A 144,179-nucleotide genomic window follows, 5' to 3' on the forward strand; every position below is an offset into this window, starting at 1 on the left:
CACAGAGTCGCAGGGCAAAGAGCATACGCAGAAATGAAAGGTATAGATCCGGTTAAAAAAAAAGGCTAAATAAACTGAGACCGAAATAAGCAGAGAGAAAATAACAGTAAACTGCAAAAAAAACACTGTATACCTCCCGATCTGAAAAATGACGCAGCTAGGGCTACCGGAAACCTTTTCGCGTGAAACGAAAGGGGTTCCTCACTGGAACAGATGCTCCGAACGCAACAGAGTAGTCCTCTCGGCCCGAAAGCAGTCAGAAATAGCAGATCTAGGAAACGATAGCCGCATGCAGTTCTACCGGCTTCAGATTTGGATCACCAACGGACGCGGCCCTCAAATAGCTCCGATACCATGTAGGAATTTACAGGGTAAGTTCCTCAGAAAGAATACCAAAAGGACACCGCTCACAACCAGATCTCAAATCAATACACCAGTATTTTTGACGTGGTTAAAACCCTCAAAGTGCAAGGAGGGAAACAGTCCACAGCCTGTCCCAACGTGGGTACTACAGGCAATTTATTAATCAAAGAATGAAAATTTACATAAGCTTCTCTCATGCACGGATTACCCGAACAATGACCCTCCATGCGCTTTAAATAGAACTCATGGACCAATCGGGTGTCAAGCCACGGATCAAGTGTCGGTAATACCGAGGTGAGAGTGAACCGTCGGATCACTACATATCGTGACCGTCGGATTGTAAGTTACAAAATGTACAACGGTAAAGAAACACACTTTACCTAACTCTAACCTAACTCTATACTAGACCAAGTTGAACTTAACTATATCCTATGTGTCGGAATATCCTAACACTATTTGTCTTCATGCTAGCTACCTTACTTGACTTGGTCTTCAATCTGATACTCTTTAACCCTGATACACTTTGACTATTATTTACAATGTCTTGTTACCTTCACTGTATATTTTAGGTTTTTACTGTCTATTTCAACAGTAAATCATTTAATTTCATGTTTCTTCTACTTGTCTTTTAACTGTATGTTTTATTTTTCATCTTTGTTTGAATAGATTTGATCAAAATCTTGGAGTAAACAGGTCTTATGACTAGTATTAAGACTGTTTATCCAAGGCTGCAGTCTTTTGATCGTCTGTAAAACAAAACAAACTGTTAGGAAAATGTTGGGTTGACAGGGAGGGTCATTAATGGATTTATTGAGCTTTATAGGTCTATGGAGTGAGTCAAAAGTGATTTTGGGAGGTAAACCATGCTTGAATTGGTTAGCAAAGGCTTCAGGTGGAGCAGAAGGGTTTCATAAGTTTACACAGTAGAATGGGCGAAGGGCGAGAAAACCTGGGTTCTTGGGGTTTGAACTTTAACGGGCAAACTTTTAAAATATGGTGCAAACTGAACAATAGACGGTTTGTCATGTAGCAGGCGGGTGGTAAGCGGTTTGTTTCGCACAGTTTTTGGGTGCTTGGTGGTATTGGGGGGAGGTCGCCTGATGCCATTCATTGGGCACCACGTAGCATTGGGGCCCAACAGGAAACCACCCATATTGGGCGGGTAAAGGTTGGTCTTCGGAGGCCTTGCAAAATCAACGAGGATCGTTAGATTTGATGGGGGAAGATCGGGCGGTGGTCGGTTCATGAAGATGCACGAATGGTAGTGGGGGGCTCGGCGAGGGTTTAAAAGCGATGGGTTTTAATTAATCACAAATTATGGTGGATTAAGCGCATCAGGGGTGATTTCATTGGCGGATGGTTTGACTTGTAATTAACCACGGATTGATTAATTATGTCGGGTTTTATTCATAAAGTTTATATTTCAAACTTTCGGGGCGGGGTATTAAACGCATTGTAACTTAGGCTAAAAAGGTAATTTTCGAGGTTTTTAAGGGAAAAAGGGTTTACATGGGAGTAATTGCTTTCCCTTAGGAAAATAGAGTTTAAACCTTAAGAAAAGGGGTTTTATGAGGGGAATGAAGGGGAGTGAAGAGGGGTAAATGTTTATGAGGGGATTTTTTGTACTTAAGGTCTATAAGTCATTAGGCTGAGGGTCTGGTCCCTCTAGAAGTTAGAGAAATGCTCTGAGCCCCTTTGACTTAAGATTTTAGGTACTTAAGACTTTTCTTGGAAATTAGTTAAGTGAAAAGTGTAATGAGTGAGGGAGGTTAATCAATTTGACTTTGTGGATTTGATACATGCCCAATTATTATCCATACTTGGAACTTTGATGATGAAGGTGATCAACATGCTTTTATCTAACAATCATCACAATTCTGCAACCATTCTTCTACTTACCCACCTACTCATCCTACCATTTTTACTTCTCTTTATTAGGGTGCACTTAAGCTGGAAAACCCTTTATCAAAACTTTTCTTTTCTTTTACAATAGAAATCTATCTAAATCTAACCTTATTACATCCAAGGGCTCAGATTAAATAGTTGAGCTCCTTTTATTTACTCTACCTATCTACTTATCTGCCAAGATTAAACAGTTTGGTCAGATTTTATTCTCTATTTATAAGCATAAAATTGAAAATATGAAATAGCCAAGTTTAAACATTTTGACTATCCATGGATTGTGGCAAAGGTAACAAGTTGCACACAATGTTTTATTCTGCATCAAAAGTAAATAATAGTGGCATTTTTACTTGCACACTTTCATGGTCTTTTTCTTTCTTGGGGTTCATTTTTTCATCTTTTTTTACCTTTTTATTCTTTTTGTCCTTTGATTTTTCTTTTAGGACATACCCTCTTTACATTTTTTAATTTTTTTGAGTTTTTGAATATGGAAAACATTTTCAGAAAGCAAAGGTATGTACATATTACAGTTTTAATCTCAGTCATTCAAAAATTATGACTCCTATTGGTATAGGAACCTAACAGTGGCTCCACTTGGGGATGGCATTTCCTTGTGAAATGTCAAGAACACCGTCGACTAGTAGCCTGATCCATTGGGCCAATCCCACACATGTGTATGCTCTATTGTATAATCTTTGTGACTGAAAATCTTGAACTGAAATTGTAGCCTTTTCTGCAAACTGAAATCTGATCTAACATAAAGTTGCTGCTGAAAACTGAATTTATTCAAACTGAAATCCTACCTACTTACTCTAATCAGCTATCCAACTACTGGTTAGGTAAAATGAAATAGCCAATGCAACCACTCAAGCATTATATACATTGATGGATTTTGCTTCTTGGGCTTGTATGTGATTAAAGCTGAGGTTCTAAAGCCAAATATAACCTTTTTAACCAATGAGAAGATAAGGAAATACTTTCTTTCCTTTGTAGGCTCTAAAAATTGTACAAAAGGATCTTCCAAAATATACACACTATTGTTCAACTGATTTAAGCAATTGCACACTTGTTCTGGATGGCTTCCATGCCATGAAACTGAAATATCACTTTTATCTTTAACACCCTACAGACTTTCAGATGAGCTTTGTGATGATACTTCTACTAATTGTAATGTCTGTCTGGTGAAACCTTTATCATCTTGATTTTGACTCTCATAGTATGTTAATGGAGAAATTTTTTTATTGCATTCACTATCCAACACATTAGTTATGGGATCATGAAAAACTTGGAAGGATTGTTGCAAATTATTACTCATAGGTTTGAATGGAACTTCATAGATTTCTACAAGCTGCTCATCCTTTTCTTTAGAGATGTTATACCACATTTCCTTTAAAAACTGAAATGATTCAAAACATAAAGGCAAAGAAGCTTCACTTATTTCCAAATTTTCTGCACTTTCTTCTTCACTTTCATAGCTGATATGGATAAAATGATCATTGTTTTCAAGCTACTGAAACTAAATTTCCTTATTCCCCAAACTAGCTTCTGATTGCTCTTGATCTTCATCAACCATATCATATACAACAGGGAAGTCCTTATCATTATCTTTGTCATGTAGAAGCTTTTAAGGGAGTTGCAAACTCTCATTAATTTTAGATGAAAGATCATGATCTATTAAAGTATGTTGCCTTATTTTATTTATATCCAAGGAGAGAAAATTTGAGAGATGGTTTTCATCAAATAAATTTGACTGGTCTTTAATTTCTAAAGAAACCACTACTTGTTGAAGATGCTCTTGTGGATCAATACTTTTAAGCTCAACCACCTCTATCTCCAGATCATCGGTTTGTTGTTGATTTTCACTGTTGTCTTCTACTTGAGCCAGTTCAGGGAGCTGAATTTCTTCTTTACACTGATCAGTTTGTTGTGCTGCAAGAATTGTTTCCTATGGGGAAACTTCATGGACCTCTAAACAACATACATCATCTTTTTCTTCCTGAGGAGAAGATAATTCAAGCAAGGCTTCTACTTTTTGAAAAGGCTTTTCTTCTAAAGCCTCTAATATTTCATAATCCATGAACTGATCATCATCATAGTAATCTTCCAGATATTGAATAAAACTTTCAAAATTGTCACAACAGTCTTGAATTAGCAACAGAGATGAATAACTTTCCTTGTATTTGTCATGAAATACAGTATGAAAATGCTTTAAAGAACATATGCTAGAGGCTAGTAAATTTTCATACCAAGATCTAGCCTTTTCCTCTAAAGTTGCCATAAATATTTTCATAAGACAATCTTCATGGAATTTAACTTTAAACTTTCGGATGTGCATATGAAACCTTAATAAATGTAAAGCAACATCATCTCCTATTTCATATTTAAACAATTGAAGATTCTTTGACCAATCAACGTTGGGCATAGGATTTGGAAAACCTGGAACCTTTGACCTGTCCAAAGGAGCATACCTGCGTTGTATTCCCGAATACATCTTGAAAACACTTCAATGCTAGAATGGAGTCACCATAGGTTCTCAACAACTTTGGATTCTTTTACCAGTGGAGTCTTGATTATTTGAGGCTTCTTGATTGGAAAATGATTATCATAAGAGTCAAAAGATTGATGCTCAAATGTGTAAGGAGATTTTATATTTACAATTTCCAAAGGAAAATAATTAAAAACTAATCTAAGATCTTCTCTAAAATACTATATACATTGAAAAACTTTCTTGATGAGAAAGAACATAATGTCTTGGATAACAATCCAAGTTAAAGGCCTCATCTTTTCACATAGTTATTTCAGGTTCATTTCTCCAATGGAGTCTTCATTGTAGAATTGATTTTGGAGTCGCCAGGTGGATGATTTTAACCTTTGTGTGTCTGATCACTGTCCACCATCATAGATTAGATCTGACCCTGTAAAATATTTCTAGAGAAAATGTTAGTCATCCCTAGTATGGTCGCGAGTATGTTATCACTCAGAATTTTCTCAAGGTTAAAGAAAGAAATTTCCAAGGTAACCACAAACCAATCTTTTAGGCTTAGGCTCTAGCCAACCTAAGTCCAGAGAGGGCTCTCTCTTTATAATTTAACTTTGTTTTGGTGGGATTTTAGGCTAGTTCTTAGTGCTCATAAGGTTTTGATTTTGGTTGGGTGGTGGAATTCTAGGAACAGATGGATAGAGCAAGGCTTTCAAGCCATTGGGCTATGGAGTCAATCAAAGGATGGATTAATTGGATCAAATCAATCACTAAAGGAAGAGTTCACAGGGCAAGCTAGCAAAGCAAAAGGCAAATCTTTAGGTTCCAATGGATGAGGTAGTCCTAACCAAGGTGAAAGGGAAATGAAGAATCCTTAGACCGGGATCAAGATGAAGAGTAGAAGGAGATCAGTAGCAAAGGGAAACTAAGAATCCTTTACTATGGACCTAGGGGGGGAACTACAGAAGTAAGGGAGAAATTAAGAATTCCCAGACCAAGATAGTTTAGCAGAAAACATAGAGAAAGTAAACAATCAAGACAGAGAGCATTAAAGCTAATTCTGAAATATCATTCCTTGTTTACCATTCAAATTTCATAGAGACATATGTGAATATTTATAAACATGAAGAGAAAACAATAATAAACATGAGAGATAATACTTATTTGATTTCCGTTGTGCACAAGAATCCTGTGAAATGTCTTTAACTTTATTCCATGATCCAGCAAGCCAATCCAATATTGATTACAATAGCTCCTTAACTTGATAAGAAATGTCTACAAAAATGTCTTTGAATCCACCCAAAATACTTCAAATGAAGAAGTATTTATACAAATTCTAAACTGAAATATCTTGAAAAAATATCAAGATTGGTTTTACAAATATCTCAAATTGTTTTACACTAATAGAACTTAAATAAAGGACATTCAAAACTAATGAATCTATTTGGCACTAATTTTATGGATTTATGGTGAAAAATAAGAGAAAGTCGAATTTGATAGCAACTCTTAATTGATGATGAGGCATCCCAGTCACTAACTGCATCCTTTCTTTGTGCATTCTGCTCTAGCAATTCTGCAAGATTAGGGTCCATTGATACCTTTTTATATCTCAATCCGTGATAGATATGTAAAAAGTGAAAGAGGTTATTGTATATAAGTATGTTTTTGAGATAAACCTCTCTTTGTTTATAAAATTTCAGCGCAATCTGTTCACAATATTCTCTGCAAAAAGATGTCAAAAACAGGACTTTACACAGTCCGAAAAATAGGCTGTGAAGACATGCACTTATCTCACTTTTGGTAATACCTGTTTAAAAAGTGAGATAGGTTTTTGTATATTGGCCTGTTAGGAACACAAACCTCCTTCAGTTTCTCCAAATGCATCTTTATTGGCCACAATCGGTTCTGCAAAACTATGACTTAAATAGGAAATTTCTGAAGAATGTACCATTTCAGCTTTGATTTCATCTTTTAACCTTAAATTTATTTTAACTGTTTTTCACTTTTACTTTGGATAAAATTCATTGTTGCTGTTGAAAGTGTTTTTCTCTCTGTTTAACCCTTACTGCCTCCGTGTTTTCTTTTACTGTTTACTTTTACCGCTCTGTTTTTCATCTATCTTCACTTTGACATGAATTTGTATGCTTTGTAACTGTCTTCCCTGCTATTTGTCTTCATGCTAGATGCCTTACTTGACTTGGTCTTCAATCTGATACTCTTTAACCCTAATACACTTTGACTATTCTTTACTGTGTCCTGTTACCTTCACTATATATTTTAGGTTTTTACTGTCTATTTCAACAGTAAATCATTTAATTTCATGTTTCCTCTACTTGTCTTTTAACTGTATGTTTTATTTTGCATCTTTGTTTGAATAGATTTGATAACAATCTTGGAGTAAACAGGTCTTATGACTAGTATTAAGACTATTTATCCAAGGTTGTGATCTTTTGATCACCTGTAAAACAAAACAAACTGTTAGGAAAACATTGAGTTGACAGGGAGGGTCATTAATGGATTTATCGAGCTTTATAGGTCTATGGAGTGAGTCCAAAGTGATTTTGGGAGGTAAACCATGCTTGAATTGGTTAGCAAAGGCTTCAGGTGGAGCAGAAGGGTTTCATAAGTTTACACAGTAGAATGGGCGAAGGGCGAGAAAACCTGGGTTCTTGGGGTTTGAACTTTAATGGGCAAACTTTTAAAATATGGCACGAACTGAACAGTAGACGGTTTGTCGCATAGCAAGTGGGCGGTAAGCAGTTTGTTTTGCACAGTTTTTGGGCTCTTGGCGGTATTGGGGGGAGGTCGCCCGATGCCATTCATCGGGTGCCACGTAGCATTGGGGCCCAACAGGAAACCACCCATATCAGGCGGGTAAAGGTTGGTCTTCGGAGGCCTTGCGAAATCACACGAACGGTAGTGGGGGCGCCCGGCGAGGGTTTAAAAGTGGTGGATTTTAATTAATCACATATTATGGTGAATTAAGGGCATCGAGGGTGATTTCATTGGCAGATGGTTTGACTTGTAATTAACCGCGGGTTGATTAATTATATCGGGTTTTATTCATAAATTTTATATTTCAAACTTTCGAGGTAGGGTATTAATATAAGGGTTTTATTTATATATGTACGGGAAGTGTTTATATTTATTTTTGGGATTTAATACATATATAAGTGTTAGAAATTAATATAAAGATGGCGGAGAATGGGTTTTTAGAGCTAATTTGTAATGTATTTAATTCATTTGCTTTTCATAAACACATTGTAACTTACGCTAAAAAGGTAATTTTCGAGGGTTTTTTAGGAAAAAGGGTTTACATGGGAGTAATTTCTTTCCCTTAGGAAAATAGAGTTTAAACCTTAGGAAAAGGGGTTTTATGAGGGGAATGAGGGGGAGTGAAGAGGGGTAAATGATTATGAGGGGATTTTTTGTACTTAAGGTCTATAAGTCATTAGGTCGAGGGTTCGGTCCCTCCAGAAGTCAAAGAAATGCTCTAAGCCCCTTTGACTTAAGATTTTAGGTATTTAAGACTTTTCTTGGAATCTAGTTAAGTGAAAAGTGTAATGAGTGAGGGAGGTTAATTAATTTGACTTTGTGGATTTGATACATGCCCATTTATTATCCATACTCGGAACTTTGATGATGAAGGTGATCAACATGCTTTTATCTAACAATCATCACAATTCTGCAACCATTCTTCTACTTACCCACCTACTCATCCTACCATTTTTACTCCTCTTTATTAGGGTGCACTTAAGCTGGCAAACCCTTTATCAAAACTTTTCTTTTCTTTTACAATAGAAATCTATCTAAATCTAACCTTATTACATCCAAGGGCTCAGATTAAATAGTTGAGCTCCTTTTATTTACTCTACCTATCTACTTAACTGCCAAGATTAAACAGTCTGGTCATATTTTATTCTCTATCTCTAAGCATAAAATTGAAAATATGAAATAGCTAAGTTTAAACATTTTGACTATCCATGGATTGTGGCAAAGGTAACAAGCTGCACACAATCTTTTATTCTGCATCAAAAATAAATAGTAGTGCCGTTTTGACTTGCACACTTTCACAGTCTTTTTCTTTCTTGGGTTCATTTTTCATCTTTTTTGACCTTTTTATTATTTTTGTCCTTTAATTTTTCTTTTAGGACATACCCTCTTTACATTTTTTAATTTTTTTTGAGTTTTTGAATATGGAAAACATTTGCAAAAAATAAAGGTATGTACATATTACAGTTTTAATCTCAGTCATTCAAAAATTATGACTCCTATTGGTATAGAAACCTAACAGAAGCTATATTATATTGTTATTATATGTAGATGACATGCTTGTTGCAGGTTCTAACATGCAAGAAATAAATGTGCTCAAAAGAAAATTGGCAAACTCATTTGCAATGAAGGATTTGGGTAATGCAAAACAAATCCTTGGTATGAGAATAACTAGAGATAGGAAGAATCACAAATTAACATTGTCTCAAAGTGAGTACATACAAAAGGTGTTGAAAAGGTTTAATTTGCAGAATGCAAAACCAGTTAGTATACCTTTGGCTAGCCATTTCAAACTAAGAAAATGTGTCCCAAGACTCGGGAAGAAATGGTTGATATGTCTAAAGTTCCATATGCATCAGTAGTTGGAAGCTTAATGTATGCAATGGTCTGCACACGGCCTGATATCGCACATGCAGTGGGAGTTGTAAGCAAGTACATGAATAATCCAAGGAAAGAACATTGGATGGCGGTGAAGTGGATTCTCAAGTATTTGAGAGGTACCACAAATCAAGCATTATGCTTTGGTGGTTCAAACATTGCTCTACAGGGATATGTTGATGCAGATATGGTGGGTGATATAGATAACAGGAGGAGCACAACAGGGAATGTGTTTACTGTAGGTGGAACAGCTGTCAGTTGGGTCTCAAAACTGCAAAATGTTGTTGCACTCTCAACAACAGAAGTAGAGTATGTTGCTACTACAGAGGCTAGTAAAGAAATGATTTGGTTACAAAGGTTTCTAGATGAATTGGGTAGGAAGCAGGAGCTGGGTAGGTTATACAATGACAACCATAGTGCCATACGTCTTGCAAAGAACTCTGCATTTCATTCCAAGGCTAAACATATATAGCTCAAGTATTATTTCATACGGTCGGCATTGGAAGATGGACAGTTGAAGTTGGAAAAGATACACACTAGCCAGAATCCTGCAGATATGTGAACAAAAGTTGAAACCAGGGAGAAACTTAGAGTCTGCTCAGTTTCAATTGGTCTTCAAGTATGATGAAGAATATGAGAAACAGCCAGGTCCAAAGTGGAGTCATTATCTAGCAAATGAAGCAGCGGTGGAGTTGCTATAATCAGTATCCAAGTGGGATATTGTTGGGTGTGGAGCCTGATTATCTTCTGTATTCAAAGGTATCGCCACATTGAACCCCAGTTCGTAATGGGGCGGCAAAGCTTCCCATAAAATATACACTGCAAGGGGGGTCCAGGGGGGGCGGCTGCCTTGTAAAATGTTTTAATTTTGTAGTCAATCTAATTCGTTCATTAGGCGGAGATCTGACGATAGAATTTATGTTTACTTTAGGGTTTTTTGCCCTAGAAGGCAACCCCTCACTATATATGAGGGAATTGTATTGCGTCTATGTAGATCTGCATTCTGAGTGAGAAAGAGAGAGAAGATTGTGAGAGAGTGAAGAGTGAATTACAACGGATCTATTGTAGGTTGTATCTCTTCAGTTTGCTGGATAATATAAAAGGAAGGACTAGCTATTTCTCCATGGATGTAGCCCAAATTGGGTGAACCACATATATCTATGTCTCTCTTGTTTTATGTGTTTTCTGTGTTTGTATTTCTGCAATATATTTTATATGTTTCGTTGGTCTGTAATATATAATTTACTAACATAAACAACCATTCCAAAAGGCCTTCCTTGGATTTGAATGTGGTCTTCTATACATATTTGGGTTCTATTGGAACCTGGTGATAGCTAGACTTCAGGTCGATCTTGTTGAAATACTTTGCCCCCTTGATTTGGTCCAGAAGGTCATCAATCTGTAGGATTGGATACCTGTTCTTAACAGTAATTTTGTTTACTTTCTGATAATCAATGCAGAGCCTCTAGGTCCCATCCTTCTTCTCTACAAGTACAATTGGGCTCCCACAAGGCGAGGAACTTGGCAGAATGTGCCTTTTTTCTAGCAACTCTTGGATTTTCCACTTGATCTCTTCATTTTCCAAAATGGAGCGGTGATATATCGGCCCATTAGGTAGAGGTGCTCAACGAGTTAGATCGATTGAATTCTTGACCTAATAGTGCAAGGTAACCCCTGTGGGTGAGGAGACGATGTCCTTGTATTCCTCCACGAACTTATCCACCTACTTATGTAGTGTGGAGGGACCCTTCCCGGGGGCCATGGATGTGGCCACGATCTTCCCCTTACTTTGAGAGCAAATCAGAAAGAAAAAAAAAATCTCAGTCTAGGATATTATCTTACTGCATGGCTTAGTAGAGATCAAAGAGATGGCAGTAGGCGGGGCTACCTTCGATATCCTATATAAATTATTGCCCAAAGAAATAATAACAGTGCTAAGCCTTGACTCATACACAACATGATGCTTCCAAAAGTATGGTTTTCATAATAATACATCACAAACTTCAAGACGAGCAACATCACATAATACCTCATCTGTGAAGGGCTTGATGTTGTAGGGAAGGTGGCACTTCTAACTGACACAGAGATCTCATCCTTGGTGAAGCCACCCGATGGTGTATGGTTGTGGGTGTGGTATGGTTGGTAGGCCTGACTGCTTCATGACTTCTGCTGAAATTAGGGTTCTTTTTGCTCCCGTTGTCGACAAAGAATTGTAGCGATGAACCCTTCACCCACATATGTGAGTGGAAGAGACGCTCCCCCTCTTATGGATCTTCGGGCTCAATCTTCTGGATATTAGTGGTGGAAACAGTGGCACTGGGCTCCACATCAATAATATTCTTCCCTTTTTCATTCCCCTTGCTGGGGTTTGACACGTAGTCGGAAGATGCATCTGACTCTGAAGCTTTCACTCGACCACCAGTGACTGATTGGATCGACACTCACTTGTGTTGTGAGTGGGGCTCTTATGGAATTCACACCACTTTCTTGTGTCCTTCCTTGTCTTCGTGGTGTTGTTCTTTTCTTGTGACTTCAATGGGTTTTCCTAGGTCACCCCGCCTTGGATTTTTCCTTTGTTATGTGGTTTTGGGGTGCCTTTCCCTTGCTTCAGATTCACAGATCCAAAATCTCTCTTCTTCTGTTTAAACTTATGCTCGATATTGGTAGTGTATCAGTAGGCAATGCCAGTGGGGAGATTTCAAGGAACTCTATCTCGTCGTAGATTTATTTGTGAAAACAACCATAGTACTTGAATACCACATATTGCTCAGAATCCTTGATCCCCAAATTCGTATGAAACTTGTTAAAAATATTTGTGAGCTCTAGCACGTCTTGATCCCTTCCCTACCCAAGTGCAGTTCACTTTATGTACTTATCTTCATAGCTCCAAATAGGGGAATACTGCTCCTTGATGGTGTCTCAGAAAGAGTTCCAAGTGGGTGCGATTAAAAATAGTGAGGGTTCCCTCTCATACTTCTGCTCACAGTGGGTTTCCCACTAGTCCTTGATGTGGGGGCGGATTTAAGGAGTTCAAAATTAATCTTTTCCGTTTTGGAAAAATCGTGAACCAAAAAATACCCTACAACATATTTAACCACCTATCTATGGTGTTTGCATCTATCTGGCCTTCAAATATGGGAATGTCAAAGTTGACTTGTACCTTGAAGGGAGTGCTTCCTCCAGAGTGGCTATTGAATGAAGATGCTTCGCTTGTGGGCATCCGCCAAAGGATCTGGTCAAATTTTTCCATCATTGCATTCCTCTATTGCTTGAGGGCTTCTTCAAGCAATATTTTAAATGGATCTCCTTCTCCCTCGTCTTTATTTTCTTCCGCCATGGGAGGACAACGAGGTTTCTGAGGCTGGTCTTGCAATGGTTCAACCAGTTCAAGCCCTACTCCTTATACACTGACCTCGTTGGGGGCATGCAAAGAAATATAGAGAAAGAGAAGATTGCTCTGATACCACTGATCCATTGACGTAGGGTTACCCCTACACATACCCACAATATGCATAAAAATGCATAAACACAACTTTCCCAGGCAATTTACTCTCAAAGGAGTCAATCTTCAACCTCAAATGGTTAAGGCTACTTTTACAGTTCCTTTGTATCGGAACTCAATCACCACGCCATTACCTCCTATCGGGAGTTTCTTCCTCTTCACAACCTTTGTTTAAACCTTCGCTAAGCCACCCACTAATACTCACTTATCGAGACTTTTTAAAGCCCTTATAACCTTCATACAATCCATATATATAGCCTTCTCCCTTAAAACAATGGTTACGTATGGTTTTATCACTTAAACCTTCTATCGGCACATATTCCCGTTATAAGGCTTTTACAAAGGAAAATAGCCACAAACCATACTTTTATGCCTTGCGTACAGCCTTGTCACATTTCCCGAGGTTTAACCTCATCACAATCACAATCAGGTTATTCTTGGGTCATATATTCATATGCGCCTCACCACCTCCCGATATGCGATTTCCCTTTGTTATCAGGCCACATCACTTTAACGTAGATATAATGGAATAACGGGAAAACCCGCTCCAAACACATCTATCGGACCTCAAATCTTATATATTCATTGTTATAAGTCTATCGGGTCCGCATACTATTCCTCCGATCTCTGCTTCCTCGACTACCGACACCTCCGATCACCGATTATCGCATATCGGCAATATTGCCAAATCCCTTGACAGCTCCGATAATGCGATTAGCGATTAGATCTAGGTTGTCGATCTAGACTTTCAATCCAACGGCCTAGGATCTATCGTGATATCGCAATCACTCTCCTCTAATTCAACCCTTTCCACTCTGATATGTCTATCCGACCAATCGCCCGGACCCGATAAGGGTATAAACCAACCTTTATAAAGTTTCAAGTCCGGTTTCCAATCCCGACTCCGTTTTAAATCGTGACCATTGATCGGTTAGATCGAACGGTTGTTGTGCGTCTCCTTTTCACTTCTCAACTGCTCTGTATACTTAGTTTTTACACTAATACTTCAATTTTTTCTCTGTGGCTGGGGTTTTCCAAAGGTTTTGGTCTTCTACTCATTCATTGCGCACTCTTTCTCCTGGGCTTAACTCCTCATGCTCCCTTGATTGTTATCACTTCAAAGCAACTCTTGATCCTTCAAGTGGATTCAATGATCCACTACGATTCCACCGAATCGTTCTTCTCCTCTGCGTATTCCTCTGAACTCTACCTGCAATCACTGTTATAGAACCTACGAGTTCATGCATAATCCAACACTCGAAACACGCATTCCACTCAGAATTGAGATGAATATATTAATAATATAAACAATTGATTACATAACCGAGCCTCTATGTCTCGCACAGGCCTGATTTTCTACTATCAGTGGCCTCTGTTTACATTCTTCCCGTAGGCTCAAAAACCACGCTCTACTATCTATCTAGCCTCTCTTAAATATCTAACCCCTGTCTCTGCCTTTTAGGCTTACATTTATACCCAAGGATTCTAAAACCAATTCTGGTTTAGATCCATGAATTTCTTAACAAAATTCCTAAATCTCTTCCTCATTCCTAAAACTCCTCTCTAGTCCCTAAATTCATGAACTGACTCCTAATCTAAGATTTACAATCAATTCTTAAATCCCTCAATCTCTCAACTATCCTAAATCTCTCATGTTCTCCTATATTCGAGAACATTTACAAATATGCCTCACAAGATTTAATTAATTCCCTATTCTATCTTCTCTCATTAAAATCACTCAAAACATTAATAATTACATTTAATTCACTCTTAGGAACCCAACTTCCTTGAAAACACAATACCCCTATGTCTACTAGAATACAATGAGTTTTCTTGGGCTGGATGCTCCTGCATCAGACTCCCAAAGTAGAAAATTTCCATGATCTCCTGATCATGTTCTTCATATGTTGATATAAACCCTCCAGGGTCCCAAACTTTAGTTTGTAGCTGCCCAAACGCTTTGCTCCTTTGTTGTTGTTGTATGTCTGCTGTTTTCTGCTCTATCTTCCTCTCCTTGTCAATCAGGTTCATACTCTGATTGATCATCCTTCCTGCTACTATCATTTTCCTCCCTATGGCCTGTTTCATCATTAGCTACCACATTTCTTCAATTTCTATGTCCAGCACATCCTTGGACTGGTTCATACTTTGCCACTTACTGCTATTTGTTTCCTTCTGCTTCAAGTTGTTGTTGTCCACCAATTCTTCAAACTGCTATTGGTTACTTCCACCGTGTAGTTGTTGGTTCCTTACTACCACCCTTACATCCTTACCCTCTTTCATGATCATCTCTTTCTGCATTGAATCATGATTGTCCAGCAATTGAACACCTCTATTCCATGGATTGAATTCTTCCATAGAGTCTTCTTCTTCCATTTTTATTTGGTTGTCCATCTGTACCAAAATTCCTCCAGCATCTGCAACTAAACCTGCATTCATAAAACACTTGTTAAAATAAAAATCATAAGGTTTCTGTGCCTTATCTCCCTTTGGCAACAATTCAGTTTGCTGCTCTGTTTTCTCCTCCTCTATCAGCACATCAGTATGCTGATTTGAATTCTCAGCAGAATTCATGAGACTATCAACTAGTCTCTCCTCCACACCATCTGCTCTAATGATGTCTTTATGTCCCTATCCACTGTAGTGAACTCTTTCATTCTTGTTCAATTCTGACTTTACAACCTGAACACTTACCTTTTGGTCTTCTAGCCTTTTCTCCAAAAGACTTAACTCCTGCCACAAATTTTCCATCTCACTTGGAATTTCTCCCACAAGTTCTGTACAATCCTCACTATCTTCTCCTTTGTCACAAGCATAACTTATTGACATTAATTCTTCATTCTCGTTTAGAATAAAATTCTGATTCTCCATCTCTTTGACAGTTTTAGATGTCTGTTCATCACTCTCCCTTTGATCATTTAATAAAATCAATCCCTTGTTATTTTCTTCAATAGCAAATTTCTTATCATAAGACACAACTATCTCATTCCTATTGAAGATATTTCCTCCACTAAGCATGGAATTTATGAACTCCTTTTGCTGTAATAACTCAACTTGATCTTCATTTGAAAGATAGTCATCATCATACTTTACCTGGAAATTTTCAGCTTCATTCAAGTCATTTCCATAAAATGGTTTATCTTCTGCAATACCTACATTCATACACAACCTGTCAGTTGTAGAACCACAAGACATCATGACCTCATTTGATGATTCAATCACCAATTTCTCTTGCTGTTCCAAGCCCTTTATATGACTTAGAAATATTTTGATGGTCCTCTCCTTAATCTCATCAAGTCCTTTACTTGATTGCTTGATATCCTTCTCGACTTCCTCTTTTAAAACAAAATTTAGATTCTGCCTGTCTTCTTCCCCTTTTATGAAAATATCAGCAAATTGTCCTTATTTACATGTTTCACCTATAAACACACACAAATTATCAGATTTAAAATCTTCAAACGTTTTGCCTTCACTTGAAGTTTCAGTCTTCAAGTCTTCATCTTCACCCAGAACTTCGCCCTGCTCTAGTTCACAAATGGATACTACCATTTCCACTTCAACTTCTTTGAGTTCTTCAGACCTCAATTGACCACCCAGTACCTGTTCAAGCTTCATCAGCTCTTCTGTTAATTGCATATTCACCTGATGACTTCTCTTCTTTTGTAGTCTTCTTTGTAATTTATGCCACCTCACTGGATTTTTCCTCAAGACCCAACCTTGTCGTTGGTTTTCCTCAAGTATCCTTATCAATACATTGAGTTGTTCTTTCACTTCTGCAATCTCTTTTTCAAGCTCCTCTTGATGTATCCTATTCCATTTGCCTTGGCATCCTCTTCCTTCACCTCCATTCTACTGTGGTCTTCCTCAGAACCTCTACTATGACTATCAGTAGCCATCTTCCTCTTTCTATGAGTTCCTCACTCATTCACTATGTGTTGCACTAAAGCCTCTGCAACAACAAGTCCTCCTTGTTGCAACTTACCTCACCAAGCTCTCCTCACTCAGTCTTTTGGCAAGCAATTGGTTCTCTATCTCTGGAACCTCCTTTGAGCACTCTTCTCTGCTCCTTTAGGCTTCAACTCACCTGCACCTCCTCAAGAACACAACTGTCCTCTTGTATTTCAATCACTATGAAATACTTGGTTCTGACCACTTCTTCTTTCAATTAGAAATTCTTACCAACTTCCTTCATTGCCTTGGAAATTCTACCCACATCCTTTGTGGAATTACCTTTGTGATCTGCAACAATATCTCTGCAGTAACAAGTCTCCTCCTTGCTACATATGCTTCACTAAGCTTCTCTCCTCTAAGCTTAGTCTTTTAGCATCTCTCTGGTTCTTTCCTCTGGAACTATTTGAGCACTCCTTGCTCTTAGGCTATTGCTGCAATCTTCTCACCTCCTTATGCTGTTACCTGTGCATCAATATAAACCACAACTCTTCCATCTTCAAATCAAATCAAACAAAACATGTCATCTCACCTCCAAGATCTCTGCATGATCTTGTTCCACCATTTACCTATACTTTGAGTGGATTGTCCTCCGTTTCTTGCATCTGCAAGTTCTGTTGTACTTTATCTCTATGTGTCTACCTTCTGTCAGATTAGAATCTGATCCTCCTTTCTTGCCTGCATATACATCTTAAAACACAACTCTGTTTTAAGTCCTTTTTCTCCAAAATTCCCTTATTCTGTTATGCTATCAATTGTTCGAATAAAAACTATGCTCTGATACCAAAATGACGCAGGGTTACCCCTACACATACCCACAGTATGCATAAAAATGCATAAACACAACTTTCCCAGGTAATTGACTCTCAAAGGAGTCAATCTTCAACATCAAATGGTTAAGGCCCCTTTTACAGTTCCTTTGTATCGGAACTCAGTCACCCCACCATTACCTTCTATCAAGAGTTTCTTCCTCGTCACAACCTTTGTTTAAACCTTTGATAAGCCACCCACTAATACTCACATATCAGGACTTTTTAAAGCCCTTATAACCTTCATACAATCCATATATATAGCCTTCTCTCTTAAAACATTGGTTACGTATGGTTTATCACTTAAACCTTCTATCGGCACATATTCCCGTTATAAAGCTTTTACAAAGGAAAATAGCCACAAAATATACCTTTCCGCCTTCCGTACAGCCTTGTCATGTTTCCCGAGGTTTAACCTCATCACAATTGCAATCGGGTTCTTCTTGGGTCATATATGCATATGCGCCTCACCACCTCCCGATATGTGATTTCCCTTTGTTATCGGGCCGCATCACTTTAACGTAGATATAATGGAATAATGGGAAAACCCACTCCAAACACATCTATCGGACCTCAAATCTTATACATTCGCCGCTATAAGTCTGTCGGGTCCGCATACTATTCCTCTGATCTCCACTTCCCCGACTATCGACACCTCCGATCGCCGATTATCACATATCAACGATATTGCCAAATCCCTTGACAGCTCTGATAATGTGATTAGTGATTAGATCTGGGCCGTCGATCTAGACTTTTGATCCGACGGTCCAAGATCTATCGCGATATCACAATCACTCTCCTCTAAGTCGACCCTTTCCACTCCGATATGCCGATCTGACCAATCGCCCGGACCCGATAAGGGTATAAACCAACCTTTATAAAGTTTCAAGTCCAGTTTCCAATCCTGACTCCATTTTAAATCGTGACCGTTGATCGGTTAGATCGAATGGTTGTTGTGCGTCTCCTTTTCACTTCTCCGCTACTCTATATACTTAGTTTTTACACTAATACTTCAACGTTTTCTTTGTGGCCAGGGTTTTCCAAAGATTCTGGTCTTCTGCTCTTTCACTGTGCACTCTTTCTCCTGGGCTTAACTCCTCATGCTCCCTTGATTGCTATCACTTCAAAGAAACTCTTGATCCTTCAAGTGGATTCAATGATCCACTACGATTCCACCGAACCGTTCTTCTCCTCTGCGTATTACTCTAAATTCTACTTGCAATCATTGTTTAAGAACCTACGAGTTCATGCATAATCCAACACTCGGAACATGCATTCCACTCAGAAGTGGCCTCTATTTACATTCTGCCCGTAGGCTCAAAACTATGCTCTAATATCTATCTAGCCTCTCTTAAATCTCTAACCCATGTATCTGCCTTTTAGGCTTACATTTATACCCAAGGATTCTAAAACCAATTTTGGTGTAGATCCATGAATTTCTTAACAACATTCCTAAATCTCTTCCCCATTCCTAAAACTCCTCTCTAGTCCCTAAATTCATGAACTGACTCCTAATCTAAGATTTACAATCAATTCTTAAATCCCTCAATCTCTCAACTATCCTAAATCTCTCATGTTCTCCTATATTCGAGAACATTTACAAATATGCCTCACAATATTTAATTAATTCCCTATTCTAGCTTCTCTCATTAAAATCACTCAAAACATTAATAATTACATTTAATTCACTCTTAGGAACCCAACTTCCTTGAAAACACAATACCCCTATGTCTACTAGAATACAATGAGTTTTCTTGGGCTGGATGCTCCTGCATCATCCATACTTGCGCAAGAACACAACAGAATACAGATATAAACATAAACACAGAGATGTAACAGAAATAGAACTTCATTTCATTAATATCAAAGAACTTAAATATGCTTACATACGGAATGGAAATAGACTAGCTTGGGTGATAGTAACTTATCTTTGAGAAGAGATATGGCTCCAGCGCCTCAAAATGGCTCTGAAAGTTCAAGACTTGAAAAAAGTTCCAAAAATAATAAATTATGCTATAATTACGAAAACTGAAAGAAATAATGGTACAATGGTGGGGGTCCAAATGGAATAGGAAGGTGGCCACCAATATCAACCTGGATCAATTTTTAAAGGTAAATTATTAATTATAGTTTTATATTTTGATGATTTAGTTCTAACTTGTAACAAGAAGATGATCATTTCTTGTAAAGAGGATCTTGTAAGAGAATTCTAGATGGAGGACATGGGGCTCATGCATTCTTTCCTCGGTTTGGAAGTATGGAAAGGAGATAAGGAATTCTTTGTATCTTAGGAAAGTATTCCAACAAGATATTGAAAAAGTTCCACATGGAGAAGATCGAGCCCATGGAAACTCCTCTAGCAAGGAATTGGAGGAAGGAAGTTGCCACTTCAGGTGAAGTAGTAGAGGCAACCATTTATAGGTATCTTGTGGGTTCACTTATGTATTTGGTGAACACACGATCGGACATGTGTTATGTAGTTAACTAGCTTAATCAAGCAATGGTTAAGCCAACCAAATTGTATTGGAAGGAAGAAAAGCATGTGTTGAGATACCTCAGAGACAACACTTAGTTTGGTCTATGGTACAAACAGACAAAGGGAGTGAAGCTACAAGACTTCACAGATGCAGATCGGGCAGGGAGCCCATCAGAGAGGAAGAGCACATTAGGAGGAATTCTCAGTGTTGGGTCAACATCAATTTCTTCATACAATAGGAAGTACAGATCTGTTACACTCAGCTCAACAGAAACAGAGTACATGGTTGCAAGTCAAGCAGCATGTGAGGCTATTTGGATGAGGAAAATTCTTGTTGGGTTGTTTTTTCAGAAGATGGGTCCTACAATGATTTATTGTGACAATCAGAGTTGTATCAAACTCTCTGAGAACCCATTTTTTCATGATCGATCCAAGCATATTGACATACGGTATCACCATCTACGATATTGTGTGCAGAGGTAGATCACGTTGCTGGAATACATTCCTACAGAGGAACAAGATGCATACATTTTGACAAAGGCATTGTGAAGAGGAAAATTTGAGTTTCATAGAGGCAGGATTGGGGTATCAGATAATCCCTTTCTTGCTAAGAGGGAGTGTTGAAAATGTAGCAAGAAATTCCTAATTTAATTTTTCCCAAATTAATTAGGAGAAATTCGAATTTAAATTTCATAAAAATACTTGGAGGTAGTTAACTGAGGCAACATGGTCTTGTCACTCAGTTAACTCATTTAATTCAAGTTGGAGACACTTGAGTTATGTTTAGTTTTGATTTATTGTTAATTTATAGCAATCAGGTTCAGTTAATTTGAGTTATTATGAGTTTAACTAATTCTAACTGATTAAGAACTAGTGGAGGGTCCAGTAGTGGGGTGTAACTTCAGTTTATATTTTAGTTAACTCATCAATCAATCCAGAATAATTGATCCATGCATATAACGTGAGTTACGTAGTTGATATTGGAGTTCAAGGGTAGTGTACTATCAATTTTATAATTTTCCAAGTTGTATAGATGGTGCATGCAGTTAGAGAAAGGACTAAAGGAATTGTGCAATTCGCAATGAGCATTTTCCCTAATTAATAGGGGGTAATTCCTTATTGAATAGCACAATGAAATAGGAGCTTGGGCTGGCTGAAATTTGGCTAATTATTGGCCAAGGCCAGTCTATGAAGCAATGAGATAGATTATACTAGTGCAGAGGTTGCTCAGGCTTGAGCAAGCATTGTATTTATTCGCTATTTTATGATTAATGCAATACATATGGGAAGGGGTTTTGAGCAGTTTCTTTCCCCTAGATAAAATTCTGAGTACATGTGTTGAATATGGTCTCATGTTTATGTTGTGATTTCGCCATCGATTAATTGCTTTCCGATGATGAGAAGAGTATATTCAAGTCTCTTTCTTTAGAAAATTACATAAACAGTTTTAATCTACAAGGAATTTCTACACACAACACCATGGCTATCTAGGAAATGGAAAGGCAAGGCTAAAACCATTGTCAATCTAGGAAATCCTCCATGCCAATGACATCACATAACCAAATAATCACTTGCATACACCATGCATCCATAAATCGGCAAGGAAAATAGACATGTAACCTATTACCTGTAAATAAATCTAGTTATAGCAGTTGATCCAACTATTCCCTTGCACTTTCCTGCTTTCCTTCACCTTCTTTCTCCAAATACAAGTGAATACTAGAGTGCTCCAAGAATTCTCTAATTGTGCAACAATATGAGAGAGTGAGAGAATAGAAGATAGCTCCAAGCTAAAACTAAAAAAAGGTTGTGAATTGATCCTTAGAAGCCTTTTTATCATTGAGGCCTCTATTTTCTTCATTTTCCTTCATTTTTCCTCACATGCAAATTTCTGGCCCTTCATCTCTATTTTCTCATATTTTCCTCTATTTCATAAATAAAATGTCAAGTAATGCCACTTTGCATTTTCCAATGCCTTTGTCAATTTCCATAGCCATTAATTAATCACTAGTGATACCCATCACTATGTTTTTGCCCAACATTCAACTTGGAATATGTGTCCCATGACCTTGGTCTTATTTTTATTTATTTACATAGGAAAACAACAAGGGGTTATTACATCGATAACACCATACAAGGGTAAATTAGAAAAAAAAAATGTTGGTCATAAAATTCATTTTCACCATTTTGGTGTTATACTCTCACGAAGCACCGGTCCAATAATTGTTTACGAAAGCCCCAGTGTGTAAAAAACATAGTGCACCGTGGTAGGATTTTTAATTTTAAAAATGTCGGTGCACTTCTTAGATAATATGCATTGGTGTTGTTAATAGAATTGTACAACCTAGTGCTTAATATGCAATTGTGCACCATGGAAGGGTTAATTTTTGTAAAAATAAAAAAACAATAGCGCTCTGAGAATAACAGGTGCACCGGTGCGTACACTACTCAATAGCACCAAACAAGGGTTGAATTTTAAAAAAATGTCGATCGTAAAATTCGTTTTCATTTCAGTGTTATATTGTCATGAAGCACTGATGTTATCCCTATTTACGAAAGCCTCAGTGTGTGAAGAACATTATGCATGTGGAATAACTTTTAATTTACAAATGATGGTGTGCTTCATATAAAATAAGCATTGGTGCAGTTAATAGAATTGTATGCCCAATGCTTAACCGTGGCAGGGTTATTTTTTATAACAATAAAAACAATGGTGCGCTGAGTAAGTGGGGCGAACCGATACATATATTAATTGATAGCATTGGAAAATGGTTAAATTCACAAAAAAAGCGCTACTAGAAATTAGCCCCAAAATTCTATGGCCTTATCAAGTAATTTAGCATATCAATGCAATAGCTTACAAACTAGCACTATCGACCACTTCAAAAATCCACCCAGTGTTCCATGTATCTTTCATCAAGAAATTTGTGGGGAACAATTATAGAGTTCATACAATTCTGCTAGAATTAGACGACGAAGGTTCACTTTGGCTCAGACCCAAACAGGTCCTTGATACTCGAGAAAGACATCTATATGGTTGCACGATCAAGGAAGTCCTCATCAAGTGGAAATACACCTCTCCAGAAGATGCAACATGGGAACCAACCACTATTCTTCAGCAGTTTCTACAGCTTCAGCCTTGAGGATAAGGTTGCTTTTGATGGGGGAGGGCATGTTAGGGTCCAACCCTAACCCCTTTATTTATGTAATAACCCCAAGGAGCTTCGTCAGTGTCATAATTAGTTATTTGAGTCAATAAATCCCATAAGCAGTGGTCCACATTAATAATGACTATAAGTGGTTGACTTGCATTATGGAAAAGGGACCACAATAAGTTATAAATGGGCCATAGTTAATAAATAAGGTGTGTTACGCAGTAATTTGTCACTGTCTCCCTGTCAGCCTCCCTACTGTGTCATGAAATCAAATTAACCATGCTCATGCTCTCTAAACTGGCCAAATGACCCACTTTGCCAAAGTTTTTGCTATCAGCGCGACTTTTGGCAAAATAACCGCGCTGATGGGCGCTCCATAATAGACCAAATGCACTGTCAGCGCGGAAGAACACGGGTTTTCCGCGCTGGTCGAATTTCATGAGCCAGCGCGTTTGTTATTCATATCTGATCGCGCTAACATGACCTTCTTTGTTATTCAGTTGCGATGTCAGCGCTCCAGTGCAGTTATGGACCCGCGTTGATCCAGTTTGGGCGAGTTTGTTCTAATAGCCAGCCTTCCAGATGACTCCAGACTTGGTTTTTGGCCTTGTGGGTATCGCCCTCCCTTCTATGGCATGTTTGTTCGTCATTTGAGCCACCTTCCTTGGAGATAAGCTCATCCTCCCACCATTCATGGAGACTCCTTCTCCTATTTAAGCCTCTACCATTCACATGAGCAGCTAGTTTTTGGATAGTTTTTGGATAGTGTGGAATTCATAGTGCTTAGAGTGCTGCTGCTAGTAGGTAGTTGGTGTGACAAGTGTGGATTTGCTAGAGAGCTTAAGGAAGGTTGTGAGTATTGCTTGTGTGAGAGAGAGTTTTGTCTTGGGAGAATCTACCTCCAAGGGTGAATGCTTAAGAGACTTGCTGGCTGGACCCTCTAGAGAAGGACTCAGCGTCAGAACTTTGGTTGTACCTTTCTCTGTTATTGATTAATAATAGATGACTACTATTATGGTTCCATTCTCATTTGTCTTTGCAATGGTTAATGTGAATTACATCCTTTCTGACTGATGTATGATTGCATTTATTAGATTTCACGCTTGTGTTTGTGTTTCTCTTTGTGTGTGCAGGTATCTATCTACGGGGATCGTGGGAGATTGTGACCAGCCAAAGCGAAGGAGCGAGAACAACACCTCTTCATCAAACAACAGCGTTGGAATCCAAGTAGGTGTTCATTTCCTATCTTTTATTTGCAATTAGGAACTTGCATAGTAGCATTGATTGATTGTTGGTAGACCCATTATGGGCTAGTAGGGATCGCCTCTATCCGTAGAGGGGATTTACCTCTCCAACAAGGTGGTTAACCCGTATTATTCAAGGGACCACGAATAGTTAGGGTTTTGGATGTCATTAAGCTATATATAGTCTTAGATAGCAAGGGAAGTCTGGTCAAGTTTTATTGTAATTGAACTCTTCTCTATTGGAGGTTCCCCCCTCGAAAGGCAAGTGAACATCACATTTTTCTTCTTAATAATATAATATCTTTGTAGGTTGTCTCAATTCATGTGTTATTTATGTGTTTCTAGCAATATTTTTCTTGTATTTCTAGCATTTTGATATTCTTCACAGGTTAAGTGCATAACATCTACAAGGAACAATGACTAATAGATGGAAAAGAGATATAGGGTTTAAAATTTTATGTTTAAAGAGAAAATGTCACAACATTACCTAGAAGAATAGTATGTTGGTTAATTAAAGAGATCAAGAAAAAAAATCTACAGCCCTAGTGTTTTCCTCAACAAAAACATACTTTGAAAAGGGAAAGCTTGTAAACAAGTTTCCAAACCTGTGTGGATTAGAAACCCAACCAACATCCCCTTGTTCCCGCCAACATCCCTAAACCTTTAACCCCACCAACAACCCCTTAACCGCCAACAGCCCCAAAGTGATAAACCCCGACAAAATTAAACAAATATTCCAGACCAGAAAAAAGGTTCCAGACCAGAAAATGGTTCCAGACCAGACAATAACCTCCAACCTTTATCTTTCTATAAGATGATGGATTCAGCACATCCAACTCTTACTCAAATATTTTCCTTCGACATCCTACGGACATTAAAATTTGATCTCCTGACTCTAACACTCCCTGAACAAGCCTTCCATCCTTGGCTTATATATTTTAGACTTCAACACAGCACATTCCTACTTAAAGCGGGAAAGCCCTCCTCTATACCAAATGACGAGTCTACACCACTTACTTTGAATGTACGCTCGCCCTCATTTGGACTACTGGCGGGACCTTCTTATCCCTTGTCCTGGGTGCCAAGGTAGATAGGGAATCGCACAACCCAGGCCATTCGAAATCCCTTCATTAGAGAAATCTTTCATATCCCTACCGCAATAGAGACAGAGGTCTAAGGGGAAAGACCCTGAGCCCTGAGACATTTCGGGGGATTCCACCTATGCACTCGACCGACTAAGCAAAAGCATTCACCTTAAGGCTACTAGAGTCACAAGCAGAGAAATTATTTGGTCTTGCAACCATAAATCATTGGTAAACATTTTTATGACCAATGGCCAATTACTCTGAAGAAAACCCTTTCTAGGAGAACGTTGTAACATTGCAATAAGCCATATAAAAGAAATAAGACATAGTAAAATTAACTCATAAGTATCATTAAAATCGTAGCAGTTTTGTCAAAGAATAGTTTGATTATGAAGAGAATCCATATAATTGTAATATAGTTACTTTTGGGGAAATTAAAGCTTTGAAAGCAACAATTAAGTAACTGTTCATGGATTTAATGACAATATGGATGGCGTAAACATACCTCAAATGATACCATAGCAGAGAGTTTATATAATAACGAAATTTACAGAGTAAAAAATTACTTAGTGTCGCAAGAGAATAGAATGAACTGATAGAGTTGTCGGGATAGTCGTCGTTTCACAAATAAAATACGATCATATGACAACTTATAATCTGGTAGATCGAAAGGAACTTCGTGGAGGATCCAAAATCCAACATGTGTAGACATATAAGGCTCTAGAGAATGTTAAATGTAGTGCATTATATATTATAATTAATTTGATGCTAGGAGATAAGGTTTGTTATACCACATTTAAACAACAGATGTAAAAAGGAATGCAATAGTATAGATCTATGCAATGTATTATATAATGAAAAAATGGCACACGTATATGATATATATTAAATCCTCTTGTTAGGTCAAGACATTCACATTCTAATATAGAGTTAAAAGAAATGTCGAGGATTATATGTTTATAACCCTATTATACATAAACATGTATAAATCAACTACAATGGTGAATAAAAAATAATATTTTCGGACAATAAGTCCAACCATTATACATCATCAAGGTTTAAAATTCAAATGTTATATGAGTTTAAAAGCAGTAGATTAAACTTAGAGTAATATGCTAAGATATATATAATAAAATAAAATAAAATAAATCTTGATAAAAGATATTAAAATTTCCTTTTAGATGGAAATTCTTATCGAAGAAGAGAGTATTGGGTGTGGAGCCTTATGGAGCCTGGTTATCTTCTTTATTCAACGATATCACTGTGTTGGACCCTAGTTCCTAACGAGCGTGACGTCGCCTGTTTAATTGCCGCACTAGGGGAATTTTGAGATCTAAAATGGGCCTCTTAAGAAAAATATACAACCAAAATAAATTTTATAAGAACCAATAGGGTTCAAGATGATGATGTCAACCATGGGGGGATTCACCATTTTTGGAGTAAAAAAGTAAAAATAATAAAACTACTTTTTCAACTTATATTTTCAACTTATCTCCCTAAGGTTTTACTCAAATTTTGAGTGGGAGTACTTGTTGGATGTAAAATTTAATTCCTCATCCAAGAAGTACCCATGTTGCATACTTTTGATGGACCCTGTTATACGAAAAATGAGAAATACATGAAAAAACGTGATTGCAATCACATTTTTCATGTATTTCTAATTTTTCGTGTATTAAGGTCCATTGAAAGTATGCAACATGGGTACTCCTTGGATGAGGAATCAAATTTTGCATCCAACGAGTGTTTCCACTCGAAATTTAAGTAAACCCATGGGAAGATAAGTTGAAAATACGAGTTGAAAAATAGTTTTTTTCTTTTTTTCCCTCTAAAATTTGATGATGTAATCTAATCTTATTTCACTGTTATTTTATAATTTCCTTAGGAAGCCCATTTTAGACCTCAAAATTCCCCTAATGAGTTAGGGGGTCATGTAAAATTTCCTTGTAAATTATTGTAATTTCGTAGTCAATCTGGGTTGTTCATTAGGCAGATGATCTAACGGTAGAAGTTATGTTTAATTTAGTTGTTTTTTCCTAGAAGGAAACCACTCTATTTATATGAGGGAATTGTATTGCAACTGTGGATATGTGTATTCTAAGCGAGAAAGAGAGAGGAGATTGTATCAAAGCGAAGATGAAATTATAGCAGATATGTTGTACGTTGTATCTATTCATTTTGCTCGATAATATAAAGGAAAGGATTTTTTTTTTCTCCATGTACATAGCCCAAAATGGGTGAACCACATATATCTATGTCTCTCTTGTTTTATGCGTTTTCTATGTTTGTGTTTCTACAATATTTTATGTGTTCCATTGCTCTATAATATATAATTTTCTAACAACTGGTATCAGAGCCGAAGGTATATTTGGCTAATAAACTCGCAGGAGAGAAGATTTCTTAGTTCATGTTGGCTTAGTGGGGCCTGACCCAAGTTCAGAGGTGATTTAGCCAAGCAAATCCCAGTACTACTGGCCCTTTCGGCAACAGTCCGCAGAGCGTGGACTGAGGTCTCACCCGAAGTAGTATGGGAGGGTGCTAGAACTAGGTTTCCGCACCCTTGGGATGTCTGATATGTTGGGATTGGTACGCAATCCAACCTTCGTGCTCAATGCACTATGCGCACTAGTGGGCACCTCGCAGCCTACGATGCGATCTTCGCGGAGTCCTATTCGCAGTGCGATCCTTATTATTTACCCAGGTCTTTCCTACTTATGCACTGTTAACTGATTACTTAAATTATTTTCATATATAAGTAGTCTGAACCATACAAGCATTTACATCAACTGCGTGCAGTAAATAAACAGAGAACAAGTATTTCATAACAATAAAATATCGATTCAAAACTAGATGCACAGAATTAGGATAAACTTATCTTTATTAGCTTTCTATCCTGATTACAGACTTGACTCGGCCCTGCGCACTCAACTACAAGGGTTAGCGAACTCAGCTGCGAACTCTTCTAAGCCTTTGCGCACTCAGCTGCAGAGCCTCTTCCTACTACTACAACCCACGATACTTAGAATTATCTTCTAGGCTTGAATCATTCCTTCGCTACCCATTCTATTATCTACTCTCTTTACAACTTTAGAGCCTTGCTCTATTTATACAATCCCATGGTCCACGGACCATGGGTAGGCCGACATGACTTTACATTACATTACATTACTTTAGGGCGGACAACCCTATGACTCAACCTCTCCTTCACGCTCCGCGCCCACAATTCACGGAGTCTTACAAAACTTTTGACCCCAAAAACCCGTTGTGGGGAGATTTCATGCCTAATAGGCTCCCAACACAATCATTGTGACTTGTCCTGAGTCACTCTGCTGATGTGGCGATCTTGGCACGGAGCCCTTCCAACCAATCCTGTGCTGCGGAGAGGTCCGCAGTGCACTATTATGCAATCTACTAGATCTGCTTCACTCTTTCGGCCAAAGTGTCGTTGTCAGGGGCACATCCCTTTCTTAAGGCATGCATCGCCTTCATCTATGTGAGCTTTCCTTTGATGTCTGTAGTGATGAGGAATTCCTCATCAATCCAAGGCTGGAAGCGCGCTTTAAGGACTGCCTTTTTTTACCATGCGGCATCCACCTGTTCCTTCAACGCCTTTGCCTGATGTAGCTTCGCAAGCCATTGGGTCAGGAAAATTGTCTGCGTCATTCCGCGCACACTGTCATACTGCACTTGAAGCTCCTGCGCCTCTGTTTCCAGGTGTTGTATGTTGGGGTCCTCTTGTAATGAAGTGTGGACCATGAAGGATTCTTTCAACATAGCGGTGCAATTCTGTACTACCTGGCTTATTTCCTCCAGCCCTTTTTTAATAGCACCAACACGTTGTTCCCTAACTACCAGGGGCGTAGAGGACTGCGCCTTTAATCGCAGCTCGGCAATCTGAAGGTTGAGGTCCAACTGTGCCCTCATTGCTTCCTCCTTTGCCTCACGGAATCCATTGGATAACTTGTGGATTTGTACTCCAACTGGTAGGTCTGTCACGATTTCTATCTCTAGAATGCGGTGACATGCTTCCTCTACCATTTAATCCATCTGTTGATTCTGCACAAGCAATTCATCGCGCTGTAGACTAAGCTGCTCAATGTTGATTTTCTTTTAGCTTAGCATCTGTACTGTGCATCCTTCCCTAGCACGGACTTCTGCTATCGCTCCGTCCTGCAGTTGATATAATGTATCCCATAGAATGCAGCCAAGTTTAGGCCAAGTCCCTTGATCTTGCTCATTGTGGCTCTGTCCACCTCACTTTCCGCTATGAGCGCTCTGTTTGGCAGCACTACGGTGTTGGCCATTTTTGCGCGCAACAGCTGCTCCGTTCCTGATGTACCTGTGGCTCCGTAGGTGGCTACTGCTCCTCCCTATGAGGGCCACACCTAAAGTTCTTGCATCTATGCCCTTAGGGCCCCCAACACACTCTATTACTTCATCATCGCTTCTTGGAGCACTTCCCGGGTGACCTCGGGAAGTGTGTAGCCAATGTCATAGAGGTCACCCTCTATCAATGTAATTGGCTCGATGTCCATTTTGGAAGCCTTGACCTCCTTTCGTGGACCTGACCACTTCGCAATGTGTGGTCGTTTAAGTTGCGTGGATGTCATGCTCGGGTTGCGCCTTTTGTTGTATCCGGTCACTATCCTGTAGACATGTTCTGGACCCCTTCCTCTTGTGTCGCAGTGGCCCCTGTTGCTTGTGCTGCTACTGCTCTTTCAGCGGCCTTTCCCTGTGCTACGGCTGCCTTTGCTGCTTTGCGGGCAGTCCTTAACTCTGTGGCTGCTTGTTCATTGCACCTCTGCTGGTCCAACTTCATGACACGCAACTTGGTTGCATCCTTCTGCTTCTGTGCTGCTGATCTGTCCCTTTCTTCCAGATCCAGGGCACGCCACTCGGGAGGCCATGATTCGAGCATGGAGAAGGTTGTGTCACCAATTGCGATGAAAGGAAGCTTGGTCCAGTTCTACATTAGATCCTTACGTGACTTGATATACACATTGTGCATATCCCCCTTGAAGTCTGGAAAGCTCTGTAGACTGTTGTACACTGTGGGGGATAGGCGCGACCTCCTGTTAATCCACATCCGGATGCTCGCCTCCATGAGCACCCAGAAGATTTTAGTCTCACAGATCCACGTGGCATCCTTTGTAGCCCAGAGCGACGCATATTTTGCTGCCTCTGGCAAGTCATGTTCAAGGTGAGGGCACTGACAGTCCTCAGGCAGTTCCCCTGTCACCAATAAAATGGACAAGAGCCACCACGCATAGTGGAAGGTCTTGCCCTGCTCTTGAGCTTCCTTGCCGTTGGTGAGGAATTCTTCACAAAGGAATTCAGACCAGTTGAATTGGACCCCCTCCACGCATTGTTCTGTCAATGCAACGACCGTCACTGGTACCTCATCACCTTGACATTTTCTCATCACCTTCTCGACCAGTAGTTGGGTGGCGATGTGCATCCCTTTGTCTTTAATGCTACTGATTGCATAACCTCTCTTCTTTTTTTCCAACTTATACTTCTTCTTCATGGCCTCTGCGAGTGCCAAATCTCTGCTTTTGCCAGCTATCTTCGCAGGGTCCTGTCCCTTACAGTGAAGCCGGGAAATCCTATGGATAAGCTCCGCCGTGATGGGAATAGGCTCCTCCATCCATAAGTACCCATCGTGCACTAGGCAAAGCAGCTGCCTGATGACAAAGATCATGATCAGTGTGCGGTGAAAGTGTGAAATCCATAGTAGGTGGATGATCCAAATGGAAAATGGCATCAACCCATGGTACTCATCCACCCATATTATTCATTGACCCATGGAATTTACCCATGGTATTGTAAATGGCATCTACCCATGGTATTGTAAAATCCACCCATGGTATTCATTCACCCATGGAATTTACCCTTGGTATTTGTCACACGGAATCTGTCAGGGGTGCGGACACGACTGACCTTCCTAGAAGTCTAAGACATTCTAATGACAAACAAGACAAAATGGAGTGATCTTTCTCTAAATACACCTTTTACAACATGAAAACTACAAGTGTTTAGGCTTACCTTATTCCAAAACGCTGTTGTTGAAGTCCGTTCTTGACGATCCGGATGAGCTCCTCCTTCAAGTCAATTCCTGCAACCACAAACAATCAAACAATTACCAAGCACTTGCATTTCATATAATAAAACATATATTCAACATGCAGACCAAGGAACACATGAAATAACTCATTAACACAAGCTATTGAGAAAAATAAACCAGTTTGTATTAATAACGAAACAAAGAAACTCTTACAACCTGGCCTTGGTGTTGTGCAAGTTCCTCCCAGGGTCCATCAAGGGTTTTCCTCTACTTTGACAAAGCTCACCCTCTCCCAAGTAGAATCAAGTGAAGACAATCTCTCCTCACAAAGGCTCTAATGGAAGACCTAAATCCTGCAGCATTTACCCAAAGAAAATGTATAGCTCCAACCTCCCCTCCTTCTGGCTCAATGCCTTTATTTATAGTGCTGTAAAGAGGTTATTCAGGTCCACTATCAATGGGATCATCCCCCTCTATGGGTGGGATAGCTCCCTTATTGATGGGATAAGTTCCCCCTTAATAGAGATACATGAACCAACTGGAGGCGCATCCATTTCATCAAACCGACCTCTAGAATGTTCTAGAAGTAACCACAAGTAACTTTTTCAAGATAAAACTCGCGCATTTTGCCTTTTACAGAGGGACGCACCTGTCCCTTAACATACAGAGCGTCCATGGACGCAGATTTTGTGAACATGGTCAGCGTCCCCGCAGGTAAGGCTAGAGAGAACCTGCGACCCCAGAGATAAACATAGTTTTTACAAGACTTTCTCTCTTCTTTGAGTTTGAGATGGATAACAGAGGCATGAGACTTGCCTAAGAGGGTAGCATGACTGTTGATTTGAGCCATACTAACTGTAAGTAGTCAAGGTGACATTTTTTAGTGTAACAGATTGCCCCCTAAAGTGCGAAGCCTGGAATAGAATAGGGTTTTGTAATTCTAGGAAGGGTGAAGCGCTTTATCATTTCAAGGATTGCCTTGTGGATGGCCTGGTTGGAACCTGCAATTTTCAACACAAAATACATGGATAAGATTATATCATCACTGAGGTAGGCATTCCCATACTCAGATTCAAAACTTTAACTAATGGACTAACTATTCTGATACAGGAATGATCTTGCAGTACATCATTTTTATAGACTTTTGTAGACACAGTATGGACGCAGCCATCTGTTTATGATTAGTCTACATAGACAATGAATACAAAACTCCTCGCAGCCTGGATGGTAGAAACTAGATCCAGGGTCTTCACTTCTACTTCCCGAATTGGTACGATTCTAGCCATGTGATTAAATGATTCGATGTCGAACATGGTAGAAACCACTTGATTACCAGTCAATGATGTAAACTGTTAACAAGCGTGAGAGAAACCACCAGTAATGTCAATGGTTCTCAAAGTACCAAGCACAACCCGTGAAATGTGAATAGATGTTTTGATGTCGAACACTTCACGGAATCCTTTGATCGAAAGTCAATGATGTAAACTGACGTCAAAGGCGAGAAACCTGCCATTGATGCATGCAGACTTCAAGGTACTGTCGATTCCTAAGTCATCTTTCTAGATAATGTGTCGATGTCGATAGAAAGCGACCCGTTGCAGGCAAGCCCGCAACACGAAATCATTGTTCAAGTTGAAGAAATGTTGCTGTAAGGACTGACTCAGGGATGGTCAAATGGATGACAAGTATTTTGCAGATGAAAGTTTTGCTTGCAGACCTCTTGAACACATAACGACACAACAGATGGTTTGGTGACGAATAACTCAAAGTTGATCCCTGAACCCGGTTAAAGATTTTCAAAGTGATTTGGTCAACTGTGAGGTAAAAGATTTCCCAACCCAGGTGAATGAAAAGTGTCGTGTTCAAGAGTGGTAATAAAGTTTCTTCTGAGACAAAAGGTGACAAATAGGTTCATTCTTCTCTTTTTTCCCCCACCATTTCTGGCAAGTACCTCTTTATTTTTAACAAGCTTGAGGAGGATAACATATGCTTGATTATAAGCTCATCCTTCGGACGAGTCCAACCTAGTTTAAATTCGAACCCTAGGAAGGAGTGGTTCGTTCCTGTTTGTAATTGAACAGGTCCTTTACTGTAAAAGTTTAACGAGCCCAGTATAGGAGAAACTCGGCGTTTTTCATTTTTAGAGAGTCTGAAAAACTTAAGGAAACTCCACGTTGAACTTTTTCGTATATTTGTGTCCCTCAAGCCCGAAAAAGTATAAAATAATACCTGGGGGAACCGCTTGATCTTGCGACCAAGGAGTACTTTCATAATAGTGTCGTTGACCTGAAAAGTAAAAAGCGATCAAAGACACGTCGTTTTATTTCCTTATCGAGTTTGAAACGACAAAAACCCGGCAATCTTTTCCTGATTTTGCGGTCAGAAAAGAGCTAAAAGGGGACCGTCTTTTAATTCCGTTTTAACGAGTGAAAAAGAAACACTCGGCGATCTTTTCATGTTTTAGGAGTCAGAAAAGGGCTTAAAAGATGACTCTGAAATTTTGTTTGTGAAAAATTACAATTTCCCTCGAAATCCCTTGTCCTGCACAAAAGCGACACATTACTCATACCTGTTTAAAATAGGCAAAAATACATTTGAAAACATCTTTTCATGGTAAAAAATGAACTAATTCATCCAAAAAACCTATAAAAAGACCTTTTACCATGTCATTTTTACCGTTTCACTGTTGAGGTTGAAAAAGGAGCTTTTGACAAGAAACTTCCCGTGGTTGCTGCGGAAAATCTGACCGTCGGAATCGAACGCCGCTTCACCGAGGTATTTTACACATCCCACTCTTCATTTTTATCCGTTTAGTTTTTTGTTTTTGGTCTCTGTTTCATTTTTTGGGGGGGTTTTGGGTTCAAAATGCGCCCCTCGGCGGACGCAGGTGCCCTTCGGGTGACCTGCGTCCCCCGACTTTTTCTCACACGGGAAAAAGGTCGGGGGACGCAGTCCGCCTTCAGGCGAGCTGCGTCCGGACGCCCTGTGCTACAAAGCCGGGGTGCGTCTTCCGCAAAGGGCGCATTTCAAAACCCTAACTCTCTCAAAAAACCACCAAATTTGCTCAAATTAATTTCTAATTGACTCTTTTGATGTGCAGGACCTAAAACATGTTAGACTGGAGAGAGAGAGAGCACGTAGAGGACGATGAAGCTGCGATTAACCACCAACCCTCTCTGGATGCCTTAAGAACATGTGGATTGTACAAATATTGGACCATACCGGGCATGAGGGGCCAGGTAAGATTTTTGGAATGGCTGGTTGAGCGATGGAACGTTCAAGATCAATGTTTTTACATTGGAGGGCACCAGCTCGAGATAGAGCCCTCGGATGTATACTTTCTCACTGGCTTGCCAAACAGAGGTGAGCAACTCAACCTTGCGGGGACCAGGCCGGGTGGCCAATCCCTTGATGATCTCCGCGAGGAGTGGTGCAGACCAGGGACTCGCCATAAAAAAGGCGTGGAGATAAAGCACATCGCTCTGGCGGAACTTAGAGTTATTGCATTTACGGTCACCAGGATTTGTGGCGCGGCCGCCTTGCACATTGCCTCCGGATCCCAAATGCGGATGGCAGTTGACTGTTACCAAGGCACCATCTTCAACTGGTGCGAAGCTGTGTCGGCTCATATGAAGAGCCAACTGACCAAGGCAAAGAACGGACGACTAAAGACTTTTGGATATGGGCCTCTAGTCGTGAGCTTTGCCTTGGAGAGAGTTCCTATGCTGATCCCTCAGCAACTCACTGTTGATGACTTGGGTCCTCGGGAGCCAAAGCTTGTTCGATGGGTTGCGGTGATGGCCCGGCATCCTGACGAGGGTGCTGCAGTGGTTCGATTCTCAGACAGTTACTTCGACTGGCTAGAGGGCCAGCTTTTTGTGATACAAGACTTTCCATATGCCGGAATGGATTTCAGAGGTGATCCGGACATGGTTCTTCCACAGGGAGAACAATGGGATGACAGAGGTACTTTCATTTTCACAAGTTTTCTAATTATGTATTTTTTTATTTTTCATATATATCGTCTCAAAGTAACAGTAAAATTTTAAAAATGCAGATGTTGGACCACAGCGTCCAGCCAATCTCCGGCCTTACGACAGACGACATCCAGCTGCACCGGCACCGGCCCTACAGGATGCGACAGCAGAAGTACTAGCTGATTTGGAGCATGATCTAGAGCGTCTCACGGCAGATATACCTGAGACTACTATGGACGATATTCCTATGAGGCTTCAGCGCTTCGTAGTCGCGGTCCCTGGACCGTTTAGGAGATTTTTGCGTAAGGTAGCCCGCGCAGTGGTGTCGTACAGAGAGCACCACCAGTGATTGACTAGTCACTTTTGTAGTCACATGTGACATTTTTGACTTTTTGTACTATCATTTTGCCGATCATAAGGTGTGTTAAACCTATGATCGAAGACGATGTATATATTTTTGGACACACTTCTATCTATATCTATATATCACTATTACCGGCTTATCTTGTTTAACATGTATGATGAAATGTCTTTTAAATTTACTTGCATGATTATTATAAATGTCTGTCCAACACTCGAGAAGCAATTGCATCTGCTAATGTATTCAAAGACCTTGGAATATGTTGATATTCAATGTAATCAAATTCACGTTCCAAGAGACGCACTCTCAAAAACAACCTTAATAACACAGGATTTCTAATGGCATAAACTCTATTAAGCTGTAATACAACAAGTTCAGAATCTAACCTCACTATCAAACGTCGAATTCCAAATGAAATAGATTCGGATAATAATTCAACCACTGCACTGTATTCTGCAATGTTATTCGTTGTTTGACCGAGGCTTACCCCATGCATAGAAACTAACTCGTCAGAGGGCGAATAGATAACCCAAGCTGCGGAAGAGATATTCCGTGTACTACGACAAGCACCATCAGCAAATCCAATGTATGTTTGGAGAGGCGTCGACATCTACAATATCAAGAGTAAAACCAAGATGAGCCAAAATAATGACGAAAAACCACACTCGCTAAACTAAGCATACTGACTAAACTAACACACTTGCTAGCTAGAAAGGAAATCTAACCTATCTAAAAATTTCTCCATCCATCATTTTAAGCATAATACCTCTTTAGGTAAAGTCCATTTCTGGGTTTGCCCAAAGAGTCCCCATCAAAATCAACTAACTCATAAGCCCCTTTTGCTAGCTTTCGCTTTACAATGTAGGGCCCATGCCACATGGGAACGAATTTTCCAGCACCTAGCTTATCGTTAGCTTGATCATATAATAGTACTAGGTCTCCTTCCGAAAAACTTCGAGGGGTTACATTTTTATCGTACTGAGCTTTCATTCGTTTCGCGTGAGTCTCGATAGCTAAAGTAGCGTCACGTCGAGTCTCATCTAATTTAGCCAAGTATAACAACCGTTTCTCCTCTTCGGAAGTAGCTGGAAGTAATTCGACAGCCATTTGAAGTGATGGGATTTCGCACTCAATAGGTAACACAGCTTCTAAGCCATAAACTAGCTGAAAAGGGGTGAAACCTGTTGAATTTTTCACTGAAGTTCGATATGCCCATAGCGCCGAAAATAACATGTTATGCCAATTCGTTCGATGGATACCAATGATCCGTCGAATCATGACGACTAGAACTTTGTTGATTGACTCAACCAAACCGTTGGCTTGCGGATAATAAGGTGTAGAGCTATCGTGGCGCAAACCAAGCTGGCTTGTAAGCTCAGTCATCATGACATTTCGAAAATGGCTTCCATGGTCCGTAATGATTGCTTGTGGGACACCAAACCTAGTTATGATATGATTGAATACGAAAAGTGCAGCTGTCTTGCCGCTTGCGTCGAATGTAGGCATCGCCTCGGCCCACTTAGTAAAATAATCAACCGCAAGGATGATATACGCATGCCCCCCGGCCGAGTGAGGGTTACAAGTAATAAAGTCAATGCCCCATTTGGCGAATGGACCAGCGGCAATTATAGGGTGGAGAGGAGCAGGTGGAGCGCGCATCTTGCGATCAAACACTTGACAGTTGTGGCATTTTCTGACGGCAAGGATACAATCTTTAAACATAGACGGCCAGAAATAGCCAGCGCGCAACACCTTCTGAGCTGTGGCATACCCAGACATATGACCGCCACATGCTCCAGAGTGACAATCATTCAAAACTCTCTCAGCCTCATCGTGAGTTAAACAACGTCGAAAAACTAAGTCTGCCCCCAGGCGATAAAGTGTATCTCCAATAATTCTGTATTGCTGGGATTGAAACCGAATTTTTCGACGGTTTTCCTTGGAAGCTTCAGGCCGAAAGGTTTGGGTTTGGAGATAGATGATTATATCCCCATACCACGGATCTACAGTGCTAATAAGAAACAAAGATTCGTCCGCAATGGACTCCTCTGCCACAGTCTCTGTGTCAGCACTCGGGAAATCACACATCAATTCCGCGAAGACTAAAGATTTCTTAGACTTGGACTTCTCAAACTCCAAGTCGAACTCTTGCAGGATGACGATCCATTTAGAGTACTTGCCCCCTAGCAGTTGTTTTGTCAAAATATAAATCATAGGGTTGCAATCCGAAATAACAGTAGTTTTGCGGAGAAGAATGTAGTGACGAAAACGCTGGACAGCTTGAACGGCTGCCAGGGCCAATTTCTCCACATGTGAATATTTTAACTCAGTTGGATTTAAGGTTCTGCTAAGGTAATATATCACATGCTCTGCTTGAATTCATCTTCTTGAACTAACACCATTCCAATGGTGGAATGCGAAGCTGCGAGGTATAAGAAGTAGTCCTGGTTGTAGTTGGGAGGATGCAATAACGGTGCATGGGTCAACGCGTGTTTTAATGCATCAAAAGATTGTTGAGCAATCTCGTCCCAAAAGAATTGTACGTTCTGTTTCAACAACCGTGTAAAACCTTTAGTGACCTCGGCGTAGTTAGCACAAACTCGAAGGAGGAGGCAATTGGATGATAGCCTCGACTTTCGAGGGATCGACGCGAATGCCGGTTTTGGAAACAACAAATCCCAGCAATCGACCTGTTTCTATACAGAAAACACACTTGTGTGGATTCAACCGAATTCGATAATGCCTACACCTCATAAAGATTGCTCGTAGGTGGACAAGGTGATCAGCTCGGTGTAAAGAATGAGCAGGCAAATCATCGAGATAGGGTTGCACAATGTGCTTGATGTCATGAAATGCATAAGACATGGCCCGTTGAAAAGTAGCACCGGCATTCTTAAGGCCAAAAGGTAATTTGCAATAAGCAAATGTCCCCCATGGACAAATGAATGCCGTTTTTGGTTGATCGGCAGGTAGAATATTGATTTGATTATAACCTGAGAAACCATCCATGAAGGAAAACATCTCACTTCCGGCACAATCATCAATAATTTGATCGATATAAGGCGTAGGATAGTTGTCTTTTGGACAAGCTCGATTGATATCCCTATAATCGATACAGATTCTTATTGTTCCTTGTTTTTTATTGACGGGAACAATATTCGATACCCAATCCGTTAACGGGATCGGATAAATGAAACCTGCTTTCAACAGCTTTTCGACTTCGGCTTTGATTGCAGCTGCTTTTCGAGGGTGAATCTGACGCAACCGTTGCCGAATGGGTTTAGCATCCGGGTAGGTTTTGATTTCATGAACAACAATGGCAGGATCGATTCCTGGCATTTCTTCGTAGGACCAGGCAAACACGTCGCGGAATTCTTGGAATAGGGCCTTGTAAGTTTGGATTTCTTCTTCAGTACATGCGGCACCTATATGAATGTTCTCCTCGATTCCGGGCTTCACTGAAATATCAATGGGAATAGTACGAGAAATATTCCCTAAATTCAGCTCTGAATCAGAATGTTTCGTTGGATCCTGAGCGTCTTTGACATATTCAGCGGTAAAGATAGATGAAAAATCATTTTCAAATGCATCATCCTTAGGTAAAAACGAAGATCTGTGATGGAGATCTTCCCATGGTAGATCATCTACACTTAGGATTTCGCGAAGTTGTTCGTCAGATGACACTTCTTCGGGAAACGTTATCCGTTCTAAGGGTGAGGTGAAAAGTGACTCTTCACTGACCACATTCATTTGGTCGGTTGAATGAAAGTCGGTAAAAGACATAAGAGCTTCATAAGCAATCTCATACGGACTCAACGGCATAACATCACCGAGTGAGTCTAGCTCAGAGTCAGAGGGAACATACCAAGGATCATCATAAATAATGTTTTCTGACGTGATCATATGAATTGTTGCGAACGAAGGGTCTGCATTGAGTGGAGGGAGAGGAAAAGTTCCCAGTAAACCGGAATCCTTAACTAAACCTACACCAATGTCCCTATAAGGGATTGTCGTTTTACCAACATGCTGGATAGTTTCTAAAGAGGTTGGGTCGGATGAAAAGTATGTCAGCTGATCAATAGTCACGATCTTACCGTTATGTGGAAACTTAATGACTCTGAAGACCGATGAAACGACCGCTGTCATAGCATATGACCAACTTCGACCCAAAAGAAGGTTGTAGTCTAGAGGGGCATCAACCACTTCCACATCCAGACTAACGGTTTTACCTTCGACCCCTATAGGCAATTCTTGTAGAATACCAAACGGACGGAACCCACGGCCATCAAAGGCCTTAAGGATGGTGGGGGATTGGTTCAACGAAGGAGAACCAAGCGATCTCCAACATTGAATCGACATAATACACGTAGAAGCTCCCTCATCAATCACAGTCCGATGAATAGGCCTGTTTTTGACTATCACTGGAATTTGGAAAGCCATTTGATGGGGGAGACGCGGTGTACTACTTTCTAGATCAAAGATCATTAGGTTCGGGTCCTGAACATCGACAGCTCCAATAGCCGACAAAAGCAATTTTCGTTGCGCTGGACATGATTGCAGCACTTCGAGTGCCGACATTGCTGAAGGTGAAACAGCTAAGTCTTCAACAATGTTGTAATTCTGGGCTGCTCTCGCATGTGGATTGAAAGCAGACCTTCGAAGTACACCCTTGGCGGGCGGCTTAATCACTAAGTCTGGGTTAGGTTTTTCGATCTGTAGTGGATCGGAACCAGGAGCTGAGGTTGATGGGTTAGAGTGAGAAGATTCTGCTTCTTTACCATCAACAGGAGCCTTACTACCATAATCTTGCGATCGAGTCGCAATCCTGACATGAGACATCATCAAAATGGGTTCTTCACTGGCATTCGAAGAAGAACCTATCATCTTATTTTCCTGCTCGGGAAATGGATTCTTTAACACAGCAGGAGTCGGAGAACCTTTAACTATTTTCACTACCTCGGCCCGATGAGGGCAGTCTCTCGTAAAATGATCTTCTTCACAAATGAGACAAGGATAACGAGGTTTGCGCTTTTCGTCATTGGTTTCCGACTTTTCCGTTTTCTCCTTTGGAGCCTTGTCTGCTTTAGCCTTCTTCTTTCCTTTCTTCTTTCCACCGTTTTTGGATTTGGCCGTAGATGACTCTACAGCGTGAATGTCGGCGGTAAGTTCAGGAGGAGAAGACTCTCCTGTCGGAGAATCAGGCAAAGTGATAATTGGAGTATTGGAGGTCTTGGAAGACTTCTTCTTACTCTTCGTAGTCACGATACCGATCATACCATCAGCGGCATGAGATCCCGAAGGAGCAGCAGCGATTTGGTTTGACTTTGGAAGATCCGGAATTTTCTCGTGTAACGTACCCGACTGAGTGTAAACTAAGTCAAGGTATTGTGCCTGAGCAATGACTTGCTCCTCAGTAACTACGCCGGCCTTAGCTACATCTTCAGTAATTCTTGGTAATAATGATTTTACAAACCATTCAGCTAAAATTTGGTCCGGGATAAAAACTTTCACTAATCTTCTTCGACGTCTCCACTCATGGATGTGATCAGAAATGTACGTGGATGTCGATTGTTTTAGCGAAGTTAATAATTCTGTACCATTATCGTATCTGACTGGTAACTGAAAATGAGTTAAGAATGAAGTAGCTAACTGGCTAAAGTTGTAAAAAGAAGCCCGTGGTAACTCAATGTACCACTTGGCTGCGAGACCAATGAGTGTACGCTGGAAAAGACGTAAGCGGATAGAATCATCTGAGATGGAATTTGATGCACACCAGAGGTGGTAAGTCATCACGTGATTAGACGGATCCTCTCCAGACTTACCTTCGAACTTGGGTATATCGCTGGGCAACTTATTTGGCATTGGCGGCCAGAACGGAAGATATTGAATTGGATCGTTCGTTAGGCGCGTCAAGTCGGGTAAATCTAAAGTCGCAATAAACGGTAACTGCCGGTTAGGATCTCTAAAACTCTGAGTCACAATACCAGCCCCAGGAGGAGGATATCCAGGATAACTAGGAACAGGAGTCGCATTTGGGATATTATATCCTCCTGGAAAACCAGGATTAACCGGACCGTACTGGGGTTGCTGAGGTGGTTGATAATTGTACCCAGGATACGGTTGATACTGGTAAACCGGTTGTTGGGCAGCTTGCCCAGGTTGATACTGTCCCTGGTACGGAGGTTGAACAAATTGAGGTTGAGTAGTAACAACCGTACTTGTACCAGGTTGGCCTGCAGGCATCTGGACTGTGGTTTGAACCGTGGGTCCAGACAACGGTACAGATGTCTGAGGAGCGGTTACAGGGACAGTAGAAACCGGAGCTGCCGATACTCCAGAAGTAAGCATGGTAGATGAAGCGGTAGTTGCTGCAGCCGTGTGAGGTGGAGTACTAGGTGCAATTGGCGGCTGAGTAACTACAGAAGTTACAGGGGTCTGAACACTTGACTGGACAGGTTGCGGTTGCTGGGGTGGACCAGGAACTGCAGGTTGTCCTGCTTGAGGTACCGACTGTATACTTGGTTGCGACATCTGTTGACCCTGTGACGGATCCCATGTTAACATTCCAGGGTATTGACTCGTAACAGGTTGAGGATACTGAGATCCATAGCCGTATTGAGGATAGGGTTGATAACTGTAAGGTGTAGTCCCATATGATTGCCCTTGAGGTGGTTGATAACCTTGACCAGGGTATTGACCCGTAGGTTGATAACCTTGAGGTAAATACGAATACTGGGGTTGACCTTGACCTTGAGGTTGGTATCCTTGAGGTTGATACCCTTGGGGTTGATACCCTTGGGGTTGCCATCCTTGAGGTTGCCATCCTTGAGGTTGATATTGATACTGAGGTTGACTTTGGGGTACATATTGAGGCTGGGGTTGATACCCTTGGGGTTGATACCCTTGAGGTTGCCCCCCAGTCACAAATGAAGTACCTTGAGGTTGCCCCCCAGGCATTAACGAAGGTTGCCCCCCAGGCGGTAATTGGCCACCTTGAGGTTGGTTAATGGGAGTTGAACCTGACATCATATAAACTTCACCTATACTCAATGGTACATTACCACTGTTTCCAACTAATAACCCATGATCAACAGGTTGAGGAGATGCTCCCGCAAAGGTACCAGAAAGTGATTGATACCCAGTAGGAACAGAAGGACCGCCATGTAAAAATGATTCAGGACTTTGTGAAAACACAGATGACTGACCAGACATATTTACAGGAGAATGAATTCCTCTAGGTGGAACCGGAGTACGAGGTGTAGAAAAACCTACTGAGTTGTCTAAAAAATTGGTTAATGCAAGGTACCAAGATTCACTTCTAGGAGGACTGTAAAAGATGGATTCACGCTCCCTTAGATCAAGGGTAATTAGATCTTCAGAATCAGAAACGCCTATTTCTTCCTCTGGAACAAGTTCTTCTATAGCAATTAATCCAACAGGAAGATTTTCGGTGATAATTCTTTCTATTCTTGGTGAATCAGGAACACTAGGAGTTGGAGTAACAGGTTCTGAAATTTCAGGTTCTTCGCCTGTTTCACTGGCAGATGAAAAACTACCAGCAAGCTCGGAAACTGTAACAGCTTCGGGATTGTAACCTGTTTCTAATCTTTGGTAATCTGGATGGACTACCAAAGAAGATTCTCCTTCTTCAGGTGAACCTACTCTACTGCCACTAGGAGGAGTTACAAGGACCTTTAAACCCTCTAAATAACTGGGGTCGTCTCGAGGAGGTGAACCCCTAAGTTCACGGGATCTTCTCAACAATTCGGCCACAGATACAACTTCAGGAGACTGGCCCGCAATGCGACGGGACCTTCTCGGTAATTCCGCCACAATTAAAGATTTTAACTACAACACACGAAATCAAAGTAAAAAATTTCAAATCAAATCACCTAAAGTCTTCTAAAGAACCAATCAAATTTGAAGCACACGCCTAAATAATCTAGAGCGTCAAACCACACACAAACAGTAGTCTTCCGGACCAAAAGCGCTAGTTGGTGATTAGGCCCAACCTCGCAGGATTCAGTACAGAAATAGTGGGTGGAACAGTTACCCCGGCAACCTGCTTAATGAATAGACTGGACCAAGTTCCTCCACTTTAACCGTCTCGAAGTGAAGCGAACCCCCCAGAAAATCCAAGTGAGTATAACCGACGTCTGCTCCAGGTACAGTGGGACCTTCCCTCCACCGTCACCTTGGGTAGAATCCTAGATATTATGGCCACTAAGGTTACCAATCACAACAATTACACCTGGGGGAACAGTCTAAACTCCGACAGCACGCAAGGGCAGAGTAGCAAGCTCCAATCCCCTTACCGGCTCCTTGACAACAATCCAAGGTTTACCGATAAGTGACCCCTGGCTCCTCGACAATGGTTAATCCGAGGTTTACCGTTTGTAATACGTACTGCCTGGCGTCGTTCCCAACGAGGGAGGAATGATCCCCTCACTGGTTCGGACACGAGCTCGTGTTTCTCCTTTAAGAGGAGCTTTCCCAGAATGTAACTGAAACAATTGGATTTGTTCTACTCAAGATAGACTATCTGTTTGGTTTTGTAGTCTTGGAGAGTTAAGTACTCACCTACTCCAAGACCCTAGCCTAAGCTATGTTGGTGCTTCAGAGCCCTAGAAAAATAAAGATTACTAGATTGATTTTAATTTAAGCGTTACTTTTAAGGTTGTTTCTTAAGTCAAAAGGTGATGGAAGTGAAACTAGTGGTGTGTTGACTCGACTCGAAACCACTACAAAATGCACCTAAAATGATTTATCCACTACTTTACTTTTTCGATGAATTGCTTAACTAAAAAGTTGAGAGAATGCAATCTTTATAAAAGCAACTTCTTAATTGAAGACAATCAAAGAAACAATTCGTTTTTCTTTTCCAAGCATAAAAACATAACTTCTCTTTACATGCACGAAAAAACTCTTTTCTTCTTTTGAAAACAAAAAGCTACTTGAAACAAGACTTTTTAAGAAGATGTTTTTGTATTTTTCTTTTAATAAAGCAAATAAATCTAATATAACCAAAAAATCAATCTTAACAACTCTTAAAATCTATGAAAATGCACTCATAAGCAAACTAAAAGCAAATTTACTCTAAGCAATCTTAACGAGGCCAAAACTAACAATGATTATTTCTAAGGTGTTTTACTTGATCACAATCAAATCAAGGACTAGCTTATTGCAGAACCAAAAACTAGTCAAAACAAAATTCTAATCTTTTTGTCCTTTTTGAAAATGGAAATCAATACTTTAAAAACAAGCAATTCGAAATTTGACCCAAAACAACTCAAATGACAAGTTGCTCACACAAGGAGACTTTACGACAGGCTCAACTTCTAAGAAGGTTGACTAACCAGAGATATCTAAGGCTGGACAACTTTCTAAGCTCAAAGTCACTACAAAGCCTTTCAAAAAATCAAACCCTAGGTCTAAACTTCGTTGAAAACCACTAAAACACTCAAAGCTCACAAAACTAGTTCAGGTGAGAATTCTTGACAGGGTACTAAAGGATCTGGGCAGAAAACACTAAGGAAAAACAAAATCTAAAAGTAATTTAAAGCAAAAATGGAATTTTCTTAACTTTTACAGGAAGACGCAGGCCACCCGTTGTCACAGGTGCGGCCCCGCACTGTGCAGTCGACAACAGCGCGTCCAAGGACGCACTGTGCAGCACACAGAGACTGCGTCCTTCTGGAAAAAGGAAGAAAAACTAAAGCCAACTAAATCTACAACTAAGCCACCCAAATACTAATTCTCACAGTCAAAAACCAGAAAATAAAAATGATTTTCTCAAAGCAAAGTTCATATAAAGGAAAAGACTCTCTCATTAATGGATTCCCCAGCGGAGTCGCCAATTTGTCACACGGAATCTGTCAAGGGTGCGGACACGACTGACCTTCCTAGAAGTCTAAGACATTCTAATGACAAACAAGACAAAATGGAGTGATCTTTCTCTAAATACACCTTTTACAACATGAAAACTACAAGTGTTTAGGCTTACCTTATTCCAAAACGCTGTTGTTGAAGTCCGTTCTTGACGATCCGGATGAGCTCCTCCTTCAAGTCAATTCCTGCAACCACAAACAATCAAACAATTACCAAGCACTTGCATTTCATATAATAAAACATATATTCAACATGCAGACCAAGGAACACATGAAATAACTCATTAACACAAGCTATTGAGAAAAATAAACCAGTTTGTATTAATAACGAAACAAAGAAACTCTTACAACCTGGCCTTGGTGTTGTGCAAGTTCCTCCCAGGGTCCATCAAGGGTTTTCCTCTACTTTGACAAAGCTCACCCTCTCCCAAGTAGAATCAAGTGAAGACAATCTCTCCTCACAAAGGCTCTAATGGAAGACCTAAATCCTGCAGCATTTACCCAAAGAAAATGTATAGCTCCAACCTCCCCTCCTTCTGGCTCAATGCCTTTATTTATAGTGCTGTAAAGAGGTTATTCAGGTCCACTATCAATGGGATCATCCCCCTCTATGGGTGGGATAGCTCCCTTATTGATGGGATAAGTTCCCCCTTAATAGAGATACATGAACCAACTGGAGGCGCATCCATTTCATCAAACCGACCTCTAGAATGTTCTAGAAGTAACCACAAGTAACTTTTTCAAGATAAAACTCGCGCATTTTGCCTTTTACAGAGGGACGCACCTGTCCCTTAACATACAGAGCGTCCATGGACGCAGATTTTGTGAACATGGTCAGCGTCCCCGCAGGTAAGGCTAGAGAGAACCTGCGACCCCAGAGATAAACATAGTTTTTACAAGACTTTCTCTCTTCTTTGAGTTTGAGATGGATAACAGAGGCATGAGACTTGCCTAAGAGGGTAGCATGACTGTTGATTTGAGCCATACTAACTGTAAGTAGTCAAGGTGACATTTTTTAGTGTAACAGTATTGTAAATGGCATCTGCCCATGGTATTGTAAAATCCACCCATGGTATTCATTCACCCATGGAATTGACCCGTGGTATTGTAACTGAAAAAAACTATAAGTAACAAGTCACATTTTGTAAAAGGACAGATTGTCCGCCACAATGTAGCCTTTACAGTTCAGAGGCATGTAGCGACCACATCTCTTCTCAGAGATAAGCTACCATCGCCCTAGCTGGTTTATTTTCATTACTATTTTAAATAAAAATTTCTTTGTGGTTTTGTTTATTGAGCATTCTCCTATTTTTCTTCTGGCAATGCAAGTTTTCAGATCTTGGGGGTCTCTCCTCCCTAGATCCATTTCAATCTTTTAGATCTTGGGGGCCTCCCCACAAGATCCAGATCAGTGATAGCAAAGCAGGTTATGATTCCATGGGAATGAGGGTTTGATGCATATTTCAGTTTCAAATTTTGCAGTAATATTCAACAAACTTCAGGCATGTGCTACAACCTCCACAGACCACTTTCTTGGGTCAAGCAGGAAGAATTTTTCTTTTCTCATTTTTTTGGGCGGTGAATTTTCAGATCAGATCTGAAACATTTGGTATAAAATTTACAAAAAAAAATACCATATCTGGATTCCTCTCGAAAAATCACCCAATTTCAAAAAAAAATTGGGTCGAATCGGAGTTCGGATGTGGGAGATATCGCTAATTTAAAATCAACTATTTTATCAGAATTTTTGTGACGGCGGAACTGTTGCAACACGAATCTGAGATCTCGGAGTGTCCAGATAAGGATTTCCAACTCATGGAAAGATGCAAAATGATCCTTCTGCTTATAAAAACAGGTTATAATAAATATTCTGAGTTATATTGGTTGAGTTATGTCCATTTTAATTATGGAGCAGCATTCAGAGTGGGTTTCCATTGGAGACGTGCCCTCCCACCCCACTTTAGTAGGCACCTGCTTCACATTCATCAGTTTCAACATAGCAGCATTCGGCTTGGGTTATTTGGAGACGTGCCCTCCCACCCCAAGCTATGTAGACACTTGCTACTTCATCAGCAACCAACATCATGGTTATGGGTCAACTGCATAAAATCCTTGTCAGCGAAGTCCATTTGCTATGCCACACACTGTCAAAATCACAGTTGGTCACAAGAATTACAGGGTATCTCTATCCTCGGATCTTCGTTTATCAGGGTTTTGGGTTAACCACATCAAACCCTTATCTTCAGTGGCTCTTCATATTCAACAAAGGCTTCGCAAGAGGGAACTTTACGCAATGGGGACCATTGCTTCTTAAGGAGGGAGGAATGATCCAAATGGAAAATGGCATCAACCCATGGTACTCATCCACCCATATTATTCATTAACCCATGGAATTTACCCATGGTATTGTAAATGGCATCTGCCCATGGCATTGTAAAATCCACCCATGGTATTTATTCACCCATGGTATTGTAAATGGCATCTGCCCGTGGTATTGTAAAATCCACCCTTGGTATTCATTCACCCATGGAATTGACCCGTGGTATTGTAACTGAAAAAAACTATAAGTAAAAAGTCACATTTTGTAAAAGGACAGATTGTCTGCCACAATGTAGCCTTTACAGTTCAGAGGCATGTAGCGACCACATCTCTTCTCAGAGATAAGCTACCATTGCCCTAGCTGGTTTATTTTCATTACTATTTTAAATAAAAGTTTCTTTGTGGTTTTGTTTATTGGGCATTCTCCTATTTTTCTTCTAGCAATGCAAGTTTTCAGATCTTGGGGGTCTCTCCTCCCAAGATCCATTTCAATCTTTTAGATCTTGGGGGCCTCCCCCCAAGATCTGGATCAGTGGAGTAGCCCGGCCTTCTCCACACTGCGCATCCATTTCTGCGGCTCTAGCACTATAACCGACCCCTCCTTTCTCTGTTTCATGAGGTTCTTAGTCTCCAAATGTGGGAAATTTTCACTGTCTGCGAGGTCCTAGTCTTCAAATTTCATCGTGGGCATGCGACCCAAGATCGAGCCTTCAAACAGGATTCCATCTGGGAGGAGTGGGGTTTAGAGTGCACTCTTAGCGGCATCCAAATCCTTGGGTAATTTAGCTTTCCCTTTCTGTGGAGGAACATACTCGGGAAGTTTTGTTGCAGCGCGCACCAGCTGGATGTCTTCTTCCATTTCTTCATCCGCCTCTATCTCATCTACAAGAGTTTGGAGGTCCTCCTCCTCATCATCTGTCTCAAGGTTGACATCCTTGCCCTTTTCTTCCATGGAAAGTTTACCAAACCGCGGATTTCGCGGGGACATGCGGACTGGTCCCGCTGCCTGTTTATTCTTCTTGGGCCTCAACGTCCGAGGTGATTTTGGAATTTTCGGCGCATCCCCCACCTACACCATAGGGTTATGCGCGGCTTCCTCGGCGGTACTCTCTACAAAACCGACACCTCTCCTAGTAGTTGTCATTTCATTTGAATTGTCTGTGGTAGTTCGCTAACTTGGGGGCTCAAATACCGCTTTGCGCTCAACACTCTGTGCTCTTCGTAATAACTCAAATATCAAACGAACAAGTGTTGTCTCGTGGCTAGCCTTGGGAGTTTTATGGCATCTTTTGAATTTGAATTTGACCATTCCCCCCATTTCTGAGTCTATTATCACCTGGATTGAACCTCAGGCTGGTAGCTAGTCGTACTAGGCCGGGAGAGGGCTCTCTCCATAAGGATCTCAGTCAAGATGACTGGATCAGGTTAAGGACATTAGGCTAGGTATAGTAGCACAAAAGTTTTGATTGGATTTTGAAGGGGTTTTGCTGGATCAAGAGGAGCTGGGCAATAAAGGTTTGGGAAATTAGGTCAAAAATGCAGGGTGTTCTATGGGGTAAGGTAGGCATAGGCTTTATCACTTTTAGGCTTTATGGGGTGAGATGTTTTAGACTAGTGAGAAGCTAAGAAGGGCATGTGACAATAATGGGTCCTTCCTGGACTGCAAAAAACATGAAATGTTGAATGATTTCCCAAGGCAAAGCACTGATACAATGGATTCTACCTATCAAACTTGAAAACATTCAACTAGAAGCAATGAAATGATTGGTGACATATATAAAACATATAAACATATATCACAGAAGAAGAAACTGTACTAAAACTCCATACCATAGAGATCCCATAAAAATAGCTACAATTCTTATTAATCTCCTTACCTAACTGCTTAGAATGATGTACAATCAAGCTTTGAGCATCCAACTGAGTCCAACCCTTTACAATGAGAAAGAAGAAGAAGATATAGACATGATTTCAACCTCCTCCCATCCTTAGGGGTTGAATCCCTAAGATGAGGAGCTAATCTAACTAATACTGAACAAGAAACAGGAATATAGGCATCATCAACAACTTGCCTCTAAAAGTGAAAAACTGATTCATTTGAGCTCAAAATAACTTCTAAAGCAATGAATATACCCTCTATCACTATTTATCTATCATAATTACATGCCAAGTCATCATTTACAATGGTAAATCATCCACCATGAGAGAGAATCCATGATTACAAGTCAAAAAACTGGAAAAATAGCAACCCTGAGCAAAACTGCCAAAAGCGCAGCACCACTTTCAGGTCCCTTTTGGAGGCCTTCCTGACATCCAAATTGAGCCCATGATATCTCATTGGAAATCTCTTTGTGTCTAGTGATCATTTGACTCATCAAGCAAGTAACTTTGTCACTCTAGCTAGGAGAAATCTTGATTTTCCCAAAGTCACTCCAAAAGTGCAGCAACTCTCCTGAGGCAAATGATGTTTTGGGCATTTTTCCCAAACGATGAGACCTGTGTAAAAATATAAGGCAGTTTTTCTTCTTGAGTCTATTATGGAAAAAAACCTTTCTCACTTTTGTCAAACTCATCTTTCCTTGCTCCGAAACATCATTCGAATAAAACCTATCCCGATGTGTGGAACAGGGGATTTGTAGAAATGAAGAGAAATGAAGGGGATGAGGGGCTTATAATTTCTTGAGAAAAGTTTGGGAAGTAGGGAGAGATGTTAGGAAGTAGGGGAAAGTAGAATTTCAAGGATTGAGTGAGTGGAAGGGGTCCAAAAGGGCAAAACACAGGCCTGACCTAGAAAAGTGTCAAATTGTAGCAAAAGGCTAGGGTTTGTGGGAAAATGATGAATTTGAGGGATATCAGTGATGGGAAGTGTTTAAGAAGGTACTTTAAGGGTAGGGGAAGGTGTATGAGCATCAGGATACAAGTTTTGTTGATGATTTGACCATCCAAGGAAAATTACCTTCAAAACCCTAGGAGAGGGAAATGAGCCTTACCTAAGTACAACTAAAGCACGAACAAGGTGTAAAATGACCCATTGGAACCTGAAATGATGATGAAAACTCTTTGAATGATGGTACACTCAGCCGAATGGTGATGTGGACCAATACTTGGAAAATTTAGGAAGGAGAGAAAACAATCCTAGACCTAATACCTAGTGACCAAATTTTACTTGAAGACTCACTGAAATGACAAAAATTTGACTTTGACACCCCAAGACCACTTTGTAAGAGCATGTTTGATCATTGGTGGAAGGCTGCAAAGAATGACACTAACAGAGTCATTAATGCGTTCTTGGCGGTAGATCGTCCCAAATCTAGCTCTTAATTCATGCCTTAATTGCCCGCCGCCCGCTCCTTTTTGCCTTAAATTGGACATCTTGTCATGAACAGTGACGCCAATTGTTTCTTTCCAGTTTACCTACGTGGCAGCGCAACTCCCCATGCGCGAGCACGAGCCTTGTGCCATGCTGATTTTGCATGCACCTCCTTCACCGCGCAGTTCCCAAATAGACTCTTTTAGAGTCCCGCACTCTCTTTCAACTGTCTAGAGCACTGAGACTGTGCTCCCTACGACTAGTCAGGTGGTCGCACCATCTGTGAGAGACTTCAATTCACCTTCTAGTCTAGTCCGTTGGCACTCCTCAATTACCCTTGCGACAGTCAGCGCTGCGCATTCTACCTTATGTGGTGCGCTACCCTGGTTACTACAGTTGGTAAGGTGCGGTCGCAGCCATGGTAGTAGAGTCATAAATTCTCAGCGACAATGTTCTAATGCAGTGGTATGGATGTCTGTTTCTTGCCTTGTCATCCTTGGTTTATCAATGAGACATTCTTGCACAATCTCGTTTTCTAGTTTTTTAATCTCATTGTCCATCAACATGCTTTTCTTCCTCAATCGTACCCGACCTTATTCGAGTTCACGAAGTTTAAGGTGCCCTTGTTGAATGGATTCCTGAATCCTTATATGTTCATCCTCACGTAGCCGTGTGATTCCTTCATCCTGGTCTTCGCGCATTGTCCCAACTGTGGGAGCTATTACGTGTAGATTCCTTTCTTCCGAACTTATGGTTGCGACTCGGTTCCACATCTTTGGAATCATCTCCGTGCTCAGGTTTTTGCACATGGTCCTATAGGCCCATCGAACCACTAGCATGCGCAGGTCCCAATCAGTTCGTCTCACCTGGTGAACCTTGTTCAGGACTCCGCACACCCTATTGAATGCTTCCATGTGGAAAATTTGTAGTGCGCGTCGCCTTTCCTGCTACTGTGATTTGCTCCAACTTTCTATTCTGGGGTTGGTGTGCGCTTGTGTGGGTTGTACAGCATATGTTTGTACCCATCAGGAAAGGTGGGCACGCAAGTTGTTCCGCCCCAGCGAATTAGCTTTCGTTCAAAGCTGGGGTTTTCCAAAACATAGGCGCATCATCCTTCTGCATCCGCACCAGTCTTCAAAAGTTCCTTGATGCGTACCCCACCATCATGCGGGTGTTGCGCGCAGTGCCCACTTCAGCGCATCGAACTGCTGCTATTCTGGTACTGTACTTTCGAATTTGCTTAGAAATTCATCCACCACTGAAAATCCATCATATGTCGGCAGCTCCCTTGCCTCTGTTGTCACGCAACGCAATGACCTGATCATCATGTTACAGTTCAATGTTGTTACTTCGTGCAGCCGATTCTGCCATCGCTCTATCTCTTCGTCTAAATTGAAAGTGTAGGAGCTTTCGTGCTCCCATGAAATCCTTCCATCTGCAGTTGGATTCACCCAATCCTCTCCTTGCACAGTTATCTTGTAAATACAATCAAGATCATCATCACTATCATCGTCGTGCACCGGTTCAGTGTATCGTGCTCCTTCGGCTGTGTTACACAGTAATTTGTCACTGTCTTCAACCCAGTCTTCCTACTGTGTCATGAGTCCAAAATTATTCATGCTTGTGACCTCTAATGTTGCCAAATGACCCACTTTTCCAAAGGTTTCTGCCTCATCGCGTCTGTTGGCCAAATAAACGCGCTGAAGGGCGCTCCAAAACAGTCCAGAAGCGCTACCATCACAGAAGTACACGTGATTCCCGCGATGGTCAAATTTCATGTGCCAGCGCTACTGTCGCTTGTAATATTCCGCGATGACCTGACTAGCTCCATTATGTAATAGCGATGTCAGCGTGGCAGACTAGTTATGTGCCCGCGATGATCAAGTTTGGGCAAATTTTTTCCAACAGTCGGCCTTCCATATGACTCCAGACCTGGTTGTTGGCCTAGTTTATATCGCCCTCCTTTCTCTGGCATGGTTGTTCCATCATTTATGCTACCTTCCTTGGAGATAAGCTCATCCTCCCACCATTCATGGAGACTCCTTCTCCTATTTAAACTCTCACCATTGCTATGTGCTGCTAGTCTGGAGTTCTTAGTTTTTGGGAATGGTTGCTGATAGTGTTGTTAGAGTTTGTGAGTTTGCTAGATAGCTGGTGTGAGTATGAAAAGTGTGGGATTGTTGATAGCTTGAGGAAGGTTGTGAAGTGCCTTTGATTTTGTGTAAAACTTGCTAGTGAGAGAGACTTGTGTATTGGGAGATCCATCTTCAAGGGTGAATGCTTGAGGAACATGCTGGCTGGATCCTTCTGAGAAGGCTTGTGACGTCAAGACTTTGGTTGTAAGCTTACTCTATTTCATAATTAATGCAATCAATGATGTTTTCCTATGTCTTGTATGTAATGTACTAGATAGCTCATGACTTCTTGACTTTATGAGTAAATAGATCATTGTTGTTCTGGTTACGTGCTTTGTTGTATTTCCTTTGCATTGTTTCAGGTTGATTACTCATTAGAAGAAGGAAGCGGAAGCTGGAGCAGCGCAATGGAACTCCATCGACCACCGGTTGAGGTAGGCCTCCAACTTGAACTATTTAAGGAAAGCTATTGTTGATTTGTCCTTGTTTGTGACTAGACCCACTCTAGGGCTAGAGGGGTTGCCTCTGTCCATAGAGGGAACACTTTCCTGCATCACAAATTGGCGACTCCACTGGGGAGTTGGCCTTTGTTCTTTTCTTGTTTACTCTTGTCTTGGTTTTTATTTTGCTCTCTTTTGAAGTTTGGGAACTAGTTATCTATCTTCTGAGTTTCCTGGCCTGATCTGGGAAATGCCCTTATTTGATTAAAGATTGATTGTCTTTGATTTGGGAGTTTTTGGTTTGCCTGTTACTGTTTTGAGCATCATTGCGGTTTTTAAGTTAACAGTCGTGCTGTCATCACGTCACTCTTTTTGTAATATCCTGTTCATCGCATAGTTACGCTTAATAGTCGTGATGGTTCTGTAAATCGGACCATCGTGGAAAAGGCGTGTACTTCCACGCTGACATCGCTTTGTTGTTGCGTATTGTTCTTTATCAGTGCTTTATTGCTAGTGTATTGCCCACGCTGATCGTTGTAGAATTGAATTTTTCAATTCTGCCTCCTAAATTCATCAGTCTTGCTAGTCCCTTGCTATTCTCACTTGGTTGATGACTTGTTTTTCACTGTTTAGAGGTTGAGGCACTCTCTTGTGAGCTTTGTTAAATGAATCTTGTTTTTCTTGCTTTGTGACCTAGTTTCATTGTTTCAAGTCTTTTGGATCAATTTCGCTTGGTTGCCTGTTTGCAAAGATTCGTTTGCTGCTTGTTGTTGGTTTGATTGAGCCTTCCCCTTTGCTTACTTTTGGTTGATTGTTTAGTGATTGTTATTGGACCAATCTTGGCATTGATTCAATTTCTCTTCACTACCCGGACATAGATTACAATTGTTTGGATCAATCATTTTTCCACATTTGTTTGTTGCTTATTGGTTTCTTTTAAATTAAAGGCATCAAAATCAAAAAGATTGCATTTCATTTAGCATGCGAAAGTGAAAGTGAATTTGCATTTCAAGTTGCATATTGAAAAGAGAATGATTAAATCTCTCATTAGTAGTATCCATGCACTTTAGCGTTTGATGTTTGCTTGCATTGAGTGACTGTTTTGTTGCCTTGGTTTTCTTGGTTTGGGAATGATCTCTCTACCCTCCCATAGGTAGGTGTTCATCAAAGAAAAAGGATATTTCATTCATTTTAGCTGCATCCTAGGTTCTGTTATATACATACGGTAAGGCTTGAAAACTGAAACGTAATCCAAGATCAACTTTAAAATGAACTAAATAAATCTAACAACATATTTAGAGGTCTAGGCTAGAGACATGCTCCGGCATCATTAAACCTAGTCACTTTTGTTTCCACTCAAGGTTGAGTGATTCCTCCTTCTATGACTCAATAGTGGTCTAGTACAGAATTGTGATCCCACGTACTGTTGAGTATATGGGGAGACCCCACTAGGTTATCATCCTTTATCCATAGGAAGCCGTGTCTGCCGCCTTACAAGTCGTAACACACCAAACACAGCATTCAGGAAGATTGACTGCCGTACGGAAAGTCCTTGGTTTTCATATGACTGCCAAGGTGTATATGCAGTTTTACAGATTTGTCTGGTAAACCTTTTTGCCTAGTTCTCCAGAGTAGTCACTTTCGTTCCTTTTCGGACTCCCTAAAAGAAAAGGTCCATCTAAGCACTTGTCACTTCAGGCTCATTAAATATTCAAAGGCGACTAGAGTCATCTTTTTTCCTTTTCTTGACTCTTTAAAAATGAAAAGGTCAAGTTTGTTCCTATGTCTTAAAATTTATTTGGCCATGATTCACATTTACCCGGTTAGATCTTGTTTGCATTAGCTTGAGTAGGGTCCTTTCTCGTTAGTTTGCCTAGGATCTTTTGAATTCATCATCCTGGTGGAATCACCGATCCCGTCTCCCGTTCTGAGTGACCAAGGGTCTCCTTCTTCTGTTGCCCCTGAGGTACCGGTTGTGAGTGATACTCTCCCTGTTATTCCGAGTATCCAACCGATTAACTCTCGCGCTCCAGAGGACGAGACTTACGAGATTCACTGGAACCCAGTTTGGGAGCCTTTCGAAGAAGATATTCCCGGTACTCCTCCTAGTGTTTCAGTCCCAATGTCTTCTTCTAATATGGAGGACACATCCCCCATCACAAGTGAAGAGTTTGTTGCGACAAGCAGTGAAATTCCCACCTCAATGAAAAATCCACCTTTTCGTATCACCCCTCTTGGTGTTATGTTGCCTTTATGCTATAAGGCGTTGAGGGATGTTATGTCTTCTAGGACACCCCCTACGAGTTCTATGTGGTCACACACCATCACTCCGACCTCGGAGTCCTTCATTCCTCAAATTCACAATATGCCTGTCACTTCCGTCCCGACTATTCCAACTGTCTGTGTGGCTTCTTCAACCCCCGTTGTCGGTGCCGTTACTGCATCCTCAGTTGTGACCACTACTACTGGACCTTCTTCAGGGTCAGCTTATAGTGGCCCATCAGCATCTGTACCTGGAGTTGTTGACCCTACACTAGGTGCCCCACCTTCTTCTGGTTCTATCCCAGCAGGGGGGGCATACGATCAATATTTACATGCTCTTCAGAATGCGGATCCTCAAAATCCTTTTCATTATTATGATTCTAGAGGAGCTCATATCTATTACCGCGGACCTCTGCCACCTCAACCTACGGTTGAGGTCACAGTCCCATTATCCATTGCTTGGACCCCCACTGGTTACGGCGGTGGCCAAGTATCGCCTGCACATCTTCAAGGACCACCTCATCAAGGCCAACCGTCTTACATGCAAACCTCTCATGGGCAGCAGTATTACGGGCAGTCTTATCCAGGGCAACCTGGAGGCCCACAAGGACAACCCTTTCAGGGACAACCTTCGGCCTCTGGTGGTCCGTCTTTTACCTATTTTGCGCAACCTTCTGGTAATCCGGGACAACCTTACATGCAACAAGGTCAACCTGGTGTCCAGCAAGGTTATCCTTCTAGGCAAGTCGGTCAACCTTACGTTCAGCAAGGCCAACCCACTATCTAGTCCGCTCAGCCATCCGGTCTATTAGGACAACCCTCAGTTGTGCAAGGATAGCCCAACACCCAGCAAGCACAACCTTCTGGGCAGATGGGTCAATCTCAATTTCAACTGGGTCAACCTTCTGGCCAGATGGCTCAGCCTCAGTTCTCTCAAGGACTTCCTTCTGGGCCTGCTCAATCGGGCACTCAAATGATTGTTGCTTCTCAAGCTCAACTTGGTTTTCAGCCCCAGGCTGGGCCCTAGACCCAATCCAGTTTTCAAATGCAAGTTGAACCTCAATCCCAATCGACTTATCAAACGCAACCTACCTCTTAGGCTCAGTTTGGAGCCCATCTGCCTTATGGTTTCCAGCAATCCCAAGGGCAAACTCAATTTGCCCCGTATCAAAATTATCAACAACTGCAGGTGAGTCCTTATCAGAATTACCATAAACCTTATGTTGCTCCTGCAGGCCAAGTTGGAAATTATTGGAATGTTGGGGGGCAAATCCAGGGTCAACCATCCTTTAACCCCTATGGAAAAAATCCCTACGTACAAAACCCTCCTGGGCCAAATCCGTTTGGACAAAATCAATGGGGCCAACCGCCAGCTGGCTGGAACTCTGGTACTCCTTCCTACCCGCAGCCTCAGATGTCCTTTAACCCTCAATTACCCTTTTTAGCAATGTTGGAATTACCGGATGTGTCCAAACTGACCAATGATCCTATTCTTCATAATCCATATTGGCCCCCGGTTCCAACTAAGATTCCCGGTGATTGTCCCAAATTCAATGGTAAAGCTGGAGAAGGTCCCCAACCTCACGTCATGACTTATAATTTATGGTGTTCATCGAATTCGTGGCTTGATGATTCAATCCAGCTCTGCCTTTTTCAAAGGACTCTCACTGGCTCTTCTGCTAAATGGTACATTGAGTTATCTCGTGGATCTTTTCAGGATTTTAACTCGTTGGCTATGGCGTTTTTAACTCATTTTCAGTTTCCCATTCGATATGAAATGGGCACACACCTCCTGACATCCTTAAAACAAACAACGGCTACGCACATCTCTGATCATATCCATGAATGGAGATGGCATCGTCGCTTGATTAAGTTTTGGATTCCCGATCAGCTTCTTATCGACTGGTTTACGACCTCATTCGTCGGTCCGATAGCACGGGACATTGCTATGGGGGCATGTGTAACTAAAGAGCAAGCTATTGCGTGCGCTCAGTACCTTGACTTGGTTTACTCCCAGTCCGTTACGTTATATGATTATTTGCCTAATGCCCCGAGACCAGGAACTTCCAAAACCCCGCCAACACCATCAATTGACGGTATCATCGGTTCCGTTAATCCGCCCTCAAAGAAGACTTCTGCGAACCCTGGGAAGCAAAAGTCGAATGTTCTGAATGAAAATACTTCTCAGGATGTATCTAATTCTGGTAGTACTTCCGAGGTTAACGCCGTCCAGTCCACCACGGCGGACAAAGCCTCAAAAGGAAAGAAGAAGGGAAAAGGAAAGAATAAAGCGGATCAACCTAAGCAAGATTCCCCTAAACCTCCACCCGAGGAAGGCGCCAAACGCAAGCCCAAGTACCCTTGTCTTATCTGTGACAAGGATCACTATACCAAAGACTGCCCAAGGTGGTCTGAAGTTAGTCGTTTGTTGAAAGGCGCTCCCGAGACTCCTGCTGAGCTTAAAGAACAATTTCCCTCGCAGCAAACACAAATGGTGGTTGATCCATCTCAATCCTCTTCTCACTTTGGTTCTCAAGTATTTATGGCTGGGACAATTCTCGTCCATATCAATACTTGAGAAAAAGAGTATCTTTCACCTATCGGGAAAGAGCCTGAGGTCCCCTCTAGCGCTCCTCCGTCTAGTTCTAGTCCACTCCATATCAAGAGACCTAGCACTGAGACGCTCGTCCGACCCCCTCTGAAAGGTGTACTCCGGAAATATTCTTACAACCCTAATGCTCGTGCTACCCAGCACTATAGCATCATTGAGGACTTATCCCAGGCTCCATCAGCTATGTCTGCCTTAGAAGTACTCCAGAGCTACCCCTCTCAGAGGAAGTCCTTACTATCGACCATCGATGGCATAGACCCAGTTGACTCAGATCTGATTACTTTTGACCTGGAAAGCCATATACCAAGACTGCCTCACCAAATTGCCTTCCTCATACAAGTCATTATTAATTCCAAAACGATTCATCGTACAGTCATTGATGAAGGCGCTTCAACTTGCATCATGTTTGTTGCTTGTTGGAAGGCTATTGGTTCTCTGACTCTGAGCCAGTCTCCTATGACCTTGGAAGCATTTGATGGGAGAGAGTCTCGCCCTTATGGTATACTCCAATGTTTGCCCATTTCTTTGGAAGGGAAGACGGTCGAAGTGGAAGTTGAAGTTGTTGATGCTAATCTTACCTACAACCTCCTCGGACGTAGCTGGACATACGCCATGCGAGCTGTGGCTTCATCTCTATTCCGTGTCATTCGTTTCCCTCATCAGGGGAAGATCATCACCGTAGACCAGCTATCCTTCTTTGTTTCCTCTTCCAAAGGCGACGTGCCCTTTGTGGAGCATACCTCCATCCCATATGAGAATGTGGGAGCCAGACATTTTAAGGATCCTGCCCTGATGGGTGTTTTTTCACTCCCACCTCCTAACGTTGCTCCTATCAATATGATTTCCATTCGCTCTGATCCGTGGGTTCTCCCTGTTATCACTCAGGTTGTCCCTTTTGGCTCCTAAAGGGATACGGCCGAGGTAACCACAAACCAACTTTGGACTACAGGCCCTAGCCTACCTGCAGTCAGAGAGGGCTCTCTCTTTATGATTTAGCTTTGTTGAAAGGGATGATTTTAGGCTAGATATGATGCACAGGGGTTTTGATTGAGTTTTGGTGGGAAAACTGACACTTTCAGGTAGAGAGGCAGAGTATAGTCTGAATTTTTCAAGCCATTGGGCGTGGAGTCGAGGAGGGGAACTATTGGTGCGTTTTCTTAATAACAGTGAGGGAACATGGAGCAAGATAACTGAGGTTTGAAGCAATCTTCGGATTTAAGGGATGAACTGAATGCTAAAGAAAGAGAGGCAGTTAAGAATCTCTCCAACAGATTAGCAGAGAAAATAACAGGGCGCTACCTAGGGGCAGTTAAGAATCCCTAGATAATTGGCCAACACAGGTGAATTGGGGTAAACATGAGCCGGGAGGAATTCAATGTTCATAACCAATTCTTTTAGAGGAAAACATCAAGAAACAGTAGAAATTGAGCATAGAGAGTATTTAAACTAATTCTAGGCTATTCCTTTTTTCTACTATTTAGATAATGGCAAACACATAAACAGAGATAAGAGGCACTTATTGCTTCAGGCCGCAGCGCAGGAATTCCATCTTCAACTCTTCAAAACGTTCATCAACAACAGACAGTTCGCTCTCCAAGCCTTAAGCAATCTTTGATTACAGAAAAATTCAGGTATACACAGGAGTCTCTAGTGAAAATCTCAATTGACCAACCCTTAAAACTATACAGAGGGTGGTATATATAGGGAAAAAACTCTCTACAGAGTTCCTTTATTACATCTTGACCTAATTAGGTCATAAAAAATGACTACTTGACCTAATCCTATCCTGAAATAAATACAAAAATATCTCGGGCCGTGCTCAGGGCCGATGTGTCAAAACTGAATAAATGATGATGTTCTTGGTGGCTTGCTGCAGTGCTTTCTTCAATAAATGAGTATGGGTTTCTGCTTCCTTGTTGTCCTGGTGATTTGAATGCCTTAATGGTGATTTGAAGGCAAGGATGGGCTAATGCTTATTGATTTGACTTTCTGGGGGCTTCATCAATGTTCAGGTGCCTCGAGCCCCTAAAAAATCTTGACTGATACTCTCTAACAAAATCTGGACTACTGATCTGATGTGCTGCGGGTCTAATCACTAGTAAATGGTCGTTGTTCGGCCTCTGTATCATCTGGAATTGTCTTTTGATCCTTTTCGTATGCTCCGTGAAGAAAATGGATCATTTTTGTGCCTTTTCGGGCTTCTTGGGGCCGCATGGTGAGAAGGTTCCTTAAAGATTCCCTGAAGATTCTCCATTTCGGCCTAAAAAATCCTGCGATGAGCGAGCAAATCAATCATCAAAAACTGCCACAGAATTGGATTCCGGGGCTCCGAAGTGCGAATTTTGCGCCTCTGCGTCCAAAAAGAGCTGATGACGTCAGCATTGTACGGCGGGTGACGTCAGCAGGGCGACGTGGCAGGATGACGTCAGCATGATGTCATCACGTAGGGATGATGACGTGGCAGGTATGGTGGTGGGGACACGTGGCAGTGATGTGGCAGGAGGCCACGCAGGCAGGTGACTCATCGGGTGACTGGACAGGGGAGTGACGTGGGCATGACTGTGCAGAGGGTGACGTAGGTGGTGACGTCACCTGGCAGGAGGCGGTAAGCGGTATGTGGCGCACCGCTTTTCGGGGATGGCGGTTCCGGAGGGAGGGGCTCCGCCACAGCCCAGCACCTGACGCGTGGCAGGAGTACGGCGGAAAAACCGCCAAACTCCTGGACGTTAAAGGCCGGGCGGTTCGGGGATGGGGCAGCCCGCCCACCGTCGATCTGCGGGGCTGTGGATCGGACGGCTGGTGGCGGACGCGAAGGGACGGCGGGTTAAGTGGGGGGTATATGCATTTTTTAATTTTTGCGCGGGTGGGTTAAAAAACTTAGGAAAACGGGTTTATGTGGGTTTTACAGGGGCGGGCTTAATACTTATGCACAGAAACTTTGGGTTAGGGGCGGAATATGGGTTTTTAGGGGTTTTTAGGGTTAGGGGAGAGGTTACTAGCTGACCAGATGTCAAACTAGTTCCTTAATGACTCGGATGGGCTAAAAACAGCCCCAGATGGACTGTGATTTCTCGGACTTATAGAGAATATGGCCATATTGCCAGGGAGGGGTATTTACATAGGGGAGTTTATATACATGATTAAAATAGGGGAAGAGGGAAAATTGTTAGGGAGTTATATAATAAGGGTGATGAGAAGAAGGGAGAGGTTAGTGAACTCCAGCCTGAGTACCTCCAACTGAAAAACTGCCTCGAACCAAAAAATGGATTGCTTATCAAAATTGGAACACAGCAGTGGCCCTTAGACTAGCACACTCTTATGGACACTTCTTTGGCCATCTGTAGCAAATATGGAGCATTACAGCATGGATAGTATGACATATTTGGCATGTAAAACTGTCAATCATGAAAGATGATTAACCTGCTGCAGCAGGAGGCTAACAGTGGCTCCACTTGGGGATGGCTTTTCCTTGTGAAAAGTCAAGAACAGCAGGTCAGACTGCCTTGTATTCAATTGTTGCTGTGTTCTGTAAATTTCCCTTGGTTGGCTGCCTTATTGATCCTACCTACCTACCTACCCTAACCAGTACTTACTTTGCTGCTAGGTGAAGTGAAATAGCCAATGCAGCCACTTAAGCAATAATAACATGAGTGGGCTTTGCTGCTTGTGCTTGCTAGTGAGACCACCTGAGATTTTGCAATTTGTTATGGCTTTGTCAATCTTTGAGAAGATCAGGAAGCTACTGACCTCCTTTGCGGTGTTTAAATACTGTACAAAACTGTCCTGCAACATATATATACAATTTCTAGGCTAAATTAAAGAACTGTACAAAGGTTGAGGATCGCTACCATGCCTTGGAGTCAGGAGATCATCGATAAATCGATACTGAGCCTTGAAACCTGTTAATGGAGAAGAGCACTGATCTATTTCATCATTCTGCCTGCCAGCGAATAGGTCATTTAAAACTTACAGAGGTGCTTGTAATTTGTTACAATCTGGCTTGAATAGGACTTGACTGATCTGTGCAGACTGTTGGTCTTCTTCTTCTTTGAACAACTCAGATGGCTGAAAACAAAGAGGCAGGGGATCCACTTGGATTATTTGGTCGTATACTGCTGCTTCTGGATCCACCTCAATCTGATATTCAATGGCTCTTTGGGGCTGCAAAATTAGAGGCAATACCTTTGGAACAATATCTTGATTAACCTCCAGACGGTCAATAGCAACACGCGGTGACACTTGATCATATATAGCATGATAGTTATCCTTGATAAATTGAAAAGATTCAAAACAAAAGGGTAAAGTTCCTTCACTGAAATCAACACACTCTGTGTTTTCTTCCTTTTCTTCATAGCTGAGATGGGCATGCTGATCATTTGGTTCAGGTTGCTGAACCTAAACACTGCTTCCTGCCAAAATAGGATCTGATTCCTCTGCAAGGCTGATTTGGTCATTAGGCTCATAATCATCATCATATAGATCATATTTGGGCAGACAGTTGAAAGAATAGAAGCTATTATATTCACACAGTATATCAGGAGACTACTCCATCATGTATGACTAGATGAATATGTCATCTGTTTTGTGGCAGGTTTGTTCGTGAATGTCACTACTTTCCTGTTGTGAAACAGATCTGTTCTGGTGCTCTGAACATTCCACTTTCATTGTGATCAGCTGCATCATTTCCTCTATCCTTTGTAACACACTATGAAATCTTTCTTCTTGCTCTGCTTTGCGCTGTTCTTCCCTCCTTAGATTTGCCTCCACGTCCACAGCTATGTCCTGCATCTGTTTCAAAGTGGACGAGCATCTCTCTCTTAAACAGAATTACATCTCTGTGTCAAATGCTCTAGGATATTTCAATAGAGCTAAATCAAGGGGAGGTCTTATATTTAAAGGCATGGACTAATAAACTTGATTGAATCTGTCTGAAAACTGCTGAACAGATTCATATGGATGCCTTTCTAAATGATTGTATTCTTCAATGAGCACGAAGAGATTACCTCTGATCATCCATTTATCAAGGAAAATCTTGGCACACTGCTGAAACTTAGAGATGCTCGCCTGAGGCAACGCTTTAAACCAAGTCCTAGCTTCACTTTGCAAAGAAAGGGCAAATAGTCTAAGACTGACATCTTCATCTTCCACTTCAAATGTATTAAGATAATCTTCAAAAGCCTGGATATGTTTCTGGGCAGTAATACCATTCTCTCCATCAAATCTAGGGAGATATTCAGGATGATTTGCCGGCAGAGGACCAAGCACAGGAGGCAGGATGAGCGACTTATATCTTTCAGGAACTTTACGAGGCACGGGAGTATGTACAGGAACTAGAAGACTGGGTTCTATTTTTGGTTCCTCCTTGGCTGTATGATGATCTTCCATAGCATTTGAAAGCTGCTGCTCTGATGTGCAAGGAGGCTTTTCAACAACATTTTCCAAAGGAAAAACACAAAAATCTGACATAAAATTGTTTTTAAAGTACAATATGCACAGCAAAATCTGGTGCAAGAGAAAGAACATGATCTCTTGGATGATAGTCCAAGTCAAGAGCCTGATCTTCTTATATAATTCCTTTGGGTTCATTTCTCTAGCGGAGTCTTTATTATGAGGATGATGTGGAGTCGCCAGGTGGATGAATTAACCTTGAAGTGCCTGATCTCTGTCCACCGTCACAGATCAGAGCTGAACATGAAAATCCCTGAAGAAAATGAACATTTTCTCCAGAAAACGAGGCGAACTAGTCAAAATTGAGGATTTACACTAATAAACACATTATTCATTCCCCAGTGGAGTCGCCATTATGTTATCACTCAGGTTGTCCCTTTTGACTCCTAAAGGGATACGGCCGAGGTAACCACAAACCAACTTTGGACTGCAGGTCCTAGCCTACCTGCAGTCAGAGAGGGCTCTCTCTTTATGATTTAGCTTTGTTGAAAGGGATAATTTTAGGCTAGATATGACGCACAGGGGTTTTGATTGAGTTTTGGTGGGAAAATTGACACTTTCAGGTAGAGAGGCAGAGTATAGTCTGAATTTTTCAAGCCATTGGGCGTGGAGTCGAGGAGGGGAACTGCTGGTGCGTTTTCTTAATAACAGTGAGGGAACATGGAGCAAGATAACTGAGGTTTGAAGCAATCTTCAGATTTAAGGGATGAACTGAATGCTAAAGAAAGAGAGGCAGTTAAGAATCTCTCCAACAGATTAGCAGAGAAAATAACAGGGCGCTACCTAGGGGCAGTTAAGAATCCCTAGATAATTGGCCAACACAGGTGAATTGGGGTAAACATGAGCCAGGAGGAATTCAATGTTCATAACCAATTCTTTTAGACGAAAACATCAAGAAACAGCAGAAATTGAGCATAGAGAGTATTTAAACTAATTCTAGGCTATTCCTTTTTTCTGCTACTTAGATAATGGCAAACACATAAACAGAGATAAGAGGCACTTATTGCTTCAGGCCGCAGCGCAGGAATTCCATCTTCAACTCTTCAAAACGTTCATCAAAAACAGACAGTTCGCTCTCTAAGATTTAAGCAATCTTTGATTACAGAAAAATTCAGGTATACACAGCGAGTCTCTAGTGAAAATCTCAATTGACCAACCCTTAAAACTATACAGAGGGTGGTATATATAGGGAAAAAACTCTCTGCAGAGTTCCTTTATTACATCTTGACCTAATTAGGTCATAAAAAATGACTACTTGACCTAATCCTATCCTAAAATAAATACAAAAATATCTTAGGCCGTGCTCAGGGCCGATGTGTCAAAACTGAATAAATGATGTTGTCCTTGGTGGCTTGTTGCAGTGATTTCTTCAATAAATGAGTATGGGTTTCTGCTTCCTTGTTGTCCTGGTGCTTTGAATGCCTTAATGGTGATTTGAAGGCAAGGATGGGCTAATGCTTATTGATTTGACTTTTTGGGGGCTTCATCAATGTTCAGGTGCCTCGAGCCCCTAAAAAATCTTGCTGATACTCTCTGGCGTCTTTTCTTCCACTGATACTCTCTGACAAAATTTGGACTACTGATCTGATGTGTTGCGGGTCTAATCACCAGTAAATGGTCATTTTTCAGCCTCTATATCATCTGGAATTGTCTTCTGATCCTTTTGGTATGCTCTGTGAAGAAAACGGATCATTTTTGCGCATTTTTGGGCTTCTTGGGGCCACATGGTGAGAAGGTTCCTTAAAGATTCCCTGAAGATTATCCATTTCGGCCTAAAAAATCCTGCGATCGCTCATCAAAAACTACCTCAGAATTGGATTCCGGGGCTCTGAAGTGCGACTTTTGCGCCTCTGCGTCCAAAAAGAGCTGATGACATCAGCATGACGTCAGCATTGTACAGCGGGTGACGTCAGCAGGGCGACGTGGCGGGATGACGTCAGCATGACATCATCACATACGGATGATGACGTGGAAGGTACGGTGGTGGGGACACGTGGCAGTGACGTGGCAGGAGGCCACGCAGGCAAGTGACTCATCGGGTGATTGGATAGGGGAGTGACGTGGGCATGACTGTGCAGGGGGTGACGTAGGTGGTGACGTCACCCGGCAGGAGGCGGTAAGCGGTATGTGGCACACCGCTTTTCGGGGATGGCGGTTTTGGAGGGAGGGGCTCCGCCACAGCCCAGCGCCTGACGCGTGGCGGGAGTATGGCGGCAAAACCGCCAAACTCCCGGACGTTAAAGGTCGGGCGGTTCGGGGATGGGGCGGCCCGCCCACCGTCGATCTGCGGGGCTGTGGATCGGACGGTTGGCAGCGGACGCGAAGGGACGGTGGGTTAAGTGCGGGGTATATGCGTTTTTTAATTTTTGCGCGGGTGGGTTAAAAAACTTAGGAAAACGGGTTTATGTGGGTTTTACAGGGGCGGGCTTAATACTTATGCACATAAACTTTGGGTTAGGGGCGGAATATGGGTTTTTAGGGGTTTTTAGGGTTAGGGGAGAGGTTACTAGCTGACCAGATGTCAAACTAGTTCCTTAATGACTCAGATGGGCTAAAAACAGCTCCAGATGGACTGTGATTTCGCGGACTTATAGAGAATATGGCTATATTGCCAGGGAGGGGTATTTACATAGGGGAGTTTATATACATGATTAAAATAGGGGAAGAGGGAAAATTGTTAGGGAGTTATATAATAAGGGTGATGAGAAGAAGGGAGAGGTTAGTGAACTCCAGCCTGAGTACCTCCAACTGAAAAACTGCCTCGAACCGAAAAATGGATTGCTTATCAAAATTGGAACACAACAGTGGCCCTTAGACTAGCACACTCTTATGGACACTTCTTTGGCCATCTGTAGCAAATATGGAGCATTGCAACATGGATAGTACGACATATTTGGCATGTAAAACTGTCAATCATGAAAGATGATTAACTTGCTGCAGCAGGAGGATAACACTCCCCCCCGCTAATCAGCTAGAATCTTGGGGTGATGAGATGCCATTGAGTCCTGCCGAACTCAACTACGTCGAAATTTTTTTTGCATCGGCTCCACATTCTGGACCTGCTCCTTTGAGCAGGGCTCCCGACTCGTACGCTCATTCCCCTTGGCTTGGAGATGACACTTCTTCGAATCCTTTAAAGGAAACATTTCCTTCTGATGAAGCCATTATCGAGACCATGTCTCTCGAGGAACCCCCTTGGTCTGATCATCACCATCGTTCCTCGTTCCTCCCTGCCCACCGAGAAATGCTTACCTGTCTCGAGCGGTTTGCTCCTTGTCTCCCATCTCAACCCCTTCAGACACCCATTCAAGTTTATCAAGTGTCTTCTAAAGGAAATATGGGAAACATCACGCAGACCCATCCCATCGACATCTCTATGAAACCAGGGATTGTCGAGCATATCCATATCAGAGTATCTTGTACTCCGGAGGAAATTCAGCTCTATACTGATCTTTTTCGCGAATTTCGTGATGTCTTTGCTTGGTCCTACGAAGAAATGCCCAGCATTGATCCTAGCATAGTGGTGCATGAGATACCTACATATCCAGGTGCTAAGCCTGTTCGCCAACGTCTACGCCCCGTGCACCCCCGAAAGGCTGCAGCCATTAAAGTGGAAGTTGAAAAGCTTCTTAAGGCTGGTTTTATTTACCCCATCCCACTTACAGATTGGGTCTCCAATATCGTCCCTGTGACTAAAAAACAGGGTACCATTCGAGTCTGTGTTGATTATCGTGATATTAACCGGGCCTGTCCCAAAGATAACTTCCCCACACCCTTCATTGACCAGCTCATTGATGAGTGTGCTGGGAGCGAAATGTATTCGTTCATGGACGGTTTTTCTGGGTATAACTAGATCAATATTGCGTCTGCAGATCAGCACAATACTGCCTTTATCTGTCTGTGGGGCACTTTCGCCTACAAAAAGCTCCCTTTTGGTTTGAAGAACGTCGATGCTACCTTCCAACGTGCAATGTCCTATGCATTCCATGACATTCGCCACATTGTACAACCCTACCTGGATGATCTACCAGCTCATTCAGCAAAACGCCAAGACTATCTCGTTCATTGTCGCGAAATCTTTCTCTGCTGTCGACACTACCGCATCAGGCTTAATCCTCATAAGTGTGTCTTCTATGTAGATTCAGGCAGACTACTCGGGTTTATCATCTCCTAAGAGGGCATCCATTTGGATCCCCTTAAAGTCGAAGCTATTCTGAATCTTCCTCCCCCAGCTTCTTTGCAACAACTGCAAAGCTTGCAGGGCAAAGAAAATTTTCTAAGACGATCCATTCCGAACTATGCCGAAGTGGCTAAAGGTTTCACGTGGTTACTGAAGCAAGATACCCATTTTCATTGGGTTGTCGTTGCTCAAGAGTCTTTTGAGCGTCTCAAGGGTCTCCTTGTTTTTGCTCCCTGTTGTGTCCTCCAAATTATCATCGCGACTATACTCTGTATTTGGCCGTTGCCGATACCACTATTGGCATGGTTCTTGTTCAAGATGACGATGATGACACTGAGCATATCATATATTATCTCAGTCGCAATCTTCTAGATATGAAAACTGGATACGCTTACGTCGAGAAGTTGGAATTGGCCGCTGTTTGTGCCATCCAACGTTTCTACCATTATATCTTTTTGCATACTACGACCATGGTTTCTAATTGCGACCCGATGACGTACATTCTGTCACGTCAATTGCTGGGGGGCAAGTACTCGAAGTGGATCGTCATCCTCCAAGATTTCGACTTGGAATTTACCACCGCCAAGTCTAAGAAATCCCTTGTCTTTGCTGATTTACTTTTCTCTTTGCCATCTCCTACCGTGCCCTCTTGGTCAAAGGACCATATCCCGAATGAAACTCTGTTCCTAATTAGCACCCTCGATCCCTGGTACAGGGATATCATTGTATATCTGCAGACGTCCTCTTTTCGTCCCGATGTGTCTAAGGATGCTCAGCGATGGATTCGTCATCAGTCTCAGCCCTATCGTATCATTGGGGACACCCTGTACCGTCTCGGCACCGATTCTGTTCTCTGTCGATGTCTAACATTCGAGGAAGCTGAGCGAGTTTTGAATGATTTCCATTCTGGTGCCCATGGTGGTCACATGCCTGGATATGCTACTGCTCAAAAGATCCTCCGTGCCGGTTATTTCTGGCCCCCCATCTTTAAGGATTGTATTCTTGCCATCTGCTCCTGTCATGAGTGCCAGATCTACAAGCGAAAGATGCCTGCGCCTCCCGTTCCATTGCACTCTGTTGTTACCGTCAGCCCTTTTGCAAAATGGGGCATTGATTATATGACCTGTAACCCTCGCTCAGCTGGGGGGCATGGGTATATTATCATTGCCATTGATTACTTCACAAAATGGGCCGAGGCGATGCCCACATTATCTGAAGATGGTCACACAGTGGCGCAATTTTTGTTTAACCATGTTATTTCATGGTTCGGAGTCCCCCAGGCTATCGTCACTAATCACGAGAAGCATTTCCGTAATCACATGATGACCGAGCTAACAACCCAGCTAGGCTTACGGCATGATAGTTCGACTCCATACTATCCTCAGGCCAATGGCCAAGTAGAAGCCGTTAACAAGGTTCTAGTTACGATGCTTCAATGTACCGTTGGCATGCACAAGTCTAACTGGCACTTGATTTTGTTCTCTGCTTTGTGGGCCTATCGAACCTTGGTGAAGGATGCCACCGGTTTCACTCCATTTTAGTTAGTTTACGGACTAGATGCTACCCTTCCAATCGAATGTGAGATCCCTTCTTTGAAGTTGGCCGTCGAACTACTTCTCAACACTACTCTGGTAGAGGAATGCCTTCTTTACCTAGAACGGCTGGACGAGACCCGTCGGCTAGCCTCTCTAGCTATCGAAGCATAGAAGAAGAGAGTGAAAACTCACTTTGCTCATACTGTCCATCCTCGTTATTTTGTTGAGGGAGATTTAGTCCTTCTCTACGATCAAGCGAATTATAAGCTGAGGGAAGGAAAACTCGAGCCCATGTGGCTGGGGCCTTATATTGTAAAGAGAGTTTTGTAGAAACAGGACTACGAGCTAATTGATTATGAAGGGAATCCTCTTGACAAGCCCCGAAACGGGCTGTACGTAAAAAGGTACTATGCGTGAATTCCATGCACATTGGTTTGTACATACATGTGTTTTAGTAGGTGTGTTGTGTGTGTGTGTTTTCATGTTTTTGGCTTGGTGTGAAGGCGTGATTGCCGCTTATTGTGTCTTTTGCTTCTTGTGCAGATGTCTGGTGCACCTTACGTTGGTTTCATCGATGGTGCCTGCCGCAGTACCCGCAACTTGTCCTCTATGGCATGGGTGATCTACGATCCTCATGGTGAGCTGATAGATATTCAAGGTGTGTGTTTAGGTTGTACCACAAACAATGTCGCTGAATATAGTGCTGTAATTGAGTTACTGGCCAAGGTGATTAATCTCAGTATTCGTGCATTGGTTGTGAACCTGGACTCTCAACTTGTCGTGCACCAGCTCAATGGGTAATATTCCATCATAGAACATCACATTTTAAGGTTGTATTTACGTGTTAAATTGTTAGAGAGGAATTTTGATTTCATTACATATTAGCATATTCCACGACGGTTAAACACGTTAACTAATGCATTGGCTAATCATGTATTAGACAGACATTTGCATAACATGTAATCAAAACATCATACAAGAAAGCATATAAAGCACAATAATAGACCATAGGAATATGTATATATATATATATATATATATATATATATATATATATATATATATATATATATATATATATCGTGTGGTGCACCGAGGCGCTCAAAAATAAGTGTACATGTCCAAATAGAGTCTGTGTTCTCCGTACATCTAAGACACATGTCTCTCAAAAAATCACCAGCAAGAAATAAAAAACTTAGGTGTCTACTGTGGTGGGTTGTGCTCCCTATAGTACACCGCAATTCATGTCACCTGCCTTAACAGGCAGTGCATCCTGGGTTCCACTCCTACTGTGTGGATTTGGGACGCTCTAGGGACCTCCTCGATCCCCATGTAATCTGGAATCCCTGCAAGTAGGTCCTCAAGGTTCTGGATCATAGTCTCCATCGTATCATCTTCTGAAGGAGCCAGGGCTAGTTCTCCAATGCCCCGCGCGTCCCTCCGCGCCTCTGGAGCCAGTCTAAGGGGTCTCACTGGTCCTACATCTGCATACCATAGCGTTCGTCATTAGGACATGTACATGAAAAAATAAAAAACATCATAAAAACAAAAATAAAAAATGAGATCAAGTGTCTTACCACCGTCATCCCACTGCTCTCCAGTGGGCAGCTGCATGTCAGGATCTCCACAGAAGTCCATGCCAACATATGGCCAATCCTCCACGAAGATCGTCTGTCGCTCCAGCCACTCTCGGAAAAATGTCCCCCATGCCACTGGTTGTCCGCCACCTCCTCGTGGCATGACGTGAGCCCATCGCGTGGCCCTCGTCTCACGTTGCCTGGGTAAATCCAAATCCATGTCCTGTAACTAAAATTCCGGCACCCACTCCAGCATAAGCGGGACTAAAATGGATCCATAACCAAACTGCTTCGTTGCTCCGCGATGGCAGTTGGTGAGTTTCCTCTTTATGTTCGCCATCACCGTCTCTACCCAGCTAAACATAGTGGGATTGAGACACTCGAGAGTCAGCCAGAGCTGGGTCTTCGAAGCCTTATGTTGGGCTTGGGAGCCCGCTGCCCCTGTCACCATGAAAAGCATAGCATGAAGGATTACATCATCCACTGTTGGGATTGCCACCTTCCCACTCCTTGTCTTGCGTGCCCGTTGTTATCACTCAGGTTGTCCCTTTTGACTCCCAAAGGGATACAGCCGAGGTAACCACAAACCAATCTTTGGACTGCAGGTCCTAGCCTACCTGCAGTCAGAGAGGGCTCTCTCTTTAGGATTTAGCTTTGTTTAAGGGATGATTTTAGGCTAGATATGATGCACATGGGTTTTGTTTGAGTTTGGTGGGATGGTTGATCTATTCAAGCAGAGTTGGCATACAAAGTGTAAGAAGTTCAAACCATTGGGCATGGAGTCAATGAATGTGAACTGAAGGGTGTGTTTTCCTTGGCAGAAGAGGGGAATATGGAGCAGGATAGCTACGCATGGCACAATGATTAAATGTTGGAACAAGGATGAAATGGAGGTTAGGGGATGAGAGGCAATTAAGGATCTCTCATCCAGCCAAAGAGGGAAAGTGGATGAATACTATATAGGAGCAATGAAGGATTCCTAAACAGCATTCAGAAATGAGAAATAACTTAAACATGATCAATTAAGTATGCATATTTATCACTAATTCAGAGGAAAACATAGAAAAGTTACAAGAATTGAGCACAGAGGGCATGAAAGCCCAGTCTGAACTATTCCTTCTTCCTGCAACTTAGATTATGATATACAGATGATACAGATACATATAAACTGATAAACAGAGGGAGGAAAGACTTATTGGACCATGAGCAAGCACGAGAATTCCATATCAAGCTCTTCAGCCATTGAAAGCACAACCAGCCAGTTCAGCTACAAATATTCCAGCAATATTTGATTACAGAAGTTCTTAAGCTTATAGCGCAAGTCTGGAATGAGAAATACAACCAACCAACCCTTTACACTATCCAGTGGGTGGTATAAATAGAGAAAATATCTACAAAATATCTACAACAGCAGATCTGGAGAAATGAATGCTTCTAACCTAACATTTATTGCAAATAAATGAAAGAATGCCTATCTACCAGCTGCGCAGGGACTGCAGCCATAAGAATGAATAAATTATTGGTCTTTTGAGCAATGCACTAGCACTTCTGCAATAATTGTGCCTTGGGACTTGCTGCGCTGCTCATATGTGTCTTTGTACACTGTCTCTGCAAAATCTGGGCTTTAAACATTTGAATTTCCCCTCTAGGCGGTTCTGCTGCTGTAGAGTGGCTTTAATGCTCATAACTGTGATCTGGTGGTATTTGATAGCTCTGAGCTGCTTTATTGACTTTGATGGGGGCCTCTTTAATGTTCTGCTGCTTCGGGCTGCTGATATTTTGATCTGATACTCTTTGTCGCTTCCTCTGATACACTTTGACATTGAATCGGGCCGCTTTCTCTCTCTGATACTCTTTAACTGTCAAATCCGCCCCATTCTGCTCTTTAATGCAAAATAACTGTTGCAAGTGCTTTCTGTGGCCTTTGGGATGCTATCGGCGCCTGGCCGATCCAAAATGGTCTTTAAACTGATAAATCACTGGGCGGGCGTGGACGTCGCACGTAAAACCTTTGAAAATGGCCCTTTTCACAAAATAGGCGGAAATACCTTTAAAACATGAATTTTATTGAAAAATTGGCGCTGGAGGCAAACTGTTCATCGATTAAATCCTGGCCGTTGGATCCGGCGTGGGTCGATCCAACGGCTGGCGCTAAATCGCAATATCGGTGCCGGGCGGACCGGGGGGTGGCACATAAACAATCGCCGAAACTGCGTGGACCCGATATGCTATAGGCCCTTCCTTTTATTTGGAATCGCGTCTGGCCCATCGGCGATGTCATATCGGCGGACTTACAAAAATTTGGTTTGCGGACCCGAAATGCCTTTTTGCCCATTTTTAACGGAGATCGGGTCCGAACCATCGGAACCCATCATATCAGCGGATTTACATTTGAAACGGGTCCAATGGACCCGAAATCCCTTTTGAAACTGCCCTTTATAAATTATCGGCTCCAGAATATCGGAGACCTCCCTTTTCGCTGTGCCCGGGGACCTTACGGACCCGATAGCTTTTACAAAACCCACCTTTATAATATTTCGGCTCCGGAATATCGAAGCCAAACATAAGGGGTGACCATCGATTACATATGGGCCGTTGATTTGGTGAGGGCGATGGATGGCTGGGATTGAGTCGGCACTTCGCTATCGGCGGGGTCATGGGGGCTACCGCATAGAAACGCTGAAACCCATCGGACCCGAAATCCTTCATAAGCTGCGCTTTATATCTTTTCGGCTCCGCCCAGTCGGAGCCATATATAGGAATGAAGCGATAAAACATTAGCCATTGATCTGGGGCCCAAATGGATGGCTGAGATTTGGTCGGCGTTTCACTGTCGGAGCAAGCTGGGGGCGGGACATTATATACATATGACTGCCGATGCGATACGCCGATCGGCGAAATCGCAATCGGCCTTTATTGATCGGACCCCCATATATGCATTGTGTTAACACACGACTCCCCTCCCGACTGCGATATCACATCGGAGGGGGTCCAAATAGAACTCTTTTGCAATCGGAGCAAGGCCCAAGGTAAGTGATGCGGGCTTTTATGATCGGAGGCAGAATTTTTGATGTTTTGAAGGGATTTCAAGGCATCGGAAGGGGTCTGAAATGCATCTGGAAGATGGTTAGAGGAGGGCAGTGTGGGTTCTTGCTGAGATTCTGATAAACTTAACAATTCCCAAGGATGTATATGGTTATCTTTCAACCAGGGGGAGGGGATAATTATATAGGGGAGTAATATACATAGTTTTAGTAGGGGAAGGGGAAATAAATAGGGAGTTACATAGTAAATTTAATAGTTAATATGACAATGATGAGAAAAAACGCTAAGAATGATGTCTTAGGCTATCAATGGGGGAAAATGACTGATAGAAGAAGTGTGTACATTCCTTGAGTGAAGCAGGTCTTCACCAAGGCAAATGATATGGAGAATGATGAACCTAAGAGGTATCAAGAAGATCTTGACCTCTTTGTGTTGAGATTGCAACAAGATGATGGAGCTTAGTGAAAAGAGTCGCCTTCACTAAGTGGGCCCGCAGGCTATTTTTGGCGCAAGTCTATTTTTAGACTATGTCTATTTTTAGACATATGGATCATGTCTATGTTTATGGATGATTGATCAAGTTGGGAAAATAGATGGACTTCTATTTTTGATGAAAGTGTGAGTGATCACAGTGTGAGTGATCAAGTCTATTTTTAGACTGGTTGTCAAAAATAGAAAAGTCAAATATTATTATCTCACAATAATATTTGGACTATAAACTTAATCTTATTCTCTTGGAGCACTTCAGTTTGAGCTACGGAAGTGGCACATGCAGCTGTCAGAAGGAAATTCGTTTTTCTTATGAGTCAGTTGAGTTGTTGCATGCATGACTTCAGTTAGAACTCAAGTGAGTTGAGTTTAGTGGACTGGAGGTACAGTTGATGGAGTTGTGTTCAGTTTAACTTAGTTAAACTGGTTGTAGTTAGTCTAACTGCAGATAGACTAATGATGATTTGTTAAACTAATTATTAACTCATAATACAACTAAAGAATACATCAGTTAACTCAGTTGCATGTCAGTGCATGTTCAGTTCAACAGGGACAGGTGGTAGAGAATCAGATTGCTATCAGTTGTGACTATAGTTGTGCACCAGATCTTGCACAATCAAAGGATTGAGTATGCCAATGAGTTTGCTCACGTATTTGGCCCGCATTTTAGCCTTTGCTCACGTCCACAAAGAGTGAGTGACTATTTTGCAGGTGAAAATCGAGTTTGGGAAGCAATTCTCATCAGTTCTTGAGCAGGTATTGAGCAGTGGACGCAGGAAAGCAGTGGAAGAGATTTGGAGATCAGATCTGAGCTGTATTGTGTGTAACAGAGGTGGAGATACTTGTGAGAAGTATTATGCTGTGTAATGTTACATGACTCAATCATTAATATACAGATAGTGTGGGGTTTTTAGCGAGATGCTTTCCCCGTGATACATACTGTGTTAATGTGTGAATGCTCTTGATGTTTTATTGTTATTGATGCTGCTATATTCTTGATCAACGTAGAGGAGCTTATGTATTGTGTATGTTTTCCGCATTAGTACATGACCAGGATAATCTCCATTGAATATGTGTTAAATTATTCAAAATTTCTACATGGTATCGGAGCTAGATAATTGTAGAAAAAGTTTCTACATGGTATCAGAGCAGCTTGATTTGTAGAAGAGATTTTTACAAGATATCAAGCGAGGGTTGATCAGAAGCAGTTGAGTTGGTTGCTGGTGGAATTCGAATTTGCAGCAGTGTTTTCTTGGTGACAACGCAGCAATGTCTTTCAACGGATTGCGATTGGAGTATGCTCTTGAGGGCAGCTCAAACTATATTGCATGGAAGGACAGGATGGAGGCAGTATTGGATGATAACGGGCTGAAGGAATTCATAGATACGGATATCCCAAAGCCTACTGATGCTACTCAAGTTGATGCTTGGCAAAAGAAGATCGCAAAATGTCGAAGAATTCTGTTGGAGGGCGTGAAGGATCACATTGTGTCCAGCCTCCATGGAAAGGCTACTCCATATTTGATGTGGAAATCATTAACAGAATTATTCCAAAGCAAGAGTGATCAGAGGAAGCTGGCGCTCAAAGATAAACTCAGAAACATCAAATGCGAGAAGGGAGACAGTATTCCCAAGTATCTCACGAAGTTCACTCAGTGTCGAGATGAGCTGGGAAGTGTGGGGGTTACTGTCGATGATGAGGACTTGGTGAGCTTGGCTCTCCTTGGTCTTCCGAAGAGTTGGCATTCCTATCAGGACTCTGTCAATGGTCGGGAGAAGTTGTCAGGATGGGAAAGACTATGGTCAGATCTTGTGCAGGAGGAGATCAGGCGGAGTACCAGGGACGGATCTTCGTCAAAGGGAGCTGATGAAGAGAATTGTGCTTTGGCTGCCAAAGCAAAGAAAGGGAAGAGCAAGAAAGCTTCTCAGTCTGGTGCGAAAGGCAAGAAGCAGGATATGTCCAAGGTGAAGTGTTTTCACTGTCACCAGCATGGACACTATGCCACAAATTGTCCGCAGAAGAAGAAGAACAAGCAAGCTGCTGGATCTGCAGGGGGAGAGGCTTTAGCTTCTCAGTTTGAGCTTGATTTTTCATTGATCGCATGCTTGGTTTCAAGTGTGATGGGATCAGTGTGGTTTCTGGACAGTGGTGCGTCTTTTCACATGACGGGAGATAGAGATTTGTTCTCTGATCTGGAGGACAAAGATCTTGGAGTGCACATCGAGATGGGCGATGATGGTAGATACAGTGCGACCGGTATCGGTACCATTTCCTTTGAGAGGGAGTCTGGTAAACCCTTTGTATTGAAGGGAGTCATGCATGTTTCAGGATTGAAGAAGAATCTCATCTCAGTGGCGATGTTAGAAGACAAGGGGTATGATGTTGTTTTCAGCGAGGGAAAGGCCTTCCTGCGCAGCAAGACAACTGGTGAGACCCGGAAGATAGGGGTTCGAGTGAGGAACCTTTATCAGTTGCATGTAGATGGATGCGCAGCAATGGCAGGCAAGGCAGAAGGATTGGTGAGCCGGGATGATGGCGAGTTGTGGCACAGGAGATTGGGTCACCTTCACCATGGAGCCTTGAAGATACTGCAGCAGATCACTACAGGGCTTCCTAAAGGCACACTTGCGCAGTCAGATCAATGCAAGGGGTGTACTTTAGGGAAGTTTGTGAAAGCCACCTTTCACAAGAAGGATAGTCGCGCCACGACGATCCTTGAGAGAATTCACACAGACGTGTGTGGACCTTTCTCAGTTGCTTCGACAGCAAAACACAGGTATTATGTGATTTTTGTTGATGATTTCTCTCGTAAGTGCTGGATCTTCTTCATGCAGAAGAAGAGCGAGACATATTCAAAGTTCTGTGAATTCAAAGCACTGGTCGAGAAGGAGTCGGGGAAGAAGGTGAAGGCTCTTAGGAGCGATAATGGTGGTGAATACATCTCGGACGAGTTCAAGGATTTCTGCAAGGCAGAAGGGATTCGTAGAGAGCTCATAGCTTCCCATAACCCACAGCAGAACGGGGTAGCTGAGCGGAAGAACAGAACGATTGTGGGTGCTGCACGGGCAATGTTGCATGATCAGGGCCTACCCCTTCACTTGTGGGCAGAAGCATGCAATACAGCAGTTTATGTGCAGAACCGTTGTCCTCATAGGATACTTGGCATGAGTACACCCGAGGAGGCTTATTCTGGTAAGAAGCCTGATCTTTCTCATTTGAGGATTTTTGGTGCTAACGTTTACATGCATGTGACGAAGGATGCCAGAAAGAAGTTGGAGCCGACTGCAGAGGTTGGGATATTTGTGGGGTACACTGATACGCCCCACAACTATCGTGTGTATTTGCCAGACAGTGGTAAAACTGTTGTGCGACGGGATATAAAATTTCAGGAGGAGAAAGCCATGAAGTGTTCGCTTGAGAGGGAGCTACACTTGCATGCAGATGAGGAGCTATTAGTTCCTAAGGATGAGCTTCAGGACGTGGATCAGCCACAGGACGAGGTTCATGGAGTGGAAGAGACCACTCATGCAGCGCCAACCATCAGAGGGCGAAAGCGCTTGACAGAAGCTGAGCGACTGGCTCAAGATGCAGAGAAAGTTGTAGGACCACCTACAGCCCAACGCAGGCAGAGACAGTCACCTGATCGGTACACTGGATACATGGCTCTTATGAGCAAGTGTGTTGTGACTGAGCCATCCTCTTTCGAGGAAGCTGTGGAGGATCCCGCATGGGTAGATGCCATGGTGGAAGAGTATGATTCTATTGTCAGAAACAGTGCATGGGAGATTGTTCCTAGACCGGAAGGGAAATCAGTGGTGGGTTCGAGATGGATCTACAAAGTTAAGCAGGCAGCTGACAGGAGTGTGGAGAAGTACAAGGCAAGATTTGTTGCCCGAGGCTTTTCACAGATTGAGGGGATCGATTATGAGGAGACCTTTGCACCTGTCGCAAGGTATTCTTCCATACGGACGATTCTTGCTCTCTCAGCGCAGATGGGATGGCACATTCATTAGATGGATGTGAAGACTGCGTTCCTCAACGGAGTCATTGAGGAGGAGGTGTACATTGAGCAACCCGAAGGCTTTGAAGTCTTCAGCAACGAGTCGCATGTGTGCAGGCTCAAGAGAGCGCTGTATGGGTTGAAGCAAGCACCACGTGCTTGGTACACACGGATAGACAGCTATTTCACAGGACTTGGATTCTCCAAGAGCGAGGCGGATCCGAACCTATACCAGATTGTGGTGGAGGGTAAGTTGCTTATCATTGTACTGTATGTTGATGATTTGATTCTAACGGGTGATGAGCTGTTGATACTGTCATGCAAGAAGGATCTTGCTACAGAGTTTGAGATGAAGGATTTGGGCCTCCTTCACTATTTCCTAGGATTGGAAATATGGCAGCGCAGTGGTGGACTGTTTGTTTCTCAGGGCAAGTATGCTCGGGAGATACTGGAGAAGTTCAACATGCATGGCTGCAAGCCTGTTGATACTCCTCTTCCTGGAGGTTGGAGGAAGGAGGATGCCACTTCGGGAGAAGAAGTGGATGCCACTGTTTATCGACAGTTGGTGGGGTCGCTGATGTATTTGGTCAATACACGACCTGATATATGCTATGCTGTTAACCAGCTTTCACAAGCTATGGTTAAGCCTACCAAGCTCTTCTGGAAGGCGGGCAAGCATGTATTGCGCTACTTGAGAGGCACATCGGGATATGGTTTGTGGTACAAACAGGAGGATGAGGTGAAGCTATGTGGCTTCACAGATGCAGATTGGGCAGGGAGCCCAACAGATAAAAAGAGCACATCAGGAGGGGTCTTCAGTATCGGATCGACAGAAGTTTCTTGGTACAGCAGGAAGCAGAGATCTGTGGCACTCAGTTCAGCGGAGGCCGAGTATATGGCAGCAAGTTTGGCTGCATGCAAGGCTATATGGATGAGGAAGATCCTGGTTGGTTTGTTCGGTTCTCATTTGGATCCTACTGTGATTTACTGTGATAACCAGAGTTGCATTAAACTCTCGGCTAATCCTGTATTTCATGATAGATCTAAACATATTGACATCAGATACCATCATATCAGAGATTGTGTGCAGCGGAGGATCATGTTACTTTCGTACATTCCAACGGAGGATCAGGATGCTGATATTCTGACGAAGGCTCTCACCAGGAGCAAATTCGAGTACCACCGAGGTAGGATAGGGGTTGCTGATAATCCATATCTTGTCGAGAGGGAGTGTTGAGATTGCAACAAGATGATGGAGCTTAGTGAAAAGAGTCGCCTTCACTAAGTGGGCCCGCAGGCTATTTTTGGCGCAAGTCTATTTTTAGACTATGTCTATTTTTAGACATATGGATCATGTCTATGTTTATGGATGATTGATCAAGTTGGGAAAATAGATAGACTTCTATTTTTGATGAAAGTGTGAGTGATCACAGTGTGAGTGATCAAGTCTATTTTTAGACTGGCTGTCAAAAATAGAAAAGTCAAATATTATTATCTCACAATAATATTTGGACTATAAACTTAATCTTATTCTCTTGGAGCACTTCAGTTTGAGCTACGGAAGTGGCACATGCAGCTGTCAGAAGGAAATTCGTTTTTCTTATGAGTCAGTTGAGTTGTTGCATGCATGACTTCAGTTAGAACTCAAGTGAGTTGAGTTTAGTGGACTGGAGGTACAGTTGATGGAGTTGTGTTCAGTTTAACTTAGTTAAACTGGTTGTAGTTAGTCTAACTGCAGATAGACTAATGATGATTTGTTAAACTAATTATTAACTCATAATACAACTAAAGAATACATCAGTTAACTCAGTTGCATGTCAGTGCATGTTCAGTTCAACAGGGACAGGTGGTAGAGAATCAGATTGCTATCAGTTGTGACTATAGTTGTGCACCAGATCTTGCACAATCAAAGGATTGAGTATGCCAATGAGTTTGCTCACGTATTTGGCCCGCATTTTAGCCTTTGCTCACGTCCACAAAGAGTGAGTGACTATTTTGCAGGTGAAAATCGAGTTTGGGAAGCAATTCTCATCAGTTCTTGAGCAGGTATTGAGCAGTGGACGCAGGAAAGCAGTGGAAGAGATTTGGAGATCAGATCTGAGCTGTATTGTGTGTAACAGAGGTGGAGATACTTGTGAGAAGTATTATGCTGTGTAATGTTACATGACTCAATCATTAATATACAGATAGTGTGGGGTTTTTAGCGAGATGCTTTCCCCGTGATACATACTGTGTTAATGTGTGAATGCTCTTGATGTTTTATTGTTATTGATGCTGCTATATTCTTGATCAACGTAGAGGAGCTTATGTATTGTGTATGTTTTCCGCATTAGTACATGATCAGGATAATCTCCATTGAATATGTGTTAAATTATTCAAAATTTCTACACTTTGGGGGAAGTTAGTGAGTGTTTTGGGGAAAGAGGAGGAAGGGGAGTTAGACATGCTTCGCTTGAAGTCCTCCAACTGAAAAATGCCTCAAACCAAAAATGAATTGCTTATCAAAATTGGAACACAGCAGTGGTAGTGAGACTAGCACACTCTCATGGACACTTCTCTGGTCATCTGTAGCAAATATGGAGCATTGCAGCATGCATAGTACGACATATTTGGTATGTAAAAAAGTCGATCATGAAAGATGATTAACCTGCTGCAGCAGGAGGCTAACAGTGGCTCCACTTGGGGATGGCTTTTCCTTGTGACAAGCCAAGAACAGCAGGTCAGACTGCCTTGTATTCAATTGTTGCTGTGCTCTGCAAAATTCCCTTGGCTGGCTGCCTTATTGATCCTACCTACCCTAACCAGCACTTACTTTGCTGTTAGGTGAAGTGAAATAACCAATGCAGCCATTTAAGCAAAATAGACATTAGTGAGCTTTGTTGCTTGTGCTTGCCGATGAGAAAAACTGAGATCTTGCAATCTGATGTGGCTTTGTTAATCTTTGAGAAGATCAGGAAGCTACTGACCTCCTTTGTTGTGTTTAAACACTGTACAAAACTGTCCTGCAACATATATATACAATTGCTGGGCCAAAATATAGAACCGTACAAAAGTTTGGGACAGCTATCATGGTTTGAAATAGGGACAACTTGATATTGAGCCTTGCAGCCTGCTAATGGAGAAGAGAATTGATCTCTTTCATCATTCCGCCTGTCGGCGGATGAATCATTAAGAACTAGGACTGATACTTGTAACTCATTAAAAACAGGCTCAAATGGAACCTTATTGACCTGCGTCGGCTGCTCCTCTTCTTCTTTAAATAATTTAGATGACTCAAAACAAAGCGGCAGTGGAGCAATTTGAATCATTTGATCACATACTGCTACTTCCGAGTACTCCTTTTTAATCTGACTTTCAATGGCACTTCAGGGCTGCACAACTAGAGGCGATGCATCTGGAACAATATTTAGATCATCCTCCAGGCGGTCAATAATAAGACTTGCTGACAAATGCTTATTAATTGCATGATAGTTCTCCTTAATAAATTGAAAAGATTCAAAACAGAAAGGTAAAGTTCCTTCGCTGATATCAAAATTTTATGCGCTTTCCTCCTTTACTTCATAGCTAAACTGGGCAAACTAATCATTACATTCAAGCTGCTGAGCCTGAACTTCGCTTCCTGCCAAAATAGGATCTAATTCCTCTGCAAGGCTAACTTGGTCGTTAGGCTCATAATAATCATCATACTCATCATATTTTGGCAAGCAATTGAAAGAAGAGAAGCTGCCATATTCACATAGTATATCAGGAGATTTCTCCTTCACATATGGCTGTATGAATATGTCATCTGATTTGTGGTAGGTTTGTTCGTGAATGTCACTACTTTCCTCATGCACAACAGATGTGTTCTTGTGCTCTAAGCATTCAACTTTCTTTGTGATCAGCTGCATCATTTCTTCTGTCTTTTGTAACACACTATGAAGTCTTTCCTCTTGCTCTGCCTTGCGTTGTTCTTCCCTCCTCTTTAGATTTGCCTCCACGTCCATGGCTACGTCCTGCATCTGTTTCAAAGTGGACGGGCATCTTTCTCTCGAACGAAATTCCATTTCTGGATCAAAAGCTCTTGGATATTGCAATAGAGCCAGCTCAGGGGGAGGCCTAATATTCAATGGCATAGAGAGATAGACTTGATTGAATCGATCAGAAAATTGTTGAACAGATTCATTTGGACGCCTTTCTAACTGATTGTATTCTTCGATGAGCGAGAGGAAATTGATTTTAATCATCCATCTATCAAGGAAGAGCTTAGCACACTGCTGAAGATTAGAGATGTTGGCCTCAGGCAATGCTTTAAACCAAGTCCTAACTTCGCTTTGCAAAGAAAGGGCAAATAGTCTAAGACTGACATCTTCATCTTCCACTTCAAATATATTAAGATAATCTTCAAAAGCCTGGATATGTTTCTGGGCAGTAATACCATTCTCTCCATCAAATCTAGGGAGATACTTGAGATGATTTGCAGGCAAAGGATTCAGCACAGGAGGCAAAATGAGAGGCTTATATCTATCAGGAACTTTACGAGACAGAGAAGTATATACAGGAACAGTAAGACTGGGCTCTATTTTTGGTTCCTCCTTGGCTGTATGATGATCTTCAACAGCATTTGAAGACTGCTGCTCTAATTTGCAAGGAGGCTTTTCAACAACATTTTCCAAAGGAAAATCATAAAAATCTGATATAGAATCGTCTTTAAAATACAATATACACAGTAAAACTTTATGGAGAAAAAACATGACCTCTTGGATAGTAATCCAGGTCAAAAGCCTGATCTGCTCATATATCTCTCTTGGGTTCATTTCTCTAGTGGAGTGTTTATTATGAGGATGATGTGGAGTCGCCAGGTGGATGAATTAACCTTGAAGTGCCTGATCTCTGTCCACCGTCATAGATCAGAGCTAAACATGAAAAGCTCTGAAGAAAAGGAACACTTTCTCCAGAAAACAAGGCAAACTGGTCAAAATTGGGGGTTTACAGTAATAAACAAATGATTCAATTCCCCAGCAGAGTCGCCATTATGTTATCACTCAAGTTGTCCCTTTTGACTCCCAAAGGGATACGGCTGAGGTAACCACAAACCAATCTTTGGACTGCAGGTCCTAGCCTACCTGCAGTCAGAAAGGGCTCTCTCTTTAGGATTTAGCTTTGTTTAAGGGATGATTTTAGGCTAGACATGATGCACATGGGTTTTGTTTGAGTTTGGTGGGATGGTTGATCTATTCAAGCAGAGTTGGCATACAAAGTGTAAGAATTTCAAACCATTGGGCATGGAGTCAATGAATGTGAACTGAAGGGTGTGTTTTCCTTGGCAGAAGAGGGGAATATGGAGCAGGATAGCTACGCATGGCACAATGATTAAATGTTGGAACAAGGATGAAATGGAGGTTAGGGGATGAGAGGCAATTAAGGATCTCTCATCCAGCCAAAGAGGGAAAGTGGATGAAGACTATATAGGAGAAATGAAGGATTCCTAAACAGCATTCAGAAATGAGTAATAGCTTAAACATGATCAATTAAGTATGCATATTTATCACTAATTCAGAGGAAAACATAGAAAAGTTACAAGAATTGAGCACAGAGGGCATGAAAGCTCGGTCTTAACTATTCCTTCTTCCTGCAACTTAGATTATGATATACAAATGATACAGATACATATAAACTGATAAACAGAGGGAGGAAAGACTTATTGGACCATGAGCAAGCACAAGAATTCCATATCAAGCTCTTCAGCCATTGAAAGCACAACCAGCCAGTTCAGATGCAAATATTCCAGCAATATTTGATTACAGAAGTTCTTAAGCTTATAGCGCAACTCTGGAATGAGAAATACAACCAACCAACCCTTTACACTATCCAGAGGGTGGTATAAATAGAGAAAATATCTACAACAGAAGATCTGATAGCAGATCTGGAGAAATGAATGCTTCTAACCTAACATTTATTGCGAATAAATGAAAGAATGCCTATCTACCAGCTGCGCAGGGACTGTAGCCATAAGAATGAATAAATTATTGGTCTTTTGAGCAATGCGCTGGCACTTCTGCAATAACTGTGCCTTGGGACTTGTTGCGCTGCTCATATGTGTCTTTGTACACTGTCTCTGCAAAATCTGGGCTTTAAACATTTGAATTGCCCCTCTAGGCGGTTCTGCTGCTGTAGAGTGGCTTTAATGCTCATAACTGTGATCTGGTGGGCTTTGATGGCTCTGAGCTACTTTATTGACTTTGATGGGGGCCTCTTTAATGTTCTACTACTTCGGGCTGCTGATATTTTGATCTGATACTCTTTGCCGCTTCCTCTGATACACTTTGACACTGAATCGAGCTGCTTTCTCTCTCTGATACTCTTTAACTGTCAAATCCGCCCCATTCTGCTCTTTAATGCAAAATAACTACTGCAAGTGCTTTCCGTGGCCTTTGGGATGCTATCGGCGCCTGGCCGATCCAAAATGGTCTTTAAACTGATAAATCATTGGGCGGGCGCGGGCGTCGCACGTAAAACCTTTGAAAACGGCCCTTTTCACAAAATAGGTGGAAATACCTTTAAAACATGAATTTTATTGAAAAATTGGTGTTGGAGGCAAATTGTTCATCGGATTAAATCCTGGCCGTTGGATCCGGCGCGGGCCGATCCAACGGCTAGCGCTAAATCGCAATATCGGCGTCGGGCGGACCGGGGGGTGGCACATAAACAATCGCCGAAACTACGCGGACCCGATATGCTATAGGCCCTTCCTTTTATTTGGAATCGCGTCCGACCCATCGGCGATGTCATATCGGCGGACTTACAAAAATTTGTTTTGCGGACCCGAAATGCCTTTGTGCCCATTTTTAACGGAGATCGGGTCCGAACCATCGGAACCCATCATATCGGCGGATTTACATTTGAAACGGGTCCAACTGACCCGAAATCCCTTTTGAAACTGCCCTTTATAAATTATCGGCTCCGGAATATCGGAGACCTCCCTTTTCGCTGTGCCCAGGGACCTTACAGACCTGATAGCTTTTACAAAACCCGCCTTTATAATATTTCGGCTCCGGAATATCGGAGCCAAACATAAGGGGTGACCGCCGATTACATATGGGCCATTGATTTGGTGAGGGCGATGGACGGCTGGGATTGAGTCGGCACTTCGCTATCGGCGGGGTCATGGGGGCTACCGCATAGAAACGCCGAAACCCATCGGACCCGAAATCCTTTATAAGCCGCGCTTTATATATTTTCGGCTCCGCCCAGTCGGAGCCATATAGGAATGAAGCGATAAAACATTAGCCATTGATCTGGGGCCCAAATGGATGGCTGAGATTTGGTCAGCGTTTCGCTGTCAGAGCAAGCTGGGGGCGGGACATTATATACATATGACTGCCGATGCGATACGCCGATCGGCGAAATCGAATCGGCCTTTATTGATCGGACCCCCATATATGCATTGTGTTAACACACGACTCCCCTCCCGACTGCGATATCGCATCGGAGGGGGTCCAAATAGAACTCTTTTTCAATCGTAGCAAGGCCCAAGGTAAGTGATGCGGGCTTTTATGATCGGAGGAAAAAAATTTTATGTTTTTGAAGGGATTTCAAGGCATCGGAAGGGGTCCGAAATGCATCTGGAAGATGGTTAGAGGAGGGCAGTGTGGGTTCTTGCTGAGTTTCCGATAAACTTAGCAATTCCCGAGGATGTATATGGTTATCTTTCAACTAGGGGGAGGGGATAAGTATATGGGGGAGTAATATACATAGTTTTAGTAGGGGAAGGGGAAATAAATAGGGAGCTACATAGTAAAGTTAATAGTTAATATGACAATGATGAGAAAAAACACTAAGAATGATGTCTTAGGCTATCAATGGGGAAAAATGACTGATAGAAGAAGTGTGTACATTCCTTGAGTGAAGCAGATCTTCACCAAGGCAAATGATATGGAGAATGATGAACCTAAGAGGTATCAAGCAGATCTTGACCTCTTTGGGGGAAGTTAGTGAGTGTTTTGGGGAAAGATGAGGAAGGGGAGTTAGACATGCCTCGCTTGAAGTCCTCCAACTGAAAAATGCCTCAAACCAAAAATGAATTGCTTATCAAAATTGGAACACAGTAGTGGCAGTGAGACTAGCACACTCTCATGGACACTTCTCTAGTCATCTATAGCAAATATGGAGCATTGCAGCATGCATAGTACGACATATTTGGCATGTAAAAAAGTCGATCATGAAAGATGATTAACCTGCTGCAGCAGGAGGCTAACACCTGTGGGCACACTTGAGCCATCATCGTATCCACGGAATCACCCCTGGGTCGTTGCCCCTCTATATTGGGCCTCTCACCTCGACGGGACAGCCCGATCAAAAAATATATGTCTATAGAGTCAAACTCGATATCTCAGCCTCGGATGATAAATTTCCCATTGGTGGGATTCCAAGCCCTGGTCAGTAGCTCCAGCAATTCAGGTTGTGACCGCAGGTGTGGAGTTAGTAAGAATTTGAGAAATCCGCATGCCCGTAATGCATTTTGGCACCCCGCATCGGCAAAAGCTTCTATATCATTGTTATCATGCGCGCGTTCTTACCAGACGAATGCCATTATAGCCTGCAGGACGAGAAAAATTGAATTAGCACTTCTTTTAGAAATTTCGATGCGGAATTTGCATAAAATCATAAGTTTGCGGCATCATCGCATCTGTTTTAAAAACAGACGCGATGGCGCGAGGTCGCTAGTTCAAGTTTTTTGCGATCATCGTGGAAGTACACCACTTTTCTGTGATGATTGGGGCACGCCTTGTGTAAAAAAAATTCGGCCATCGCGGACCCGATAGGGTAAACCCGCAATGACCGAGTGGCAGAACGCGGTTTGAAAACCCACCTAAACTAACACTTGGAACGTTCAAAACGCATGAAAAAAGCATTAAAATGAAGCGCAGGGCAACGTGTGTCTACCTGGAACAAGTTTCGGGACAAATGATGCACGGACGGGGCCAAATTTTTCTCGCCAACTTCAGTGCTCCAAGTTGCTCCACAGTAAATTGAACAATGCTATGGTAAAAATGAATGGGTTAATCCCTTTTTATATTGATTTTTGCAAATTAAAAAATTACATTTTATCAATGTGGGTTTTTCTCATTGTTTTACCATATGGATAGTCAAAATATGCTTTTTAACTATGTTTTTTATATGTATTGTTCATATTATCTCGAACGGGTTTACGTGTGATGTGTTTTTGTGCAGAGCTTCAGGTAGTGGAATTACGACCATTTCATATACACTTGATCCCGAAAAGTCGTCTTTAAGCTCTTTTCCGACTTGAAACATGAAAAGATAGCCAAGTTTTCCTCTTGGCTCGTTAAAAAGAAACTAGAGGCGGTCATCTTTAAGCTCTTTTTTCGACCGTTTAAACGCAAAAAGATTGCCAGGTTTTTGTCGTTTCAGGCTCGTTACTGGTTACGAAATGACGTGCTTCTGACTACTTTTCTTCTTTTTCAACGGGTCGAAGTCACTAGTTATGAAAAGTACTCCTCGATCGTAATGGTCAGGCAGTTCTTTCGAGTATCATTTTATACTTTTTCGAGCTCGAGAGACACAACTCTACGAAAAAGGACCCCCCTGGAGTTTTCTTTTCCGTGTCTTTTTCAAACTCTCTAAACATGAAAAAGACTCCGATTTTTACCTATGTCGGACTCGTTAAAACCTGACGACATTGGACTCGTCACCATGACGAGACTCGAGCTTCTCCTTCCTAGGGCTCGTTAAACTATTACTAGGTTGGACTCAACAACAGGTTTATCATTGATTGTTTATGGCAGCTAGTCACTCTTGAACATCAACACTTTTGCTTCTTGTCGGGTCGGGACATCCATACATCGACATTTGGCCTTCCACGGGTTTGGGTCATCATTCTAGCCTCATTCCATTCTATTCATGTCGTCTCCTTCAAGCCTCTAATCCCTTGGTGCCTGAATGCTGCCACCCCGCTCCGGAGTCGTGTCGTCGGAATGTTCAAGAGTATAATCCTTCTGCAGTTTACACCCTCGTCTTCTCCTCTGATACTTTGATACTCTGTTTCACCATCTGCCTCTTGTTCCTTATCTCATGTTGTTGATGGGGGAAACATTATGGCCCTCCTGCGACGGGTCGTCTCCTGTCGACTTCAGCTCATTATCCAGGAGATTGATCTAGAGATCCCCTTTGGTACCTTAGAGCTTGCATGCCTCAATGGCAAGTTCTTCACACCTAACAGTCGACTTTCATCATTGGTCACCGATTAGGTGATTCCATGAGTGTTCGACTTCAGCTCCTTTTTCACGCTTCATGGATTGTGCTGGACAGTACCTTGAGAACCATTAGCATTATCGGTGGTTTCTCTCGCGCTTGTTAACGGTTTTCATCATTGACCGGTAATCAAGTGATGTTCTATCATGCTCGACCTCAGCACATCTATTTGCATGTTAGAATTTGTACTATAATCTGATGGGTTCAAGACACCGAACTCAGATTAGACATGTTCGGGCTGCGTAGATTGATTTTATGATTACACGACTCATTGATGGATGGCTGCGACCATACCTTTATCATCATCGTGGTATCATTCACTGGATGGTTGCATCCATACCACAGACCTATTTCATATGTCTTTTAGATGGTTGCGCCCATGCCTAGACTACATGTATTTCATTATCAGAGATATCAATTGTACTTGCGTGCAGGTTCTTCCAGATGGTGTTCCAGTTCAGTCAGTTTTGTAAAGCATTTCACCCCTCCCTCTCTCTCGGGCTTCATACTTTAGGGGGCATCTGTTACACAGTAATTTGTCACTATCTTCATCCCAGTCTTCCTACTATGTCATGAGTCCAAAATCATTCATGCTCATGCTCTCTGATGTTGCCAAATGACCCACTTTTCCAAAGGTTTCTGCCTCATCGTGTCTGTTGGCCAAATAAACGCGCTGAAAGGCGCTCTAAAACAGTCCAGAAGCGCTGCCATCGCGGAAGTACATGTGATTCCCATGATGGTTGAATTTCATGTGCCAACACTACTATCGCTTGTAATATTCTGCGATGACCTGACTAGCTCCATTATGTAATAGCGATGTCAAGGCGGCAGACCAGTTATGTGCCCGCGATGATCCAGTTTGGGCGAATTTGTTCCAACAGTCGGCCTTCCAGATGACTCCAGACCTGGTTGTTGGCCTAGTTTATGTTGCCCTCCTTTCTCTGGCATGGTTGTTCCGTCATTTGTGCTACCTTCCTTGGAGATAAGCTCATCCTCCCACCATTCATGGAGACTCCTTCTCCTATTTAAACTCTCACCATTGCTATGTGCTACTAGTCTGGAGTTCTTAGTTTTTGGGAATGGTTGATGATAGTGTTGTTAGAGTTTGTGAGTTTGCTAGATAGTTGGTGTGAGTATGACAAGTGTGGGATTGTTGATAGCTTGAGGAAGGTTGTGAAGTGCCTTTGATCTTATGTAAAACCTGTGAGTGAGGGAGACGTGTATTGGGAGATCCATCTTCAAGGGTGAATGCTTGAGGAACATGCTGGCTGGATCCTTTTGAGAAGGATTGTGACATCAAGACTTTGGTTGTAAGCTTTCTCTATTTCATAATTAATGCAGTCAATGATGATCTCCTATGTCTTGTATGTAATGTACTAGATAGCTCATGACTTCTTGACTTTATGAGTAAATAGATCATTGTTGTTCCAGTTAAGTGCTTTGTTGTATTTTCTTTGCATTGTTTCAGGTTGATTACTCATTAGAAGAAGGAAGTGGAAGCTAGAATAGTGCAACGGAACTCCATCGATCACCAGTTGAGGTAGGCCTCCAACTTGAACTATTTAAGGAAAGCTATTGTTGATTTGTCCTTGTTTGTGACTAGACCCACTCTAGGGCTAGAGGAGTTGCCTCTGTCCGCAGAGGGAACACTTTCCTGCATCATAGGCTGGATCCAATGGTACTACTACGCATAGTGACTTTTTCTTGAAGATCATTTTGTGCTTCTTCATATTTATGACTTCATTCATATTGGTAGCCCAGTCTATTCCTAGTAGCGTGGGATAGGATTGTTGTCATTGACAATCTCTATCACTTCAAAATCTACCTACGCGCTTGCACCTTCAATATCGATTATCATGCCTTGCAATCTTCCCATGGGAAAAATCTTTTGTTGGTTTGCCATTTGTAACTGAATAGGGGACCATTGTAACATGGGTCTGCCCATGCGCTCCCATGTTTGCTTTGATAGTACATTCGCGTCCGAACCCAAATCTAGGACTACTTGATCCATTTCATATTCACCAATTTGCACAGTCAACCTCATTTCCCTTCCAGTGCGCAATGCATGCTTTCCCAGTTTCCAGACCACGCACAATTCTCCTGACCCCGCACACCTAGTGATAAGTTCCTGTAGTCCTTTGATTTCCTTGTTGTCACGCAGCAATTTCATGCATGTCTCCAAAAAGGTAGTGAGCATTGAAGGATCCATCCCTGGTTCTAGTTGATCGTTACTACCTAAAGTGGAGGCCTCCGTGAAGCTCTTCTTAGCTTCCATGAATGTCTCCTTTGCGTGTTCTAAGTCAAACTCAAGTTCCTTTGTAGGAGCCTTGTGAATCCAAGCACTGTCTTCTGGTTGCTTCCCTTTATCATCTCCCATGGCCATACCACTCCTAAGCATCATGTTTACATTTGGTTCTTCTTCGCGTGGTTCAGACCTCATCATTTGTATATTTAGAGTTGGAGGGGACTGGAGCACCCCCTTTTCGCTCATCTTCGCTATTAGCGAAGGGAAATCTTTTGCCTCATGATCAAACTAATTACAATACCATCATGATATCCCGGTCATTTTTGTACAATCACGGGCATAATGCCCTGGTCCTCCGCAATTGTAACAAATTATTTGTCTGCGACCCCTTCCTAGTCCCATTCCACCTCGACCCCAACCGCGGCCCTAAAACCCAGCGCGCGCCATCCCTGCATTTGGGTCAAAGGCTCATGTTTCGGTCTGCACCCTGTAGGTAGGAGTCTGATCCATCATTAGTTCATAGCTTCAGCAGGTGCGTTCGTCATGGCCTACTGACCTGCAAAAATTACAAAATAATTGTTGGGACATCTGCATATACTTATGCAATAGATGGCAATTATCTGTGGTATGTTTTCCTACTATCTGGTAGATCGCACACCATAATGCAGACGTCACACTCGACCCCACCTATGCCTCTGGTCTTAATGGAATTGGCCCTCCCCCTACCAAATAGTTTGTGAACACTGGGCAGTGATCCTTGTCGTGCCCTTGGCCTTTGCATTTTATGCACCATACTTCCTCGCGCACTTCCGGCCGAGTTGTCCTATCCTGTTTTAAACTCTACATCTCTAGACACAGATTCTACAGTTGCACGTGGATTTGTTGGACTCCCAACCCAGGGTCTTGTATAGGGGTCTCATGTAGTCTCATTGCCATCTCCAACACTTCAGCTTGGGTGGAAAGTTTTTGTTGTGACAACGTCATCCTTAAGTGCGGTGTCAGAGATGATACAAACCATGCACGATGTTGTCCATCTATTAACGTCATATTGGCTTCATGGATCATACTCTTCAGCCTTTGGTCCAAATCCCAGGGGTTCTTGCCTGGGAGCATCGCAATCTCCTTAAACCCGATGATTGATTGTGTCTCTGATTTTGGCCTGCTAAATTCCCTGTTCAGTGCGGTTTGGATCTTTGCAATTCCTGTGTTCGGGTGGTCATTAGAATGCTTGATATACCATGTAAATGCACGATCCTGTAGCGCGCTCACCAGTGTATCCTTTTTAATGTTATCATCCATGACGCTCTACGCTTCCCATACTGCTCTTACCATGAACCAGAATTGGTCCAGATCTTCATTCCCTACTCCTCTGAATACTAGTAGTTTGATCGAACTTTCCCTACTGAACTGTGGAGGTGGCAGAGGTGGAGTGGGTGGAGATGGAGGTGAGGAGGGTGAAGTGGGTGGCGGTGTGGGTGAGGGTGGTAGACGCGGAATCCGCTGCCTTATCAAACTAACCGCACTTCTTAGAAAAACCTTCGCAAGCTCGTCCTCGCTCTCCCACGAGGGTGAAATTAGGGGATTGTTTTCTAATTCTTCACTCCTTCCACTTCTGTAGATCTTTCTGCTTCATGTAGTCCCAAAAATTAATTTATTTGCATAACCCTCTTTTCACACAGCAACATTTTAATCCAAGTGTTCAAAGATTTAATATACTTACCTCGCAGTCCCTTGAGAAAACGTCGCTCTGCCTTGCTGTAGCTGACGGTCATGTCTACCGTGAACTCAGTGATAAATCCTCCTATTATTCGGTCGAGCCAGTGGTCCACAGTTCGTGCTATCTTATCTTCTGAGGCTTCTAGCTTGCGCACTAGTTCCGGAGTCCACACTATTGGTTTGTCGAGCCTACACCTTCCTTGGCTATCTGCTAACTTCGTGATCCACTCATACAGCTCATACAGAAAAGATGCAGCGAAAATTTCATGGATTTCAGTGTACAAGTAGCGATCCAACCACTGTTCCTTAGCTATTCGAGGATTTTTGTTTTCCTGAGGCACGAACTCGTGAATCTTCTTGTACAACCACTCTTCAATTTCTTTCTTTGTAGGGTTCCAGTGGCACGACATCAGACATACTTTATGCAGATCCCGGTCCCGGCAACAAAACCATTTGTTGGCTTAGTGGGGCTTGACCTAGGTTCAAAGGTGATTTAGCCAAGCAAATCCCGGTACTACTGGCCCTTTCGGCAACAGTCCGCGGAGCGTGGACTGAGATCTCACCCGAAGTAGTATGGGAGGGTGCTAGAACCAGGTTTTTGCACCCTGGGGATGTCTGATATGTTGGGATTGGTACGTTGTCCAACCTTCGCGCTTAGTGCGCTACGCACACCAGTGGGCACCTCACAGCCTGCAATGTGGTCTTCGCGCAGTCCTATTCGCAGCATGATCCTTGTTATTTACCCAGTTCTTTCCTACTTATGCACTGTTAGTTGATTACTTAGATTATTTTCATATATAAGTAGTCTGAACCATACAAGCATTTACATCAACTGCGTGCAGTAAATAAATAGAGAACAAGTATTGCATAACAATAAAATAGTGATTCAAGACTATATGCACAGAATTAGGATAAACTTCTCTTTATTAGCTTTTTGTCTCGATTACAGACTTGACTCCACCCTGCACACTCAGCTGCAGGGGTCCTTGCATTCAACTGCGGACTCTACTAGGCCTCTGTGCACTCAGCTGCAGAGCCTCTTCCTACTACTACAACCCATGATACTTAGAATTCTCTTCTAGGCTTGAACCATTCCTTCGCTACCCATTCTATTATCTACTCTCTTTACAACTTTAGAGCCTCGCTCTATTTATACAATCCCATGGTCCGCGGACCATGGGTAGGCCGACATGACTTTACATTACATTACATTACTTTAGGGCGGACAACCCTATGACTCAACCTCTCCTTCACGCTCCGCACCCACAATTCGCAGAGTCTTACAAAAATTTTGACCAAAACTTGGGCTTTCAACCCCAAAAACCCGTTGTGGGGGGATTCGGTGCCCAATAGTTCAAGTGGGAGCAATAGAGGAAGATGGTAGGTTTAGGGTCAAGAAATTTAATGGCCAAAACTACCAGTTGTGGAAGATGCAGATGGAATATTATCTGTATCAGAATGATCTATACCTACCATTGAGCAAAAAGACAAAGAAGCCGACGAGTATGATAAACACAGAATGAGAGCTTCTTGATAGAAAGGCACTTGGAAAAATACGACTATGTTTGGAAGCGTCAATGGCATTCAACATTTCAAAGGAAACGAAAATAGAGGGTTTAATGATTGCATTGGCCAAACTATATGAAAGACCCTTGTCCTCAAACAAGGTATTTCTTATGAAGCATTTATTTAATATGAAGACGTCAGAAGGTGGATCTGGTGTTGATCATTTAAATGAATTTAATACAGTTACCAGTCAGTTAAGTTTTATAGGGGAAAATTTCGATGATGAAGTAGGGCTTTGTTATTTCTATGCTCATTGCCAGAAATTTGGAATGGTTTATTTATCTCCATTAGTAACTATGTCTATGGATCTAGTACTTTAAAGTTTGATGATGTTTTTTATGCCATCCTTAGCAAGGAAATCCGATGGAAAAGATTTGGTGAGACATCAAGTAATTCTTTCACTGCAAATACTAGGGGAAGAAGAATGGAAAGAGGAAAGAGCCTAGGATATCACAATAAGTCAAGGAAAGTCGGATCCAAGTCCAGATCAGGGATAATGTGCTAGAAGTGCAGGAAGAAAGGACACCTAAAGAAATAATGTAAGCCTCGGAAGGGAAAAGAAGGACATGCACAACAAGAAAATAATCATGAAGTGAATGTGACAGGTGATGTGTTGCAAGATGTTTTTATTCTTTCATTAGAAAATATTATTGATGCCTAGGTGGTAGATTCAAGGGCCTCATTCCATGCCACACCTCACAGGAAACATTTTCATGATTATGTTCAAGGAAATTTTGGACAAGTTTGTTTGGGTGATGTTAAACCCTGTAAAATCATTGGAATGGGTAAAGTTTTCATAAAACATAAGAACGGAAACCAAAGAATATTAAAGGAGGTAAGGCATGTTCCATATTTGAAGAAAAATATACATTCAACAGGGCAATTGAGAGGTGAAGGATGTGTAACTACTTTTACAGATAAAACCTGGAAAGTCATTAAAGGTGCCCTGGTAATAGAAAAAAGAGAAAAGGTTGGTACATTGTATTTATGTAATGGTATTTCTAATTAAGTTAATGCTTTAACCTCCACGGGAGCAGATACAACATTGTGGCATCATAAGCTCAGGCACATGAGTGAGAAGGGGATGCAGATTCTCAACTCGAGAAAATTGTTGCCAAGTTTGAAGCATGTTGATTTGGATTTATGTGAGAATTGTGTTTATGGAAAATAGAAGAGAGTTAGATTTCTCAGAATTGGTAAAGAAAAGAAGAGCGAAAAATTATAGCTTGTGCATACAGATGTATGGGGACCTGCTCAGGTATCATCTATCGGTGGCTCTTGCTATTATGTTACTTTCATTGATGATGCAACTAGGAAAACCTAGATTTATTATATTCAAAATAAATATGATTTATTTGACACTTTCAATAAATGGAAATATTTGGTTGAGAATGAAACATGAAATAATTTTCACTATCTCAAATCAAAAAATGGAGGTGAATATTGCAGCAAAGAGTTTGATAAGTACTATTCAAAGCATGGAATTCACAAAGAGAAGACAGTTCCAAGAACACCAGAGGAAAATGGTGTGTTAGAAAGGATGAACAGGACAATCATGGAGCGTGCAAGGTGTGTGAGATTGCATGCAGGATTTCCTTTACAATTTTGGGTAGATGTTGTAGATATTGTTGTTTATCTAATAAACAGAGAACTTTCAAGTTCCTTGGATTGTGGTATTCCATAGGAGGCATGGATAGGTAAAAATATAAACTACTCATTTTTAAAGACTTTAGGCTATGAAGCCTTTGTTCACATTAATAAAGAAAATAGAACAAAGCTTGAGGCAAAATCAAAGAAATGTGCCTTTATTGGATGTGATGTTAATGATTTTGGTTGTCACTTATATGATTATGAAAATAAAAAATCATTAGGAGTAGAGATGTCCTATTCAATGAAAAGGTCATGTATAAGGATTAGATGTGGAAAAAAAAAATTGAGAATACATACTGCTTGATGAGATCACGGCAAAGTAAAGGCATCTAAAAATCATAATGATCAACAACCACAACAACAACAGGCACCTCAAACACCTAAAAGTGGTGTTAGAAGATATACCAGGATAAGTAGACCCACTGAACGATATTCTCATCCATTATATTATGTATTGTTGACTGATTCTGGTGAACCAAAATGTTATGAAGAAGAAATGTATGTAGAAACTACGAAGAAATGGGATCTAGCCATGAAAGAAGAGATGGACTCCTTGGTACATAACCAGACTTGGGACTTAGTTAGGTTGCCTACAGGTAAAAAAAAATTACAGAATAAATGGGTTTACATGTTGAAGGAAGACGATGGAGGTAGAAAAAGGTATAAATCTAGACTTGTCGTGAAGGGGTTTGCACAAAAGAAAGGTATAGAAATTTGTTGGCATAGTGGGTCCTGACCCAGGTTCAGAGTTAGTTGTGCCAAACAAATCCCTACACTACTGGGCCTTTTGGCATCAACCCACGTAGAACTGACTAAAGTCTCACCCAAAGCAGTATGGGTGGATTCTGGAACCAAGTTTCCGCATCCAGAGATCAGTGTGATGTCTTTTTATGACCTAGATCCGCCTTCACACAGATCTCTAAGCCCTTAAGGCTTGGCATTGTAACTCCCCTCAATTGGCCTCTTGACCTCTGGGAAGGCCTACAATCGAATTTTGCAGACCCTGAACAGGAAAATTAGCTACTTACGTGCACTAGAGATTACCCTTAGATCAATATTTACTCAGATCTACCTAAGTGTTGATAACTTTAATAGAAAGTGTTATGATCTTCGCGTAATCACTTAACATTAATTGCGTTCAGATAATAAGACAGATCAAGTAAATTCACGCATCAATACATCATTATTTTATAAAGACATCATTTTATCATAGCATATATCGCAATCATACATAACAGAAGTAAAGAGATAAAACACAGGAATTTCCACAACAGTCTTCTTTATTGATCTTCAGTATAGGTTTACAAACTCAATACTTCCATGTGTACTCAGCTACAAGGGTCCACACACTCAGCTGTGGACACTACTCTAGGCCTTTGCGCACTCAACTGCAGATCCTTTCCTCTTACTTTCCAGCGCTAACCCTCTAGATTCCTTTTGTTGTACCCATATACAAAAGACTTCTATCTCTATCTATCTGCCTTAGACTCTCTAAGAAACACCTATTTATATAATCCCATGGTCCGTGGACCATGGGTAGATCTTCAAAAACTGACTCAAGTTTACATGACTGAGGGTAAAAACCCCTTTTGAATCTTAACTAAAATTAGCAACAAGAAATGCTAAAAATAGCATTGTTATAGATAGAATTTCAAGATATATTCCAATTTTAATTTGTCCTTGAATTAAAATTGAGAATTAAAATTTGAATTTAGTCTCACCAGTTGCTTGAAAAATAATTAATTAATTCATCTTGAGTTAATTTGTTGGTGAAAATCAAACATGAAGTCTTTGTGAAGACATGCAACAGTTATCCCTTTGATTGAGGAAGTTATCCCTCAATTAAGGAGATAAGGATGAGTTGTATTTGAGTTTTAATTAGTTAATTCAGTTAACTGAGTTAAGTCCAGTTAAATTAGTTCCAAACAGTTTGTGGAACTAATTATGAGTTCGGTCAGTTAATGCATGCATGCATGCAACTAGTGTTCTCCAAATAACTGAATATTCTCTCATAAATAACTCATGCATGTCAATTCATACAGAGACCCAGTTGAGATTAAAGGCAGGGACAGTGTATTATGAGTTGCTAGAATATTCCCATGTGAATATCTCTTGCATGCAAAAGGAATTCATTCCTTGAGGATTGTGCAGTTACTATAGAGGTCAGAGCAGTGTGTGAGGTGAGAATCACACAGGTGGCAGCTAGAGGACCCAGGAGAAACTACGCAAGGAAATAGGAGACTTGGAGTACTAAAGGAAGGCATATGTGTTGTCTATTATGTCTATGAGCAGTAGTGAGGGATTGTACTGAGATTTGGATAACTTGAGAGCTAAAGCTTTGTGTAATCTTGAGATATTTCCACTTGTATGATAATACAGATAGCGGGGTTTTTAGCTAAGGCTTTCCCCAGAGTATTCTTCTGTGTTTCATGTGTGATTGAATCTTCTTCTCTGTTATATGTGTTATGTTTGATCTTGCTCAAAATTGATTAAGCTTCTGCAAGTTTGATTGTAGAAGTAGATTAAGTATTTTGCTTTAGTACATTGCATAATCAGTTTAATCTACAATGAGAATTTCTACATGGTATCAGAGCAAAGGTGATCAAAGCGAAGAATAGTATACAAAGAAGGGAGAAGTTTGAAGTTTGAAGTTCTTGATTGTAGGTATAGAATCGATTTCTTATCACATCTCAAAGTTCACCAATGGCGTTCAATGGCAGCTTGAATTACATAGCCTGGAAGGATCGCATGGAAGTGGTAATAGAGAACAATTGTTTGAAGGACTTCATTGATCAAGAAGTCCCCAAGCCAGCAGCAACTAATGCCCAAGAATTGGCGGAATGGAAGATATGTGTGGCAAGAGCGAGGAGGATTCTTCTGGAGGGAGTTCAAGACCATATTGTCTCGAGTCTCCATGGGAAGGAGACTCTGTTTTCAATGTGGAAGACATTGAAGGATCTATATCATAACAGCAGCAATCAGAGGAAGCTGGCGTAGAAGGACAAGCTTTGGAAAATCAAGTGTGAAAAGGATGACACGATCTCTACATATCTGAACAAGCTCACCACCTACAAAGATGAAATTAGAAGTGTAGGAATCACGATAGCAGATGATATCATGGTGAGTCTTGCTCTCCTCGGTCTTCCTAAGAGCTGGCATAGCTACCAAGACTTAGTGAATGGAAGAGAGAAACTACCAAATTAGGAATGACTATGGTTGGATCTGATGCAAGAGGAGAACACGAGAAGCACTAGAGATGGTTCTTCATCTAAGCATGATGATGAAGAAAATCTATCCTTAGCAAGTAAGGCATGGAAATGGAAAGGGAAGGCTTCCCATTCCAAATCAAGTTCTTCCCATGGTAGGAAGAAGATTGAAAAATCTAAAGTGATATGCTTTAATTGTCATGAGGTGGGCCATTATGCAACAAATTGTCCATTGAAGAAATCCAAGAAGGGATCCTCGAAAGGATCAGATGGTGAGGCACTGGCCTCAAAGTTTGAATTGGATTTTACCCTCATCACATGCATGGTTTCATCGATGGTGGGTTGTTTTTGATACCTGGACATTGGAGCCTCATTCCACATGACCGGCGATAAGAGTTTATTTAGTACCTTGGAGGAGAAAGACCTCTAGATGTGCATCGAGATGGGCGATGATGGAAAGTATCGTGTTTCAGGTGAAGGTACGGTTGTGTTTCAGAGGGAGCATGGAGCTCCTCTCACCCTAACTGATGTAAAGTATGTGCCTGGACTAAAGAAAAACTTGGTATCGGTCACGATGTTGGAAGACAAAGGCTATGATGTAGTCTTCAGTAAAGGAAAGGCATTCCTGAGACACATAGCCACGGGTCAGACCAAGAGGATTGGGATTCGAGTGAAGAATCTCTACAAGTTGGAGGTAGATGACTGTGCTGCATTGAGTTCCAAAGTAGAATTGGTGCAAAGCCAAGATATTGGCGAGTTATGGCATAGAAGGTTGGGCCACTTGCATCATGGGGCCTTGAAGATAATGCAGCAAATTTCTACCAGACTTCCCAAAGGTAAACTTGAGCAAGTGGACACATGCAAAGGTTGTACCTTGGGTAAGTATGCAAAATCTTCCTTTCAGGATCGAGAAAGTGGAGCTAAAGCAACCTTGGAGCAAGTTCATACAGATGTGTGTGGACCATTCTCGACAGCCTCCACCACTAACAAAGGTACTATGTTATTTTCATTGATGATTTTTCTCATAGATTCTGGATCTATTTCTTGTAGAAGAAGGATCAAACCTTCTCAAGGTTTTTTGAGTTCAAAGCCTTGGTTGAGAAAGAATCAGGAAAGAAGATCAGGGCCTTGCGAAGTGACAACAGTGGAGAGTATGTCTCTCAAGAGTTTAATGACTTCTGTGATGTAGAAGAAATTAAACTAGAGTTGACGGCACCCCATAACCCACAACAGAATGGGGTGGCCGAAAGGAAGAACAAAATGATCGTGGGAGCAGATCGGGCGATGCTGCATGACCAAGGCCTACCACTTCATTTGTGGGATAAGGCATGCAACACAACAGTTTACTTGCAGAATAGAATCCCACATCACATACTTGGGATGAAGACACCAAAGGAAGCTTTCTTCGGGAAGAGACCAGATGTGAGTCACTTCAAGATATTTTTCTCATCGGTTTATTTCCATGTGACCAAGGATGCCCAGAAGAAGCTAGAGCTAACAGTTGAGTTGGGGATACTTGTGGAGTACACTGATGCTCCCCACAACTATCGGGTGTATGTGCCTACTAGTCAGAGGACAGTGGTTCGCAGAGATATTAAGTTCGATGAGCTGAAGGCCATGTGAGTTTCCCTTGAGAGGGAGCTCAAAATGTAGGCAGAGGAGGAACTTTTGGTTCCTAAGGAGGAGGAGCCTCATACTGATGTGGAGCAGCCACATGCAAAGGTTTCAGGAGTGGAGACATCCACTCATGCAGAGTCTTCCAAAGATGGGCAGAAGCGCACGAGAGAAGTTGATAGATTGTTGTTGGATGCGATAGAGAATGTGGGAGAACCATATTCTCAGCGCAGACAGAGGATGTCACCTGAGAAGTACACTGGTTACATGGCCCTTGTTGGGGAATGTGTAGAGACCGAACCATCATCCTTTGAGGAAGCAGTGCAACATCCAGTTTGGGTTGATGCTATGGTGGAGGAGTATGACTCCATAGTTCGGAACAGTGTTTGGGATGTTGTTCCAAGACCGGAGAATAAGTTAGTTGTGAGTTCCCGTTGGCTTTACAAGGAAAATAAACTCTCTTTCAGGGAAAATTTTAAGAACCCCCCCAAATTTACATGTATAATAAATGGGCGAATCTCCATGGTATATAGGAAAAATGGAAGCCGATTTTATCAATAATATGATATGTATATGTAATTTTTGGCAAATCTCTCACCAGGCATGGTGAATATTTTACTCAATTATAAAATCTTATGTTTATTGAATACACAAATGAAATCATTGCATTTCTTTAAAATATCTTTTGAAATCAAAATTACCGAAATTAAATATCGATAACCTAGTGGGTGTAGGATAAAATTCATGGGTTCCATTCACAGAAAGCATGAGAAAAAACCTAATACTATATATAAAACCAAGAATAATTCAAATTCATCACTTCTAGGGACCTCGTAACCACCCTGCCAATAAACCCAATACTATATATAAAACCAAGAATAATTCAAATTCATCACTTCTAGGGACCTCGTAACCACCCTGCCAATACACAAGTATGTTCTTGTTTGAAATTAGAAAAATTACCCAAATTACAATATGTTTACTCCAGCATATGTTGGAAAGTTATAGAAGGATGACTAGTGCAATCAATCCATTCCTTTTAGCCCTGGATTTGTTTCAGTTTAAAACAGAAGTATACAAATATACTTGTCCAATGTCTATGCTTTAACCATTCACCTTAAGATGTTTTTACAATATAATTTCCTAAGTCTATTTAATATCTTCATTATCATAAAAACCAACCTATATCCATCTTAACTCCACATCTACATTCCTTTTAGCCCTGGATTTGTTTCAGTTTAAAACAGAAGTATACAAATATACTTGTCCAATGTCTATGCTTTAACCATTCACCTTAAGATGTTTTTACAATATAATTTCCTAAGTCTATTTAATATCTTCATTATCATAAAAACCAACCTATATCCATCTTAACTCCACATCTACCACTCTTAGGGGGATGAAATCTATTTATCCCTCTGAGCACTTGGTAGACCTAGAATTAAGATGGATCTAAGATGATAGAATTTCCCCATTAAATAGTCTATACTCACATGAATACCATGGTATTACCATGGGTTATCATAAACCTGGAGCTTAAAAATTACTATTAGTAATTTATAAAAATTAATAAAAGTAATAGTTGATTTTTATTTTATTTTTTATTTTAACCAAGCTAAAATGTCTAACATACATTAAATTACAACATCCATTTTTACTCTTGATCGGATCAAATATTTTTTCACTCTATGCTAGTTTGCATATCACGATATTTGATACCTCTCGGGGGTTAGTAGATTCAAAGTAAATATGGATCTATGCTGGTTTAATTCCCCCATTTAAATAGGCTACATTCCAGGTGAATACCATGGGTCAATACCATGTGCCATTTTGGTGAATACCATGGGTCAATACCATATGCCATTTTTATTTTTATTAATACTAATATTAGGGTTAATAATGTTTTTTTGCATGGTATTAATAACAATATAGTCCATGGTATTTGTCCCATAGTATTTTGCCCATAGGTTTCACCTAAATATAACGCATTTTTTGAGTGTTCGTAAATATAAGGTGACTTATGGAGTAAATATAAAAAAAAATGTTTTATTTATTTACCATACCTCTCGTTTATTTATATTTTTATTAATTTACCATACTTTTTTACAAATATGGTATTTGGCCCATAGGATTCACTTAAATAAAACCTCTTTCTTGAGCCTTCATAAATAGAACGAGGGTTATGGACTAAATATAAAAAGAGGTTTTATTTATTTACCATGCATCTAGTTTATTTATATTTTTATTTATTTACCATACCTTTTGAGTAAGTATAAAAAGACGTTTTATTTATTTACCATACCTCCACTTTACTTATATTTTTATTTGTTTACACCCTTGCATGTATATAAGATGACTTATGGAGTAAATATAAAAAATGTTTTATTTATTTACCATACCTCTCATTTATTTATATTTTTATTAATTTAGCATACCTCTTTTATAAATATGGTATTTGGACCTTTGGCCCATAGGATTCACTTAAATAAAACCTATTCTTGTAAATGGGCGAATGGATTCACTTAAATAAAACCTATTCTTGAAAATGGGTGAATGGAAGGTTGTAACTCCTAATTTCAAGGGCTAAATTTACCTTTTTTACCCTCTCCCTTAAAATAAGGTGGGCTATTTGAGGTGATTTGTAAAAATGTACTATGATACAAAATATTCGCCCACTAAAAATTTAAAACTCCTTAATTTCGCTAAAGGGCGAACATTCGCCCCGCAAATTTTCTATGCTCTCTTTGAAGACACTGTGAAAGTCAACAAATACACTCTCTTTGACATCCAAACCTATCTACAAAATGGACAGGGAAATATTGATTTTTTGCAACTAGAATCTCAGTTCCAACCAGATGAGCTTCAGCATATTTGTCAATCTAAATTGTTTTCTACCAAAAAAAATATTTTGTTCAAGGATAATCAACAGCCAGCAAGTGATGAAATCAATAATATTAAGGTTGATTCAGAGTTAGTTCCTATTACAAGAGCAAAGTTGCATGCAAATGTAGAAATGCAACATACGCTTCTGAAGCCCATCATCAGACCTTGGGAAGAGCTTGTCAGTAAAAAGCACAAAATAGGTCTTGGATATGAAAAGGAGGTGTCCTTTCATATTCCAAACTATTCCAAGCCCATTCAATTTCAAAGTTTTGGGTTTCTTCATGATGGTTCACCTCCACATGTTCTAGATTTTGCTCCTCCACATTCGCAGCCATAATTTGTTAAATGCCAACACTGTGGCCGAGTTGGCCATATGAAATATCATTGTTTTGATCTTCATTCGTGCAAGTATTGTGGTCAGTGTACTCATTCTTCACATAGATGCTTCAAAAAAAAGCCTCCTGGAAGAACAAAGATCCATCTTGGATGGATCGCTTCTTGGAAATGGGCTGCAACAGCCAAGAAAACATTTCGCTCTTACAACAGGATTTGTTCTCGAAAATTAAAAGGTCTTACAGTTGAGATTTCTCCATATTCTCACCTTGTATCTGACAGGGGGGGAAATGATGGTCATATATAACTTTCAAAGGCACATCAAGCGAGCCTGATCCACAACCTACCATACCAGATTCATAGTTGTAGCCAGAGACAGAGATGCCCCTGAGCATGCCTTTGGTTGGCGCTCAGCCTTAAACCTTAAACCATCTATGCGAGATTGAGACCTCCCTTTTTAGGTTGATGTTCTCCCTTCTTATGCAGGTTGCAGACCTCCCTTTCTAGTTTGAAGGTATCCCTCTTCAAAGAATTAGGATCACTTCCTCTAGCAGAAGACTTCATATTCTTGCTATATTTGGAAGAGTTCCGGGAACTACACTAAGCATTATAATGTTGGTGGTCATCCTTAAACCACAACCTTATGCCAACATTTAAGAGAGCACATTCATCCTAGTTTTTCCATCCATATTTTTGTACATTTTATATTAAAAATCCCTTCTTGGACTCATACATACCCCTTTGAATTAAGGGGGGGAATGTTGGACACCTAATCCTCTATGGGTTGGTGTGGAATGTGAACAGCCACCGAAGTCCAAGAGACCACTTGGTATATGAATACCAAGGGTCACAAGGAATTGTATTTATATGTGAATATTTTTAATATAATGCAACTCATGTTTATATTACTCTTGTTGTCTTCTCCATGTGTGTCTAATAAAATAGAATTGGAGCCAAGTTGTATGGTGAGTCTCTATTGTTTGTAGAGATATATTAGATTTTTTATCAAAGACTATTGTTGCAAGTATTTTGACTATTCAAGGCCCAACTCATAATTTTGTAGAGATGCTTTCACTCATCTCCATTGTTGAAGTAGTTCTCACTAGCAAAGAGAACTACCATGAATGGTCCAAAAATGTAAAGCATGCCCTCATTTTCAATGAATTATGGAAAGGAGTATGTGAAGGAGAAGATGACAATCTACCTACAAAACCCACATTAGACAAAGAGCTCGCCATATGGGAGAACAAGAATAACAATGCCTATGCCTTGATTGTTGCATCAATAAATGAAGAGGTGAGTCATCACATTGCACCAATTACATCCAATGCTTTTAATGCTTTAAATAAGTTGAAAGACTTATATGACTCACACTTTGAGCTTGAGGTAGTCCAACTAATGATCAAACTTTTCAATCTATAATTGAAAGATGATGATCCCCTTTCCCTAACCTTTGAAATCAAAGCTATTATGCATGATGTAGAAGCCACTAGAGTTAAAATGGATGTTCCTCTCACAACTTTTTTGAAGGCAATATATCCCACATATTCTCACTATCTTAAATCATTACAAGTTAGTTGCCAACTTAAAGAGATTACTTTTAACACTCTTGTGGAGAAGTTTGTAGAAAGAGAGAAAGTGTTTGAGAAGAGGAAGATAATTTCTCATTATTCTGAAGAAGTTGTGTGCCTTGCATAGAAAGAGAAGAATCAGACACAACATTCTTCTAGAGGAAGAGGTGGAAAAATAGGACATGAAAAGAAGAATAATAGAGGCAAGGGGGACAAACATTACCAAGGAGGAAGACTTGATATTCATTGTATAAGCTACAATAGAAATGGGCATGATAAATCCACAAGAAAGCTCTCTTGGGATAGAATCAAACAAGAAGGAAATGAAGAGAAAGGTAAAACATGAGATCCAAGGAAAGGTGAAGCACCTAAATCTTCTCATTATATTGTGGAACATTACAATATTGGATTAACTGAGGACATATTTAATAATTCATTTGCTTCGTAATATGCATGGTTGCTTGATATAGGTGCAACCTCCCACATGACCTTTCACAAAGATTTCTTTGAATATTTCAGTGACAATGTAAATGGAGCATTCTACTTTGTGAAAAATTTAAAACTCAAGCCATTCAAAATTGGTACCATCAGGCTCAAACTACCTGGACTCCCTGACTTTCTTTTGCATGATGTTCTCTACCTCCCATAGATGCAAAGAAACTTTTTTCCTTGGTTCATATTCATCAGCAAGGACACTCCATTCACATGTTTGATGGAAAATTTGAAGTGAGAAAACCATCAAACAACTCACTTGTCATGACAGGAATAGAAGAAGGAAGATTCTTGAAGCTACAAGGAATATTTTCTCATGCAGACAACTATGCATACAAGTCTCAGTATAATGAAGGTACATTTCCATCTAGTATTTTATGGCATGCAAGATTTGGACATCTGAATTATGACAATCTACGTTTATTGAAGAGAAATGGTATTGTTACTAGTTTTCCAACCATTCCTAGGAAACTGAAGCAATGTGATGCTTATATCTTAGGAAAACATAACAAACAACCATTTCATGATTATGTTTCTAGAGCACATAGAAATATTGAACTAATTCATTCTAACTTGTGTGGCCCTGGGCCTTCTCCTTCTGCAAATGGAAATAAATATATGATGACTTTTATTAATGACTACACCAGAATGTGTTGGGTATATCTATTGAAGAATAAATCTGAATCTTTTGAAACTTTAAAAAACTTTCATGCATGGATTGAAAATGATACATAATATCATATTGGCTCTATTTGTATTGATAATGGAAAAGAATATACTTCAAATGAATTTGAAACTATCTTCGCTAGCATGGGATTCAACATCAAACCACTATGCCTTATAATCCTCAATAATGGTGTAGCTGAAAGAATGAACATGACAATCTTAAATATGGTTTGTTCAATGATGTTTTTCAAAAATGTAAAGTTGATGTTCTGGGTTGATGCAGTTCTATGTCCAATGGCCATCTCATGCTCTGAAAAACAAGAGTCCTTATGAAATGTGGTATGGCCACATTCCTTCAGTGAGGCATCTCAGGATCTTTGGTTCCACCTTCTATACATTTATTCCTAAGGAAAGAAGAAATAAACTTGGTGCAAAGAGTCAAAATTGTATCTTCTCGGGGTACTCAAATACCTCCAAATCATATCGTCTCTATGACAAAGTAATTAAGAAGTTTGTACTAAATTCCCTATCCTCTTAACCCCGAAGCCATAATCCCTTAACTCCTACACTCATAACACACAACTCATCAACCCCTTTACCCATTAAACCTTAAGCCACTAACTCCTAACCTAGAATCAATGAACCACTTAAGCCTTTACCCCTTATCCTATTAACCTATGATCCTTAAACCTTAACCCCTAACACCTAAATCCCCTAGCCCTTAACCCCTAAATCCCCTGGCCCTGAAGCCCTTGGTCCTTAACCCTTAACTCCCAAAGCCCTTAACCACTTAGCATCCAAGGCTAAAAACAACACCTCAAACCAACAAACTAACCTCCTAGGAGAATCCTTCACCTCTAACTAAGAATATTGACACCATTTGATTTTTAGAGAACTCGGTATTGATATTGAGGGTATGTGTTTGTGGGTAATACCCTTATTACCATGTACACTAAATGTATAACAATTGGATAATTTTCAAAACCTTAATCAAAAAAATTTCACAATATCTATACTTCATGTTGAGATGGACCTTGTAGTACTCTCCCACACGGGGAGTTGGCAATGTATAGATCACTCATAATGACAAGGCCTCTCTAGTTCCAATGCACAATGTTGCATTTAATTATGAAAGGAGCTATTGCTCCACGATCTCCACGCCAATTGAGATCGCCAGATAGAAAAATATAATGGCTAATTCAATCTAATATTGGCCCCTAATCCAAATGATCATGCATGCAACAAGCAGTCAGATCTATTCTATAAAGATAAGAGATCACACATGGAATCCTAGCATGTCGAGGAAGGGTTTTGAGTTTGATGCAGATATTGTGCTCCACTCGATCGATCCAACATGTCTACACCAGATCTCTATCCCTACACACAAACACAACCAAACAAGGACAACAGTTGATCTTCCTTTGAAGATCGTCAGATCAAAAGAAATAGATATGATCACATAACATATTGAACACAAATTCATGTAAGGAAGGGAACATAGACTTTATTAACCATATAATTGGAACTACGTCAAATATATACCATAAACACATAAGATCCTCTCCTCCAACTTGCAATATGGTCTCCTCTCCCAAGACAGTAGAGCTTTCGCGCTATAGTTTTGGATCCTCCCCTCTTCCCTCTTGGTGAGATTATAAAGGCTCATTCCATCCTCCAGGAGAATGTATCTAAACACCTAGCAGCTTGAGAAGTTAGGAAAATTCTACAATAATGGACCCTTAGCCAACTCATACGCAAGTGGGTCAAGTTGATCTCATTGGGAATGGAAAAATCTAGAAACAGTTTTCACAATTATGAGCTTTTTCTCAATTATCTCAATTATGAAATAAATATTATCTCATAATTATAATATTTTGGAAAAATAATTATGAGAAATTGCTCAATTATGTAATTTCACCCTTTTATGATGGGATAAATCTCACATAAGTAAAAGAAAATGTGAAAGGGGATGCATTTAAGCCAAACAACTGAGGTAAGTTGATATTGGGTTTCTCTCACTGTAATGGAGTGGAAAATAGGGTTATAATAGATGCCCTCTAATGCATGAGGTCAAAATAGAAACTGATGGCTGAAATTCATTACAATAATAATCAATGCTCAAAATGGGAGGAAGGAGCCAAGGCTATGAAGTTGGATCGGAGGAACTCAAGTGCTGAAATGTTGACTCTGCTGATAACATCCCTAAGATGGCCATACCCATGATCTGTTAGAAGAAGATACTGAACATGGTCGCTATAAAATATACTGCGGACCCATGACATGAAATGCTAGAACATGGCCACAAATACATACACAGTGGATCTATGTGACTCAATAGATAGAGCATAGCCACCAGCAAATACAATCGTGGATCTATGTCACAGTATACATCAGTAGGACTATGGACACATGACATACAGAGAAGTGTCTCAAGATAGCCCTCAAAGTACATAAATGATACATAACTCCAACACAACCTGGGAAGGATGCCATATAAGAGTGAGATGTCCCTAACCCAGGGTCTTTGACATAACCCCGATGGTACGAATCTACACCATGCGAATAGATGAGCTGAAGTCGAGCATGGTAGAAACCACCTGATTACCAGCCAATGAGGTAAACCAGTAACAGATGTGAGGCAATCCACCAATGAGGAAAATGGACCCCAAGGTACCTAGTACAGTCCACTAAGTGTGAATAGATGAGTTGATGTCAAACACTAGTGAACTTGATCAATTAGGAGCCAATGATGAAAACCCATTGTCGATCGTGAGGAAGCCTGCCACTGAGGTCTACAAGCTCCAAGGTACTATTGGTTCCTAGATCAAGCTCCTAGATAATGAGCTAAAGTCGACAACAGAAGATCCATCGAAGGAGGGTCGTACTGTATCCCCCATCAATCAACACGAAACACCAGGATGATGTGATGAATGGATGAAGTCATGAAGTGGTGAAGTACAACTGACATGTGGATGGACGACTCAAAAAGGTCAATAGGCTACTACAGATGGCCAACATAGGCTGATACTTCCCTTGAACACATAGTGGCATGACACAAGAGTGACTTGGCAACATGACTAATTAGCAACATGGGACATTATGCACTGATGAAGGAGGCATCAAAGCATTCTCCATATGACTGGAAGAGTAACCAGGTGGAGGAGTAAAGAGACATATGGATGGTATGGCTCCTAGGAAAGCTAAAACCCAACTGTGAGATAATGAAACAGACAGGTGCCATGTTCAAGGGTGACATAAAGGATGTTTCCATTTTATGACTAATGGAAATAAATGTTCCCTCCCTTCTCTTTTTATAATTTCTTTTTTTGTAAAGTTTTCCCCCAAGCCCGAAAAAGAGATAAAACTATACAAGGGGGAACCTCCTAGCCGAAGTAGACTAGGGTATTCCTTTTCGTAACTAGTCTATCCTAGTCTAGAAAAGGGTTAAACTTATACTGGGTAGATGACACTTCAGGTACTTTAACGAGCGTGAAGTAGACAAGTTCACTCAGCAATCTTTTCTAAATTAAGGAGTTTAAAAATATCTTAAAGAAAACTCCTCTTGGAGGAACGAGTGGTATAGAGGGTAGCAACTAGTTCTGGTAATGTTGGAACTACTCATGACATAATGAGGACAAGAGGTTGGCTAATAGGACCACTCATCGCAGCAGTTCCTCCAAGAAAGGGTAAACACCAAGTGAAATTGGGTTGTAGGCCAAGCAGATGATGACGATGGAAGAAAAGAACGAAGGATCATCGTGCAAAAGTAGACTGATAAAAAATGGCAATCACAAGGGATAAAAATTGTGGAATCCTCCTTGGGTAAAGCCAGAAATGAGATGAAGAAGAGGACATGAGGCTCAGATTCTAATTGATGGCATGTCAAAAGGATTCCAAAAATGAGTAAAAAATGACTGCATGGACACCAAGTCAGAAAATAGGTTCTAGCTAGGGTATCCATGGTCAGGTAAGCTCTATCGCCAAGTAACAACATGCATAATGGAAAGAGGCTAAAGTCGCAACTTGACAGGGTCGACCCTAAGGCATAAAAATGGAGCTGACAGTCAAAATGAAATATCGGCAAAAAATGACCTACCCCTATATGCCAAGTTTAGAGAAACACACCTAAGGTCCAACATATGTCACAATAGAAGCATCGCCTTGTCCTGTAAAAACAATATAGTAATACTAGACCCATGGTTAAATCACATAATGAAATAAATAAACATGGATGAGGTAAAAACAAGACCATATATTTTTATTTGTTGGATTTTATAATTTTTTGGATTTTTGGCATAAATAAGGAATGAAAAATACTCACATCACACTCCAAACCAAAAAAGAGATAAAGGATCACACTCCTATGTATAATATGTACAAGCACAACGCAGTCCAGTAGGTCATGCTAAAGTGTGCCCACAGCCGGGCATGGGCCAAGGGTTTCTATACCTGAACTCATGGAGGAGTGGAGATACCATATGGCTCACCAATGTGGGGCCATGCCAAAGGAAATCAAGTTTCCCAATACTGAAAGGTTGACCATGCCAGGGACATTCTAACATATTCACGCTCTAGAAATCAACCTAAGGACATAAGTGAGGATCAAAACATAAACGAGGTACAAGACGCTCATCAACAGATGGTAAGGATTTTGACAAGTCATTGGCAAGTTTGGTAGTATAATCCCAAGACTTGACTCAATCCATGGGTGGAAATTCCAAGGAACACTAGGAAGGTGCCCCCTAAGTCGATTCAAGATTCAATGTGCCAGGCTCTACTCATTCCGAATTGGGGAGACTAGAGGCATAAAGAGGCACAATCTCCCTAGGGTTATCAATGGATAGATCCATGACCTCCAAGTTGACTCAGGGGAGGCTCATCATTGAGGGAGTCATGTGGAACAAGTAGAGGGATGACCTGTGTGGGCAAAGGAAATTGGTCATATTCCATATTTGGATGGAATTCCTAACCAACGTAAGGAGGTGCTGATGGGACTGCCAAGGAGGAAATATCTTCCACAAGAGGTGGCAGAGGATGCTCACTAGCTTGATCAACTTCCATAATAACAGGCGACACCACCCAAGGATCAGGAGGTCAATGGGGTCCACAGGTGTCAGAAGAGATCATATGCATAGGAGATGTGGTAGAAGTAGAAGGAGTGTTGGGCAGAGGGAGTTGAGGAAAAAATCCCATAAGAGATGAGCTTTTGAACAACCCCGCACCAATACTTTGTAGTTGATCAAGGTGATCTTCCACGAGTGGTACATAATTTCCAGTGGTGGAAATATGAGCAGATGGCACACAGAATTCAAGTTGATCTATAGTAACAATATTTCCTTCATGAGGAAAGAAAATAAAATGAAAAATAGACGAGACGACTGCAGTCATTGCATAAAACCAACTATGACCAAGGAGTAAGTTGTAATATAATGTGGCATCGACAACCTCAACATCAACATGGACAGTTTTCCTCCTAACTCGATGGAAAAATTTGGAAGAACTCCCTTTGGAACAAAGTTGTGTCTGTCAAAAGCTTGGAGAGTCATGTTGGACGTGGCGAGCGTCAGAGAGCCTATAGCCTTCCAGTAGGATATAGACATGACACATGTGGAAGAGCCCTCATCCACCAAAGTGCAATGAATATTCCTATGGTAAATACGCACAATGATTTGAAAAGCAATCTGATGTGAAAGATGAGGAGCGGCTTTATCAGCATTAAAAGCAATGATATTCAAGTCAGATGGGTCAACACCACCAATGGCAGACAACAAGGCTTTGTGTTGCTGAGGACAGCTTTGCAAGACCTCCAAAGCAGACATGGCATAAGGAGCCTAGGCAAGATCTTCAACAATACTGTAGTGTTGAGCAGTGCTGGCCAAAGGATTGTGTGTTGTCTTCCAGAGAACACCCTTGGGAGGGTGATAAACCAATTCCACAGGCTTATCCAAAGTGAGAGGTCTAGTGGGAGGGAGTGGGGTTGATGAGTCCTTAGATGGTGAACTCGACTCAGGAATGTCATAAGACTTGGCTCGCGTGGTCACATTAACATCTTCCTTGCACATGAAGATGAATGAATTATGAGAAGATGACCCCTCGTTGCCCCCTTGCAGAGGTCGAGAGGGTTGGCAACCATCTTTTTTTGGGGTTGTGCAAGGAATGGATGAGCCAAAACGGTAGGTTGTTGAGTGGATGTGTTATGTTCCTATACCAATAGGCATCATAATTTATGATTGACTCAAATTATCTCTGTAATATGTACATACCTTTTCTTTCTGTAAATGTTTTCCATATTTGTAAAAAATTAAAAAAAAATAAAAAATGTAAAGAGGGTATGTCCTAAAAGAAAATCAAAGGACTAAAAAATGAAAATGAAAAAAGGTCAAAAAAGATAAAAAAATGAACCCCAAGAAGAATGAAATAGACCATGAAAGTGTGCAAGTCAAAATGCCACTACCATTTACTTTGATGTAGAATAAAAGATTGTGTGCAGCTTGTTACCTTTGTAACAATCCATGGATAGTCAAATAGTGTAAAGTTGGCTATTTCTTGTTTTGAATTTCTTGTTTATAGATAGAGAATAAAATCTGACAAAACTGTTTAATCTTGGCAGATAAGTAGATAGGTAGAGAAATAAAAAGATCTCAACAGTTTAATTTGAGCCCTTGGATGTAATAAGGATAGACTTAGATAGATTTCCACTGTAAAATAAAAGAAAAGTTTGATAAGGGTTTGCCAGTTCAAGTGCACCCTAATAAAAAGTAGAAAAAATGATAGGATGTGTAGGTGGGTAAGTAGATGAATGGTTGCAGAATTATGCATGATGAATGTTTAGTTAAAAATTATATCATTTACTTTCATCATCATATTGCTTTAAAAGTATGGATAACAAGGAGACATTTACAAAGTCGGGTGACTAATTTCCTCATTCATTTTACCCCTTATTTCACTAATTTCCCACAAATAACAATCAAAGTACCTAAAACCTTAAAGTTAAAGGGGCTCAGAGCATTTCTCTGACTTTTGGAGGGACCGGACCCTCGGCCCAATAACTTATAGGTTCTAAGTGCTAAAGCCCCTTATCAACATTCACCCCCTCCATAATTCATTCATTTTCCCTAAAAACCCCCTTTTTCTAAGGTGAAATCACTATTTGCTTGGGAAAAGTAATTACCTCCATATAAAAACCCACAAATGCACTTAAGCCTAAGTTATGATGTTCTAATGCGGAAATGTCAATATATTTCAAAAGCATTCTACTTAGCGCGTTTCCATTTCCATTTTCATATTAACATCTAAATTTTATTTATGTATTTAAATCCCAAAAAAACACCCCTTTCCCATATACATTATTAAAAATTCCATATGTTAATATCCCGCCCGATGGTTTGAAATATAAACCATAATAAAATAATTAGATGGATTAATTAATCGATCTGCGATTAATTAAGAGCCATAACCCTCCGCTACGTTAAAAGGGATTAATTAATCAAATTGTGATTAATTAATAACCATCCTCCAATCAAATCATCCCCAACATCATTAAATCTCCCTAATCCATGATTATTATCCCATCGGGCCCCTCCATTAATTCCCGATCAAGTCATTACCCCGACCACCGTACGATCTGACCCCTTTAGATCTAACGGCTCACACTCATATCGGGCAGCCCCCTGATGCCGACCTTTACCCACCCGATGTAAGCTGTTTTACTATTCATCCCGCTACTACGTGTCGCCCGATGAATGGCATCGGGTGGACCTCTCCCAATACCGCCAAGCTCTCATAAGCAGTGTGATAGATTCCACTTACCACCTCCATTTACCACCTCCACTAAATGACAAAACGTCACCTCCGCTAGTTGTTGCCAACTATCGATTTCCATTATACCCACCAAAACATTGACTTTGCAAATAAAACCAAAAATACTCATTATTTTTATTTCACCAAGAAAAGAACCTTCTGTTCTCCATGCACAAGCAGAGTACGTCCAAATTGTCACCCTGCTTCCAACCGTCAACCTCCAGAAGCTGTTGAACTCCAGATTATCATTGCAGACCCGTGCGCTCCCTGCGAAAAGTGCACCAGTGCCATTTTTCCCTTCATACGACCAAAACCAAGTATTTACCCCTTTTCAACTAAGAAACCCTATTTTCATACTGAACCTGGGCTAAATTGCTGTAAAAATTAAGTAATTCAGTGAAATTAAGTTGTTTGACAGTCTTGATACTCTTTGAGACGACCCACTTTTCCATAGTTCCCTGAAATTCTCTGCCCTCGTCCTTGAATCCACAAGAACCAAGGATGGATGCCCCAGTCTCCTTACATGTCATGCCAGTTACCACTCCTCACAGAGATATAGACCATCTTCCCCTGGCTGACAAATATTTTTAGATAAAAGACCTCACCTTCGACAAAACCCCTATGAAATTGTATTGCAGATACCGAGACAATTATTTGAACCATGCAGATAAGATAGGCCTCTGGGAATCAAACCTACCCAAATATCAATTCCCCAGTGTTCATGTCTTCCCGGAAATTATTCACTACTGTCATGCAAACTATGACCCTACCATGAGAGCTGTGATGTCCCCAGACCAGAAAGTCCTGTTCACCATCACTCCTGAATCCATAAATGAAATGTTACAGTTACAACCTGGTCAAGATCTCACCCCCCTTACCATTGCTGATTTGCTTGAAAGATTCTCTAAGCTATCAAGTTCTAGAAGTACCCAAATCCTCCAGACTTTCATTATTGAAGAAAAGAACATGCCAAAAGACCCCCCTCCTTATGTGTCAGTTGTCTTTTCTGAGTTGGGCAAAGATATTACAACAATGATATCATGCATTTTAGGTTTTACCACTAATGAATATGTAGATGAGATTATTTTTGCCTACATGTCCATTTTTACCCCTGGTCAACCTCCTGCAGTCAAGTTTGATTATGCAAAATTCATCGCAGATAAAATGCATGATCAGTTTATGAGATTAGAAAATGAAAGTCTTCAAATATTCATCAGTCCTATATCATTTGTTTCTCTACTACCAAACTGATAAGTTTCCCTTCCCTATCCAAAAACTTGATACTAAAGGGAATCCTAGATCTGTCATCTTCTGGACCTCTCTATTCCATAGGTCAAGTTCTTCTCATTTTTCATACGCAAATTTTATTGACCTATTTGTACTTCTAGTGACTACAATGTTATTAGGAAGTTCCCCTCCTAGAATCAGTGCAGATATTAAGAGGGTTTTCCAACTGTCCAAACAATACAAAGTAGGGGAATGGTACTTGTACCAAAACCATACTGAAATCAGAATTTATGGGTGTGAGCTTCCTCCTTACAAATTACTTAGATATCTCCCCATGCGATTATTTGCTCTGGAGTACTACAGGAAAATGATCAATTCTGATGAGATTCACTTTGTCAAAACCTAGAAGAAGGCCCAGCTAAGAATAAAATATCATCTAGGCCCATTTATTTGTAATAATAGAGAAGCAAGAAAGGAGGCAGATGAAATCCTCTAAAGATTGAGATTAAAATAGAGTTCCATCTGGGCCTATGACCCCCACAACTTCATTTGTAACAGAAGGCAGAAACATAAGCTATCTCCTTATATCCACCATAGGATCCCAGAAATTGAACAATATGCCAATCAAACTGAATGGGTGGAAGGCACTCTGGTAGATCAAGATAGCACACAAGTTGTAGTTGACAATGTATTGGTGGATTTAGAAAGAAGGCTTGATGAAGATTCATTTGTACAGGTGCCAGGAGAAACTTCATCACAAAGATAGTCACAAGAACACAGTGGACAGACTTCAGAGCAAGCAGGGCCATCAGGCCAACCAGAATCATCAAAACAACAGGAGCTATCAGAACAACAAGAAGAATCTGAACAGCTAGAAATCTCAAAGGAGCTTGCTCAACCTGAACAAATTATGAGCAATCCTCCTGTTTTGCAGACTCCTCTCAATGAGGAAAGAAACCTTAAAAGAGATAGAGAGGAGGCCACTCCTTCTAGCAGGCCCATTAATCAAACTTTTGCTAAAAGGAAAAGGTTAAACCCATATGCAGAACAAGAGTACACTGAGGAAACAGCAGGCCACACAGCGGCAGAAAGGACAGGAAGTGGGCACACTATCCCTTCAGGAGGTTCACCATCTACCTCACAGTTCCAGGTGTTAGAAAGACAACAGAGCACAGAGGTGTCTTCATTTAGAGCTCCTTCAGAACAGAGCCTGGATATTAAAGAAAAATATAAAGAAATAAAAGCAAGGAATGAAAGATTAAAACTGCAAAGCTATGCCCATTATTTGAAGATGGCCCCAACAAACCAGACAAGGCTGATGTCAACCTTTGATATAAAGGAAGGAAAGATGCAGATGAGCTTCCTAAAGCCAACTGTGCAACAACCAAGATCCATGGCTGATTATTTAAAGACTGATTTTGAAGTTTTGGCAAAGGATATTCATCCTATTGACCAAATAGAACTGCCAAACAAACTGGTGAGATGGTATATTCTACGTTGACTAATAAAGTTATCATAGCACATCAATTGTAGAACTCATTGAACAATACCTCTACATAGCTCCAACTGGAAAAAGCCTTTTCACAGGCTAAAGACACCAGGATAAAAACATTAGAAGATTTGGTGATTGAGTTGGGACATGATCCCAAGGATGTCAAAGCAGCAGAACAGTTGATTAAAAAGAAAAATGATGATATAGCTGCATTGAAGAAACAGCTTAAGATCCTTCCTCTCCACCATCCTGATGATATAGCAGCAGAAGTTAAAGAGAGGCAAAAAGAGGAAGAACTTATGGACCTAGTCCTCAAGTTAAATGATCAGTTGAAAGAAACCGAGAAGGAATTGGAAAAAGTGATACAGTCTAAGTAGAGTGAGCTGGCCACCGCTCCTCAGACTGTTATACCAACAGTTTCTACAGTTACCCTCCACTCTAGCAACTTCCTTGGTGCCAACACTTCCACCAGTGACAGAATTACCAGTAGTAGGAACTATCTCAACCACAAATACATCAACCAGTGCAAGGACATCAGCAGAAAAAACAGATGAAATGATTAAAGACATGGAACAAATGAGTATCCAAGCCACAGAATTGAAAAATATCAGAGAACAAATGGCAAGTTTGGAAATAGACTACGAGCTTGCACAAATTCAGAATAAAGAAGAAGAATAAAAAAACAGAAGGATGGAGGAAAGAATTAGAGTCCTGGAGAAGGATTTAACATTAAAAAAACCATTGGGAGACATGAAACATATATTGTGGGCTAATATCATTGATTCCATCAATGATATTTGGCTTCTATCCAGCTAATATTTGAACAGACTGAATTAGTGAAATTAGCTATGGAATCTATACAAAAGACTAACGAAGAACTTGGAGATAAACCTGAAGAGGCAAACCAATTGATTGATTTTTTAAACAGCAGAAACAGGTACCAGTTGGATGAGTTAGAGATTGAGGATAGAACAGCTACCATTATTGAAATAAAGAAAGTTCTTACTAAGAGGAACTTAATGCTTAATTAGAGAAAAGGTGTCAGATTATTCAGGCAGACATAGATAGCTTCATGTTGAAATATGGAATTTTAAGAGAGAAAGGCCTTCCTAACCCGATGGTTATACATGAAAATTTAATGACACAAGAAGACTATATTGAGAAATTAGAGAAACAGGCCAAGAGTCAAGAAAGTTCTTCAGCAGTAAAAGCATTACCTACAGCAAAGGTACTTTATGATGGTCTGGAGAATCTATTCTACATAGAGCATGAAATAAAACATCTATTCACCAACAAACCCAATTTTGCTAAGTACACAGAAGCTGATGAAGTTTACAAGAAGATGATCAGGGTGAAATTGCCAGATAACGAATGGTGGACCAGTTTGACTGACTTACTAGAGTAAAAAATGTTTACTATGGTAAAGTCTGGTAATACAGGATGAAAGGATGAAACAACACAGGTAAAGAGTATCAGTAGGTAAAGAGTATAAGTAGGTGAAGATAAGAGTGAATCCAACACATAACTACTAAGGCAACTGCAAAAACCAAATCCGAATTCCAGCAGCCAGCACATTCACAAATAAAGGGACAGCAAACAATCTGTTTTCCATCTGTCTCTATCTTCATGTTGAAGATATTTTTTGTTTCCTAGATTAATTCTCATATAGTTATGAGATATTTTGTATCAAATTTTGTATAAATACTTCACAAGTTGAAGTAATTAGTGTGGATTAAAAAAGCATTTCTGTAGACTTTTTGTTTTGAGCTAAAGGAGCAATTGTAATCAAGGCTGGACTGGTTTACTAGATTAAATAAAGCTGAGGACATTTCACTCGATTCATGTGCACTGTGGGAAACAAATAAGTATCATTTCTCTGAGTTTGATTATTGTTTTCCTTTATGTTATGAAATATCACATGTGTTTCTTATAATTCTCAAAAGCAAACAAGGAATAATATCATCAGAACTAGCTTAAATGCTCTTTGTTTTAATTGTTTGCTTCTTTAATGTTTTCTACTAAATTGCTTAAGTCTGGGAATTCTTAGTTTCTCCCTTACTTCTGCAATTCATTTTCCCTATTGGCCCCTAGTACAGGATTCTTAATTGCCCTTGCTATTTTCCAACCCTCCCTTCTTCATCTTAATCCCTGTCAAGGATTCTTCATTGCCCTTGTCCCTGGTTAAGATTTTCATCCATTAAGACCTTCAGATTTGTTCTTGTTGTGCTATCTTGCCTTGTGAACTCTCACCTCAGTGATTAATCAAATCCTATTAAACCCTTTCTACTTGACTCCATAGCCCAATGGCCTGAATACCTACTCTGCCCATCTGTTACCTTAATTCCACCAAACAAATCAAAACAAATTCCTTAAGCATTAATAACTAGCCTAATATCATATCAAAACAAAGTTAAATCTTAAAGAGAGAGCCCTCTCTAGGCTTAGGTTGTCTAGAACCTAGGTCTAAAAGATTGGTTTTTGGTTACCTTGGACTATTCCTTCTTTAATAACTTCTAAGGAAAAACCTGAGTGATAACAAGATGGTAGTGAAAGAAGTCGATGGACCTCATTCATTTGAGGGAATTCATGAATAAGATGGTCACCTTGACAAATTTTACAGGGGAACTTGACTTTACGACAATGTTCACTAGTGCCTCCTCCCTGACTCTGAGGGTTAGATTGAGACTCCCAAGCATTTTGATTCTTTCTTTTTTTCGCTTATTATTCTTCTTACCACCAGATTGTTGATTGTTCTTCAGTTGAGTGGACTTCACCGTGAGAACATCGGTGGACGTCTCGGGAGGGGGCGATTTAGCAAATCCAAATGCACTTGTTGGGGCTTGAGATGTAACAATCAATTGCCCAAGTTGGGCAACAATTTGGCTCATGGAATTGGAAATAGACCCAATCACACCATCGGCATGTGGGCCAGGAACAAGTTTTGGAGGGTCAACGGAAAGCCTAGGGGTGTTAGGAAACACTTCATAAAGCATACTCAACTGTGAATAGATAAGATCCAACTGTTAGGCAACTAAAATAGCTTGTTCCTCGTAATGGCTCGAAACATAGACACATCCTTGGCAATATGAGGTTGAAGAGATAGAATCAACCATTTATGTAAGATCTTGTCAGGTAACTTGGTTCTCACCAACCTCCTGCGATGACGCCACTCATAAATATGATCATAAATTAACGTGGCATCGTCTTGCTTGAAATTAGAAAAGAGGTCAGGATCAATATCATACCGAGTGGGTAACTAGAAGTGTGTTAGGAAAGTTTGAGCAAGGGAGACAAAGTCACTGTAGGATGCGGTATCTAACTCAATGTACCACTTTGCAGCATCCCTGGTCAACATACGTTGGAATAAGCAAAGTTTAACAGAATCATCCACTAAAGAATTAGATGAAAACCAAAAATGATAAGTGGTAATGTGTGTGGATGGATTCTCCCCAGGCTTTCTTTTAAACTTGGGAATATCAGACGATAATTTGGCAGGCATAGGTGGCCACATGGATCATGACGTATGGGGCCATTAGTCAGTTTCACCAAATCCGGTAAATCGAGAGAAAATAATAAAGGATTTTGGAGCTGACTAAATGGGTCATAGGCGGGAGAGGCCCCTAACCAACCGTGTGGTCCCCCCATATGAGGAGTGGAAAGATGCACCTACTGGTGAAGAAAAGGGTTTGCCCCAGCATAGGATTGTTGCGGGACAACATTACTGGTAAATGGAGATTTCCCCCCAGGGTAAGTACCGCCAGAGAGAAAAGGACCCCGAAATCATGGTTGTTGATGGGGTTGTACCCAAGGATAGAAAAAGGACCACTCTGCGTAGTAGGACTAACACAAGGAGGATACCTTGTGTGAGAAACGGTACTAGCAACAGGGTTGCCCCCAAGTAAACTAGCCCCCCCAATAAAAGTACTGGTAGGTGGCGCCCCTCCAAAAAGCGAATTGTACCAAACCTGTGACATACTAGAAGCGGTGTTTCCCCCAGGCTGACCAAGGACAACGGAACAATTGGTTGGGAAAAATGTGGGGTAAAGATTCCTGAACCTACCGGCTGACTAGACTGGGGTGCCATGGTTGGCATAGGAGTCATATAAGAAACCAGTGGAATGCCCCAAGAAGAAGTAAAAGGTGTGGACGGAGGAGTGGGTATAGCCACACGAAGAGGTAGTAATGATGTCATGGCAACTGATATTGTTGATGTAGAAAGTAAGGATGTCTCAGACTCTGCCATAGGGTAAAGTATGAACAAAGGCACGTGAATGTAGGCAGGTGTGGAAACATCAGGATTTAACCGCAATAATTTCGGTCCTAAAGGATCAGTCAAAGGTGGGTTTGTAGGAGCATCAGAGTCATCTGCCAAAATCTTGATAGAAACCAAATCAGTACCAGAAGGACTAGGAATAGAATCCATGACAATGTGGTGGTCTAAGTCTTGAGCACCGACGGGTACTCTCTGTGTAGGGGTAACAATTCCACCTCGTTCAGGAGGCAAACTGTGAATACAACATGACCATCGATGAATAAATTCAGCCAGGGTGGTAACTTATGATTGGAGTACAATTATGTTGGTACAAACACCCTAAGGCCAAACTGCTTACTCGGACCAGACAACACACACTATAAATGTCCTAGAAAATAGCACATGCAAACCAAAATACAAAGAAGATGGCGGTGGAACAGTTATACTGGTGACCTGCTTCCTATCCCTTTTATCTGCGAACTCGATGCAAGTGCCCTTATTAGCCGTGAGGCACCCTTTGAGAGGACTAAGAGAGTATGAATAATATATTTCCCAGGTACAGAGAAGACGAACCCAACCCTACACCTGTGTATGAGCCCTAAGAAGATAGGCCACTATGGTCACCACATACAATAACACGACCTGGGGGGATAGTCACAAGACAAATCCACACACAAGGCATGAAACTTAACCCCAAAAGGAGCTAAGACTGAGATCCCCCTGAGAGTTGCCTCCCAAGTGGTCCCCAAGTGATAATGACATCATTTGTATGCATGTTGATTCTGTTATATCGCGCCACCCGAAACTAAGCAAAAAAGATTGTGTCAGTTCGCCTAGCCCAAGTGTGACCTCGTGCTTAACCCTCTTGTGAGAAGGGCTTCCCAGACCACACTACTGCAAATGGATTTAACTCCCTACTACAAGCTACTAAGTTGATTTTGAAGTCTTGGAGCAGTTAACTCACACTCCTATCTCCAAGACCCTAGCCTAAGCTAGTGTTGGTGTACTACCAGTGAAAATAAAAGATGAATCTAGTTAATTTTATTATCGCATTGATTTTAGTGGTTGTTGTTTACACAAGCAGGATGCAGCATGAAACTGAGATGGTGTGAATGACTCTTAGTTAGTCACCCTAATGCATCTATATGTGATTTTTTTATTTTCAATTCGATGAATGCTAACTACAGGAGGGTAAGAGCCTTCTAACACACCAATGCCTATTATAATGCACCTCTAAATCTTCTTGAATGCAAATTATCCCAAATTTTATGAATTAATGACCCAAAACAAACCAAGAAGGAAAACCAAAAATCTGACAAGAAACCAAAGGAAAAGACTCCCAAGCAAGAACGCAAAGCACTCCAGAAGCATCACAGCTAGGAAAAACAAAGCCCAATCAAAAACACACTGAAAGCAATCAAATCAAAAGCCAAAAGTGAAAAGAGGAAGGGAAATGTCATCAAGCTAGGGTTGTAGTACAATTTCCCAACCAAGGCCAATGGTCTACAAAGGTCACAACCCGACCCTAGAGGCAGAAAGGCCTAAACAAGATCAAATGAGGGTGATACAAAACAATTAAAACACACTCAAGAGAACTTTTCTAGATGACAACTGCACAACCAATCACAACACCACCAATTGTGATGAAAACAAACAAGAGAGAGAATATGTAACTTAAAAACAAGCGACCAAACCACACAAAGGAAAAAAAATACCAAAGTGGGATATCAAAGAGATCTAAGTAGTCACCAAAAGCAACCAAACAGATCTGAAACAAAGATCTAGAGATGAGAACACTAGTCCTCAACCAAAGCACATAAAGAATTCTGCAAGAGAAACCTTGAAGAACACAAGCAATGGATGATCCCAACCAATAAATAAGAAATGGCTCAGATCTGATAGATATTAGCAGCTATCAGCAACAAAAACAAATATATCCAACAACTAGTAGAAAGTTTTGAAGAAAAACACCTAAAAAATCAAGCAAATAAGCTAAAAGAAAACCCGAAAATTGGGAAAAACGAATAGAAAACAGGTTGATTTTTCAATCGGCCATATCTTCCTCATACGGACTCCATTTCAGGTGGTTTTTTTTTAAGTAAAAAATCAAGAGGATTACAGATCTATATATATTTATACTGAATTATGTATAGAAAAGAATAGAAACGAACTGAAATACAGCCGTGTGCGAAGGCGAAAGAAACACAAACTGCCCAATTTTCAATTGGCCATAACCTCCTCATACGGAGTCTGTTTTCAATGATTTTTTTTTGTTTCTGGATAGAAAGATGAGAGTAATGAATATAAATGGTTATTTTACTTAATTATGTCTAGAAAAGAACAAAAATGAATAGAAAAATAGGCGTGTGTGATGGCAGAAGAAAAACAAACTTCCAAATTTTCAATTGCCCATAACTTCCTCATATGGAGTTCGTTTTCAGTTTTTTTTTTTTGACGAAATTCCAAGAGGAATTCAAATCTATGGTCAACTCAGTCAAATTATGTATAGAGAATTCTAAAATTTGATTTTAATTCCTAGATTTTTTCTTCTCTCATACAAAAAATAAAAATAAAACTCTAGATCTAAGATCAGTTTAGATCTGAAGCAAGTAAAATCAAAGGAGATAAAAATGAATCCAAAAAACTATAGTGAACTCAATGGAAACAAGAGAAAACCAAAAAAACATAAAGAAGAAGAAGAGATCTCAAAAAAGAGGGAAAACTAAAATACTCTCATTGAAAGCACCAATTATGTTGCATTTAATTATGCAAGGAGATATTGCTCCACGATCTCATGTCTGATTAAGATCACCATAAAATTTACCCATATACTCCTTTGCTAAGCTAGCACACTCAAACCCTGTCAACAATGGAAGTAGTTGTAGATCTGTGGATTAGCTGCAGAATCAAGTCGATTCTGTAGCTTCATGTAAACTTTAATAGAACAATAAGGCATATTGACAAAATATGAAAAATAGGACATATGAATGTTCACCTTGTCAAAACCTTATGTTTACTGCATTTATTTGGATGATAGTGGTAGGAAAAAGGATTTAAATATGGATGAAAACGATGTCAAGATAAAGCAGTTCTTGGACTCTACAATCGACGGTTGGAATTTGAGCATTTTCCTCTGGATCCATGATCATTGGTGGTTCATACAACTTCAAATTTTCAACATTTACAACTGAATATATGTGCATGTATGGAGGCAAATTTAACCAAAATGCATTGTGCCCAATCTTTTCAACAATTTTAAAAGGACCATACCTTATAGGTTTCAACTTTTTACCTTCATCTTTCATCCTCTCTTTGCTGATGTATAGCCATACTTGATCACCAACCTGAAAGTGATGATCCACCCGATGCTTGTCATGGCGCATTTTGTATTTGGCTTGAATTTTGTCCAATTGATCCTGCATTGCTTCATGAATCTTTTGGATTCTTTGAATGAACTTAGCAATTGTTTCATTCATCCGAGGCCAATTGCCAAACCTTTGTAATTGTGCCACAGTCTAACCTACACCAAAATGCCTTGAAACATGAGAAGAAAGTGTTTCCCTTATCACATGCACTCTTTCTCCCAGTGGTATGCACAACTTGCCAAGCTTCCATCTAAGCACCATGAGTTAGAGATTCATAAACATCTTTAAAATCAATATCTACAACATATTGTTCTATATACTTTCATGTGCTAAAGAATTTTTTTGCAGAATAACTGAACCATCCAAGGTAGGTCTTGATAACATATCAGCAACTTTATTGGTGTTACCTTTATTATATTTGATTACTAAGTGAAATTGCTGCAAAAACCCCATCCATCTATAATGTCAAGACTGTTGCAACTTTCTTTTTGATTGAAGGTACTGAAGTAGCTGATGATATGTATGAATCATTTTTTCTTTGCCCATTAAATAATGTTTCCATGTTTTAACACTTTCCACTAATGCATACAATTCTTTATCATAAGTTCGATAGTTAGCAACTACTTTCGAAAATGTTTCTGAATGAAAACAAATAGGCTTTCATTTTTGCAATAACACTGCACCCATTCCATACCCACTAGCATCAGTTTCTATTTCAAATGGTTGTTGAAGGTCTGGTAAAGACAAGATTGGAGTTTCAGAATTTAGACTTATGTGATCCATAATAATTTTAACAGTGTCTGTCGATAAAAATCACATAAGATATTTTTACCGAAAGATGTTGTTAAAAAAAATTGGAGTTGTAACAATTTTTTTCTTTAAAGTATCAAATGATTTTTGTTGTTTTCCTCCCCACTGGAAGGAGACTTTAGAACTTGCTAAAGTATGAAGTGGTGATGCAATAAAAGAGAAATGAGAAACAAACTTCCTCCAGTACTGAACTGTACCCAAGAAACTTCTAACTTCCATCGCATTTTGAGGTCTTGGCCACTTAACAATTACATCATTTTTAGCTGGATCTATTTTTAACTGACCTCCTCCAACTATGTAGCCAAGATATACTAAGGAAGTGTTTCCAAATTCACATTTAGAAAGTTTGAGATACATTTTTTCTCTTTTCAACACATCAAAAACTTATTTAACATGCTTTACGTGTTCTTCCCAACTTGAACTGAAAATAAGGATGTCATCTAGATATACTATGACAAACTTATCAATAAAAGGATGAAAACCATCATTCATCACTCTCATAAAATTTGTTGGAGCATTTCATAGCCCAAACGGCATAACCATCCATTCATAAAGCCCATGTCTAGTCTTAAGTGCAGTTTTCCATATATCATTCTCTACAGTACGAATCTGATGATAACCACTTTTTATATCCAGTTTTGTAAAGTAAACAACATTCCTTAACTGATCAAGAAAATCATTGATTCTAGGAAGAGGATGCCTATTCTTAATGGTTATTTTATTTAAGGCTCTAAAATCAACAGAAATTCTCCAAGTTTCGTCTTTATTTGGGACTAATATGATCGGTGATCCACATGGATAAGAACTAGGTCGAATGAATCCTTTATCAACCAATTCCTGAATTTGTTTCTTAATCTCTTAATTCTCTATGACTGACATACGATACATGCCAATATTCAGGACAGGGGCATCAGATTGTAATTGAATCTCATGTTGTATTTCTCATTTTAGAGGTAAAATTTTTGGTTCTTTAAACAATTCTTTATAATAATCTATTATTTCAACCAAGATGTCCTTAAACTGAGAATCACACCCTTGAAAAGCATCATACTTTTCTTTAGGTTGTTCTTTAACAATCATGAGAATAAACTTTTTACTTGAATTTATTAGCCTTTTCATTTGACTAACATTGATTAAATCCAAGTTTGTCTTAATTATGTATGCCCTAACAATGTATTCAATTCCATATTTAAAGAGATGATACTTATTCTTCTTTCTATCAAATATGGCATCTCGATCATAAAGATATGGACTACCCAACACAACTCCACATATATCCAAAGGAATCACATCTAGCTCAACTTCATTAACAAAATTAGATGTAATTGCAAACCTTAATTGACATTGTTTTGTGACTTGCATCTGAGTATTTTCTTTCAACCATCCTAAAGGGTATGGTTCTGGATGATTTTTAGTTTCCAATCCCAATTTCCTTACTCGTGTCTCAGAAATTATATTTTCTTGTGATCCACTATCGAATAATGTGTCTATATTAATGTTCTTGGATATGATCCTTATGTGAAACAATTCAACTCTATTCTTTTCTTCAATCACATCATTAGATTTTGAAGAAGATGCAAAACAAGTAGAACTAGAACTAGTTTTAGAAGGATTACCTGTCAGACCCATAGTGGTAATCTTCTTTTCATCACTGGAGTCAGATCCCAAATCTTGTTGGACTGCAGCATTAGCTTTCATTTCACCCTTCTTCTTAAGGAACTTCTTTGGTTTAAGTTCAGGATGAAGCTTCCAACATTTGGAGTCATCATGTCCAACCCTCTAACAATGAGTACAAGTAGGCCTTTCTCCTTCCTTCTTAGCTATTGCCGATTTCTTCCCTTTAAACTTATTCTTTCCCTTGCCTTCTTTGGAATCTTTGTTCTCTGAATGATTGAATGGTTTCTTTGAAAATTTTGACTGAAAAGGTATGCCACCTGATTCAATATGAATGGCTTGTACACACACTTCATCAAAGTCAGTTGGATTAAACTTAAGCAATGTATGTCTCAAATAAGAATCCAAACTTCCAATATACTTCATCAAATTTTCTCGTGTGTCTAATGAAACATTAAGTGCTAATGCCTTTTTCCTTAATTCTTGTGTAAACTCTTGCACACGTTGTCCTTTACCTTGCCTTAAATGTTGCTAATCCATTACAATCTGTTGCATATATCCTAAAGGATAGAATTGCTTTCTAAGAGCTTTAAAAAACTTAGACCATGAAGAGATAATTTTACTTTTTCGCTTCAAATCTGATTGAGTTTTACTTTCCCACCAAATCAAAGTTGTTCCTCCCATTCTAAGTGTAGCTAACTACATTTTTGTAGAATCATCAACAACGTTTTGAATTCTACAATACACCTCATGTTTCTTTATCTAGTTATCTAACCTTTCAGGATTCATTTCACCATCATATATTGGAAACTCAAACTTAACATCAAGCTTCAAAAAAGGAGATTTATTTTTCTTCTTTTGTGAATCTGAATCTGAACTTGAATGATAAGAGAATAAAGAAGAAGAAGAAGAAGATGGAGGAGAAGGAGGTTCATTACCATCAGCCTTTTCCTTTCCCTTTTTATCTTTCATGCCTTTAGAAGATGAAGTTGCATCTTTAGTCTTCTTGTCTTCATAAAGTTATGCAATCATCCTTTGCATATTAAGGAACATTTTTTGATATTTCTACTCTCTGACAACCTTTGTTTTAGTAGCTTCTCCTTCATTTGGCTCTCCCATCTTCAACTTTTGAGAGACTTTCCTCTTTCCAATATCTGGATTTATCTTCTCAAGTTTCCTTTCTCCACGTCGCAATCTCGATCTAGTCAACATTCACATTGACAAATATCCTACTTATACATGATCAACCTGGCTCTGATACCAAAATATGATCTGAAAATAGCAGAACTGACTATTTTCTCAATTTCTTCAAATATTAACTAAGGTTGATTTTTAAGTGAATAAATGAGGGAAATTGATTTTTAAGTGCCTTCAACATAAATCTTGAAATATGAAAACAAAGCATGAACAGCAGAAATAAGAAGCAAACACAGAATATTTGATGATGGAGTTCATCCATCCTAGACTACATCTCTGGGTCCACTTCCAATGGGCGTTCGTTGTATTGAAAATGCTCAAAAAGTCTCTTTACATCAAAATTCACCATTCTAGAATGTGCACACAGGAATCAATGGTTATTGTCAACTGATAGGCCTTGGCCTTAGCTCTCCAATGCAACTTACAGATTTCAAAAAGGCCCAATATTGGCCAAGTTATGCCTCAAAAGGCATATTGCAAGCACATATAAAATAAATTCGATAGCCCCACTTTTCAACTCCTCTCCAAGGGTGCACTGATTAATCCTTTTATAATACCCATAGGAGGTCCTAGGGTCAAACCCGCAGGCCTCCCAGGATCGGATTTGCAACTTTAGTAATATGTTACAACTTATTGTATTAACATAGCAATAATAGCAATCACATGGTCTAAGGTTGGAAGTTCGACGTACCGACACGTTATATTTAACATATAGTTTTTAACCAATGTATCGGCAGTGATACATTTGAATCCCTGTTGGACATTTGATTGGCACCGAAGCTTTTACATAGTATATGGTTGAACCATAGTCTGATGGTGGTAACAATATATTGCATATTCAAACTTCGGTTATAGCATACATTAACTTTAGAATATGGTTGATGATCCACGCGCCATTTGTGGAGGACCAAAAGTTGTTTGGTATGCCGATAAACATAAACGTTGGGTTTGTTGGGGCCACTGGATGTGGCGGGCTCCGCCAACCCTTTTCCCATAACACCATATCAATGAACTTAAATACAACCTTTGTGCCATGGTTTAATAAAATGAAGTCGTGGCTTATTGGTAAGATTTTGTGGTGTTGTTTCGGAGGTCGTGGTTCGACCCCCAGCCTGCTAGTTTGACCTTTTTGTTTGACTTGACTTTGACATGCCACGTGCCCTGTTATAAGACTGTTATGTACCCTGTTATGAGACTGCCACTTGGCCTGCAAAGGCCCATTTTTACATGTTGAGGAAAAACTTCAAAACGTGTTTTCTCCCTCATACGGAGGCCATTTTGCAAACCGAACATACCACTAGAATCAGCACGACGATCTCTTAGACTTGGTGTTGGTTTCATGAGAATATGATATTATAAAATTTTGATCATTTCGAGGATCCTCCTAGATCACTTTTCCCATCCTTCTTCTATACCAATATAATCGAGCTCCCAAAAGGTGAGGAATTTGGTCGTATGTTCCCTTTTTGCAACAACTCCTAGATCTACCACTTGATCTCTTCATTTTCTAGAATGGAGTAGGGGTATATTATCCCATTGGGTAGAGGTGATCTAGGAGTCAGATTGATTAAATACTTGACCTGACAATGCAAGTGTACCCCTGTTGGTGAGGAGAAGATGTCTCTGTATTCTCCCATGACCTAATCCACCCGCTTTTGTTGCATGGACGTACCCTTCTTGGGGGCCATGGATGTGACCATGATCTTCCCCTTAATTTGAGAGTGAATCATAAAGAAAACAAATCTCCTAGTCTGGGAGATGATCTTATTGCATTGCTTAGCAGAGATCAAAGAGATGGCGGTAGGCAAGGCTACCTCTAGTATTTTTTATAACTTATTTCCCAAAGTAATCATAACAGTGCGAGGCCTAGACTCATACATAACATGATGCTTCCAAAAGTATGGTTGGCCTAATAATACATCACAAACTTTAAGAGGAGCAACATCACATAATACCTCATCTGTGAAGGGCTTGATGTTGTAGGGAAGGCAGCACTATTGGCTGATGTGGTGATCTCATCCTTGGTGACACCACTCGATGGTGTATGACTGCGGGTGTAGTGTAGTCGGTAGGCCCAACTGCTTCATAACCTCTTCTGAAATGAGGTTCTTTTGGCTTATGTTGTCGAAAATGAACTACAGCGGAGAACCCTCCACCCACATCTGTGAGTGGAAGAGACGCTCCCCCTCCTCTAGATATTTGGGCTCAATCTTCTGGACCTTGATGGTGGAAATGTTGGCACTAAGATCTGTATCAATAATCTGCTTCCCTTTTTCATTGCCCTTGTCTAGTTCTGACTAAGAATTAGAACATGCATCTAACTCTAAAGCCTTTAGCTTAGCCACCAATGACTGCTTGGCTCGACACTCACTTGTGTTGTGAGTGGGGCTCTTATGGAACTCACACTAATTTCATGCGTCCTTCTTTGTCTTCATGGTGTTTTTCTTTGCTTGCGACTTTGGCGAGTCTTCCTAGGTCACCCCACCTTGGCTTTGTCCTTTACTCTGCAATTTGGAGGCAAATTTCCCCTGCTTCAGATTTGCAAATCCAAAGTCTCACTTCTTCTGTTTAAATTCTTGCTTGATCTTGATAGCATATCGATGGGCGGAGCTAAGCGAAGGGATTTCCAAGAACTCCATCTCATCCTAGATGTATTTGTGTAGATAGCTATGGTATTTGAGTACCAGATTCCACTTGGAATCCTTGATACCTAACTTCGTGTGAAGGGTATGAAAAATATTTGTGAACTCCAGCACATCTTGGTCCCGCCCTGCCGAAGTGTGGTCCACTTTATGTACTTGTCTTCATATATCCCGACAGGGTAATATTGTTCCTTGATGGCATCTTGGAAATAATTTCAATTGGGTGTAGCTGAAAATAGTGAGGGTTCCCTCTCATCCCTTTGCTCATAGTAAGTTTCCCACCAGTGGTTGATGTGGGGCATGGATTTGAGGAGTGAAAAAGTAATATTTTACCTATTGGAAAAATAATGAACCAAAAAATATCCTTTTGTTTTCGCTATGACAAACACCCTCCAAAATTTTACCTACACTTGAATTTTGGAGCCTACTGTGGATCTTGCGATCGGTCATTCTGTGGTCACTTCTTGATCAGGCGAAGTCACTTACTCACACATGCTCAGTTTGCAATGAGTTCATGAGTGCATTATTTCATGAAATATTGAACAAGCATAGCACAGTCCATCAAGATAGTGCCTATGCGATGTTAAACCCATGACGACAATCAATGCACATTGTTATTGATAGTCCCTCACATTTGGTTATGTTTTTACTTCTATTTTGGTGAGTTTTCCAAACTGTCGCTTTTGCGCACCTTCGCTTTTGCGAGTGTAATTTTCATGCTTATGACTGTCACTTTTTCTTTATTTCACTTTAATTAGCGTCATTTTCATGTTATCTTTGTTATGGCATGTGTCACTTTCACTGTCGTTTGCATATTGCAAGTGTCATTCACCCTTTTCTCTTTATATAGTAAATGTCATCTTTTGGCATGTGGAATGTCACACAACACACAAAATCTAGTTTTGTTTTGTTTCATGGGGAAATATTTGTGATAATGAGTTGTTCTTATCATGTAGACATGTTTCGCACTCATTTCCAAAGTTTCATGCATTGTCGCACAAGTGTCGTCATTGTCGTTGCAAAGTGTATCTTTAGTGTCGCACTTGGAATTGGTTGTCGCAATGTTGTTGCATTGAGGAAAGTATGTTTTTCATGTGTTCTAAATGTTCCATGTTGTGTCGTCAAGTGAAATAAGTGTGTGATCATGTTCAAGTATTTCTTTTATTCAACTTCCTCTCACTAATCCAACACTTCGTCAAAATTGTAAAAACTCCTGACTAGGACACTTAGCCTCATCAAGCCCCCCTGAACTATGCATTATGTAGTCTCAGTCCTCAAGAATCAACCTTGTCTCTTGGAACTACACAATTCATAGTATTTGCCTCCCATAACTGTGTAATTCGCAACCTCAGTGATCAAACCCATCCCTGAGTCACAGAACTGTGCATTCCGCAATATTAGTCCTCAAGCATTAGTCCTAATATTAGTCCGCAATATTAGTCATTGTATGGTGGGGTCCTCCTGTAAGGTTGTGAGGACCCCGAAGGATTCTTCCAACAATGTGGTGCAGCTCTATACTGCCTGTTCAATTTCTTCCAACCCTTTTTGGATATCGCCGACGCGCTGCTCTCTAACTTCTGGGGGTGTGGAGGGCTACGCCTTCAATCGCAACTCAGCAATTTGCAGGTTAAGATCCAACTGGAACCTCGTAGCTTCCTCCTTAACCTCGCAGAATCCATTGGCCAATTTGTGGATCTGCATTCCTACTAGCAGATCTGTCACAATTTCCAGTTTTTGGAAGCAGCGACATGCTTCCTCTACGATCTGCTCCAACTGCTGGTTCTAAGCCACTGCTTCATCACATTGTAGGCTAAGTTGTTCGATGTTGATTCGTTTTTCACTTAACATTTGCACTGTGCGTCCCTCCCTAGCGCGGAGTTATGTCGTCACTCTGTCCTGTAGCTAGTATAATATATCCCGCAGAAGGGAAGCCAAGTTTAGGCCGAGTCCCTTGATCCGTCCGACCACGGCTCTATCCTCCATGTTGTCCACTGTCAGTGTTCCTTCCAGCAGCACGACGGTGTTGGCCATTTTGGTGCGCAACAACTGCTCTATTTTCGATACTCCCGAGGCAGCGTAGACAACTACCGTTCCTTCTTGGGGGAGTCGCACCTGAAGTCCCTGTAGTTGTTCCCTGAGTGCCCCCAACATAGTATGTTGCTCTTTCATTGCTTCTTGGAGAGCCTCCCTGGTGACCTCGTGAACTGTGTCACCAATTTCGCATAGATCACCCTTTGTCAGTGTAATAGGCTCCCCATCCAATTTGGAAGCCTTGGTCTTCTTCCGTGGCCCTGTTCGTTCCGTCCCGCGCGGTCGTTTCAACTGTGTAGAGGTGGTGCTTGGGTCTGCACCTTCCGTTGTATTGTCTATCCCCTGTCTTGCGGTCACGTTCGGTCCTCTTTCCTCCTATGTCGTGGTGGCCCCAGCTGCTGCTATTTTTTCGGCGGCCTTGGTCTGTTCTGCAGTGGCCTTTACTGCCTCGCGGGAAGCCCTTACCTCCTTGGCTAACTGCTCGTTCTGCTTCTGTTGTGCCAGTAGCTTGGTGACATCCTTATGTCATTGTATCGTTGCCTCATCGCACATTGTCAGGTCCAGGGCATGCCATTCGAGTGGCCATGAGTCGAGCACCTCGAAAACAGCGTCATCAATTGCGATGAATGGGAGTTTGGTCCAGTTCTGCTCCAGATCCTTCCACGCCTTAATATACACATTGTGCATATCCGCCTTAAAGTCTGCAAAGCTCCGCAAATTGTCATATACCATGGGGGATAGGCGCGGTCGTTTTTGGATCCAAATTCGTATGCTTTCCTCCATGAGTATCCAGAAGATCTTGATCTCGCAGATGCGAGTGGCATGCCTTATCGCCCAGAGCGACGGGTATTTTTCTGCCTTTGGCAAGTCCTGGTCAAGTGGAGGAAACTGATTGTCCTCCAGCAATTCCCCTGTAACCAACAAGATGGATAAGAGCAACCACGTGTAGTGGAAGGCCTTACCCGACTCCTAAGCCTCCTTGCAATTCGTAAGGAACTCCTCGCAGAGGAACTGCACCCAGTTGAACTATACCCCCTCGGCGCATTGTTCGGCCAGCGCGATGACCGTTGCTGGTACCTCATTGCCGTGGCATTTTCTCATCACTTTTCCTGCCAGCATCTGAGTGGCTACGTGCACCCCTTTGTCTTGAATGCTAGTAATCACATAGCCCCTCTGCTTCTTTTCCAACTTGTATTTCTTCTTCATGGCTTTTGCGAGCGCCAAGTCTCCACTTTGGCCAACTATTTCTACGGGGTCCCTTCCCGTACAGGGAAGGTTTGAAATCCTATGAATCAACTCTACTGTAATGGGAATCGGCTCCTCTAGCCACAAGTACCCCTCATGCACTAGGCAAAGCAGTTGCCTGATGATGAATATTGTGATTGGTGCCCGGTGAAAATTCGAAATCCATAGTAGGTGGAGTAGCCCGGCCTCCTCCACCCCGCGCAGCCATTTCTGTGGCTGTAGCGCTGTAACTACCCCCTCCTTGCTTTGTTTCATAAGTTGGCTAGTCTCCAAATGTGGGAACTTTTTGCTGTCCACGAGGTCCCAATCTTCAAATTTTATCGTGGGTACGTAGCCCAGGACTGAACCCTCAAATAAAATTCCATCTGGGAGAAGTGGGGTTTCGAGTGCGTTCTTAACGATATCCACGTCTTTGGGCACTTTTGCTTTTCCTTTCTATGGGGGGACATATTTGGGCAATTTTGTTGCAACGCGCACTGGCTAAATGTCTTCCTCCACTTCTTCATCTGGTTCAATCTCTTCTACAAAGGTCTAAAGATCCTCCTCCTCATCATCTGTCTCAATATTAACCGTCTTGCCCTTATCTTCCATAGTCAGTTTACCGAACCGCAGATTTTGTGGGGACATACGGACCGGTCCTGCTGCTTGTGGATCCTTTTTGGGGCTCGGCGTCCGGGGTGATTTAGGGATTTCTGGTGCATCCCCTACCAGCGGCACAGAGCTCTGTGTGGCTCCCTTGGTTGTTGACATCATTCTGATCAGGGAATCCTGTGTCTCCTTCGACAATGTTTCAAACCATGGACTTGCTCTCATAGCCTCCAAATTCATTAGGTCCATACCCAATTGATAACGCAACAACTGAATTCTCAAAACACCAAGGGTTGTTTGGTGGAAAGCCACCTGTGATTTATAGGCTCTTTTGAATTCAAATTCGACCATTCCCCCCATATTCGGCTCATTAATGCGAGATTGGCGGCAGATAATCCCAAATCTAGTTCTGACTTTGTGTCTTAAATGCCCATCGTCCACTCCTCGTTGCCTTAAATTGGACATCATGTCATGAACAGTGACTCCAACGGTCACTTCCCAGCCTACCCGCATGGCAGCGCAACCCATTGTGTGCATACATGACCTGTGCGTCATACTGATCCTGCGCGTAACTTCTATGTCGCGCAGCTCTCCTAGAGACTCTTTTAAAGTCCCGCGATATCTTTCAACTGCTTGGAGCGCTCAGACTATGCTTCCTACGAATAGTCAGGTGGTCGCACCACCAGTGCGAAGCTTCACGTCACCTTCCAACCTGATCCACAGGCCTTCTTTAGTCACCCTCGCACCCTTCCACGCCTCGCGTTCTTCCTTATGCAGTGCGCTTCGCTGGTTACTTTGTCTAATAAGGTGCGGTCACAGCCATGGTAGTATAGCCAGAAATTCTTGGCGACATTCTTCTAGTGCGGTGGTAGGGCTACCCATATGTTGTCCTGTCCTTCGGTCAATGCGTAATGCTTGCGCGATTTCAGTTTCCAATTTTCTCATATCCGTGTCCATTATCATGCTCTTCTTCTTCATTCGTACCCGATCTTCCTGAGGTTCACGAAGCTCAAGGTTCCCTCAGCGAATGGCTTCTTGAATCTACATGTGTTCATCCCCGTGCGGCTACATAATCTCTTCGCTCTGGTCTTCGCATGCTATCCCAACTGTGGGAGCTGTTGTATGGGGATTCTTCTATGCTCTTATGGTTTCGTCTCTTCTCGCCAATGTTGGGATCATCTCCACGCTCTGGTTTTTGCTTATGGCCCTATAGGCCCATCGAACCGCTGGTATGCACAGGTCCCAATCAGTTCGTTTTGCCTAGTAAACTTTGTTCATGATTCCGCACAGCTTTTTGAATGCTCCGACATGGAATAGTTGTGGTGCGCATCGCTTTTCCTGTTGCCGTGTCTCGTTCTAATTATCGATCCTTAGTTTGGGATGTGCTTGCACAGCACACATCTGCACCCATCGACATGGGTGGATGCGTAAGCTGCTTCGTCTTGGCTTCCCGGCTCTTGTTTGACGTTGGGGACTTCCAAACCGTAAGCGCATCCGTCTTCTACATTCGCACCAGTTTCCAATGGTCTTTTGATGTGCACTCCACCATCGTTCGGGTGTTGCGCGCAGTGCCCATTCCATCACACTGTACCGCTGTTGTTCCGATACTGCGCTTTCAAATTTGTCCAAGAATTCATCCACCGTTGTTACCCCATCATATGTTGGCAGTTCCCTTGCTTCTGTCATTACGCACCGCAGTGATCTAATCATCATGTTGCAATTCACCATTGTCACTTCATGCAACCGAATCTGCCAGTGTTCTACTTCTTCATCTGAATCCGAAGTACAAGAACTATCGCGCTCCCATGAGATTCTCCCATTTGTAGGCGAGTTCACCCAATCCTCGTCTTGCGCTGTTATTTGGTAAATATAATCCAGCTCATCGTCGCTTCCATCATCGCAAACTAGTTCAGTGTAACGTGCTCCCTTGGCTGGGTCTAGTGGAACTACTATGCGTAGGGACTTTTTCTCGAATATCATCTTTTGCTTCTTCAGGTTAATGAATCCATTCATATCAGTGGCCCAGTCTATTCCTAGCAACACAGGATAAGGATTGTTTTCATCAACAACCTCTATTACTTCAAAGTTTGTATGTGTGGTCGCACCTTCGATATCAACTGTTACCCCTTGCAACCTCCCCATGGGAAAAATCTTCTTTTGGTTCATCATTCGTAATTAAATAGGGGACCACTGTAACGCGGGCTTGCCCATACGTTCCCATGTCTGCTTTGGTAATACATTCATGTCTGAACCAAGGTCTAGGATTACCTGGTCCATTTCATATTTTCCAATCTGCGTCATCAATCTCATTTCCCTCCCAGTGCGCAATGCATGCTTTCCTAGTTTCTGGACCACGCGCAGTTCCCCTGGCCTCGCGCACCTAGTGATCAACTCCTGTAGTCCCTTAACCGCCTTATTTTCGCGCAGTAGTTTCATGCATGTCTCTAAAAAGGTAGTAAGCATAGAAGGATCCATCCCTGGCTCTGGTTGATCCTTACTACCTGAAGTAGAGGCCTCCTTGAAGCTCTTCTTAGCTTCCATAAACATCTCCTTTGGGCATTCTAAGTCAAACTCCAGTTCCTTTGTAGGAGCCTTACAAACCCATGTATCCTCTTCAGGTTTCTTCCCCTTATCCTCCCCTGTGGTCGCACCACTTCCAAGCACCATATTCACATTTCGATCTTCTTCGCGTGGTTTAGATCTCATCATTTGGATATTTTGAGTCGGAGTAGGCTGGAGTTCCCCTTTCTCGTGCATCTGTGCAATCAACGTAGGACAATCTACCATTTCATGATCAAATTAAGCACAGTATGAACAATATACTCTCGTTGGGTTGGTACAATCGCGGGCGTAGTGCCCTGGTCCTCCACAATTGTAACAAATTAATTATTTGTGGCCCCTTCCTGGTCCGTCCTTCCTCGTCCTCGACTTCGCCCCTAAAATCCAGCACGCGCCATCCCTGTGGCTGGGTCGAGGCCTCGCGTTTCTGTCTGCATTCTATATGTTGGGATCTGATCCATCATTAACTGGTAGCTGCGACAAGTACGCTTGTCATGGCCTACTGAACTGCAAAAATTACAAAACAGTTGTTGGGGAGTCTAGGTATACTTCTGCAATAAGTGATAGTTATCTGTCGTGCGTTTCCCTCCAATCTGACAGATCGCGCACCATAGCATGAGTGTCGTACTTGGCCCTACCTATGCCTCTGGTCTCAATGGCATTGGCCCCCCTCCTGCCAAGTAATTCGCGAATACTGGACAGTGATCCTTGTTGTGGCCCTGGCATTTTCATTTTATGCACCACACTTCCTCGCGCGCCTCTGGTTGCGGTGCCATATTCTACTTCAAGCTCTACATTTCCAGGCAGAGATTCTATAGTTACACTTGGATTTGTTAAACTCCTAACCCTGGATCCTGTATCGGTGTCTCATGCAACCTCATCGCCATTTCCAACGCTTTGGCCTAGGTTGAAAGGTTCTGCTGTGACAACGTCATCCTCAGGTGTGGTGTCAAAGGTGCCACAAACCATGCGCGATGCTGTGCATCCGTTAGCATCATATTAGCCTCATGGATCGTACTCTTCAGCCATTGATCCAGATCCTAGGGGGTCTCACCTGGAAGCATTCCGATCTCTTTAAATCCAATGATTGACTGTGTCTCTGATTTCGGCTGACTAAATTCTCGGTTCAGCGCATTCTGGATCTCCGCTATTCCTACATTTGGGTGATCATTAGAGTGCTTGATATACCATGTCAACACGCGATCCTGCAGTGCGCTCACCAATGTAGCCTTCTTAATGTTGTCATCCATAACCCCTTGTGCTTCCCACACCGCTCTTACCACAAACCAGAACTGATCTGAATCCTCATTACCTACTCCTTTGAATACGAGTAGGTTGATCGCGCTTGCCATGCTGAACTACAGGTTTGGTGGAGGTGGAGTGGGTGAAGATGGAGGTGAAGGAGGTGAAACAGGTGGTGGCGTAAGTGGATGTGGTAACTGCGGAATGCGCTGCCTTATCAAACTGACCGCACTTCTCGGAGAGACCCGAGCAAGCTCTTCCTCGCTCCCTCGCAAAGGTGAAATTAAGTGATTGTTTCCTAATTCCCTGCTACCTCTGTAGATCTTTCCGCTCCGCTTTGTTCCAAACATTAATGTATTCGCATCACCCGTTTTTCACATAACAGCATCTTAATCCAGGTATTCAAAGATTTTATGTACTTACCTCGCGGTCCCTTGAGAAAACGTCTTTTTGCTTCACTATAGCTCACAGTCGTGTCTATCACAAATTCAGTGATAAACCCTCCTATTATCCGGTCGAGCCAATGGTCCACAGCTCGCGCGATCTTATCTTCTGATGCCTCTAGTCTATGCACTAACTCCGGAGTCCACACTATCGGCTGGTCAAGCTTATACCTTCCCTGGCTGTTGGCTAACCTCGTGATCCACTCATACAGTTCAGAAGAAAAGGATGCAAAGAAGATCTCGTGGATCTCCATATACACGTAGCGATCCAGCCACCTTTTCTCGAATATCTGCGGAGTTCTGTTTTCCTGTGTCACGAACTCGTGAAGCTTCTTTTCCAACCACTCTTCAATTTCCTTCTTTGTTGGGTTCCAATGGCACAACATCAGAAATCCCTTAGGTAGATCCTGGTCCCAGCAACGGAACCATTTTTTGGCTTGTTGGGGCATGACCCAGGTTCAGAAGTGATTTAGCCAAACAAATCCCGAAACTACCGGCCCTTTCGGCAACAGTCCGTGGTGTGCGGACTGAGGTCTCACCTGAGGTAGTATGGGAGGGTGCTGGAACCAAGTTTCCGCACCCTAGGGATGTCTTGATGAAATCTAGGAAGTTTGCGACCTGAACCCACGCACTTGCGCTGCTCCGCACAGCTATCTGTCCTTTGCAACTTGTGCAACTGCTTCTGCATAGCTCTATAAAGAGCATGAAGATGTGCTACCTAGATCCTTTATCTTTACTGTACGATTATTATAGATCTTGACTTAATTGTGTGTACCCAATATTCTCATTAACCATTCAACATTCGTAAAAAGTGTGCGCAACCATAAAAATATAAGAGATGCAAAGATATAACAGAAGCATAAACAAACATATCTATGAGCAGATGCACAATATTTTAGAATCAACTTATCTTTTATTAATCCTTTGTTCCAGTACAATCCCAACTCTGCCCTGTGCACTCAGCTGCAGGGGTCTGCGCACACAGCTTTGGACTCTACCAAGCCTCTGCGCACACAGCTGCAGAGCCTCTTCCTACTACTATAACCCAAGACTCGGACTTACAGACTCTGAGCGAATTCATTATCCAAGAAACACAGAAGACTTAATCCTCTCTTCACACTTAGAGCATCGCTCTATTTATACACTCCCATGGTCTGCGGACCATGGGTAGGCCAACATACCATACATTAAATTACATTATTTTAGGGCAGACAACCCTAGACTCTCGTGCTCCTCGCCCACATTTCGCGGGGTCTTTACATTACACTTGACCAAAATCCGAGCTTCAAGCCCCAAAAACCCGCTATGGGGGGATCCGCTGCCCAAAAAATGGTTATTCTCAATTGAAGTTTTTTGTCGATACCCAATATTCCAATGTTCAAGTCTATGAACTAACATAAAACTATTATAGGTTTATCATCGTTAAGTCCCATCCATCATACTTCTATATGGATATATCGAAACTCTTGGTAAAGGAACCCTTTCTACTTTCTCAATATTCTGATATTAGTTGACTATCTATACCTTGTTGTGATGACCTTTCAGTAACATTAAGTGATGAAGAGTTATGCAATCAATTGTTTGCATCATATTGACCGATATAAAAATACTAATCCATTAAAAATGTCAATACCCTGATGTTTCAGTAAGTGCTCGAACATAATGCTTGGTTCTGTGAAGAGTTGAGGTATAGTGCTTGGACACTAAACTTTGAAATTTGGTGAAAATGGCTATGTTTGTGTTAAGTGTTTGATATCAGAAGGTTAAGTCCTCGATCAAAAATTTGTTACAAAGATAAATGATATTGAGAATCTAGAAAAATATCACTAAGGAGTGAGTGGTGATCCAAGTCCATCATTGGTTTGGTATTAGAGACGACGCACTCTTTAAAGAACAAGAAATGGCACAAAGATAGAGAGGATTAGGAATAGGTCAAGGAAGTAATTTAGCAAACACAATGTTGCTATATGAGGTGAGGCACATCTAAAGGAGGTTGGAGGCCATTGAGACTGCTCAGATAACATGATATGACACAAGAGATGTCAATGAAAAAAAAGAAGAAAGTTTTAACGAAGAAGAAGGAGGTGAGGAAACAAAGTATGAGGGAATGTTGAAGATGATTTCTAGAGTAAGTTCCAAACCTAAGATGGAGGTACCCATCTATGAGGGTAATTCAACTGTTGAGGAGCTAATGGATTGGATTAATGTTATGGGTAAATACTTTTATTATGAAGATGTGGATGATGAAAAGAGAGTGAAGTATGCAGTGACAAGTTGAAAGGTCATGTAGCCCTATGCTGGGATGAAGTGCAAGCAAATAAATGGAAGAGAGGAAAGTCTAAGATCAAGAGTTGGGAAAGAATGGCTACTAAATTTAAAGGTAAGCTCACACCTAAAGACTACAAGTTGAACCTTTTTAATCAATTAAAAAATCTTAGATAGAAATATATGTCAATAAAAGAGTATATTGAGGGATTTTATAAATTAAACATTAGAGTTGGTCATATAGAAGAAGATGTTGAAAAGGTTGCTAGGTATATCAATGGGTTGAGGTATGAAATTCAAGAAGGGATCAGTATATTTTCCCCAAGAATAATGGCAGATGCCTATTAAGCTCATTTGAAGGAAGAAAAGAAGATAGTCAAAAAATAGAGCAAAACGAGCAGAGGGAGGATTCCTACAAGAGGAAAAGGACAACATAGTAGAAAATGAATATTTCAATTCCAAAAAGAGGAAGGGGGAAGCTCAATTCAATCAAGTTAGTCATTAAGAGAAGGTGATCTAGAGGAAGAAGGTACTTTTAAAGAGGCAAAGCTATAGATAGAGACTATCAAGTTCATATCCGGAAGTCTCAAGCAAAAGGAGACTATCAAGTCAGATGTTATAAATGTGGTAAGGTGGGATGTATGTGATGGGGACGACTAGAGAATAATCCTACAATTCAAAGAAGTGTGCATGTAACAGAAGCAAAGGAAGAAATTTTTAATTCAATTTCAACAAAAGAGACTCTAGAAGTAGGAGAGTCATTATTAATGAAGATAGTTCTTATCTAATCAAAAAAGGAAGCTGAGGAACCAACCCAAAGAAATATTTTATTTAGGATTGTATGCAAGTCAAAAGGTAAGTGTTTTAAAGTTGTGATTAATAGTGTTAGCACAAATAATTTGATTTCCAACAAACTGGCAAAAATACTATGTTTGAAGAGATTAACACATCCTACACTCTATATGGTGTCTTAGGACATCATATTTTGGTTAACGAGCAGTGCAATGTGGAATTCCAAATTGGTGGTTATAAGGAAGAGGTGTTATGTGATATAATTCATATGGATATCTGACATATTTTGTTGGGAAGGTCATGGAAGTTTGATATGAGATCCATTCATGATGGAAAGAGGAACACCTATTCTCTTGAAAAATATGGACAAAGCCATGTATTGTAACCTTTAAAAGTTGAAGCAAAAGAAGAACTTGGTCCTAATGTGCCACTAATGAGTGGAAAAGGATTGTTGTAAGAAGTTAAGAACGAGGAGGTACACTTTGGTTTAATTGGTAGGCCTACGGTAATACTCGCTAGTACAAATTTGGATGATTTTCCTATAAAAGTTCAAACCTTGTTGGATAAGGTTGTTGATATCATAGTTAATGATTTTCCAAATGAATTAACCCCTATAATGAGTATTAGTCATCACATAGACTTGATTCCAAGGGCTAATCTTCCAAATAAAGTATCATATAAGATGACTCCACAAGAGAATGAAGAAATAAAAAGGCAAGTACATGTAGAGTTGTTGGATAAAGGTCTGATCAAGGAGAGATTGAGTCCATGTTTTGTTCCCATAGTTTTAGTACAAAGAAAGATGGAGAATGGTGAATGTATACAAAATCCTGAGCAATAAATAAAATCACAATAAGTACATATTTCCATTTCATATTGATGATTTAATAGATTGTTTAGGTGGTGCTAAATATTTATAAAACTTTGATTTGAAAAGTGGGTATCATCAAAGTAGAATTAGAGAGAAAATGAATGGAAGACAGCTTTCAAATAAATGGTGGATTGTATGAATGGTTGGTTATGCCTTTTTGGTTCACAAATGCTCTTAGTACTTTCATGAGATTGATGAACAAAGTTTTGAAAGAATACATTGGTAAATTTGTTATAGTTTATTTATATAATATCTTGGTGTATAGTCAAACAAGAGAAGAACATATGAGACATCTCA

The sequence above is a fragment of the Pinus tabuliformis genome, chromosome 3_1, assembly GCF_031772625.1.
Source record: "Pinus tabuliformis cultivar Carrire ecotype Pingquan chromosome 3_1, CPIR1, whole genome shotgun sequence".
Classification (NCBI taxonomy): Eukaryota; Viridiplantae; Streptophyta; class Pinopsida; order Pinales; family Pinaceae; genus Pinus; species Pinus tabuliformis.